The sequence below is a fragment of the Squalius cephalus genome (genome assembly GCF_949319135.1).
Source record: "Squalius cephalus genome assembly, chromosome: 23".
Lineage (NCBI taxonomy): Eukaryota > Metazoa > Chordata > Actinopteri > Cypriniformes > Leuciscidae > Squalius > Squalius cephalus.
Window position 1 is genome coordinate 4,648,586 of NC_137144.1, and position 144,179 is coordinate 4,792,764.

The 144,179-nt window shown below is 41.1% G+C and overlaps 5 protein-coding genes and 2 long non-coding RNA genes across 10 annotated transcripts; 4 read left to right on the forward strand and 3 right to left on the reverse strand.

The window, feature by feature from the left end:
- Positions 1–12,087: 12,087 nt before the first annotated feature.
- On the reverse strand, positions 12,088–17,435 carry LOC307151312 (uncharacterized protein; the record flags this gene model as incomplete). The annotated part of the gene is made up of 5 exons (XM_079859259.1): positions 12,088–12,341; positions 12,994–13,088; positions 13,253–13,314; positions 16,942–17,105; positions 17,429–17,435. The coding sequence occupies 5 exons, from the start codon at positions 17,433–17,435 to the stop codon at positions 12,232–12,234; spliced, it is 438 nt and encodes a 145-aa protein (XP_079715385.1). The 3' UTR covers positions 12,088–12,231.
- A 367-nt stretch (positions 17,436–17,802) lies between these two features.
- Positions 17,803–20,041, reverse strand: LOC307150843. Its single transcript, XR_013819781.1, has 5 exons — positions 19,921–20,041; positions 19,473–19,577; positions 19,203–19,254; positions 18,889–19,062; positions 17,803–17,899 (listed from the first exon to the last, which is right to left on the reverse strand). It is a non-coding gene; the product is annotated as an uncharacterized lncRNA (long non-coding RNA).
- Positions 20,042–23,524: 3,483 nt separating this feature from the next.
- Positions 23,525–26,960, forward strand: LOC307151835 (uncharacterized protein). Its single transcript, XM_079860032.1, has 5 exons — positions 23,525–23,817; positions 23,969–24,292; positions 24,521–24,571; positions 24,664–25,050; positions 25,661–26,960. Exons 1-4 carry the CDS (start codon positions 23,772–23,774, stop codon positions 24,750–24,752), a joined length of 510 nt encoding a protein of 169 aa, XP_079716158.1. The 5' UTR covers positions 23,525–23,771; the 3' UTR covers positions 24,753–25,050; positions 25,661–26,960.
- A 2,390-nt stretch (positions 26,961–29,350) lies between these two features.
- Positions 29,351–31,656, forward strand: LOC307151857. Its single transcript, XR_013819936.1, has 4 exons — positions 29,351–29,500; positions 29,765–29,918; positions 30,127–30,280; positions 30,390–31,656. It is a non-coding gene; the product is annotated as an uncharacterized lncRNA (long non-coding RNA).
- An 11,479-nt stretch (positions 31,657–43,135) lies between these two features.
- On the forward strand, positions 43,136–95,422 carry tdrd12 (tudor domain containing 12). The gene is made up of 36 exons (XM_079859260.1): positions 43,136–43,216; positions 45,201–45,247; positions 46,092–46,256; positions 47,194–47,330; positions 48,405–48,524; positions 48,604–48,659; positions 49,487–49,572; positions 49,652–49,892; positions 50,355–50,432; positions 50,720–50,820; positions 50,959–51,044; positions 52,410–52,449; positions 52,557–52,624; positions 52,797–52,877; positions 53,004–53,064; positions 53,152–53,259; positions 53,813–53,998; positions 55,483–55,636; positions 55,727–55,854; positions 58,876–59,067; positions 59,164–59,292; positions 60,001–60,118; positions 64,026–64,165; positions 66,037–66,254; positions 66,359–66,440; positions 68,112–68,293; positions 69,231–69,438; positions 70,327–70,419; positions 72,059–72,234; positions 74,864–74,995; positions 75,882–75,931; positions 76,010–76,103; positions 76,225–76,338; positions 76,474–76,627; positions 76,717–76,777; positions 95,193–95,422. Exons 2-36 carry the CDS (start codon positions 45,224–45,226, stop codon positions 95,264–95,266), a joined length of 4,137 nt encoding a protein of 1,378 aa, XP_079715386.1. The 5' UTR covers positions 43,136–43,216; positions 45,201–45,223; the 3' UTR covers positions 95,267–95,422.
- Positions 95,423–101,668: 6,246 nt separating this feature from the next.
- On the forward strand, positions 101,669–120,084 carry afg3l1 (AFG3-like AAA ATPase 1). The gene is made up of 17 exons (XM_079859837.1): positions 101,669–101,739; positions 101,864–102,182; positions 102,920–103,010; positions 103,084–103,172; positions 107,161–107,310; positions 107,965–108,039; positions 108,133–108,257; positions 110,664–110,934; positions 111,554–111,691; positions 112,451–112,604; positions 112,711–112,818; positions 115,618–115,743; positions 115,961–116,071; positions 116,910–117,025; positions 117,107–117,307; positions 118,293–118,487; positions 118,791–120,084. Exons 2-17 carry the CDS (start codon positions 102,069–102,071, stop codon positions 119,013–119,015), a joined length of 2,289 nt encoding a protein of 762 aa, XP_079715963.1. The 5' UTR covers positions 101,669–101,739; positions 101,864–102,068; the 3' UTR covers positions 119,016–120,084.
- An 856-nt stretch (positions 120,085–120,940) lies between these two features.
- On the reverse strand, positions 120,941–134,314 carry dbndd1 (dysbindin domain containing 1). Of its 4 annotated transcripts, none has more exons than XM_079859844.1 (5): positions 134,210–134,314; positions 131,652–131,801; positions 127,818–127,964; positions 126,647–126,784; positions 120,941–122,489 (listed from the first exon to the last, which is right to left on the reverse strand). In XM_079859844.1, the coding sequence occupies exons 2-5, from the start codon at positions 131,680–131,682 to the stop codon at positions 122,317–122,319; spliced, it is 489 nt and encodes a 162-aa protein (XP_079715970.1). In that variant the 5' UTR covers positions 131,683–131,801; positions 134,210–134,314; the 3' UTR covers positions 120,941–122,316. The 4 variants fall into 4 exon arrangements, with proteins under 4 accessions (XP_079715970.1, XP_079715969.1, XP_079715968.1 ...); XM_079859843.1 differs by having other exon boundaries at positions 120,941–122,501; XM_079859842.1 differs by lacking the exon at positions 134,210–134,314 and having other exon boundaries at positions 131,652–131,867.
- Positions 134,315–144,179: the final 9,865 nt, after the last annotated feature.

Consider the following 144,179-nt stretch of genomic DNA (forward strand, 5'->3'; position numbering starts at 1 on the left):
AGAAAGGCACCAGGCCCAGATGGGTATCCAATTGAGTTTTATAAGGCTTTTGCCTCTAAGTTGATACCTTTACTGTGCCTCGTCTATAATGAATCACTCAAACAAGAGAAGCTGCCTACATCTATGACCCAAGCCACAATATCTGTGCTTCCCAAAAAGGACAAAGACCCCACTAAATGCGAGTCTTATCGCCCGATCAGCCATGTGATTATAAAATACTTACAAAGATTCTCTCCTTAAGATTGGAATCTATAGTACTAAAAATTGTGCATCCTGACCAGACAGGCTTTGTAAAGGGCAGGCAGTATTTTCATAATTTACGTCGCCTCTTTAACATAATATATTCTAAACATTCGATTCACTCGCCAGAAATAGTGATCTCAGACGCGCATAAAGCTTTCGATCGAATTGAGTATGGACACCTTTTCAAAACTCTGAGCAAATTCGGCTTTGGTCCAGTCTTTGTTTCTTGGATTCAGATGTTGTATGCAGCACCCCAAGCTAGAGTGAGGACTAATAACTTTAATTCGCAATATTTCACTGTTCAGAGAGGGACACGACAGGGTTGTCCGCTGTCCCCTCTTCTCTTTGATCTGGTCATTGAGCCACTTGCCGCGGCATTGCGATGTAATAACAACATACGGGGTATCACGAGGGGCGGCCTGGTTCATAAAGTGTCATTGTATGCCGATGATTTGCTGATGTTTATATCAGATCCGGAGACTTCAATCCCAGAATGCCTAGACACCATTTCTCAATTTGGTAAATCCTCTGGGTACAAGATTAACCTCACCAAAAGTGTTTTGTTCCCAATTAATGTTTTGGCTCGGAAACGATCCTTCGACTCATACCCATTCAGGACTACAAAGGGCCTCATGACATACCTGGGAGTAAGTGTCACAAGTAGATATAAGGACCTATTCCAAAATAACTTCAAATCAGCCTTAGGACAGATCAAGGAGAACCTTAATCGTTGGTCTACTCTGCCCCTGTCCCTGGCTGGACGCATTAATTCAATAAAGATGGTAACGCTACCTAAAATCTTGTACTTATTACAAACAGTCCCAGGGCCCTATCTTGCACCCAGCGCAATTGACTTTGTACACCGACGCATGTATCATTCCTATTTTGCACCCGCGCACAGCGCGTTTTTCCCTCCACAGAAGCACGTCGCTAAACTAGGGAATGAACTTGCGCTCCCTGGGCGGTTCAGCGCAAAAAAGGAGGCGTGTTCAGGCGCAAACGTTCCTTCATGCTATTTTGCAGGTTTAGAAAACAGTTGCGCCACTAACCAGGAAAAAATAGTTTAAAGTCAGTGGCGCGTTGCGCATGTTATTCATATGCTATTTTAAGGGCGCATGCTTGGCCATAATCAATGTAGTGTGTGCACAACGCGCATACATACACATGAGATTCTCTCATCTACACAGAAGCAGCCGTTTTCATTTTTGCAAATCATACATTATTACGATAGATAGATAGATAGATAGATAGATAGATAGATAGATAGATAGATAGATAGATAGACAATTTATTATAAAAGCATACATCTAGCTTACACATTTACCCAAATTATCAAACGCCTTTTTAACCTAAGTTAATTTGGGTGGGTTTCTCCATCCCCAACGTCCCTGACGAGAGCGTTGCTCTCCTCGGCTGAGAACCGCTCCTCGCGTGCTCCTGGCAAATCCGCCGTTATAATAGGAATCCGCTTTAGAACAAGCGCGCCTGCTCTTAAAGGGAATGTGAGATGACGCTCTGATTGGTTTATTTCACGTTACGCCCAAACCACACCTATGAATAATGAAGCTACTTCAGACCAACCCATTTTAGATTTGCGCCTGGCGCAAGAGTAATTTATCCCGCTGGGAAAATAGCAACAGCGACAAGACCCGCCCACAAAGTTACTTGCGCTTTGACACTTGCGTTTCAGATTGTTAAAATAGGGCCCCCAATCTTCATACCCAAATCATTCTTTAAGGCGCTTGACAGGCACATCAGTATTTATATGGAACAAAACTATACCTCGCGTACGGAAAACAGTTCTCGAGAGACGTAAGGTACTAGCTCTACCAAATTTTTTATACTATTATTGGGCTGCGAACATTTACAAATTAGTAATATGGTATGGAGCTTCTATTGGTGGGAGTAGTCTGAGTTGGTGTCTAATGGAACAACATTCATGCTCGTCCATCTCTTTGGCCTCAATGCAGTGTGCTCCACTGCCAGTGGCACATACGGACAATCCTATTGTAAGAGGCAGCTTACGCATATGGACCCAATTTCGGAAACATTTTGATCACATACAAGCTTTGGTGTCTATGCCTCTGTCCTCAAACTTTCTTTTTAAGCCATCGCTTATAGATGCAGCCTTTCTCACCTGGGCTAGAAAAGGCATAAACAGTGTGGGAGATCTTTTTGTAGATGGCACATTTGTTTCTTTTGACTATTTGGTAAATGAATTAAGTTTACCAAAAACACATTTTTTTAGGTATCTTCAGGTCCGTGATTTTGTCCGTTCCCAGTTTCGTTCATTCCCCTTAAAACCAAATATCGGCCCTCTTGATCATTGTCTTGACGGTCAGGCCCCATCTCTCGGGTGGGGTCTCCCAGCTGTATACTGCTATTAAGGCCATGAAATGCCCATCTCTTCTGTCTCTTAAGGTACAGTGGGAGGAGGATCTAAACACAGAATTGACGGATGAAATTTGGCAAAGAGCTATACATAAAATATACACATCGTCTATCTGTGTTAGGCACAGGTTGATACAATTCAAAGTATTTAATCGCCTGCACCTCTCTAGGACCAAATTGGCCAAAATATATCCTAATGTGGATCCCAACTGTACGCGCTGTCACCAAGCCCCTGCCTCTCTGGCTCACATGTTCTGGTCATGCCCAAGCATAGGCACATTCTGGTCTAAGATATTTAATACATTCACCTACATTTGTAAAAAGAATATTGATCCAGATCCTATAATTGCAATATTTGGGGTGGTACACAGTAAAGTTGGGGTATCAAGAGGCCAATCTCTTAAATCTTCCTCACCCCCAAAACACTCACGTTGGGTGTGCGAAACTATGTCCTTCCTCCAGCTTGAAAAGTTAAGAACTACAGTCCAAAACTCAGCAGAAAGGTTTCAGAATGTATGGCAACCTTTCTTGGATTATTATGAAAATGCATTTGATGTTAATTCTTCAGATTAAAAAATTTATGTTCTCATCTCCCCTTTTCCCTTTTTTGTGTTCTGTGTGCATTCTCAGTATTTGTGCGAACCTTGATGCCAATCTGCGACGAAAGGGGATATGTGAGATAATGTATACAAAGTATGAGGTTTGTGGATGGGGATGCCTTGTATGACATAAGAGAATGTATGTTGGTTTGTGTACATTTAAAACAATAAAAACACTTTGAAAAAAACATAAAAATAGGCGCATATATATATATATATATATATATATATATATATATATATATATATATATATATATATATATATATATGCAAAACACAATTCATACAACTGTGCACCAAAACCTGCAAATGTTTAAAATTTACGAGTTTATCCTTGAATGTGAATGTGCAAATTGTCATTTGCATGTGAATCGCCTTGGATTTGTGTGCAGGTACGCCCTCACGTGATGATGATTGGTCGATTGATAAGCTTAAATCTGATTATCTAAAGAGAAGGCCTACAACTGATCCGTGTACAAGGAGAGGCCTACAACTGATCCGTGTACAAGGAGAGGCCTACAACTGATCCGTGTACAAGGGGAGGGCTGCCAGGAAAGTCAAACACACACACACACACAAATCCAAGGCGATTCACAAGCAAATGACGATTTGCACATTCACATTCAACTCATAAATTTTAAACATTAGAAAGTTTTTGTGCACACTATATCTACGAATTGTGTTTTGCATTATGTGAAATGTACTTATAAATATATTTTATTTTACACATGTGAATTGCTCTTTGTGAATATATATATATATATAATATTAATAACAATTCATTATATAATTTTTTTTTTTTTTTTTTTTTTTTTTTTACGCACATGAATTGTTTTTTGGTGCACGTGAATTTGGTTTCATGCATGTGAAATTGGCATCATGTTTTTTGCTTGAATTCTTAATGAAACTGATCTGGCTCACTGATACAACAGTTTGAGTCCAGAATTGGTACAATCAGTTTTCGAATCACAAGTACACTGAACCGAGAACAGTTTCTTTCGGACACTTTCGACAAACTGAGAACCAATGAGCTGGGAATAGTGTGTGTATTTTTTCAGGGGGATGAAATGCATGTTTCTTAAGTGTTTAGAAACACCAGAAAGCGCAACAAAATAAAACATATTGGAAATATGTTTAGGACTTAATTACTGTCTTATTCTTTTAAAGATTGGAAACACAATGGTTTGTAAAACTGTCAAACTAAACATTTATTTGTTTTGTTAATATTGCATGTATTGTTTCGTCTTAGTTCCCTTTCGAGAGCGGTAACTCTACATTGCGTAGCAACGCTTCGGGAACTCCTCCCTTCTCCACTTTTGTTGAAATCTTATGGGCTAACGCCAGCTTGGAACAGCTGGCCAATTATCGCAAAGTATGCAAATACTGACAGGCTCACGGGTATAGTATAAATGCACGGACATGACAATTGCGTCAGAATCTCTTTCTTCACGCTGCCATCGTGGAAGCTGCACCAGGAGGACTAGTGATCTTTTTCTCTAAGCATCCGATGTCTCGCCAAATTTGTGCAGGCCCCATCGACCCGCCCAACGGACATGAGTTCTGCGTCGCCTGCCTGGGCCTCGCCCACACACCGAGGCGGCCTTCACGGACTCCACGTGCACCCACTGAGTCGAGCTGCCGGTGCGCGCCCTAAGAAACAGGAGGAATATGGTTTGTGCTATAATGGGGAGCCCGTCTGGAGGCGCCGTCATCCATTGTCATCGCGCTTACCTGTCCTCTTCGCGGACGCAAGCTTCCCCTTCCCAAGCTTCCCCTTCCCCTTCGCGAGCTGTATCCCTTCACAAAAAGAGCTTTTTCCTCCTTTTACACCCAACACTGTGCCCATAACTATAATGGCCTCTCGAAGGCGCGAGAGTGCCAATATTACCCCGCCACGAGCTGTTTCCCTGCCAGTGCTTCTAGCCTCGCTAGGACGGGGGTACATTCAAAACAAGTTGCCAATGGCAAAGGTGGCTATAGAACTAACGAGACCACTGTGTCATTTCCTAGACGCGTGGAGGGCTATTCCGGGCGTTTCACCCAAGGGGTTAATCTTTCAGCCAAAATTGAAGCTTTCCAGGGCGCCGCCATTGATTAGCAGACCATCAGCTGCTGTTACCAATCCATTGACTCCCATTCATTTTGGCGTCATTTTGACAGCGAATAACTTTACATATGAGGCGTTTAAAGACTCCATTTGTCCATTATTGTCCATTATACGAAAATGTATAAAAGGCTTCATTACCTTGTATCTTACATTATGGCCCCGTAGAAGAAGTTTTTGTAAAAATAGGCTAACGATTGCATCATAACCACGCGACTCTCTGTCACACAGTAGAGAAATTACCGTATTGACAGGAGGAGAAGCTCGCGGGCAATCGGGGGGGATGTGGAGGCAAAATGACAAAATTATTAATCAGAATACTTAGCAGAAGTTGCTCCTGCTCCTAGCTCATGGACACCTCCTACTCACGCTCTCCGTCTCTGCAAGTTTCGGAAGGGAATGATTGAGATTTCTCTTGGCACAGCTACTAGAAGACAGACGGGTTGCTCACGTCACATCTACGTCGTCAAGCTCAGTTTGAGTCTGTGCAGTCGCTCAGCCATCAGGAAGAGAGTGCTTCTAATTGACTTCACTTTTCTCCGTTGAATCCAATGGGGTCGCTGTGTCTATTTCTTTTACTGTCTATGGTTTCACCATGGCTACTGGGAATTCTCAATATTCAACACGGATATTCTCTTCAGTTCAGTTCAGACGCAGACCACCCCACATCAATGGCTGATTCTACAGCCGCTACTTTGTAGTGCCAAAGAAGGATGGAGGACTCTGGACCTGAGACCCATCAACCGAGCATGAGTGCATTCAGGATGACAACACTGAAGCAGATCATGTTTAATCAAGAGCGTGTTTATCCCGAGTCAGATTATAACATATATGGGCGTGTGTTTCGACTCGGTGGCGATGCGAGCCCATTTCTCTCAAGAGCACATAGAGACTTTCATCGACTCTGTGCCGTTTCAGACCGGTAGATCTGTTTCACTGAGGGAATTTCAGAGGCTTTCTGGGGCTGATTTGGCTGAAAACTCGAGTCCCGCCAAGGGCATGGTTTTCAGGTCACACGCGCATTTCGGTCACTCACAGTTGCGTCAGCGCTCTGAGACCGTGGAACAGCCCGGACATGTTCAGCCCAGGAGTACCTTTAGGAATAGTGACGCAACGCAACACGGCCTCGACGGATGCGTCAACCTCAGGCTGGGGAGCAGTGTGCTTGGGCGTGCCTGCCTCGGGTCTGTGGTCGGAGTCACAGAGAGAGTGGCACATAAACCGTTTGGAATTAAAGGCAGTGTCCTTAGCCCTGGAAGCTTTTCGGTTGAGGTTGAACATCAGCCATTTTGCAAACAGACAACCGCCTAGCACTTGCCCCGCCCACAAGAAGCGGATTTCACCTCAGACGTGCGTCAATTTAGCTTCAAACTTTTGCTTTTTACACGCGTCAATTTCTCTGGAAATTTCTCAAGCTCTGGACGCGTGTTCAAGCGTCCAACTAGACGCGGAATTTGACGTGCTATTTGCGTTTGGTGTGAACGCACAGTTACAGTCTTAAAGTTTCCCTGTAGTCAATAATTGTATCCCTTAAAACTCACCTTTGATCACCAAAATTACATATTTAAATTTTTTTTCCTTGAAAGAAAATTCTTCATGTCTTAAAATATCTTGAATGTAACTCGACACCCTTGCCTTATTTATTATACGCGGTTCTATGAATATGTAAATGAGCCCCGCCTCCACTCACTCACTCAGCTCAGAGATCCACTTGTTGACGATCACACGTTGATCTGATTGGTTACAAGGTTGTTTGTGACGTCAGAAACACCAGCGATTTCAAAGCGTGTTTTTGAGACTGTCTTTGGTTCACTGCAGTTTTAAGGAGGAAATACTTGATGTCGATTTATGAATTTACACATGGTTTGTCTTAAAGCATATAAAAACACCACATAGACATATAAACAACATTAAAAGCTCGATTTTCACCACAGGGGGACTTTAATGAAGGAGTCATCAATGATTCATTCAAAAGATTTGTTACAAATTTCCACCCACCCCCCTAAATATTTGCGATTAACTCCATAATATGTACACTAATTGGTGATCGCCTCAGTCCCCTTTAAAACTCATATGAAACTAGCGACAGGCTTCGGCTCATCCCCATATTTTAGTCTGCATTATTCAGATTTTCCATGTTATCTCCATGAATGGAAATGAGAAATGTAGATTTTCTTTAAAGTTAATTTTACTGCACAAATGTAGAGTTAAAAAAAAATAGTGTTTAACATTACATTACATTACATTAGTGTTTTTTTTTTAAACAAATATATTACCCATATATATTCTTAATGAATATTAGCTAGTTATTTAAACTGATTAGAAAAACAATATATTAAATTATATATATTTTTTAAATCACACCCTCGTTGGGGGCTGAGCATCCCTAATATCGAAATCCAAGAATCACCCCAGCTCTGGTAAAGTACTACAGATACTTGAAAATGCACTTAAATACAGTACAAATGATTTGTTACTGTCCACCACTGTGCCAGGGTAATATAATGCAACAGTCGGTCATTCATTCATTCTTTTTTATTGAAAATATATAAACTTTGCTCCACCTTTGCTGTCTGTCACAAGACTTCAAAAATAATATTTTGGACCTGAACTTTTTTCAATGCTAAGATTAAAGGAATACTTCACTTAAAAATGAAAATTTTGTCATCATTACCCTCAAGTTGTTTCAAACTTGTATGAATTTCTTTCTTCTGATGAACACAAAAGAAGATATTGTGAAGAATGTCGGCAAACAGACAGTTGAAAAAAAAAAATACTATGGAAGTAAATGGGGTCCATCTGTTTGGTTACCGACATTCTTCAAGAAATCATTTAACTATTACTATTCTAGCACTTCCTATTCTAACCCTAACCCTAACCCTTCCCAGTTGAAATATTCACTGCTTGAATATGCACATGTTAAAATGCACACTAAAAATGAAGCACTGAAAATATATTATTTTATTCCATTGGTGCAGTTCAGCATGTGTTAAAATACTTGCATAAATAAGCGTATAAAACATTAGGGTTACGTCCAAAAGCGGACTGGTTTCCTCACGGCCCTGTAAGCCAATGCTAGATGCTAATTTCTTGCTAGAAGTAAGTCTCCATTCACTGTAATTGCATGGAAAAGGATGGCTTTTACATATCCAGAATAATGACTGACAATAATTTATTTCTGGGTGAACTGTTCCTTTAAATCAATGTTTTCAGTAGTGCTGTTGAAGATCTGATGTACTAACAGAGTGAAAGAGAAGGACGTTTCAACTAATACCTCAACTGCTATGTTTTCATGTCACATATGTCAAACTGCAAATGCCACAATAATTTTTCCTGGAATTTATAAGATTAATGGGCACACAAAAACATTGTGACTTTAAAACTGCATGATGCTCTGCATCTAGAATACAGTTTTAGCCTCAATGCACCATTGTGTCTGTAGAGTATTTGATTCTTTGTTAATTTTACTATTATACTGTGGATGCAACTGTGGAGTTTCATAATGTAATTGATATACAGCAAAATATAGTCGCCTCTATAAGCAAATTCTGCATGATGCTTGCCAAATACGTATGATGATGATTATGTCATAAGATAAGACCTGCACAAAACATGCATTTAAGTACAGTACATAATTAAAAAAGAAAGCCCAAAAGCATGTAAAACTCTGAGATAACTGCTCCAGTATGAGCCCTATCAGAAAGTGTTTGATGTTAAACACACACTGCCTCCGGCTAACAGCGGCTTTGCTGATTTCTCGGGCTGATCGTGCATGTAAGAGGATTTAGTCTTTTTCTTGTCTTAAATTAAGGCATTTCATTAATTAATGAAAATGTCACAAGAATTCTCAGGGGTACAATGAAATGTTTTGAAATTTTAATCATCATCATCTTGAAGATCAAGTGTATTCCCAGATAGCAGACCGATGTCGATTCAACGTTGATTTTTAGTTGTAAAGGTTAGTATCAGTCGTCGATCAAATTTCAACGTTGAATCAACGTTCACTATTTGGTCGGTATATCAGAACGTTATTACGTTGAAAATAAAACATCGATTCAACGTTGAAATGCGGTTGATTCGTCAACATATACTGCCCCGACGCATTTGGTCGAAATCATAACGTACTTGGTGAGTTATCGATCAACTGAATAAAGAGATCATGTTTTGAAAGAATGTAACCGTGTTACCAGTGTGATCATTTTAGTTTGTGTACTAAGAGATTTAATGTAGGCTATACCAAAACGAATAATAAAAAAATAAATAACCTGTAATTATGTAAACATACTGCTCTCGCTGATATTCGTGTTTGTGTGAGTCACATCTGCAATATGCTGGCAATATGAATGATATCCAGGATCTTTTAAAGTCAATCAGTAATATGTCACTTTACTGTGGCGCAAATGCAAAAAGGGTAGCCTACAACGTCTTCTTCATTAAAGGAGAAGAAGAAATGTAGGAGAAATTAAATTTATTTTGAAATGAGAATATTATGCTATTGAGTTAATTTTGAGTTTCCAGGATTTTTCTAGGATATAGCCTTAGAAAAGAAAAGTCAGAAAAGAGAAAAATGTTAAATTTGCAGTTTCTCCCTCAGCATATAGCACAGGGTTCACCAATCTCGGTCCTGGAGGGCCGCTGTCCTGCAGAGTTTAGCTCCAACCCCAATTAAACACACCTGAACCAGCTAATCAAGGTCTCACTAGGCATAGAAACTTTCAAACAGGTGTGTTGGAGCTGGCTGGAGCTAAACTCTGCAGGACAGCGGCCCTCCAGGACCGAGATTGGTGAACCCTGATATAGCATCTATTAAACCCCATTGTAGCAGTAAAGCTTTTCTTTTTTCTGACACTTGCATATTCCATATCAACAGTGGAAAATCTTTAGTCAGAGGAAACTCTAAACAATACATTTAGGCCTACTTAGTTTACATAGTGTCCATCTCTTCTACATTAAATTAGCTGAGTTAACATAATTAGTTAATGAAATTAAGATGTTAAACATAGTTCTATATACCATTGCTTGTTCCACCACACAAACAGGACTGATTTTAAGGTTGACAATCCATTAGACCCTTCCGGAACCCAGAAACATGGACCCCCAGTGTTTTTTTTTTTTTTTACCTCATCTCAGTAATTCATCTTATGAAATAAATGTGATCTGTTGTCAAGGTTTAAGTCTGCTGTATGCAGAATGATCAAACAGGAAAACAATTTTCTGTTATGAAATTTATTTCTTTTGTGTCTCTGTGTGTGCACAGTAGCCTACTATAACTTTAAATTCTGCGATTTCTGAGAGCAGTAGGCAAGGAATCTCAAGTGACAGCTTTCATTTTTTTTGGGGGGTTTCTGAGTTGGTTGTTTAGGCCTACATCACCAAATCTAACTTTATCTTACCTGAATCACTGTCTTGTTTGCTAAAACATAGCACCTTTTTTCTAAACATGTCAGCAACGTTCCCAGAACTGGTTATTTTTGATTAACTGAGTTGCAGGAATTCAGCATAAGGGATATGTAAACGAGTTGAGATTAATAAATTGATAAAGCATGCAAACCGTTCGTCACAGCAGCCGAAAACAAGCCAAATTTGAGGTGCACAAACTTTCTACAGGCCTCCAGAGAAATCAAGTGTTTGCACAATTTAAAGATTTAAATTGTGTTAAAAATATTTACCCAAACTGATCAGTTAGTTTCACAAGCCAGAGAAAAAATTACGCCAGCATTATCAGGCAGCAGAGGGCACAATGTTGTTAGTGTTTAGTTGTAAGAATTTTCCGGGAAGGCCCCAAAAACTGCATTCAGGTCTTGATTCTTGAAGCAAATTACTAGACAACTGACAAATTGAATCCAGTTAGATTAGGCAATAGCGTTGGAAACACTTACAAGCACATTATCAATACCACCTGACGATGATTTACTATCCACATGTGCAGAATCATGTTGTGATTAGTCAGTATTTAACCACTGATACTTTACAATTCACTTTTCCCCCCATCATCTAATAATTGTAAAATGAGTGGAATTGGTTGCAAGATTGTAGTACCACACATGGTGTCTGAAAGGCAATCTCTTTGAAAGGTCTCTCAAAAGCAAAAGACGAGACATATCCCAGCTGACATTTTAACGTCGAGTCACTGTTGAATCAACGTCAGGTGCCAGTGTTGGATAACCATTGAATTTTGTTTAGATTTTGCAAATCTAATCAACGTTGAAATAGCAACGTCTTTCCAACGTCACGTTTCTCAACATAAGTGAATTCGTCAACATTGAATCAATAGATTTTAGTTTAGATTTTGCAAATCCAATCAACGTTGAAATTTCAACATCACTATAAAGTCTTGCTTTTCAACAGTTTATTTTGTTAAACTGTTTTCACTAAAGTATTGATGTGTTCAACAGTAACAGCAAACACCTTAAAATGGATACATAAACACTAAGTTTGCGGACACAGAGTCAGCTAGGAAGAAGCCAATTGGTCAAAGCAAGACCAGGAGCCGGTTGCATAAACAAAGCCATTATGTTAAGACAGTGTCTTAAGTTCAAATATGACCCAATAGCAGTTAATCAAGGGCAGTCAGTCTTAGTTTTTGCTATCAAATTAGGCTAATCTACATTTTTATGTAAATGATTTAAAAAAGATATGAACAGTCTTAAAGAAAATAAATTGATGTCTAAGTTGTAAGACTGTCTTAGAGCTTTATGCAACCGGCCCAATAAAGATCAATAAAGAAGATCAATAAAGACATTTCACTGACGTAAGAAACATTCTTTATTACACGGCTGCAAGTGTGCCAACATTTCACACAACAATTTTACGTGTCGAACTTTAACCTTTAGAAAAACGGCCCAACCATTGGGCAACATTGAACACGGCTGGTTAAAATCTTCTCTTCTAGTTACTTCTTTCTACCACCTCTCCTATACTCCTCTGGTGCATATTTCAAGAATTTGGCCATGTATTCGTTTACTTTTGTTGTAGTTGTATCAAATGAGCTCAAGACAGTGTCTGATGAGGGGGAAAAAAACAGATCAGTATTAGCAAACGTTAACCTCTTAAAGGGGTGGTTCAGGATTTTTGACATCGGTCCTCATTCACACGTTAGCCTGGGTGTTATTTATCAGTGGAGACAGTTTTCAAAAAATTTCACCCAGTCCTTCCAGTTGCATAGTTCGCTGGTGGTCAACAGTATCCTCTAGCCTGCCATTAAAAACAGTTTTACCCACTCCACAGTACACCAAAATAAAATAAATTATAACGCCAGACTATCGATGTAAATGTCTGTTGAGAGAATAAATAATAACCGTTGATAAATAACACACAGGCTAATTTGTAAATGAGGTCCGATGTCCAAAATTCTGAACCACCCCTTTAAATTAAAATATTTTTCAAATATCAACTTCTGTGGCTTTGCCAATGTTTCAAGTATATAAATTAGTATTTATCAATGTGCAAGGTCATTGATATTCATGTGCTTGGGCGAGCAACAAAAGGCAGTTGGTAGTAACCAGTGCTGCCGGTTAGTCTAGAGCCCAGAATGGAGTATTATATATTAGAGCATGCTCTGTAGAGTCCTCCAACTAAAATGATTATTATTCTGCTTACTATATTCAATTTTTTAAAACATTGTTACAAAACTACTAGGTTAAAGCAAACTCACCACAGATTATCTTGTAGAGACGGGTCTTCATGAAGGCAACCTTCCCACTTTTTCCTCTGAGGCTCATTATGGTCATCATTTTATTTGTCATAGTTCTGCCATGGTAAAACAGATTTATATTAGAATATTATATTGCAATCGAGTTCATTATGAAAATGTAGCAGAGAGCGAGTAAGTGGGTGTGTGGGGGGAGTGCATGACAGTATATGCCAGGGAACATCACTGTAAACTAATGCAAAAAAGGAACAATGTTACTTGCGCAGCCATTGACTTCACATGGTCTGCAGCATCAATGCCTCCAAACCTCTTCAGATGTTTACTCTGAAAAGGAGCAACAAGAAATTAAAAATATAACCAGAAAAGTGGTCAGTAGAGTCCAGACCTCCACAAAGCAGGCACATGATGAGGACGAGGAGTTTGTAGTGGTCACCAAGGTGAACAAGCCAATTGTTAATGAAACTTTGCCAGCACTTTACAAGATTAATTATTTAACCCTTTTGTTGTCTTCGTTTTTTTATGGGCCTTTCACACAGGACGCGGTATGCGCGGCGCTGCGCTATAAAACCCATTCATATCAATGGCTTGCGCCGCGCAAGGATGTTTTGTTGCTGCGTCGATCAAAGCGCAAGCGCAGCGGTGCGCATCATTGGCGTGCTCACGCGCACGCCGCGGTCAAAGTTCAAAATAGTTCAACTTTTGCCGCTGCGCTCTGTGACGATTACCAGCGCGGCCAATAGAAACAGGGGATCCAAACAAGCACGGAAATCAAAATGGATGATCGTCTCATAGACAGACAGATTTACATTAAAAATAGTTGTTTTAACAGTCAGGCAACTTGTAGGTAGGCAATGTGTGTAAACAGGTTTTTAATATGTGTCCCCATATAGGTTTTTAAAACTCCGCCTACGTCATAGCGCAGCGCAAATCGCGTTGTATCTGAAGGGCAACGCTGAACCCAGCGGCAAGCCCCGCGCATACCGCGTCCTGTGTGAAAGGCCCATTAGAGCACTTGTCCTCCAGGGTACATTAGCTACAACTAGCATAACACACACCTCAGAAGTGAATGAAGCCGGAAAAGGCACTTCCTGCTGTAAAGACCCGGATGAAAACATACTGTGCACGCTCTATAGGCCCCATGCTCCTATAAGACGTGCACACCTCTTCGTCTTGTCTGTCTCTGTTGTTGTCTCTGATCAAAAGGTGAAGCTGTACTTATTAGATCAGTTTGAGTGTTTGTCTTGTACCCAATCAGCGAGAGGCATAAGAATATCTCTACAAATCTTTAGCATTGAAATTCAGGGCTTAAAGCAAGAAAAGATTTGAGGTCTGAAAAGTTGTCCAGGAGGAAATGTGCACAATGTATTGAATTAATTTAAAAGTGCTCTTTGCCTGAAATCAGGAATGGTGCCTGAGAACTTTAAGCCCTGTACATTCGCCCCATGCACATTAGAGTTGTGAAACCATGTGTCACTAGCCTGATACGCAGACCCCAATAGAGTTCCGAAGTTATGACGTCACTTTTGTAGGCCAAAACGCGGAAGTGAGTTAGCATTTTAGCACTTCCGGTTCCCTCGCCCTAAAAGTCTATGGGTTTTTTGAATGGGTTTTTGCTAAATCGCCTGAAATAAGGTCTGTGGTTAAAGCCTCTTAATATTTTCACGTTTTGATCTATGACATAAAACACACCAGTTATAACCTGCTTGGCATTTGGTAAAGAAAATGTTAACAAAATGAGTATATATGGTTTATTTAGGGAACATATATGGTTTAATTCTAATATATTATAATAAGCATTTAGTAGTAGTAGTAGTATAGCTTTATTGGTCACTAGTCACAGGTACCAGCGAAATTCCGCCATCAACCTGTCCATACAAACATACATACAATATGACAAGGGGGTAGACAGAACAGGAAGACAGAGCATTGAGGAAAAAAATACAGCATAACATGAGGAGAGGTGAGGAGAAAAAAAGGCAACCCCCAGACTATGCTCCTGTAAGGAGTACAGTTTGGGAACAGTAAAAAAACCTCAGCAACATTAGCACATAATCAGTACACAACATGAACACACAAGACTTGCAACAGGGGAGGGGAGTGGGGGGTGGAGGTAACCCAGCACAGGCAAGCAGCCATCCGGTCCTGCAGCCATTCTCGGCGCTGGTCAGACCCGCCTGTCAGACTGGGGGTACAAAGCGTCGAAGGCGAGGGATGGGGGGTGGGGCGGGTGATTGCATATCTGTATATATGTAAGAGTTTGTGTATGTGTAGGCCTCGAGAGTCGCTACGCCTGACATCCTAATCTAGGTGCCTCAGTCCGCAGGATGTCATAGCGATACACAGCAGTTGCCATGGAGTCAACCTTGATCAGGTCCCAGACAGAGTCGACAGTCAGCAGGTGTCTGTGGGGAGTGGGGTAAGGAACGCAAGAGCGTCTCACAGCAGTGCTCTACTGGAGGAGTTGTTGTTGCAGCAGCAGCCAAGGCCAAGGCCACTGCTGGTAGAGGGGGGCCGAAAGCAGATAAGATAGGGATTGTTTGGTCTTGGAACGAGTAGCCGCATTCCAATTTACACGGCTATACTGGTCCATTTGGGTCTCCACGATCCATTTGCCTTTGCAAAGCTGTAAGCTTCTCCAAGATGTTATCAATATTTTGGTTCATAGTCACCAAAGTCACAGTCTGAGTGCTGACAGCTCTGCCCACTGCTTCAATCATGACGGGCAGCCTTGTGGGGTTTTGGACAGCTGTCACCGTCTTCTTAATTCCTCGATAAACCAGGGCAATGCCTAATCCAAACAGCAGAAAACCTGTTATCATGGTTCCGAATAGGTAGATATCTTCAATGTCCTCCACGGAAAGAGCCGCCAGACACACGACCCGCCACCTCTCCCACGCGTCCATCGTGTAGCCAGCTGCGAACGTCCCGGCAGGGCAGTCAGGTTCCCCCGAACCCAAGCTTCTCGTCGAGAAGATGGTGTCAATTGCGTTGAGAGACCAGTTGATCAAATCCATAATTCCTTAGTTTGGAGAGCAGTGCGGAGAGAGTCTCTCAAAGTACAAGAAAGTAGACTAGACAAGACGAGAGGAGCAAAGCAGGGGAGATAAGGGAGAGGAGGGTAAGAAAATGCGACCGCCTTCGTTGAGAGCCAAAGAGAGAATTTAGCATTTGTTGATGCTATTGGACAATTCTCTTTAATTTCAACATATATAATACAACTATTATATTAAATTATATTATGTTATATTATATTATGTTATATTATATTTATTATAATACAACTATTATATTAAATTATATTATGCCTATTATATTAAATGTTTGGAATTTAACTGTGTTATGCTTGTTCAGAGATTATTTGTATAGTTATCTTAAATACATAGAACATTTATAACTCCTCTATCTCTCCCTAGTTTTACTTACCGAGACTCGATAAACCTTGTCCCTCATGCTGGCCCGTACAATACCGGCAAGTAAACCAGCATCTAAGCTGCACTGTTCTACATGTCCAGATTTATAGTGGTTCTCTCCTCGATCTATGGTTTTTCTAGCGTCTAAGAAAAAGGACATAAGATTGGAAAATGATACGGCCATAGCTAATGTTAGTGCTTCTGAGATGGTAAAAGCGCGTTTTTTTTTCTGGCGAATTAGCAAATGGTATGCAAACATACAATCAAACATAATACAGTGCAAGATAACCTTTAAAGTTTATTTTGGGGCACAATGATCAGGCATAATAATCTTAATCACAAAGAAAATAATATTAAGGTTTATATAAACTAACAAAATAACAAACGATTTTTAATCCAAAAAAAGATCTCAGAGAGGCACGCATAAACAAAAATAGTTTCTAACATTTTTGGAAAAAACGATAGGGCAATATTTCTCATGAAAAAGTGGATAAGTGTTCATACACAGCGCAGATCATGAGCGAAAATAAAGAAAACTTACCAGTTCTGCTCCCTCATTCTTGTCCTCCAGGTGATTCTCTAAAGCTTCGAGCTCTTCTTCAGTGTTTGCCGGCTTCACTTCATAACTTGTTCCAGCAGATGAGGTGGCAACGTGAATTGTATCCTTGATTTTGACAAGGAGCTGAAGAACTCTCTTCTGGAATTCTAGCCAAAAAAGAAGCGACCAATTATTATTTTTATGGACAGACACTCTTGGCCAGGGCTGAATGATCTGGTTTAAAAATAAAATAAAGAAGGGAAATTGCTACAGCAGGTATTACAAATGAAGTATAATTCTAAGTAGTGGGAATGATCAAGAGTTTTGCTGATATTTCTTCAATTTGCCTTGAGGACAGCCTACACCCTCTCGGTCCCTGTTTTAGAAAGTTCAGCAATCGTCTGACAACCCCTAGGGCAGACAACATGCATATTGTCCAGCACAAACGTTTGTATGCACTGCAAGCCTGCAGCGATCAAGGGTGAACAACCAGTCATCTTCTGTTCTTGCATCAATCTTCTCCTGTGACTGGTAGTTGAATACAACCCTGTTATGTAACACCAAGAGCAGCTCATCAACCAATGTGCGTGTTGCCTTATTTTTTACAGCCCATTTTGCCATATCACTTCTTAGATCACTTGATTCCTCCTCGGACAAAGTTCCAATTTCTGAATCACTTTCACCATCACTGTCTGAACATATAAAAACTAAATATTTTTAAGCCTAAATGTTTTATAAATAAAATCATTAAAAATTGAAAATAAGTCATAAACATTCAATCAAATGAGGTAGGCTGTGCTCATTTTTTTTAAATATTATCTTCCACATCAACCTGTATTTACATTTTACAAAAATGTAAATGATTTTAGTTTTAAGGGTAACAGTTACTTTCCGATTCAAATAGATGGTTGGGTTAGGTATGGGGACAACTCACCGTTGAAGGACGTGTTCTTCCAAATCTCTGGAAAAGAGAAGGAAGAAGAATGAAATCTCAACCTTATTTTAAAAGTTTGTGGATGGAAAGTGTGTCAATGTACCACCATGGCCTAATGGTTAGAGAGTCAGACTTGTAACCCGAATTAATAGCCAGGGCCCATCCGTAGTTGTTGAAACATGGGTTTCCTGTTTTCAAACATTACAGGGTGTGCGCGCATACCAGAGGCAGAAAGCCAGATTGGTGAGCTACTGCAACAAACTTAAGTATTGAAGCTTTCCTTATTGTTTGTATATAACTGCTGACTCAATAAAACGTGATTTTAGTCGGATCTCATTGTCTGTCTTTAATTTTGCAGTGTTACTGTGATGTGTGAATTAATACTGTACTGTAAATCAAAGATTTGATCATGGATTATGTGGGAAGCCTTAGTAGGCTACCTCCAACTGTGCTGATTATTCATTCGGTTCACATCACGTCACTGTAGCTTTGCGCCGCCATCACGGTCTCAGTAATGCCTGCAATATGTTGTGCAGTTGGCTGCAACAACAGCTGAAAGAGGAACCCTGAACTGGTATTTTATTCTATACCAAAAGAAAAGGATAGAAGAGAGAATCATTTATTTAAAAGACTTGAAGTCTCATGTTGGTTTGTGGTTAATTATATTTCCATTATACTCTCAGTGCCCAACATTATACAGACAGATTTCGACAGATAATGTTTTTTCTTCATTTTATTTGTTGGATCTGTTTAAATGGTAAAGCACTTTATCATGGAAAGTTAGTAAGATTTGGAGTTGTTTTGAATATAACTGTCTGTCTGTCTGTTAGTTAATACTTACCTAAATCTAATAAATATTTTTCTGAAGTTCATAAAGATATTGTCTTCGTCACATGCACTTTAGATGTTATTTTGTGTGAGTAACGTTAGCTCTGCAGACACATAATCTCAGCCTTGAAATGCATATTAAAGGACTAGTTCTTCCAAAAATGATAATTCTGCCGTCATTTACTCACCTTCATGTGCAAATCCATAAGTTTACTTTCCGTGGAAGACAAAGGGACTTTTTTGAATATATAGCGTAATGGAGACTCTTCTTGTCGATGTAATGATGGTCCCGCTCTCTTTTCAGGGAGAAGTAGTTCTCACTCAGCTCTCTATATTGTCTTTCGAGTCAGGGGAAAGCTCATCTAAAGGAGAGAGAGAGAGAGAGAGAGACAGACACACACACACACACACACGCACACTTTACTAAGGAAAGGCAAACACATTGTGTAACAAACTAACAGTGTCAGTTTATGAATTCATCAAAATTAGGAGTTTGGCAAACCTGCAGCTGATTCCAGATCAGGCATGACACTAGGTCTCTCATCGGGAGCTACCTACAACAAACAGCAGAGGAAGGCATATCAACATTAAAATATCAGCAAACTAGAAGCATAAACAATCTAGGCTGCTTTCGAGAGAAAACAACATATACAGGCAGGACACAGAAACTGGCAGAAAAAAAAAACTGTCAAACAAATGAGGTCAAAATATTTATGGTAAAAAATAATGGTAATGGTAAAATAATAACAACAACAACAAAAAACATACAGACCTTGACACCTTTCTAGCACTGTCTCTGGTGATGCTGATATGAGGGAAAATGGAGGTGTGCACAAGTGTGCTTGATGTCCTTGCATGTTTCTGTTCATTCTAAAACCTGTAGAAATTTCCCGCACATATTGTTAATGTATAAATAAATAAAAGTATCCTTAAAAAAAAAAAAAATGCAGGATTCCTGTAGGTTATTTTTCTAAGGAAAACAGTTTAATTCACACCTAATTAACATATATGGATGCATCTTGTACTTCTCTTACATGTTTGATTTACTTTCAATTCTTAAGATAGATTTCAAAACTGCATTTTCAAAATTATAAAGCTCCTTTAACAAAACAAATGTGCAAACGCGTTAGTCAGCTCTGGGGAAAACGCTCACAATCCCACAAATTATCATACTATGATAAAAGCATACATTTCCACATATTATTCCATATACTACTTACCTCTCTCAACCATTTGTACATCAAAACAGAATGCTGCCAGCCACCATAAAGGATGCCACGCGTTGATAGTAAACTCGTGTCTGTGACTCGCATGGTTCTTCGCTTGTATGCATGCTTATTGGTAACTCGCATATGATCGCCACCTATGGGTTGTTGAATATGTATTATGTTATGTATGTTTCCCTTCCAGGTAACCCAACACTGACTGCACAACCGATTCATTTTAATTGTTAATTAATTTTGTAAATCTAGCTTAGTTAACATATTTATATTCTAAAGTTTATATATAATTATATTTATTAAATTATTGTGGTATATCACTTTCTTGACAAGGTAACGCCAGGTATCATTATAAAAATGTACATTAAAAAAAAAATTAAAAAAATAATATACATTTGTGAGCGTGCCAAGCCCGCGAAACCTGGCAGCGGGCATATATAAGAAGGGGTTGTGACCACCGCGCGCAGAACCCGGTTTTCATTCCAAGTGGACATCCATATTCAACTACATTTCTGAGGTAAAGTACTTTTTACTTAACCGATGTAGGTAAATTACTTTTAAAACATACAAACCCCATACAAAGGTAAATGACACTTAAAACTTTGAAGAAAGTAAATAATAAAATCTAATTATAGCACATAGGCTACTGTAGGCCCCTACTCAGGGTATACAGATAAGTAAGTAAGATAAATAACGGCCGCTTTCACCTAATAAACATTTTTAATTGTCACAAAATGTATTAACTGTGTTTTCCAGTAAATGTACCACTACTTTTCACATAAACAATGGTTTTCCGGTTGTTTTCCCGTCCGCTATAAATGCCGTTACGTCTGTGACGTCATTTGGGATAGAGAAAATCCGCTCATATTGAAATTTACTTTTTTGAGTTTTTTTTTTTTTTTGTCTGTGATGTTATCGTTACTGTAAAATAAATCAATTATACAATTATTAATAATACTATCTTTACGTTGTATGGAAAGCGCGTTATTGTGGCTTGGCTGCGAGCGCTGGTGGTGTACGCGCAGCGCTCACGCGCTTGCAGCCAAGCCTATGAGAGCGAGAGACGTGCATGGCTTATAAAGATGAGGTCAGATTTGCCATCCGTCTGTCTGTCATATTATTAATACCACTACATCTAATAATATTTATAAATATAAACATTGTTAAATAAATATTGTTTTATTAATAACAATAATTATTATTGTATTTTATTAATAATACATTAATAATAATATTTTATTTAAATTATTATTGTCACCGTGTTAATAATATTATTATTTTCTTTTTTTCAGTATATATTGCAGTCTGATTATTGTAAGTGATAAATCTAGCAGTCATCCAGATTAGTCAAAAATCATTGCATTAATTCGTACAGATATCTCTCTCTCATATTCAGACATGTTTCTTCTTTCTCTTCCCTTTCCTTGTGTCAACAGCAGCTACAACACCCCCAAAGGCTCTTTTAAGAGCCCTAGCACACAGCGACTTTGTATTTTGTAAGTATGTTTTGAATGCCTACCAGATATTTAAGTTATAAGTCAGATACTGGCCTGACTCATATAGATTTCATGATTCAATTTGATTCACAAGCTCATGCAGTTTCTGATCTCTTTTTCGATTCATGATACAAATGCATTCACCTAAACCAACCCAATGATTATCTTTTTTTATTTATTAGATTTTACATCGTTCCTCCTGCCCTCCTCCATTATCATACATCAGAGTCACCAGTAATGCCTTTACAAATTAAACGGATATCTTAGAAAACAATCTACTGTAGCATTATTTCCGATTTAAAATGTTCACAATGATCATTAATGAATAAACAATCCATGTCAATTCATACAGTATGCAGTGTCTGACTACTAATGTTTTTGTTTTTTTAAACTTTGTTTATGTGTCATCAGCAGCACCCCAACTCTCAACTACTGTCAACCCAACGACTCTTTTGGCATCTTTGGCTTTTTTTCTTGTGAGTATATTTTTTGACTGAGTATCAGATACTTTTAGTATTTGTATTTAGTTCAAACAGATACATCATGCAGCAATAATAATTTGTCTTAAGGATTTAAATAACTTGTTTTTTATAATTATAGTATATTATTATATTATACAATTTTATATACATATTCATTTTTTTTATTCAAAAATTAATTAATTTAATTAATTAGCAATAAATCATATTGATGTTTATTTGATTTTATTTACTGATTTTTAAACAAATATTTGCAATAGGCTTGCCACGATATAATACCGGTTATGAGGAACAAAATCGACAGAGATGGGAGCAAGTAACGCATGTTAAAGTCAAAACAAAAGTCCTTACTATCAAGTCTCAAGTCCCAGTGTACAAAAAATGCAGTTCCTGCTAAGGATCAAGTCAAGTCACAGTACCAATAAGTTTGCGGGCACTTCCGAGCTTATGTTTGTTTATATTATTTAATGTGCTTATTTTGCTTGCAATTTTGCAAATGAAAGGTTTGTTGTATTCTTCATACAGCACTAAATAAGTGTCTTTATACAATTAAAATAATGTATATTGTGGGAAATACACTTGTCCCTTCATTTTATGTCTAAACGTCTGGAAACTTGACCTATGTCTTCAATATTGGGATATAAAAATGTTACATATTTAATTATAATCGTCACACAACTTTATCCGTAAACATGTTTTATTAAACTGTATTGTCAGTACCCTACATTAAAAATTAATTCAGGCTTTTGTTTGTCATTAAAAATAATGGAGACCGATTAAAAAAAAGTTTTACAAGTGATTTCTTATACTTTTGCTCCATCTAATGGACAAAATGAGTACTATAGACTTAATACGGCTAATAGTTTGTAATTATAATTATTATAATATTGCTGTTAGCCCAAACAGAACAAAACAAGTTGAGATAAATAAAGATATTAAATATAAAAATTTAATAAAAAATGATTGGCAGCATTTTTAATCTAATCTTTTGGATATATATCAGGTACAGTACATGCGTGTTTTTTCTCTAAAAAAAAGACAAACAAAGGAAAAAGGTTTGACATTAATTGCACTGAACTACACAATATTAACAATTATTTTTATCTATCTCTTATTTTTGTTTTTCAGGAGCATTTTCCAAAATCATCATTTTTATCAAACAATAACAATATACCTGTACATATAAATCTTTATATAACCAAATACATAATATATAATACTGACAATAACACACACATACCACAATGTCTTACTGGACTAAAAGGAGAAAGACTATGGCCAGTGTACAAGAGATAGAAAGAGATATTTTAGATGAATACAAAACACAAACTGAAAACACTGAGGAATCTGTTCATGGTCACAAATGTCAAGACTCTGAAAGTATAGATCTCACATCTTCTTGTAATATAGTTTCCTCTCTTTTGTCCCCACATGAGAACTCATGTGATCTGGAAAAAAACACAGATGCTGATTTCTTCTGTGATTCTGACAATCTCTCTGATCCTGGTAGTATCCAATCAAATGAATCTGATAGCACTGGATGCTGGTCAGGGGCTGTAGCCGACACTGGATGCTGGTCAGGGGCTGGAGCCCCTGTAAAAAACTCACAGTAAATGATGAGCAGCTCAGCATAGTCTATATATTGGGCCAGAGAAAACTGTATTCTTTTCTCAGGCATCCTTGAACGAACGGTTAATTTAACCCGTTTCGAAGTGTCCTTAACAGCAACATCATTGAAATCCACTAATTGAGAAAGTTCACAAAAGTCCGCCTTTATTGATTATCAAACATGACTGAATGAATTCAAAGCACACAATTGTATTACGCAAAACCCTGCTGTTAATTTAACTTGATCATAATTATTTCAGAAAGTCACATGATCTTTGAGACCAGTCCAGCTGTCTCAAGCCTCTATTCACTAGGTATGTGTTGCAATGTTATTCTTTAAAAAAAATGTTTTGCCTCTTTTACATTGTATCACAGCTGTTATAATTGCACTTCCAGATCCACAAATCCTGTAATATCCTTTTAGAAATTTATTTAGTCTATAAATAAACTGCACATTTTTCTCAGAAAATCCACACAGGGTACACCAGGGCGGACACCAGGGATCACACCAAAACACGAACACCGAAGCACACCTGGACACACACTACGGCGGACACCAGGGATCACACCAAAACACACACAACGTAGGACTCCTGGGGACACACTACGACAGACACCAGGGATCACACCAAAACACGAACAACGGAGGACACCTGGGCACACACTACGACGGACACCAGGGATCACACCAAAACACGAACAACGGAGGACACCTGGGCACACACTACGGCGGACACCAAGACGCAAACCACGGAGCACACCGGGGCACACTGACTGAACTGGTCAATGGTAATGATCAAAGCTATTTTTTCTATTTTGAAAACAGTTATTTGAAACTTTTTATTAGACCATTAAGTTTCCTAGGGGGGAGATTTATGTTGATTTTATGTTCTTTCTTAATTTTGGAAGACATTATTCTTTTAGGTGGGACTTACAGGCTAAATGTAGGCTACTTATTCACTATAAATGTTGACATCCATCCTAACTTTTCCTGCAATGTCACTTTTTTTTTTAAAGAGAGATACATGAACCACAACTCCAGTCCGACTGTCTCAGACATCTTTTCAGGTGATTCTTCAAACTGCTAACCTCTTTAAGACTAATTGTTTTACAGGTGAGTTTTAAGTGTATGAAAAAAACTGTTGTGTTGTTTTCTTCAGAAAATCCAAGTAGAGCACAACAAACACAGAATGAACATACCAACGGTAATAAATCAAAAACAAAAATTCCATTCCAATTTAAACAGTAAACCTGTTCTGCTGATGGTGATTATTAATGAACTAGTAGAGTTTCTCTCTCTTAATACAAATAAAGTATTAATATATTTATTTACTTTATTTGTAGAGTTGTCTCCTTTCAAGAGGAATGTGTTAAAAGCTCTCCTGGAAATTAAGGCAGAGCTGAAAGAGCAGAGGGCAATGATCCAAAAATTACAGGGAGTCCCTCTACCTCAACCAGAAATAGGATGCAGCTTAGGTTTACCTTTACAGTCTCTAGAAGATTTTGATGCTTTGGAGAGGTTGGACGAGACAGAAAAAAACAGATTGGTAAATCTTGTAATGCAATTACACTTAACCTACGCTGTTTGGGAAATATGGAATTTGATTTAATATCCAGGTCTTGATAAGTATGGAAAAAAGAAAACAAAGATTATTGTTTCCAGACGATTGCCCATATTCAGTTTTCATTAAAACAGAAACCATTAGAGATGACTGTACTATACCAAACATAATGCTGAAAATAATGCTGTAGAAACATTTACACTGATATGGTTACTGTAGACTTTGTCAGTTTGAACGAGTCAGGCCATTCTCTGTTGATCTCTCACCTATAGAACTTCACTGGATGTTTTAATTTTTTGGCACCAATCTGAGTAAATGCTAGAGACACTTGTCTGTAAAAATCCCAGGAAATCCACAGAAATAGAAATACTCAAACTAGCATTTGACACCGGAAGCAATCATTTATGTTTGCAAAAAAACAAAACACACACACACAAACACACACACGCACGCACGCACACACGCACACACACACACACACACAAACACAGTCTAGAGTCTGTGGATGGAAATACTTTGATGAGAGATTCACAGAGAATGGCAAAAAAAATTGGGAAATGGGAATTAATGTGAACACTGATCTCTTTTTTATTAGTTTTTCCAGCTGTCACTTCTGGGTGGTCATAAACTGGAAGACACAGTAAGGAAAATGTTGAGCCACATTTTGACAAACAATCTGGCTTCATCATTTAACTGGGCAGGACGTGGACAAAAGAGGAGCTTCGAGACCTCAAATCTCTCGAAGATAATGTTCCGTAAGTAATAGACTAACTACTAAAAGAGCTTTTCACACTATCTTTGTTTAACAGTTTTGCCAAATCATTTAGGAAACTCCCCTGCAGTCAATAATTGTATCTCTTAAAACTCATCTTTGATCACCAAAAAGAAAAGGCAAAAGTCAAAGCCCTATGCTGCAATGCGAGTTTAATTTTGTTCCATAATGTTTCAGGTGCATTGAGAAGTACAGCACAAGGTAAAGAGGCTTCCAAGGCAGACTTTTCTGAGGCAGTCAAAAAATGGTTGCGTTACGCTCCAGACAGAGATGGTGGCAGTGGCAGAAGATCATCTGTTATTTAATTGTTAATTTTTTTGTGTCAATCTAAATTAATTACAGTTATTATTATATAGTATATAGTATTGTTATATAGTTTAGGTAATAATTTGTGTATCTAATATCTGTAATTACGGTGACGCATTGCTGCCACTTACATAATATTATTTTTTCCCCTCAATTATGTCGTAATAACGAGATCTTATGTCGTTTTAACGACATCTTTTCTCGTAATAACGAGATCTTATGTCGTTAAAACGACATCTTTTTCTCGTAATAACGAGATGTTATGTCATTAAAACGACATCTTTTTCTCGTAATAACGAGATGTTATGTCGTTAAAACGACATCTTTTTCTCGTAATAACGAGATGTTATGTCGTTAAAACGACATCTTTTTTTGCCCTTTTTTTGCCCTTATAAGGACATGTGTAGTCATGTACAAAATATGCATTTATCCACATAAAATTGATCACACGTTCAAAAAGCTTAAGCAAATAGTAGCAGCCCCCAATCATGCAAAATTAATCAATAAGGCCCTTTTTTGAAAATATATTTTAAATAGGCCTATAAGTTTTTTTATATATATATTATATAAGATTTATTTTTGTTAATAGGCTATATCTTCATTCATTACCTAGAGATATAATTAACCAAAAAGTAGTCAAAACACATCTAACAGAAAATTTTACAACATTGTGTTCTTATTTTGTTTAATTAACGAAATGTCAATCTTCGTCTTTATAACAGAAGATACAATACAATACAAAAATCTTCTAGATACAGCCTACAATCTTCACATGTATAATGGATTGTCACCTTAAACAGTCCTTTGTGTGGTGGAATAAGCAATGATATATATAAATATATGGTTAGTATCTTAATTTAAATTTAAATTTTATTTTATTTTATTAGTTTATTAATTATGCTAACTCAACTAATTAAATGTGAAGAGCTGGATACTAGTTACTAATGAAATAATGTCAGATATTAAATGTAGGCTATTGATTAGAGTTGCCATAGACTAAAGGATTTTTCTAGACTAGTAGTCATTCATTTAAGCAATTAGAACTAATCGCACGTTTATATTCAATGCTGGGTGCATGTACGCTATAGCCTATATTCCGCGCTCAAGCGCATGCATAAAACTTGCCGCAAAGCGCCGGCAAAAGTATGCTAATGATATGATAAATGTATCTGAAAAAAAAATAACGAAGCATTTTAATTGTTTATTAATGAACTATTATTTTCTAAATCAGTGTAGGCTGCCTGCATACGTATCTCCATACATCTCCGCTGTAATGTATGAGCCTTTCATACGGACAGGATTACATAATCAGATGGTAGTCTATAGCCTACCGTATATGCTTTCGATTGGATTTTTTTTCGTTGGTGGACATTTTTTTGTATAAACTTTATAGTTATATTTCTCATGTTTGTGACTGTGAGGCTTGTCTATACACTGTTTTCCAGTTCATTTTTGAGGCGCGCTCCAATTCACAGAGATCATGAAAGCGTGCCCTGTTCGTTTTATTTTATTTTACAAAAGCACACCGTTTTCTTGTTGTTGTGAGTTTACCCAAATAAAAGTAGTTGCGACTTATGTATTATTATTTTCTGTATGACCAGAAATGGAGTATTTTAAGTTGTTTCCACTGTTGATGGGAAAATGCGAGTGATGCCACCGGCGCCTCCATCCATGTCATATTGCGCGCTCCACACTCCGCACAAACACTTGGATATGCGCTTCATAACAGCAAACATTTATCTAGGTTAACGTTAGAGCGAGCGGCCATGCCAGACGGATAATCCTCTTCATGTTTAACTAATCAAATTCTGTTGCATTTTATTGCGCCAGTTTGAAAAGGGCGGCTGAAACACTTAGCCTATACAGATAAATGCCCAACGCTGGTGTTTTTCTTTAAACAAATTCGTTTAGGCTTTAAAATAAATATTGTTTATGGGCTAATTAATGCCACAATAATTTGTTTATTTTATTGGCTACTTGTATTTTTCATTTTTGTTTTGCATTGAATACCATTGAATATTTGCATTGAATGCATTGAATATTTGCTGTGCACCGCAATGCCATCCTCCCATAGAAAGACACGTTAAGAGCCACCTATTTTCTTTATAATAAAGGGTTTCTGTGGAAGGACAACATATTCTTTATTACTGAAGCTTTTTCTTTATTATAAGGGTGTATTATTCCATTAAAAAAGTACTGTTTATAAGGTGACAATCCGTTATACATCTTGAAGATTTTTGTATTGTATTGTAGGCTATCTTCTGTTATAAAGACGAAGATTGACATTTCGTTAATTAAACAAAATAAGAACACAATGTTGTAAAAAATAAACAACTTAGGCTATGTTCTGTTAGATGTGTTTTGACTACTTTTTGTTTAATTATATCTCTATGTAATGAAGATGAAGATATAGCCTATTAACAAAAATAAATCTTATTAGGCCTATATAATATATCATATTAAAAAAAACATATAAAATATAAAAAAGCCTATATAAAATATATTTTCAAAAAAGGGCCTCATTGATTAATTTCATGATTGGGGGCTGCTACTATTTGCTTAAGCTTTTTGAACGTGTGATAAAGGCGCGATAGGCTGTCAATTTTATGTGGATAAAGGCATATTTTGTACATGACTACACATGTCCTTATAAGGGCAAAAAAGATGTCGTTTTAACGACATAACATCTCGTTATTACGAGAAAAATATGTCGTTTTAACGACATAAGATCTCGTTATTACGAGAAAAAGATGTCGTTTTAACGACATAAGATCTCGTTATTACGAGAAAAGATGTCGTTTTAACGACATAAGATCTCGTTATTACGAGAAAAAGATGTCGTTTTAACGACATAAGATCTCGTTATTACGACATAATTGGGGGAAAAAAATAATATGTATGTGGCAGCAATGCGTCACCGTATGTAATAACTAATCTGTATAGGCCAACATGTTTCTCAATTGTTAAAATACTGATAAATTGTGTATACTTTGAGTTGTTAAATTAATTATAAGTATATTATATGTTTATTGAAATTATATTAAAAATATTATATGTAATATTACAGTATAACACTCTTGGCTTTTTACTGAAATATTTAAGGTTTAAACATTTTTAAATTACCCCAGGCTGTTTCAGTGAGAAAAGTTCTATAGGGTAAATAATCAACTAAATGAGGTAGGCTACAAATATAATGTTACATTGCTTGTAGTTATAATTGTTTGAACTATTATGCTAACAGATATTGTGGTCAACAATATATTTTATTTATTCATTTTATTTCTCTAGGTCTATTTTTAGGTATTTGCCAGCAATGAGACTGACACCATACAGCAGAGTTATTCGTTCCACTTAAAGGTATTTATGCATGCATGTATATCTATACTTGTTTACTTATTAATGCTAAATGGTTCAGGGGCTCAACAACTTTAGGCATGCAAGTTTTTTTTAAACAAAAATCTCATTTTAACCCACTACCTATTATACATGCATAGCAGCAAATATAAATAACGACAAAAGCAATAGCCTACTTTGTGTGAAAAAACAACAACTTTTCAACCATTGTGGTTTACCTGACCGTTTTTTCTTTGTGAGGAAAAACTGTGTCTTTGTACTTTGCAGGATTTATAGGTTGATTATATCTCAAAAGCTCATCACTCACTTGACCAGTGGATTTGGATTTCAGCCGTGCAGGTCGTAGGAATAGACGAGATGGTGGAAGACAACTGAGAGTTCGTAGGAAGCGTCATAGGAAGCATAGGAACTCGAACTTGAGGTAGGCTATTCTAGACAAAACATACACATTTTTTTTAAACAAAAATCTCATTTTAACCCACTACATATTATACATGCATAGCAGCAAATATAAATAACGACAAAAGCAATAGCCTACTTTGTGTGAAAAAACAACAACTTTTCAACCGTTGTGGTTTACCTGACCGTTTTTTCTTTGTGAGGAAAAACTGTGTCTTTGTACTTTGCAGGATTTATAGGTTGATTATATCTCGAAAGCTCATCACTCACTTGACCAGTGGATTTGGATTTCAGCCGTGCAGGTCGTAGGAATAGACGAGATGGTGGAAGACAACTGAGAGTTCGTAGGAAGCGTCATAGGAAGCATAGGAACTCGAACTTGAGGTAGGCTATTCTAGACAAAACATACACGCTGATTGGTCGTTCTTAAATGAGCGCGGGCTGAATGAACCAATGACGCTTATCTATTTTTATTTTATTTGATATTCTCCAGCTGAATGCAGATCTCCAGATGCTGACCTGGAACTACAGATGTAGCCTACTACTGTACACCACACCAACCTCTCTGCTTTTGCAGATGGCTTATTACTATCATGTTAAGGTATTATAATAGCAAAACTGAGCACCTGTGACAGTTTTTTTTTTTTTTTTTTTTTTGGAATTGCAAACTTTTTTCTCTTTTTGTCTCCAACAACACAAGTTACACCTTTTTGGACAAATTTTGCATATATAGATTGCTTGGAATACAAACAATATTGCATGTCCGATTGAAATGCGAAAAGATTTAGCAAGTGTGAACTGCAAAAAAAACAAAAACAAAAATACATTAAATACGAATTTTACAAATCCGTTTGTGGTTCCTACTCGAATCGCATTTCTCAAAATCTTCTGAGTCTGACTGCTCTGGCCTTAGCTCTCTACGTGCAAGATTACGGAAATCCCAAAAATGCACTTAACATTAACGCGCGAGAACACTACGTGCTACTTAAGAGTCGCTGTCCATTTGCGAAGTCCTGAAAATGATATAATCGTATCCGTGAACGTTTAACCTAATAATCGTCATCAGATGTGTATTAGCAATCAAGACAAGTGTATATAAAGCACTACATGATTTACTATTACTCCAGAGCACTCGTAGATCTACGATGATTTACGATGATTTTGCGAAACAGACATATTAGTAATATATTAAAGGATTAGTTCAGTTTCAAATAAAAAATTCCTGACAATTTACTCACCCCCATGTCATCCAAGATGTCCATGTCTTTCTTTCAAGGTTTTTGAGGAAAACATTACAGGATTTCTCACCATATAATGGAGCAAATGTTATACCACGTACTGGACATTGAAGTACGCCACCCACGTACTAAGTATTTATTCACGTGAAATTTCTCGGTACTAACAACACATATGAGATCATTAAACGACAAATTAAACCCAATGTACTAATCGATTGCTGTACACGGTATTTAATTATTATTTGTTATTTAACACATATATCTACAAACTCCACTGTCAACGGTTTTGCTATAATAATACATCATAGGCTATAATACTGTATGTAATTATAAATGTCAAGGACATTTTGTACATTGAATTGCATTTGGTTGAGGCTTAGAAAGAATGCCTGAATGTGGAATGTCTGTGTATTTTGAGTGTAAATGCTTTTTTCTATATTACTCTTAGGGTTTGTATACAGAAGATTTAAAAATGTATTTGTAAATGTATATTTTGTATAAATAATAAAGCAATGTTAACTGAATGTGACGTGTGTTTAATAAATGATTACCTATACAGACTAATTTATCAAATAAGTGATAGATTTTTAAAACAAGTAGAAAATGTGTTTATAATAACGCAATTTACACAATTGAAATCAACATCCTTTTAACGTTAGGAAAGCAAACCAATTAGATCGATTTTATGTTGATTCTATAACGTAATTTCAACAACTTGAAATCAACATCGTTTCAACGTTAGGAAAGCAAACCAATTGCGTTGATTTTCCGTTAGTTTTGAATGGCGTGTCTGACGTTGATTCAACGTTAATTCGATGAGCAAAGTGATGCCGGATCAACGTCGGAGATCAACGTTGTTTCGATGTCACGAGAAACGTCGTTTCCACGTTGATTCAATGTCAGTTTGCTATCTGGGTTGTTTGTTCACCACCTGACATTTTGAGAGAATAGTTCACCCAGAAGTCAAGCCCTTCTTTATATGGAGCACAAAAAAGCTGCTTACAATTTATTTATTTTTTTTAATAAAAATTAAAGCATTTGACTAGAGAGCATTTGATATATGGCCAAAGAAGATGTCATCAACTCAGGTCTGTTTTCCTGATATAAAGATTGTATTTTAAATCCATATATCTGCTAAAAGTTTTTTTTTTCTTCAGGAGTAACTTACACTAGCATTAGATTAGCTTCACAGCTAGGACTAAAATCCACAATAAAAGCCACTGGATGTTTAATATACAAACAGATCTATATTTTGTAAACTGGCCACGAACGTCAATCACAAGCACATACTCATTTTAATATACTGGGCAAAGCACTTTTACATATTTATTTTATTTAAACACAAATCTAGTTAAAGCTAAACTGCCAAATAAAGAAGATATATATGATGTATATTCGCTGCACGTGATACTGTGCTCGGCTGATTGATGGCGTCACTGATTGCGCGTGACCGCGTCAACGGCGCGAACACTTCTCAACAGGCAGACACGAGGTAAGACTGAGTCGCTCTCCTGCTTTATGCATAAAAGGGCATTTGGTTTACACCACACCACAGTTATTAACACGATATTTCACGCATTTAACCTACTTTCAGCCATACAGACAACTGTATAACGTTACGTGTCGTTATAAAGCCTGTCGCAATCTAACAACTAACGTTACTAGTTTACGCGAGAACTGTCCGTGGCCGAATAAGTTAATGTTACATCTGATGTCAGAGGCAATAACATGCTTGAACAGTTATTTTATGATTGTATGTAGCTTCAGATTTACTGCGCCCGTGCTGTTGTAATCAGTGTGGACCTTCTGCAGTTTTAGATTAAAAAACTGTATTAATTATTATAACTGTTACAGCAGTTCTGCGATTGGCCGAACCACACTTTCACTGAGTTTTTCTGCGGCTTAAATCGTGAAGGTTACTTCGCCCAAAAATGAGATTTCTGTCATTAATTACTCACCCTTCATGTCGATCCAAACCTCAAATCTTCGGAACACAAATTAAGATATTTTTCGATGAAATCCGAGAGCTTTCTGACCCTCCATAGACTGCAACGTCATTACTACTTTTGAGGCCCAGAAAAGTAGCAAAGCCATCGTTAAAATAGTCCACGTGACTCCAGTCGTTCAACTTGAATGTTATGAAGCGACACGAATACTTTTTGTGCCCTAAAAATACTCGACTTTATTCAACAATTTACATGTTAGTCTATGGTCACGTGATCACCACTACGCATGCGTGATGCTGAGCAGGATCAGCCAATAATGAGCCTTGTGCTGACTTAGGGCGTTCTCACATATAAATTGTATTGTCCGAAACAGGGACAATGTTGCATTTTCTTCTTGGTTCTGTTCGCTTTCTCAAGGCAACCTTTTAAAGCAAACCAAAATGCGTTCACGTGCGAGTACAGCTGTCCTCTTATTGGTCAGCATTTCCTCTGCATCATCCATCAAGATGATTGACAAGAAGAGGTGCTCAGCTGTGATGTCTAATGTACAGATCAGACACTGCTGCTGTTTATATAGCACATTTCCCATTATGAATTAAAATATCATGTGGTTCGTTGGTCTGTTGGGTCGGATTGCTCTCACACCTCAAGCGAAACAGAGTTTGTTTGCAGTCGGGCCGAGACCATCTCGTTCAGGCGATCTCGGGTCGGTTGTTTTGGTGCGGATCCGAGATCGATTGCCATGTTCACATAAGCTTAAACGAACCGAACCAAGGGAGAAAACGCACGGAAACAAATGCTTCTTAACATTAAGGTTGAAACACTGGAGTCACATGGACTATTTTAACACTGTCTTTACTACCTTTCTGGGCCTTGAAAGTGGTAATCCAGGGGTTTTCCTGGGTCAGAACTGGTCTTCGGTGGAGCTGACAGACACTCATTTCTTGCCCTCCTTTAAAAAAAACCTGTGATTTTACATTTATATTTATGCATTTGGCAAACGCTTTCATCTAAAGCAACTTACATTGCATTTTAAGGTTTTTTTTTTTTTTCACATTCTTATCAGTTCTTGCTTTCCCTGCGAGTCGAGCCCACATGACCTTGGCCAGCGCCAGCGCTCCACTGCTACAGGAAAGCTGCATATTTACCACTGGATTTCATAGCTTTTTAAGATCAAATCCTTCTTTGTTAGAACTGATAATTATTTTGGTATATAATCATATAAATATCAAAAAGTAGAATAAAAAAGTAGCATTAAAAAGTTTATTTGAATTAAAAGTAAAATTTTCTACCATTATACAATTGAAAACAATTAGCATCAACTTGCTTTGAACTTTTATTTTCTGGTTTCACCTCAATCCAGTCTAAACTAAATTATTTTTTGGTAATTATCTACACATTGTCATATAAATAAAACTGAAAATACTGTAGTTTATTAAGGTTAAATCTTGCTAACCACTCTTACAAAAAAATGGGGTAAGCAAGCACACTTACTTTCTCATTTTAAGAGGTGTTCTCAGTAAATGATTTGTTTGTAACACTTGACGATGTGGTTTGATTTGATAACATTATTTAATGTATTAGGCTAACCAACATGAACTAACCATGAGCAATATTTTTTTTGACTGTATATATTTGTCAGCTGAATGTGTGGAACGCTTTTCAGAGAAGATAAGGCAAAGTTAAAACTGTCAATTGGGAGAGAGAGCAAAACCGCGCTTAGTTTGAAGATGGTGAGAGTACGCGTGACCGGGGCTCTCTCAATTTCAATTTCAATTTCAATTTTCAATTCAAATGAGCTTTATTAGCATGACTGTGTAACACAATGTTGCCAAAGCATCAACATATTATATATAAATAATAAAACAAACAAACAAAACATATATGTATAGATCATGTCATATAGTAAATATAAATAAATAGATAAATAAACACAATTTATCCTAATAAATGAATAAATACAGTGGGTCTCTCTAGAGAATTAGCTGACTCTGGCGTTGTGAATAGCTAACACATATTTAGCCGCTAGTGCAGCTGTACTATCATCTTCTCCCAGTAAGAAGAACATTTTCTCAGCGTCACTCAGTTCAGAGAATGATGGAATCAAGATTTCAAATCTGGGCAGAAAGGTTTCTCTTATACTGGAGTATCTGGAGCAGAAGAGCAGAAAGTGTTCCTCATCCTCGATGTGCTGTAGATCACAGTGTCTACAGATCCTCTGCTCTCTCTCTGTCCATGTTAGTCTACGTCTTCCTCTCTCTATCTCTAGATCATGGTCACTTAATCTGTATTTGGAGAGGATTTGTCTTTCTTTAAAATGTTTAATAAATAGATAACTGGCCAATTTAGTGGTTCTATTGAGGGTCGAGTAACATTGGAGTTTATTCTGGAGGGCAAAATGTGCTTTTAGTGCTTCATCATAGGTGTCTTTTAGATGTTTGTGGATTTGGTTAATGATAGGTTTGGGGTTGATGGGGAGTATAGTCTGATGGACGAGTTGGAGAGCGAGTGTGTTCAGAGGATGAGGTTCTGCTGAGCTTTCATTGGCGAGGAGGGCTTTATATTGCACTGACTCTGGGTCAGACTGATGGAGGTGATGCCAGAACTGAACACATCTCTTCTGGATCTCGATGTTCAGTGGGTACAGGCCCAGCTCAGCCCTGCAGGCGGCAGTGGACGTGTTTCTGTGAACCCCGAGAATATTTTTGCCAATTTCCAATTGTAATTTTTCTACTGATGTTTTATCCCAATTTTTACAATTTAGTACTGGTCCCCAAATTTCACATCCATATAAAATTATTGGTTTTATTATTGAATTATATAATTTTATCCAGGTTTTAATGGGTCATTTTAAGTGTCCACATCGTGACTTTATAGCATAGAAAGCCCTCCGAGCCTTTTCACCGAGTGTTTTCACAGCCAGACCGAAGCGTCCCGAAGCGCTGATGTCGATGCCCAGATAGCTGTAGCTAGAGCTGTGCTGCAGAACATGGCCTTTATACATACATACATACATACACACACACACACACACACACACACACACACACACACACACACACACACACACACACACACACAGATAGCTGTAGCTAGAGCTGTGCTGCAGGACATGGCCTTTATACAGGAACTGGTGTTTGTGTCCCTGAGATCGGGCTTTCTTCTGGAACACCATGACTCTGGTTTTGTCCAGATTGACTGTCAGGGCCCAGTCGTGACAGTATTGTTCCAGCAGGGCCAGGCTCTGCTGAAGGCCCTCAGGTGTGCGGGACAGCAGGACCAGGTCGTCCGCGTACAGCAGACATCTGACCTCTGACCCCTGTAGAGTGAGGCCGGGCGCAGTAGAGCTCTCCAGCGCTGATGCCAGATCATTGATGTAGATGTTGAATAGAGTTGGGCTCAGACTGCAGTAGGGCTGAACGATATTGACAAAATTTCATATCTCGATTTTCATGCCAGATATCTCGATATCGATACAATACGATATGACTACGTAAGTACTAAAAAAACAATACATTTAGAGTTTGTAAAATACACACTGATGTCTATGGAAGAGGTAATAATAATCCTTTCCATTATAATTCGACACGTTTTATTCATATCAGATACACATTGTGTAAGTAACTTCAATGTTTACTCTATTCCCCAGTTCACCAGCCACTTACTTTTCAGTATTTCGGGAGAAGTGGATGAATTCACGTGTTGTAAACATAGAGGTTGTAAATCCAACAGATCCGATTCTCTGAACTGCGTCTGCGGCACAAACTAACACGGCAGCGCCCATCGCGCATACAGCTCAACTAACGCGATCGTTATAAAGGTGTTTAAACAACAATATACTTCCACTTGCATATATTTGACAATCGGAATATCAGATATTTCATGCCATTGCTAACACATTTGTGAATATTCTGAATAAAAAAGGAAAAATGACATAAAAGCAGATCATCATTCATTCAGCGCTGTTGCTGCTGCGGTGTGTCACGTGACAAGCAATGACGCGTCACCATGGAAACGCCGCCCCCCCTCTCACAATATAGTTCCCACGTCCCTGGTAGTGTGCGCGCGCTGACTTTAGCGGTGCATTCAAGGGCACTCGTAAAACTGATGTTTGTTGTGACTGCCAGAGTTGTATGCAGGGCGAGCGCGGAGAGGGGAAATATATATCGTCTATATCGTTGCTTTTTTCGATATTAATATTTTGAAAGTTCATATCTCGATATAGATACGATAACGATATATCGTTCAGCCCTAGACTGCAGCCCTGCCTCACTCCACGGCCCTGCTGGAAGAACGCGGTTCTGTGGTTACCGATCTTCACCGCACTTTTGCTGTTGGTGTACAGAGATTTTATAATGTCAAATGTTTTTCCGCCGATGCCAATTTTTAGGATTTTGTACAATAGACCATCATGCCAAATTGAGTCGAATGCTTTTTTAAAGTCTACAAAACATGCGAATATTTTCCTTTGTTTGTCGTTGATGTTCTTGTTGACTAGAGTGTGGAGGGAATAGATGTGGTCGGATGTGCGGTGTTTTGGTAAAAAGCCAATCTGAGCTTTATTTAAGATGTTGTGTGCTGAGATGAGTGAGACGATGCGTGTGTTGATGATACTGCAGAACAGTTTTCCCAACACACTGCCCACACTTATCCCGCGGTAGTTACTGGGGTCGAGTCGATCACCGCTCTTAAATATGGGGGTGATGAGTCCCTCAGACCAGATCTCAGGGAAGTGTCCAGACCAGAACACCAGATTAAATAATTTGGCTATTGCTTGAATCATGCTGGGACTGCTGAGTTTAAGCATTTCGTTATTAATGTGATCTTGTCCACATGCTTTCTTTAATTTAAGATTTTTAATATGTTCTAATATTTCAGATATTGTTATTGATTTATCTAATGGATTTTGATAATTCTTAATAGTTTTTTCCATGTCTTCTAAAGTTTTCTTTATTTTACTCTGAGGCTGGTTGAGGTCGGCCGGCTCAATTTTTTGATACAGATTTTCGAAGTAAGATTTCCAGATTGTGCCATTCTGGAGTGATATCTCTAATTTGGGTTTTTCGAGTTTTTTATATAAGTTCCAGAAAGTGTTTTGATCTATTGAATCGTCAATTTCTTCAATTTTAATTTGAAAATATTTTTCTCTTTTTTTCCACAGAAGTGTTTTGTACTTTTGCAGACAGTCTGAGTAAGAAAGCCGTAATGTCTGGCTGGACGGATCTTTGTGCTTTTTGTTAGAAAGTCTCCTGAGTTCTTTTCTGAGACCGGCACATTCATCATCAAACCAGACATCCTTTCTCTTTCTCTGTTGACTGGTTCTATGCTTGGTTTGCTGTTTAATATTAGATAGAGTTATCAATGTTATGAATATGTAATTTATGTTTTTTGTTGCTAAATTTATTCCATTAATATCTAAGGTGAAATCAGTGGACATAAAGTCACCTAGCATTTTTAATATAGTAGGGCTGTTCATATTTTCTCTGAATTGTTCTGAGTTGGATTGATTCCACTTGAGTTTCTGTTTCAGAGGAAACAGTTTTTCAGGTTCAGGTGGAGAAGTTTTGGTTATTTGACATGGGGCTTTCAGATAAAGCACAGTTTGGCAGTGATCGGACATCGGGAGCTGAGGTCTGACTGTGAAGGCATTAATAAAGCTTTGATCAATATCTGTTATTGAATAATCAACCACACTGGTTCCTAATCTGGAGCAGTGAGTGAATCTACCTAATGTATCTCCACGAGTTCTGCCGTTAATAATGTATAATCCTAAACCTTTACAGAGTTTCAACATGTGTTTTCCACTATTGTTCACTGAGGTATCATAGCTGTTTCTCGGTGTGATATTCGATGAGGGATGAAACGTGGTGTCATTGGGGATGTGGTCATTATCTACAATATTTACATAATCAATTTCTCGCCCTGTTCTGGCGTTTAAGTCTCCGCAGATGAGGATGTTTCCTCTGGACTGAAAGTGTAAGATGTCAGTCTGTAATGTTGGGAAGCTTTGCTCTTCGTAATAGGGAGAGTCATGAGGTGGAATATAGACTGCACAGAGGTAAAGATTAGACTGATATATGACGGATTTCACTTCAAGCCAAATGGATGATTTTCCAGTTTTAGCAACTTTAATCGAATGTTTTAAATCATCTTTGTGCCATATAAGTATTCCACCTGAGTCTCGCCCACATTTAATTTTAGAATTTTTTGATGAAGGAACCATAATTTCCTTGTATCCTATTGGACAATGTAAGGTCTCATTACTACGACACCACGTCTCATGAAAGATACAGATGTCCATGTCTGTTACACTGCTGAGTAAGTCTTGGTCTGCAGTCTTATTACCAAAAGTAGAAGAGTGCAGACCTTGTATATTCCAACAACTGATTTTAAATGATTTCATGGATAGGTGTGTGTGTGTGTGCTATGCAGGTTATGTCCTCAGTCTGGAGCAGATGACGTTCAGTAGATGTCGTATCTGGTTGAGTTCAGCAGCTGCAGGGTTCTGTGGTTGTTGAGCGGCCTCTGCGTAGCTCTTGTGTAGTGATGGAGGTCCGGCGGTCCGTCTGGGCTCTGCTGGAGGACGAGGGCTTCTTGGTGGCTGAGAGCTTCGCCTGTTATCGGAGTTTCTGCTGTTTCTTGCTGTGTTTCCAAGGGCTGTGCTTTTCAGCACTCTGGCAAAGACTTTCACTCCTTGTTTATTGAGATGTACATGGTCATACATATGATGAGGCTGTATGTCTTTGTGATGGGCGAGATGAACATTAGGGATGAGTGCGCAGCTTCTGGAGAGTTCCACATTATTCCCGTGGATCACGTGGATCGGCACATCGGTGCGTGGCAGCAGTGTGGACAGAGTTACTCTAGCGTCTGGGAAGCGTTGTGTGGCTCTGATCGCCACCTCTCTCATCATCGGAGCCACACGGCCCTTCATGGCCCTTAAATCATTCGTCCCTGTGTGGATTACGATGTGCTTGTAGTTTTCATGTTTACTCTCAGACAGGATCTGAAAAGCACTTCTTGTGTTTGGGCACCAGATTTTCTTGGCTCTCATGTTTGGTAGTAGAAGTCTCTCATTGACATATTTCCCATTAGAGTCAGTCAGGATAAGAGCATGTGTTTCTCCCGGGTCCTGTGCATAGGAGTTGTGGATCTGGGGTGCTGGATCAGTCGAGCAGTGAGGCTCTTCTTCCACTCTCTTCTTCTCTCTCTCTCTCTATCTCGCTCTCGCTCTCTCTCTCTCGCTCTCTCTCGCTCGCCCTCTCCCTCTCTCTTTCTCTCCCTCTCTCTTTCTCTCTCTCGCTCTCTCTCTCGATCTCTCTCTCGCTCGCTCGCGCTCTCTCTCTCGCGCTCTCTCTCTCGCTCTCTCTTTCTCTCGCTCTCTCTCTCTCTCTCTCTCGCTCTCTCTCTCTCTCTCTCTCGCTCTCTCTCTCTCTCTCTCTCTCTCTCTCTCTCTCTCTCTCTCTCTCTCTCTCTCGCTCTCTCTCTCTCTCGCTCGCTCGCGCTCTCTCTCTCTCTCTCGCTCTTTCTCTCTCTCTCTCTCTCTCGCTCTCACTCTCTCTCACTCTCTCTCGCTCTCGCTCTCTCTCTTGCTCTCTCTCGCTCTCTCTCTCTCTCGCTCTCTCTCTCTCTCGCCCTCTCTCTTTCTCTCCCTCTCTCTTTCTCTCCCTCTCTCTTTCTCTCTCTCGCTCTCTCTCTCGCGCTCTCTCTCGCTCTCTCTCTCTCTCTCTCGCTCTTTCTCTCTCTCTCTCTCGCTCTTTCTCTCGCTCTCTCTCTCTCTCGCTCGCGCTCTCTCTCTCGCTCGCGCTCTCTCTATCGCTCTTTCTCTCTCTCTCTCTCTCTCTCTCTCTCTCTCTCTCTCTCTCTCTCTCTCTCTCTCTCTCTCTCTCTCAGGCCCGCAGATGGCACTGGGGACGGGGGGGACATGACCCCCCCAGATTCATAGTGACCCGATCCGTCCCCCGCCCTCACTATCCCAAACGCGACAAAATCGGTAAAACAGGGGATTAATCAGTGTTTTCGCTATACATTATGTGTAGGCTATACACTATACTTAAACGTGTTTTTGCAAAACGGATTTAAATCCTATCTTCAATTCCCGTGCTTGGCGCGCTATAGGCCTATGCATATTTAATGGAGTGCACGTCACCGAAAGTAACCAATATGAGCTGCATTTTATTGATCATCAGCTAAAATTTCTAAATTAAAGACCGCAATAAGAGAGAGCAGTAACAGCCCTGGTAAGATCATTTCGTTTCTTTACTTATAATGATGATGATTGTGTGTTAAGCGTCTGTGACTTACTTTCACTTTGATTTGCGATAGTTTGAACGTTTGCTTGAGTTCAAGCTTCTCGTCTGCGGCGATGCTGTTCCAGTAGCGTCGCCATATTTGGCTATCACATTACATATAGCCTATAACACGCTCTCACACGTTAATTTTTTAGCATTTTTTGGGAGGCGTAAATTTGACATATATGGTTTCAACAACCAGATGCATTTACACTTGTTTGTCCAGTTTCGTCTGGGATGCGTCTCAGACCTCCTCCTGAAGTGGTTTGAGCGCTCGGATTCAAATCTGTCTCGAATGTGTTTCGGAGGGCATTTACACCTGGTCTTTTCACGATCGGATAGCTATCCAATCACAGAAAACGCATGAAGTGGCCAAGTGTAAACAGCCCCTATTTCTAAACTGAGCCGGTGATTTTCTGAACTGAAAAAAATTGACTGTATAAATGTCATATAAAGGCGATGAAGAGACAAAAAAAAATCACCTCGTTTTTTCAAAAACCAAACAATTAGTATTATTATTATTATTTGCACATAGGTTCTTTGCTTTTTTGTTCATAATGATAGACTTTGTATGCTGAGATAAGCAAATGTTTAAAAAAAAACATTCTTTGCTGAAGACATGAAGTTTTGGTGGGTGATTGGCATACTAGTCAAATAACTGTCTGATCATGCATTGCTATAGTGATCAGGCTTTTGTTTACCTTTGGTCATTGTTGTTTATCCATGATTTCAAATAACAATCCCCCAATGGCTTTTTAATGCAAATCATTAGCCCAAATTATGCAAAGTTACTACTTGAGCACTAGTTAAAGCCCAAATTACACAAATAACGAATTGAGTTTAAATCATTTGCTGACTTGGTCCCCCCCAGTTAAAAAATCCTATCTGCGCCCCTGCTCTCTCTCATTAGCATGCGCCCTGTCACAAGCGCAGCTACATCACTCACCGAGCAAATAAAGCCCCGTTCACACTACAAGCGACTTTATCGCTGCATGTCGCCAGTGGCTGGCGATGAGGTCGTTAGTGGGCGTTCTCACTACTGGTTGCCTAGTAATGTTTGTGAGTGACATTCACAGATGTTACTCCGTGTTGTAGACAACAAATCTGTTCTCTTGCCGCTACAAGCTTACATTTTGGAAGGAAAAGTCTAAATATAAATGGAATCAGTACATAAAATGCATAATATTAAAGATGAATGAGAAACAGCGGTGCCCTGTGCTATCGCGGCTATTTAACTGCAGAAAATGGGCAAATACTGGCCTTTCTGAGTTCACGAAACCATTCGGGCTCGGAGTCAGCACGGCGAGTACCACTGTATGTACACAGAGACCTATCATAAATTATTGGACAGTTTCTGACTGCTAAAATAAACTTCTCGTTCATCTTGCCTCGGTCAGACGCTGTACTGAAGAGTGACGGATCACATGTGCTCCACTGACTTCACTCCTATTGGTTGTCGCTCGCGAAAGTCGCTCTTCATTTGCATAAAGTTAAACATTTCTCAACTTTGTCACGTCGCCAGACACGCCCCATCCAGTCGCCAACGGTCGCGACCACACGTGTCGCCGGAAATCGCCCGCTCCCCATTGAAAATGAATGGTATCGTGTCACTTGGTCGCGTGTAGTGTGAACGCAGCTTAAGGCTTTGGCGGGACAAAAACAAATGTCACTGCATGAAAACCCTGTAATTACGTTGCAGTCTATGGAGGGACAGAAAGCTCTCAGATTTAATTAAAAATATCTTAATTTGTGTTCCGAAGATGAACGAAGGTCTTACGGGTTTGGAACGGCCTGAGTGTGCATGAGGCACTGTAGAGAGTCAACTGATAAACCTACTAAAGAGCGGTGAGTGTTTTTCTCTTTGGCTTCTGTTGTTTGAATGACATTAATGACACAGACGGCAGCAGGAAGATTAGGCTGCTGTCACTTTAAGACCGAACGCATAGATCCAACACAGCAGGCCTCCTCAAATCTTGCCCTGGAGGACCAATAGACCTTATTCACAGCAGCGCCATCTTTTATTTCTAACGGGAATGAAAGCGAGGCTTTGAGGGATAGACATGCATCTCTTCAATGACTTAATGTTATTTAATGTGTTTTTGGATTGCTCTGCTGACTAAACACTGCAAAAATATCTTTTCAGAAATTCCAGTAGACAAAAACTCAAGACAACGTGAGCTGTGGAAAATTATAAGTGATCTAAGAGCTTTTTATACAGCGTTTTACAGCAGATGCCATTGGAAACAGGGTAAGTCTATAATCCCTCACAGCCTCACTTCCATCCCTGTCATGGTGCTGCTCTGAATAAGGTCTATGCTAGGTCTATGCTAGTAATAAGGTCTATGGCTGCCCTCGACTAGAGATTTCACTAGTTGACTATTAGTCGTTCATTTAAGTGACACCATAATCTCCAACACCAGAGTCGCGACCAAAGCCGATTCGAAAGGCCGCTGTTCGCCAGCAGCAGCCGCTCTTCTTTGTTTTCAAGTAGCAGGGAATTCACACGAAACCCTCACAACTCTGCCGTCATTGTTAAGCCCGCCCACCGACTCTATACACGATGTGATTGGCCTGACTAGAGTTTGGTTTTTCCAGCTCGAAAGTCAACGGAGAGTTGCTAGACTACCCTGGCTGCAAAATACATTTAGCTGCCGCTAGGGTGCGTCTAGATTTCTAGGCTAACAATAAACGGCTGGTAGGGACTACATGACATTCCTGCCGGGTTAGTGACATCACTTGCTGTGAACGGGCCTTTAACCCGGTGGGTGGTGTAGGGATGGGCATTTTTGGCAATTTCTCATTTTGATCATTGACGGGTCTCAAAAAACAAGTACTCAGGGACTGGGGCGTGTCCCTCATGAAAACGTTACAAAATATTATATGAAAGACTGTTATGAAAATTAATGTTGACAAATAAAAATATGACATGAGTACACCTCTATGAAAACATGAGGGTATGATGAGAAAAAATAACACTGCTAGATTATGATGCATGAAATGCTATGGAAAAAGAAACATCTAAAAGGAATAGCTGAAGAGTAAATGATCTCCAGCAAACTGAAGCCCGTTCTATGAGATTAATAATCAGATATCCTAGATACATAACATAAACGTAACATTACAACTTGCATCTACAGTCAATGGCTTGAATGGATGTGCTCTTCCCTTAACAGCGTTCTGATACACTGGCAACTAAAGCACAGAGAGTTTATACACTGAATGCGTGTTATATTGGCGCTGCACATCTTGCACTCAATTAATTTTTTTTTATATTTCTGTTTTTGAAGTCATAACTAGAAACAACTTTTAAAAAACAGGTTTACTCTTAAAAAATGAAAACAAAATAACACTGCTGCATTATGAATATCATAAATGATTTTGAAAAAAGAAATAGCCCATCTAAAAGGAATATTATTATATTTATTTTTATATTTGTGTTTTCGAAGCCATAACTGGAAAATTAGACTAATTAGGTTTAAAAAATGGCTTTATAAAGGGAAAATTGCACATATTAGGTAAAAATCTATTGAAAGTGAAACATATTGAAAAAATAATAATTTCTGTCACTGCTGTGAACTGACCACCACACAGAGTATGAGGAATATCAACAGCTTTAGGAGTCGGCTGTCCACGACAGTCCTAAACCCGCCAAAGTACCAATAACACACTCAGCAAAATATCATCTAATAATCGTTATCGAGAAAATCCCAGAAAATATCCAGATATAATTTGTCAGTCTTGCACAGCCCTCGCTGTACCTGGATCACACTGATGTCCTGTGGAGGATTCACAATAAACTTTTGTCTTATTCTTTGTCCCTCTTTTGCAGATTTTGCAGTGGAAATCGGAGAAATGTTAGAAATACAGATAATCAAGGTAGAGCTCTACACGACAGCCGGTGTTTCTATCATGCACACATTTACCATCGAGATACTAGTGTAGTTTTGAATTTTTGTATATTTCTATATATTTTTGATTCATTTTAATTTGAGATGGATTTATTTTAGTACATGGTTAAATAAAATAAAAATGAGTTGGACAAGTAGCTGAAATAATATTTTATTTTATTTTTTGTAAAGTTTATTTTTTAATGGGTTTAGTTTTAGTTAATAATAGCCCTGATAGTGACTCTCTTGATGGGGATGTGAAATATGTAGCATTGTTAATTTTTCTAAAAAGGACCTTTGGTGACTCCTTCAAAAACAGTTGACAATAGCTTTATTTCTATTATGTACTTGCACTGTTTTTTTCCGATTAGGTCAAGTTATGTTTTACACAGTTAAAAAAAATAACTAAATTTTAGTTATGAGGACATAACTATATGTGACGAAAGTATTATTGCTTATTTATATTGGCTTATTTATAATAATTTCGTTTTTAGGCACCATGTTTTTTATCACTCTTAATCGGTCTTTATACATAGTCTTTATATTTTTGCAAGGATTGTCCCTTTGCATCACAAAAACATGTTGACCTCGACCCTTTACTCATTAAAGTCATTGCAATAATCAAATGGATTATCTGTAATGGAAACTTTCATGTAATGGAGCTGTGTGTGTGTGTGTGTGTGTGTGTGTGTGTGTGTGTGTGTGTGTGTGTGTGTGTGTGTGTGTGTGTGTGTGTGTGTGTGTGTGTGTGTGTGTGTGTGTGTGTGTGTGTGTGTGTGTGTGTGTGTGTGTGTGTGTGTGTGTGTGTGTGTGTGTGTGTGTGTGTGTCTCAGGTTGAGGACCCAGGATGCCTGTGGGCTCGAGTCCTGAGAGGAGCGGGCGTTCCTCCGGACAGCCCTGAGGAGTACGAGCACCTGAGGGTGAAGATGAACCTCTTCTACCACGAGGTCAACATGGACCTCCAGAAACTGAAGCCTGATGAACTGAAGGAGGGGCTGGTATGTCAGATCAGGAATATGAAGAATAATAGCTTCCTATGAGTCATATTTGGGAGTTTGACTTGTCCTGCGGTGTAACATGCGGCTCTACCAGTCTAAATACTCATTCTTTATTATGGTTTTAGAATGCTAAATATCACACAGAAGAACGTGTGAGAGTTGTAGTGAAAAAACATTAAACAAATCTTCTATTTGAGCTGCTGATTTTCCTCTTAAAAAACAAAAACGTATTACCTACATATGCAAATGTTTTATCAATGTTTTTCTTCTCATTTTCATAATTTAAGCATAAGATTTAAGTTCAGGAGAAACATACAGAAGTCAAGTATGTCTTTTGACTTGTGGTGTCAAAAGTGTTGCTAATTCTTTTATAATTCCTAATGCAAATTTTACTTCATTTTAAGTGAGAGAATACATGAAATATTTGTAAATTTTAATGTTTGTTCTTTAAAAAATTAATTTGTCACACTATTTAAAATGCAGTAGTGAAGAAAAACATGTAAAACCTTTAAGAAAAAAATCATTAAGAAGAGACGTGTTTTGAGAGTGTTTGATGCTTTAGCGTTAAGGTCATTGAGTCCGAAAGGTTTCGCATGTTAAAAAATAAATATGTTGTGTCAATCACGTTTACACGCTGCCTCAGAAACTTTCGTCAGTCATAAAAAGGTTCGGATTGGGTTCGATTTTTTTTTTTTTTTTTTTTTTGGCATTTTCCGCACCCGCATCAAGCCTTTAGAAAGGAGTTTTGACAATTCAGAGCCACCGAATCACGATTATGAAAAAACGCATTCGAAAATCTCGGACTCTGTGTGCAAGGACTTTTACCCTGCGCATGCGATTCTTTATGGCATCATATTACCTTCATAGAGGTCGTATTTATTTTTTAACGTGCGAGAATTTCGGACTCAGCTCTTGTCCCCCCCCCCCTCTGTCTCAGGTGTGTGTGGTGTTCAGTCTGGCTCTGAAGAGCTGGTGTCGTGCCGTGGTCGAGTCCATCATCGAGGGGACGCTGGACTCTCAGGCCTGGTGTTTGTTGGTAGACCATGGAGATCACATCATCGTCAGAGCGGATGAGTATGAAGCCTTTTAAAATGTCTTCAATTGGTTTTATCAAGTGTAAAGGGATAGATTCTTTCAGCATTTACTCGCCCTCATGCCATCAATGTCTTCTGGAGTGAAATGATCGGTGTTTGTCAGAAAAATACTAATATATATTTTACTCTTTAAAGAATAAATCATTGTTTTCGATCTAAAGTCACACGAGCGCCACTCAAACTTTAAAACGCCCTAACGTTTATGTCAAGCTGAACTAGTGTATGTGTCTAGAACAGTTGCCTGGAAGCAATGCTTTATGGTTAAGAGTTTAAAATTAAAATATTGCAGTTTGTTTTTACACACTCCTATCGTTTGGCTTCAGAAAACTTTGATTCGTCCACTGGGGTCGTGTGGATTACCATCGCCATCGCTGCGTTTGGTTTATTATTCATTATTTTCCTAAGAATCTTCGTTTGTGTTTTTCTGAAGAAAGAAAGTGATGTCATGAGGGTGAGTAAATTATGCGAGAATTAACATTTTTGGGTGAACTATCCCTTTAAGCTCATAAATATCTAATGGTATAACAGAAGTCTTAACTATCATTTTAAGAGGTCTTAATTTGGGGACAGAAAAAAATTGCCTAATGTGATTTATATCATTTTAAAAGTCTATGATTTATATGAATGCAAGTGCTGCTGGTTCAAAGTCAAAACACTGGTTTCAGAGCAGTTCAGTCAGCGAATGCCATGCATTTGTGTCAAACGATAGCCGATGAACTACTTTTGATGAATGACAGTGTTTGCCTGATGTTTATATGTAATATGTTGTAAACAGTTATAAGAAAGTAGTGCATATAATTATCTCCTCATCCTTTTGAATGAGCAGCCGGAAAAAGTAAAGCATGGACATTTCAAAATAAAGAGTCCCAGTATGTTTTAGACGTCTTTATAATCAAAAGTATTTTTTTTACACTTTATTTGAACTGTCCTCCTTGCTTCCACTCAGTGTGATGATGTGATGTGTCTCATAACTGTTGGTAAAACACTGTAGAGCTTCACCCAGGACTGGTTTATATCTGCACTGTTGATTTATCCCTGATGATCTTGCTCTCAGTGTGAGAACGCCTCTGGAGAAGTTCCTGCAGCTCCCCTTCAGGGTCCGCCGCTTCAGACTGGCTGGGATTCGCCCCATGACCCTTCAGGTGCCGATCTCTGGAGACCCGGCGGAGCTCGTGTAAGTCCCTCTCTTGAAGAAGTCTCTGAGCTGCTCTCACATGTGTTCTGATGCTCTGTGTTCATCTGTCTGATCTCAGGCCCTCCTCAACGTGGGACAGCTCGGCCACCAAATACCTGCACAATCTATTACAAGGTAAGAGTGTGCTGTGGTTATTCAGCTGTTCCTCTGTTCGCTGTGTGTATAGAGGTCATGCGTGTGATGTCACCGTTGGCCGTGAGTGACTGCGGTCACACACACACTGAGTGGCAGCATTAGTTTTCAGTGTGAATGCTGCGAAAAACACAAAACACATCTAAAATGGGAAAGAGCTTTAGATTGACTGTATAACTAGACTTGAAAGAATATTTTTACAGACTGCCGAAAGCTACAGAGCAGAGAAGCAAATGGATCGATGCGATTCACAGAAACAACTGGATCCAGGCAGAGAAAGCTGGATTTGCAGTCATTTTGTGTCAATATGCTGAATTTAGGGGTAAAATCATTCCATATATATTGTATTGACAACTAAATTAAATATTTACCATCGTACATTCTGCATAATTGGATGTTTTTAAACAAATACTGACAATAAAACTACATAAGTTTTAGGGCTGGACGATATGATGATGTATATAACATTGATGTAAGTGATCACATGGATTTATATAAGTGTTCTCAGGCAAATTTGCGTTATGTATTTCCCGGGCGTGGAAATCAGGCTCATATAAATGTCAGAAACACGATTCCTGCTGCATGTCAATATCCATGATCACTGGATCTGTGGTGAGTTGTAAGGAACACTATATCGAGTCCAACCTTTAGTTTAAACTGATAATGGTTTGTTTTACTGGTGTTTTCTCAGTTTCTCCTGTTAACTCCAGTCACACAGCAGCTCTTCTGCCACTCAGGGTTCTTGCGGGAAACTGACCTCAATGCATTCCCTCTGTTGTGTGGTTTTTAGACGCTCTGTGTGTTTCTAGTGTCGACTCTGGTGGAAGCCGTTCTGTGTGAAACGCATGCCGGCTGCTCTGCCGTTGAACTCTACTTGACTATCAATGATACGAAGGTAAAGTATGTTTATTTATGAGACACACTGAGCAGGATTTCAGACAGCTGCTAAGTGCCAGTCCACTGTCATTGAACAGATCTGTGTGAACCATGAGCTCGTGGCCAAGAAGTTTGCCTGTTTCGTGAGTGAGAAGTCCAGCGTGCCGGACGGGAACCGGAACGGAGATCGAGTTCCTGTCAGCCTGGCGTGGGACATCTACTCCTGTCCTCAGAAGCTCTTAGAGATGAAGGGCTGCTGTCCGGTCAAAGCTTCGCCCGCGCCCGATATCCCCCAGAATCCCCACAGAACCGAGCGGACAGATGAGCCACCACAGACAGGTCAGGTTTCTGAAGAGTCTCTTCCGCTCACCAAAGCTGCATTTATTTGATCAAAAATACAGTAAAAACAGTGAAATATTATCAGACGGTTCTCTATGTGAATATATAATAAAGTGTAATTTATTCCTGTGATCAAAGCTGAATTTTCAGCATCATTACTCCAGTCTTCAGTGTCACATGATCCTTCAGAAATCATTATCATATGATGATTTGATGGACAAGAAACATTTATGATTATTTTCAGTGTTGAAACTGCTTCATATTTTCATATAATTTTTGTTCAGGATCCTTAAATAAAAAGTTAATAAAAAAACAGCATCGATTCGAAATATAAATATTTTGTAACATAAATGTTTTTACTCGATATTGATCAATTTAATGCATCCTTGCTGAATAAAAGTGTGTGATATATATATTTATCCTACGGGGCTGTTGAATGCTTGAATCTGATTGGTTTTTCAGTTATTTCCGAGGTCCTTGCAGACGACAACAGCAAAAGATCCAAAACCCTCAACGACATTAACCAAGAAAATCAATCTAGTAAATATAGTTTTTTTTCTCTATAGTTTTTTTGGCCACAAATTTTCATTTTATTATGTATTTTATTATGGAAAAGCACCTACTCTCTTTCTGCCGCTCAAACACACACTCGCACAGAAACGTGTTGTCAGCGCTGCTCTGACGATCTTATCAGTAAAACAGTTTAACAACTTAAAAGCCTCATGAATTTCTCACTAGCGAGGAAATAACGGCACTGTTAAGCAGATAAACTTACAGTTTCAATAGATTATACGTTTCATATTCATAAATGAATGTTTCTCCTTTAGAAAGCGAGCAGCAGAAACCACAGGTGTCAGAGGAAGAACACACACCTTCTCCGGTTAAACCTCGAGTCCATAGACTGACCCGCAATGCCGGGACCAATACTGTAAGTGTCCCTTTATAACGCTGTGACTAATGCAAGAGAGCGATCGAGCTCGACAGACGGGCACAGGGTTGGGCCTTATAGTGGCTCCAGTGAATGCCTGGATCCCAGTTTAACTGTGACTTCTGTGGTTTGATGCAGATCGGCAGAGGATGGCGGATCAGAGTCGAGGCCACGGACATCATCACAGATGAAACCTGTGCGCAGACCAGCATGAACAAGGCCCAGTAAGACACTCGTCTGAGTCTGGTTCCTCCTTAAGAGCTCATAACTTGTATAATTGAGTTCTGGATTGTATGTTTGAGTTTAGATTGACACCCGACTTGCCTCTAAATAGATCTGATTTTATGAAGGTGATAATACAAAGTAATTTAGGTAACAAGACAACATTGTTACCCAACAATTAGGGGTGCTCTGATTGATCGGCTACCGATCGCTATCGGCCAATAATGGCTTTAGGAAGATTGACCGGCGGTCTCTATAATGGCCGATCTCATGCTGACGACGCATAAAGACTAATACTGATAATGACTATAATAATGCTGAAGGTGAGGGTCTTTATTAATAACTCACACCAAAGTCATTTGAAAACTTTCTGTGAAATGTAATTTCACAAACAATTATGTCACTTGCACAATCAAGGCAGTGTCACATCATCACTAAAGTTTATAATTTGCTTTTCTTTCTAAGTCTTGCTAGTGTTTAAACCTCTCAGCACTCGCGGTCGCACACACATGGCCGCCGCACAAACAGCTCGCCAGCCCAGTACACAATTGCGCTTAAATGGTCAAATACACACAAAGGTATGTACAAAATTACTGTCTTGACTAGAATGCGCGTGTAAACGCAGTCGGTTTTGTCTTAAGTGAATGTAATCGGCTGATATAGTTTAGTAACAGCTCTTAAAGTGACAGCATCAGATAATAATGATTTTTACAAATATTTTTTTGTTTAATTCAAATGAATGACACTCGCTGCTCTTGAATGACTAACTTTTGTAACCTGAATTGTAAGGATTAATCTGTATTTAATTTATTCAGGGAAGACCATCCAGCATTATTTTACATTTGATTCCTTATTAAATTTCTTTAGTATTTCTTACAATACTCAATACTACTGTTAGGCCTAGCTGAAAAAAAAAATGTTTTATTTGTATCTTTATTTTATTTATTTGTGCAACTGCTTGTAAATTGTTTATTTGTTCTTCTTTTATTACTGACCGTTTACTTGTCTTTTGTGAATTCAGCACATAGTTTGAAATCAGGTTTTTTCTGTGTGTACGCTATTGTGCAACAATTGCCCCATTGTAAAAAACAAAAATTCACTGCATGATCAAACATCCAGGTGAGATAATTATATATTTGAAAATTGTGTAAGTCACCATCCCATTTTCAAAAATGAAATTCAGGCCCTGAATAAATGTCTGTAAAATTCTGATTGGAGAATTATCCCTATAAATAATTCTACATGATAAAAAGGCTTCAAATAGACTGGTATCGGTGATCGTATCGGCAGATACTGCTTCTTGTGAATTAGTTTAGTAAATGATAATATAACGTTTAGAAATTTAATAAATTGTTTTTCTTTCACAGGTACATGAAGTTTAAAGTACATTCAAAGCAGATTCCTGAAGTAAGCTCTCAAAATTCTTAAATAAGTTTAGTTGTATCTGCAGAAATGGTTAGTAAACGAGCAGATAAATGAGTGGCTGTAAAATGAAGCACTTTTAATGTTTTCAGTCTGTTGAAGAGAAGCGGCACAGTCCTGATCAGACTGAAGAGAACGGCATCATGGCTCCAGCATCATGGTGAGACCGAACACACTCTTCCCTTCAGGTCGTCACACTGTTTTCAACACGAGCACGTCTGATGCCGTCAAGTGAATCTGAAACCAGCCTGATTATGCAGCGCTTACTTGAGACCAATCAGTCATTCAGTTAGTCAATGTAGTTTTACGTGTGTGTGTGTGTGTCTTCATAGTGCCAGTGGCTCCTCAGAGGAGCAGAAAGTGGCATCTCTCTCACAAGAGCCCAATCTTGATGATCAGCTGGCCGCATCAAGGTAGGCTTTACATTACTGTCCTTACTAAACAAACAAACATGTCAGACATTTTCTCTTAATCTAGTTTATCTGACCTATTTCGTAAAGAAATGTTTCCCCTATTTGTGTGTACCCTATTTTGGACAGACTCATGCAGTTTCTGAACCCTGATCCACTCAATCCAGACCAAGAGTCTCTTGATGCCAAAGTAAGAGCCTCACTGTTAGTTTTCTGTGTTTCCTCATGATGGTGTGTGTTGTGTTGTGTCGTCTACCCTGACTGTGCTGTTTCGCAGGCTGCGCGCTGTGATCCGGGTCACCTGGGGGTTTTAGTGCACTCCGCCCTGCGTGTCGAACCCTGCAGAAACCTGGCTCGCGCTCCCATCAGCGAGCAGTTCAGAAAGGTCAATCAGCAGGCCTTAAAAATGTCATATTGGAATATCCATTGCATTATTTTGCGTTATTTGACACTTTTCTACTGTAAAGTGCTATGGCCATGTGCCCAACTTAATTACCTTTCTTCTGCTTGCTTCTGAGGTATTATTTGTGACTTAACATTTGTGTAAGAGGATATGGGATTATACTTTAATTAGTGCTGGCCAACGATTTATCGCATCCAAAATTAAAGTTTGTTTACATAATATATGTGTGTGTGCTGTGTGTAATTATTTTGTATATATAAATACACAAACATGCATCTATACATTTAAGAATTTATTTTTATGTAAAAATATTTAAACAATATAAATTAGTATAAATGTATATACCTGCAAATATTTCTTAAATATATACATGCATTTGTGTGTGTGTGTGTATATAAAATAATTATACACAGTACACACACATATATTATGTAAACAGAAACTTTTATTTTGGATGTGATTAATCGTTGCCCATCACTAATTTTAATATAAGATGATTTTACCTGTTATTTCTGCTCATGTTTTGATGTTTCAGTTCCTGCTGTGGAGGAAGTATAGTGGGCCGAGTGTAGCGGAGAGCTACTGTTGGCCCGCGGTGGCTCGGGGTTTCGACACGGTGCTGGTGTCGCACAACGGGGACAATCCTCTGTCCTACATTCCTCCTCTGCTGATGCTGTTACAGACGGTCTCTGTCGTCTCCAGTCTCGCTGCTCGCACTGGGGTGAGATTCCTAAACATATCCTAAATGTTTCCAAGAATTTGTAAATTCAGAGAAATTCACAATTTTAAATAGTGTCCATCCCTTGCATGTAAACAGGTGAGCAAATGTACATAAAACAAATCAATGTTATATAGCTCAACATGATGAAATGTTAGAATATGATCAGTATGTTATTCTAATGTTGATCTAGCTCACTGCTAGTCTCATACAGACAAAATAACACAGTCATGTTAAAAACATCAATGTTTTCACCCATCCATAAACATTATTAGATCCATCAGCATGACAGCAAGTTCCATGATTCCGCTTATCACTGCGTCATTAATCTACGCATTTGTTTTTGTAAGAGATTTGCGACCCCTAGCGGCAATTTTTTTTTACATATTGTTGCTTTAAACCATCAAAGTTAAAGGGTTAGTTCACCCAAAAATGAAAATTCTGTCAGTAATTACTCACCCTCATGTTGTTCCAACCCCGTAAGACTTTCATTCATCTTCAGAACACAAATTAAGATATTTTTGATGAAATCTGAGAGCTGTCTCACTTCTCCATAGGCTTCTAAGGGATTGAAACTTGCCGGCCCAGAATAGATAGTAAAAACATCGTTAAAATAGTCAAAGTGACTACAGTGGCGCAACCATGTGTTTATCAAGCGACGAGAATACTTTTTATGCGCAAAAAACAAACAAAACTAACGACTTTATTCCACTATTCATTATCTTCTCCGTGGGCCTGAGTGAGTTCACGTAGTATAACTGCGCAGCGCGTCTATGTAATCGCGTCTATGTCTATGTTTTTGTATGTAATTGTTACCGTTCTGTGCCCATCATCCGTTATCTCCACCACTTAATCAAACCACTCTTCTTTAAAACATGATGATGTGATTTTATTTCACGTCTTTGCGTTCCTAGTTGCCTCTCCTAATGAGTTATTTGGTCCGCAAACGTATTTTTACCGCGACTGATTTGGCTCACTGCCGCTCACACGCGCTCACATCATTCTCTTTCTATGAAACCTGTAAACTGCATTCACCAGTTTTCACTCTATAGCGATACCAACTCTATAGATGTTGACCAGAGCACTGCAATTATTTCTCACCTAAACTATAATCAAATGGATTTCCCCACGCATTTCGCGTCTGTCCTCTGCGCGGCATTTTATTCTTTCTGCGCTGCCGCGGCATCAGAAGTGCATGTCCATAGGAACCAATCACGCGCACGCACAGCTTAGCGGGAACATTGCTTACGGGTTGACTGGTTCCTGTGGTGCAGCTCCATCTCTGGGCTCAGTGATCGCCAGACAGTTTTTTCAAATATGTCCTTGCAGTGGGTTTACGGTATTATCCAAATCCAAAAACCAAATGGCCAAGAACAGAAATGTGATTTTCATTTCAGAGCACACAGTTCTAAACTCTTTTCCTCTAATCCTCTTGTCATGATCTGATCCCAGTTGTGCCGCTACACCTTGTCTGTGTTTGTCTGCAGCCTGTGGCGGTGATTCTGTGTCCGGGCTGGGAGAAAGTTCAGACGGTGCTGGAGCTCCTGGAGGACAGCAGAGCCACTCAAAGTCTCCATCCCACCAGTGTTCTGCTGGGCCTGGACCAGGACGAGCCCAAGAAGTTCAAGATCCAGAGGAACTGTGAGTGTCCGTCTGAAGCACACGAGATGTTGAGTGTGGGGAGTCTGGATCAAAACCCAAAGCTGAGATGTTGTTGCGGTGCCATTACAGGTCAGCTGCTGGTGACGACCCCGTTCTCCATGATGAGACTTCTGGAAGCTCAGTGCTTTCTGTTCCTGAGGCTGTGTCACCTGGTGCTGGACGAGGCCGATGTCCTTTATTCACAAGCTCCTGAGCAGGTGACGCCAAAGAGGAGGAGTGCACAGTTTGTGCCCTTTCAGACCAAATTTATCCCACTTTAAATTAGGGATGAGTCACGATTTTCGAATATTCGATTAGTTGATTTTTTTAATAGAATATCGAATAGGTTGTGCGATTATTCTCTTCCCCATGTTTTCGGTTCTGATGCGGTGGTGACACGTTCATGTAACTAGAGGGTGGCGGTGCCAATGACGCATGTAAAAGCTGTCAAATAAGCTCTCAAACAACAGAAGAAGAACACATTGTCTCACACCAGAGCATGTGAGCGGAGTGGTGATATTTCCTCCAGAGTGGAGAGCGCATTTCTGAAGATTACGCTCCGCTCGCTCAGTCCACTCAGCGACCTTTGTGACGTGCTGGTTCGAAAATGTGGGAAATAAGTAGGGCTGCCCGTGCACGACTTAAGTTTTTTTCTAGTCAACTTGTAGTTGAGACATTAATCTAATATTTATGGGAGAGAATACTAAACCATAATGAGTGTCAAGTGTCTCGTCTAACTGTGCGCTTTCCCACACTTGAAGACAGGTTGTCACTATTTGAAGATGTAAACTGGATTCCACTCAATGATTAGGCCTTATTATTTCCATCCATTTATTTATTGTAGCATTAAGCTATGTAGGTGAAAAACCTTTAAAGAAATAAACATACATACCGTGTAAATCACCAGCAAACCAATTAAAATGCATAAATTGGCAGGTTTAACATGACTTAAGTTTAACTTTGGCACAAAACTACATCAAATACATCAGTACCTTAAGTTAATGAACCATTTAAAACATGAATATTTCACCAAGCCTAAAATATATTGCACATAGGTCTGAGTTGGTAAATGTTACACAGGCAGTTAAAGCTGGTTGGTATTACACAGCCCAATAACAAATAGTAACAAAATAGACATATTTTAACACACTACACAAATAAACACCTTGTGAATTGAAGATACGCTACTCAAACCAATGGCGCGATTTACAGAGTGTCATTGAATGCTACATTCACACTCTGGTAGCAGTAACTAGCAAGCATGACAAAGTACAGCGTTTCTTAACCCACAGAGCTTCAGAGATTACCGGCTGTCACTTCAGAGTTCTTTGGTGATTACCCGATCATGCACAGTGATTAAAACAGACATCAAGCTCTAATACTCGAACCGCATAATATTTCTTTGAGCCAGCACTGCTGTCTGCCGTAGTGTCAGCTCCCGGTGCGCACAAACAATAGCAACGGTGCGTTGCCTTATCTGACCTTAACAATGAGCGTTTTCGTAATATATTGCCTATTCCGCATCTCGTGATTATCTCATGATTATGCATGAGACATTTCAATGGTTTATTAATAAACTAGTGTTTTCTGTGTCAGTGTCGGCTGCAAAGATAAAGTTGACGATGCTGACACGCCAGTGAAAACTGGTGAATGCACACTTCATATGAATTACCCTAATAAGCAGAGAGTAGCCCATTTCTTTTAGTTTTGAATTGTTTTGTTTTAAGATTAGACATTTCAAGCTTTCTATTGATATATTTCTCATGTTTGTGAGGCGAGTAGCTTATATTCATTTATGAGACGAGCTCCGGTTCACACGCCAGCGCCTCCATGTCCTGATTATATTGTTTGCTATATTTGCTTCATATTTATTAAATCCAGGCAATTGATTGATGAAACATTAATTAAAATTAAGATACAATTTATACAAAACGAAATTCACTTTAAAGAAAGGCTTTCTACAAAACAAAACTTAATGAAGTGGTCAAAATCATGTCTGACCCACTCCATATGTTTCCCGATATATTGGGCATCTTATGATCCTATCTTGCTCATCTCATGCGGTTCCCTTTTCATATAATCAACAGATTAAATAAAAAAATAACATTATAAATCTGAAACGTATATATTTAAGTTCAAGTTATATTTAAGCGTCACACCGCTTCGCTCACATGCACTGGTGTGTAGCCTATACATGCGTGTGTATGTATCTAATAAAACCCAGCAATCTTCGAATATTATTTTTGCTTGAAATGGCCATCCCTACTTTAAATTGGGCATCTTGAACAACTATGTATATGTGACTATGTATGCGTGTTGAAACTGGCGGTTATGTTAAGGGGTGGAACATTTCCCAAACACACTCGAAGCGCTCGACTAATCACAACACACTGCTCCATCGGAGCACAGTGTACTTTACAGAAGGAGAGGCTTCATAGAGACAGCAACTAAACAGAGTGTTACTGACAGACTGGGAAGAGAGGAGCTGCAATAATTGCCAATTTCCACTGATGGGCCAAAACCGGGCGCGCTAGTGCGTGCCAGGGCCAGTCGCGTTTCCACTGTCACTTCAGGGGCTTGATCGGGCTCTTCTGTTTTTTTTTTGTTTTGTTTTTTCCTGCCGAATACCTTGGTCTAAGGCGAGCCAGCTCGTGCTTGAGGAGTGGTTACGAACAGAGGAGGAGTTTACGTTCGCACAGCGCAGATTCTGGGACTGAACACGGCAATGTTACTAGGTCCCCAACCCGGCATCGATGCCGGCATCAATCCCGGGTCGTTTTTGCGTTCACACAGAAGGCGTTCTGGCAATTTCCCAGGATCATCGCGCTGTGTGAAAGGGGCTAAAAAGATTTTATCATTTTATCATTGATTTCTTGGCGTTACACTACCAGTGATTTAATTTGTTGGTGAAATGATGTGACGTTGTTCCAGAGAGGCGTGTTACGGGTGTGTTTTAGTGAAGCGCTGTAGAGCTTCTGGCCTGACGGTGGAAATGCAGCAAGTTTTGGGCTCGGTGCTCCAGGTCCGAGGCTATTAGCCCCGCCCGCCCGTTTAAAGCCCAGATCACACTGGCCCGGCAGTGGAAACAAGGCTAATGGAGAATATGGGAAAAATAATCAACTTTCAAGCAGGAAAACCTCTTCTTGTAGAGCCCAAAAACAACATCAAGACTTTGTGAAAGGGTCCTCTCTTATATAAAAAGGGACCCTCAGATTTGTTTTGAACGTGTCTCTGTGTAGATGTCGGTGATCCTGAAGCACTTCCAGAAGGTGGTGTCCGGAGAGGAGCGGTCCTCGTGTCCCAGGCAGATCATCGCGGTGGGCGGCCGCTGGAGCGACGGGATCCAGGCTCTGGTGCGAGAACACATGATCTACCCCTCCGTCATCATCACAGTGATGGAGGAGGCCGCGCTGTACGGCAGGGTTCATCAGGTCAGTCCTCGAGCGCTGTTGTTTCTGTCCTGTCCTCTCGAGTGCTGATGTTTCTGTCCTGTCCTCTAAGCTCTGACTTGTGTGTCTGTGTCTCAGAGGGTTCAGCTGTGTCTGGACTGCGACAAGATCTCCGTTCTGCTTGGATCTCTGGACTTCCACCCGCCTAAACCCCAGAAAACTCTCATCATTACCAACTCGGCCGAGGAGACAGAGCATGTGTATAAGGTAGAGGATTACACCAATCACAGTGAAGGATGAGTAACAATCCACCAATCAGATTTCTGATATCACAAACATTTTGCTTTCATCCTCAACATTGCAGAAGGATTTCATGAGCGTATGTCCATGTTTCAGGGTTCGTACAAGGTGCTTGATTGAAGTACTTGAATTTGACTTTTTTAAATTTAACTCCTGGAAAACCCTTGAAAACAGCCATTTTTAAGAATAGGTACTTGAAAAGTGCTTGACTTATTTAAATACAATATGAAATTAAATTTTTTGGGTAAAACACAAATACAATCTTTTCACATAAAAATTAACACTGCAGCCCGTCTGATAACCCCCCCATTAGACCCTTTTTTCGATAAGTACGCCAACATTATAATATAACATATTATTTATTGAACAATAATAGCCATTATAAACTTTGTATTTAATATATATATTCTATCTATACTTCTATCTGTAATTTGAGTTAAAAAAAAATCATTAAATCTTAAATTACTAAAGATATTATTTGCTACATGCAATCTCTGATAGTAGTCCTTGAAAACCAAACAAAGTAGTGCTTGAAAAGTCCTTAAGTCCTGGTATTTGTTTTTACAGTATCTGTACGGACCCTGTTTGCGTGTTGTCATTATGGCAATGTATTGAACCACTAATGTAATGCTGATTGGCTCCTGCATCTGATGGGTTTTACCATCTGTCGTTCAGGCTGTGGTCAACACTGCCGTATTCACACTGAAAGCTCATGAAGATGTGACGGACCAGTTTGACTTCGTCATTGATCAGTGGAGGAAAGACATCGGCCATGGAACGCAGGTCATTCTGGGTAAGTGCTTGCTATTTGACATTTCAGCTTTTAAACTAAATGCCTCAAGATGTTTTTCCTTCAGATCCAGGACTTTTCTCTGTGTGTTTTTCCAGCTACAGAGCAGACATTCTCTGTTATTTTTAAGCTATTGCTGCTGTTTGATGCTGCCTATTGTTGTTTGTTTTAAGTGTTTTTTGTTTAGTTCTTTAACTGAGATGAATTTAATAAACATAATTTCGTTGTACTATATGTATAATGACAAAGGTCAAGTTAAGTTCTTACATTCTGTTGTAGTGGTCGACCGATATATCGCCGAGGCCGATATATCGGCCGATATTTTGAATTTTTTAGATATCGGCATCGGCCGATAAATCTTTCCGTTTGGCCGATATATTTCAAAACAGTTTGTGACTGCATTAGCGCTTTTTTCCACTGACGCGAACAGAGAGCGTGAATGAACTGAATACAATCGCTCTGCTCCGCCCAGCACCGTAAAACAAGCCACTCAGAAGTGAAGCAGACATCTGACAGACACAGTAAATGACCATTCGCATTCGCTTTCTAACCTGACGCTACATTGTGTTACACACAAAAACACTCCGGCGTGCAGCAGAGTCTATTCAAACAGTACCGTGATATGTCAGATCCGCAACCCAGCGGTAGCTCCAGTGGGGGTCAGAGATGTGATATAAACGAATTCAAACAAAACGGAAAACATTTTACCTCACAAACAAACAAAAATCCTGTGACTGGCTGTTCCTCAGATACGCGCGTTGTTCTCAGGTTACATTTAAACTAGACGCTGTTTTCCAACGGACTCGCGTGCACGGAAAATCTGGGTCGCGTCACTCGCGTGCATTACAGATCAGTTGGTCGCGTGAGGTGGATGAGAGGAGGACACTATACAATAATATTACGTTTAAAAATAAATCCTTGAAAATGTTATGCACTACAGTATCTACTGTATTTATTTATCCATGATTGGAGTAATATCGTGTGTAGTATACATTTTCATATGTTCATGTATGTCATGCAAATACATGTGACGGCTTGCAACGTTTTAAAGAAACAAACAAGCAAAACTAACACATAAATCATTATTATTTAAATATACTTGAAGTAAAACAACCTGTTTAAAGTAAATAGTGTAAATAAACTATGTGAGATTTATATTTAACTATGTATTGTACATAAAATGTATGTAATTTCACATACTATTTTGTCATTAATTTATGAATATTGTTTCGATTGGTTCATTAATGATAAATGTTATTTGTAACCTGCAGTAAGCAGCAGTAATTATTTATGTGACTGAAAAAATGACTGTAAATATTAAAGCAGACAAGTAGCTGCACTAAAACTTTATTTATTGAAGTGTTACCTTACCTTTTTGTTTACATTTTAATTTCTTAGTAAATATTTTTTATTGCTAAAAGAATTTTGCATAAATAGTATGTACAATAAATGTTCATTTAGTTTCACCAATATTCTTTATGTCTCTCATTTACTGTATTCACATGTATTGTATCGGCCTCATATCGGCCAGATTGCTTTCTCAATATCGGCATCGGCATCGGCCATTAAAAATCCCATATCGGTCGACCACTATTCTGTTGGATAGCCAAGAAGGTCTTCTTTATGTAAATGAAACGTTCCTTCTAACCTCTGACATCCTTTACCTGCTATTAGTCAATAATTAGTCTTACCATAAATTGTTTGGTAAACTTAAGCCATGAATCTCATAGAAAAAAAAGACTAAAATAATTAAATTATTTAATAAAAAAAAAAAGCAAGTATCATTTAAACTATGATTATAAACATTTATCATAACTCGGGTTATAATGTACGTACTTCAGCACCGGACATTATGTGTGGAGATATTGAAGTTGATTATTACAGTTAATTAGTTAATTGCACAAAAACCTCCATGCAGCATTCTGGATAGGTTCATTCAACTTTAGTTAAAGTGTAAGTTGCAGGTTAACCACCACAGCCAATTAATGTGTAAATTAAAGTGCTCTATATGTATATATATTTAATTATTTCTGTCTTAAAATGCGTTAAAATAACATTTATTGGGGTTTCTTCAAAGGTAGCATGTTTTTTCAGTAACTGGTGATGACATCATAAGAGGAACTCGCAACCCATACTCTGCTAGATTCCTACTGTATTATGGCTATTTGGAGAACGACTGAGGATGTGGGAAACCATCAAATTCTTTATGGACCACAGCCCTACAATTTTTAACTGGTCAGGCGTAAGAGAGGGGACACATGGCACTCAAAGAGTTATTAATGCTTGGTGTGAGGAGAATGAGTGGAGGGTTGGCCAGGTGTCCTGGTGAGTAACGTTAGCTACGTTAGAGCTAGTCAAGCCTGGTGCAAACTTAACCCGGATAATATAAGGGAACAAGCAAGTCTTTTCAAAATATTGCCGTCATGTAGAATAGCAAGGAGGGACAACGACTGAACTGAATACATTATTTACTTACAGTAAGTCAGTCCAAATCAGAGCTGTAACGTTAGAGATGCACACACTGCACAGGCATCAATCGCTAGTCTCATCGACGCCTCAAACGTCATGTAATACCCTTCCTCAATCCACGCGTTATCAATTTCTCACGATTTAATTAGCGATGTTTATTGTCAGAAAAGAAAAAGAGAGATCGATGTCCCCATCACTGTGTTTGTGTGGGCTATCAGCAGTGGAGAGTGTGTGCTGCCGTGAGGTGAACGCGTTTTGGAGTTTAGTGGAACAGCTCGACCTGCGACCGGCTGATCTGACGTGCCTGAACCCGTTTGTTTTGCGAATAGCTTATTCTCATTTCAGGCAGGATCACGGTCCCCTTGAAGTCAGCACACACGAGTATGTTTACAATTGAGTTATTTTATCCATAATTTTTTTTATCAAATAAAACATACAACCAACTTTTCTGCAGTTATGTAAGCATCTATAGCTGCTAGTGTACGGTAACTCTACTAGTGAGTTCCTCTTATGACGTCACGCCCCATCTAGTGGAAGGGAGCGGGAGCGGTTAAAACCACTGTTTAAAGTGCCAACTTTTCATATTATATCAGCATTTTGGTATAAAAAACAATGGTGGGCGGTTCTTATCTTTATGTTTAATAAACACATTGCATTATCTTCGTGAAAAATTTAACCTGCAACTTACACTTTAACTTTGTTTTTCATTGACTGCATTATTGTTATGAGGAGGAGGCTGTGATGTCAGATTAGCAATGCAAGAACTGATTTGTTTTTCGTGTGAATTTGTGTGTGTTAAAGGCACAATGTGTAATTTTTCGCCACTAGAGGTCGCATTTTCAAAACAAAGATGAATTTGGCTATCATATTTATTTAGCGGAATCATAGGAGTTGATGTCTTCACCTCTACAGCCAGTTGAGAATACGAAAGGACTCGGGCAGAAATCATATTCATGGATGACCGGTAATGTATTAGAGATTAATTAACGTTACGAAAGCCGTTGGAGCGGATCGAGGCCGCTGGAGCGATTGCTAATGAAATTTTATTATGTCTAATAAAACATATAGCACGAAAACACGGAAATCGAGGGTAACGCCGGTATGATGTCATTGATAGGTGGTGCTCGGACACAGTCCGTGTTTGGTTAAAACTGCTTATTTCTCTGGATTTAAACATCCTTAGAAACATCTGGGATAATGTAAGTATACAAATCAACCGAATATATAACCTTGTTCTAGTGGTTTTTGAATATTTGAATCCAAAAATCTTACATATTGTGCCTTTAATAGCATTATATAAGTCGTTCAGTTTCAGATGATAAAAAAAAAAAACAGTAGGTCGTTACCAAAACCTGCCTGCAATGTTCTGGGAAGGTTAGTGGACATATATTAGGGAACATTCAGTGTTTTGCTTCTTGTCTGACTCTCATTGCTCCTCCAGTGACCACCAACGACTGCCTCAAGGCTCTTGGTATCCGGGACGCCACATGCGTGGTCCATTACGGGTTCCCCAGCTCCCCCAAGCTGTTCGGCCGACGCCTCTTCTGCATGTCGGAGAACTTCAGAAGCCTTCCAGACACGGTGATTTGCTTTATGCTCATCCCTGTAGTTGAGTGTGATGGGGATGTAGTGCTGGGCGGTATGACCTAAAATTTATACCACAGTTTTTATCAAAAATATTACTGTCGTAACCCCTGTTCTCTGAAACATCGAGTGGAGAGATCCACCTATGGGAAGGGCATCCACCTGCACCAAGTATACACATACATACCCAGGCAGGAATATAAATGTATGCTTGGTGACAGGAATGCCCCCTGTTCTTTAACTCCAATATGAACTGGAAAGAAAAAGGAGGGTAACAGGGAAGGGCTAAGAAGACCCCACCCCCAAAACAGAATATGTTACCGAAGTTCTGGTGACGTCCAGCCGGTAGTAACGCACAAACGTATGGGGAGAAGCCCAACTGGCAGCGGAGCAGATGTCCTGCAGTGACACTCCCCTAAACAAAGCCCAAGAAGCCGCTAAGCCTCTCGTGGAATGAGCTCTGATGTCCCCTGGGGGATGCACTCCCTTTGATTCACATGCCAAAGCAATAGCATCCACAAGCCAATATGAGAGGCGTTGCTTAGATATGGGACTCCCTCTGTGAGGGGGAGTCTATGAAATAAAGAGCTAGTCGCTCTTCCGGAAAGCACTAGTCCTGGCCATATATGTCTATAAGGCACGGACAGGACACAGAGCATTCAGCCTCTGATCCTCTGTGGAGGAAAAAGGTGGAGGGTGAAAAGCGGACAGCTCTAACACGATGTGAACACAGGGAAGCATTTGTGCATAAAAGCCGGATTAGGCTTTAGGCAAACCTTATCTCCACTAAGAGAGAATTTAGTGCACAAAGAATGAACCGAGAGTGCATGAAGCTCACTGACACGTTTAGCTGATGCCAAGAGCAACGCCGTCTTGAATGACAGCAGCTTTAGGGAAATACTCCCCAGAGGCTCAAAAGGATATTGAGACAGAGCCTCCAGCACCCTGGAGAGGTCCCACTCAGGAACAGTGCTCCTGATATCTGGCAAGGAGCGACGGGCACCCTTCATAAATCTGTGGATTAAAGGATGCGGCCCGACCGTTGAGCCCTCAAAGCCCACATGACAAGCAGAAATCGCCGCCAGGTAGACCTTGATTGTGGAAAATGACCTGCCTTTATCCATAAGGTCTTGAAGGAAACACAAAGAATCAGGAACTGAGCACTGATATGATGTGAGACAGCGCCCATCACACCACCCTTCAAACACATGCCACTTACAGCCATATAAGGACTGTGTAGAAACGGCCCTGGCATTCTTTATAGAAGCGACCACACACGGGGAAAGCCCTAGTGAGCTTAGGTTTGTCCTCTCACGGGCGCACGACAGGAAAACCCGTCTGCTCCACACCAAAAGCTTGTGAGCTAGAGCATGAAGAGCGACGGGCGCACGCCGCCCTATATTGTCGCAGCGCACGAGCACATGATGTCCCTGCAGGCGAGGCAGAAAATAATTCAGAGCTTTCCATATGGTCAAAAGCTAATTTTCAACAACAACGTAGTTTCTGCTACAGACCAATTATGCTTTACCGCACGCCATCTTTCCTTCAACAACAACCGCGCATCATACATCATTACGCCATTTCTCATCACTGCACATGTGGAGTCCGAAATCTCGAAACCGAAATCTCATTCGGATCGAGCTCAATGAGATCGATTTAAGGTGTTTACATGAAGGGTTTTCAGTCCGATTGAGCCGTCAATCTGATAACTAACGGATTATTTGGTTGCATATAAACATAGCCAGTGAAAAGAGACCCTCTTAAACAGTGTCGCGCCGCGTTCATATCATAACAAAAATAAACACCGGTATTTGGTATGAACCAGTATACCGCCCAGCACTACTGTGATGTAACTGGCGTGTGTGCAGGATCACGGGGAGAGCTGGTGTCCGGCGGCTCAGTCTGTGCTGCTGCTGTCGGAGCTGAACGCCCGGCACGTGTGTGGTGTCCTACGGTACCTGAGGAGAGCCGGCGCTCGCCTGCCCCCCGAGCTGCTGCAGTTCGCCCTTGGTGTCCAGCAGGCCAAGGAGGAGCAGAAGACCCAGCGCCCGCTCTGCTGCACGCTCAAGAGCTTCGGCTTCTGCAGGTCTGCCTCACACACCTGCACTGCACAGTCACAGAACTAATGTAACTCAACACACATCACAGGACTGCCTGTCTGACTGGCTAATGTGTTCCTCCTCTTTGCAGAGACAGCACGGTTTGTCCAGATAGACACATGATCAACAAATCCCTGGATCATCCAAAGCACCCGGACTCTGGCACTGTAATGGTCAGTTAAAAGCAGACCATCATAAGAACTGTCTGGTTTCTGATGGAATAGTGGAATTCAGTCATTGAAATGAATTTATTGTTGAATGTGGAATGTCACGTAATTTGTCAAATCAGAAGAACGGCTGTAGAACTCATCACATCCAAACTGCGATATGCGTTTAGTGTCTGATTTATTAAACCACAAAAAAAGCATCCATTACAGTCTGAAACTCAAAGCACTTCATTTCAAACCGGCAAAACAAAAGTTCAGCTTAACTTGAAGAAATTGACAATTATATTACTGTTGTAGAGTAAAGACATAAGTCATAATAATAAATACAATTTATTAAAGTATTCTTTTTAAGGAATATCACACAATCAAGAGATTTTCTTTTTTAATTTATTCAGTTATCTTCTCTTGTACAGCACTAAATGACACAAATAAAGGTAAAGGAAATCAAAAGTAAAAGAATAGAGGTAACACTTTCATTTGTTAGCATTATTTAATGTATTAATTAACATGAACTAACACAACAAAGATGAATAAATACTGTATTGCTCATTTTTAGTTAATAAAAATCCAGTTGTTCATTAATTTTCACAGCGCAATGTTAACTAATAATGTTTAACTTTTTTTATTTACAATTAACATTAACATTTAACACAATTAACATTTACAGCATAAATGCAGTAGAAGTGCAGTTCATTATTAGTTCATGTTTGATAACCAATGAAACCTTATTGTAAAATGACACCAGAATTGCTATATTTTCACTTAATTACATTAAATTGTTTTATTAGGTTTTAAGAATTCATTTGATTACCTCAGGTTTTAAAACATTTTAAATTAAATCGTAAAAAACACATTGAATAGACACACGAAAAGATTGAATTGAATTAAAACCAAATTCAAAACTTTTGAAATAAAGTTTTAGACGTTTAGACTTGATTCAGTTTCATTTTGATAATCAAAATTTAAAAAAGAATTTGGAAAAAAAGAAAACATTTCACAAAAAAGCTTTGCTGTTTGTTTAATAGAACTAGAAGTGATGCTGCGACAGAAATGTATTAATTTATGAGTGTGGGTTTCACCCAGAGGCTATTTTCAGTACAGCGGCTAAACAATATCTTGCAGGAAACCCAATGTTTGTGATATCAACTTAAAATCTGAAACACAGCTTGGTTAGACATGTGGCTTTGATTTTATGCCAATTTTAGAGTCCAAATAGTCAAAATTATCACTGGAACGTTTCACGATCTAAATCTCTGCTTGTCCATGTTTCAGATGGACTGTTATCCTGCTTTGGCTTTGTTTGGAAATATTTCTGTTGGCAGAGCAAAAATAGAGCAGACAAATGGACTAAAATTTTAATATTTCAATTTATTATTACCCTCAAAGTTTGTTACTCTGAGGATCAGCTTGTTTGCATTGAAGTGATGCGGTCCTGATGCATCTTGGGTGTGTTCAAACGTGCCCAATGCCTCAGATCACTGAAAACACACGCTAACATCAGACAGAAGGGCACTCGCATTACAACCTGTGCGTGTCCTCAGTCTCTGTTCTTCTGCATATTTTGAGCTCATCATATATTTTTTAGTAGGAGTAATTACTAATTCTAGACTTTTCTGATCGATTTGAATGTTACACTTTAATTTCTGACAGCAAGCTGTTTCTTCCGAATCTCGAAAGGTTTTGCCACTGCTCATAAAGACAGCGAGCGTGTACTCGGGGCGTATCGTGAGCCAGAGAGAGGACCGTTACGAGGCTCTGGCGGCGGCCATGAGCGCGCACTACGCCGGAGAGAGACGCTGCGCTGTGGAGGTGCTGGAGGGAGAACTGTACGCCGTCCAGGAGGAGAACGCCTTCAGCCGGTGAACACACACCTCGCTCTGATAACATTTACCACATACTTCATCACACACTGACACTAATACTGCAGTTAAACTGAACAAAAGTTACAAAAGATTCTGTTACGAATAAATGCTGCTCTTTTGAACTTTCTAAGAATCCTGAAAAATAAAATGCATCAAGGTTTCCTCAAAAATCCACAACTGTTTTCAACATTGATAATAATCAGAAATGTTTCATTATTGATAATAAACAGAAATGCTGCTGAAACTTCAGATTTGATCACAGGAATAAATCAAAGTTTACAATATATTCACACAGAAAACAACCATTTTAAATTGTAATACTTTTTCACAATATTACTGTTTTTGCTGTATTTTTGATCAGATAAATGCAGCTTTGGTGAGCAGAAGAGACTTTCAAAAACATTGTCTGATCGACCCTCTTAAAATCCCCCTGTAGTTAATAATTACATCCCTTAAAACTCATCTTTTATCATCAAATTGACCAATTTAAATGTTTTTTTCTTGAAAGAAAATTCTTCATGACCTATAATATCTTGAATGTAACTCGACACCCTTGCCTCATTTAGTATACGCGGTTCTATGAATATGCAAATGAGCCCCGCCTCCACTCACTCACTCAGCTCAGAGATCCACTGGTTGACGATCACACGTTGATCTGATTGGTTACAAGGTAGTTTGTGACGTCAGAAACACCAGCGATTTCAAAGTGTGTTTTTGAGACTGTCTTTGGTTCACTGCAGTTTTAAGGAGGAAATACTCAGCAATGGTGTCGACTTATGAATTTACACATGCTTTGTCTTAAAAAATATAAAAAACACCACATAAACAACATTAAAAAGTTGATTTTCAACACAGGGGGACTTTTCAGTGTATGTAAATTATTACATGACGGATGTTTATGTGAACTGATTGTTTGACTCTACACCGGTCTCAGTGTGCGTGTGATGGAGGTGCCGGATAAAGGAGAGCAGTTGTTCAGCAGCGTCACGGCCTGCTTCATCGACGAGGGCCGCACACAGGAAGTGAAGTCACACCAGCTGCTCCAGCTTCCTGCTCAGTTCCAGGAGCTGCCGGGCCAGGCTGTGGAGATCGTCCTGTGCCGAGCGCAGCCCGTCGACGGCGAGGTGGACTGGAACCCCAAGGTCTCAACAGCACAAACACTCAATCTCTTCACAGTAGTGCTGGGCGGTTTATCGGTTCATACCGAATACCGGTGTTTATTTTTGTGATGATATGAATTTTTAATATACCGTCATTTCTTTCACATCTACTGCAGTCAGATTCACCCGTGTTCACTCTGAAGGAATCACTCACATTTTCTGTGCACTTGTAATGACACATCAAGGATGTTAAGAGGCTAAAAGCAGGTTTAAAACTTGCCCCATTGAAGTCAACAGGGTGCAAATTTTAAAAAGAGGATAACACGGTGTAGGCAACACCGATTTTTGTCGTTGTTCTCTGTACTGACAGCACTCCAAATTTACAAAAAAATGAGCTCAATGTTAAAATTGACCGGAGTTTTCCTTTAAACGACGTTGGGAACGCGGCGCGACACTGTTTGAGAGGGTCTTTTCACTGCTGCGCTGGTGATGCACAGATGTGTATCTTTGAAGGGAACTGATGGTCTTTAGAAAAGTTTCAATGTTATTTTCATTTAATCATTCTTTATCTCTCCTGATAAAGCAGCGTTTATGAGCTGCATGTCTTTTAAACAGCATCATTTTGTAAACAGCCTTACAAACCTGTATTAATACTAGTGGAATTTTTCTTCAATATTCCCTCATGACAGTAAAATATGGCATTCTGAGTCAATCTACTGCAGTATTTCCTCTCTCAATCAGTAGAAAAGGTGGTTAACACCCAGTCATGCTTGAAAACAAAAAAATACTGTCATATACCGTGAAACTGGTATAATTTTGAAAAATACCGTGATATAAATAGGTCATACCGCCCAGCTCTACTTCAGCACATGCACATGTTCAGTGTGAACAGATCAGTGTGTGTGTGTGTGTGTGTGTGTGTGTGTTCAGGTGACCAGAGCCGTGAGCCTGAAGATCAGAGGGAAGCTTCATCAGGCCAGGGTCGTGATGAGCGTGGGGAACACCGTCTGGGTCGATCCGATGGTAGGTGTTCGTCATGTTTGCTGGTCCGGTCTGAAGTGTGTTCTAGCCAAAATAATATGGACGTAGCGTGTGTTACGTCTCCCGTAGTGTTTCTGAAGAGCGTTTTGAAGCCCAAAGTGGTCGTCACCATCATTAGCTGAGGCAGGGCTCCAAAAAAAAGGGTCAAAGGGACGGGTCGCGGGAATGGGGGTGTTTCATTAATAATATTATTATTAGTGTTTTTGTTGTTGTTATTAATCAATACCAAATACAAAGTATTTATTCTATTTATGCATGTGTGTGTGTGAGAGAAAGAGAGAGAGAGAGAGAGATTATGACTAGTGTGGTTTATTGTAAGTGTTTGTTGCCTTTTTAGACTTGTTGCCTTCGACCTGCACTGTCTCCTCCTCTAATGGGCCTACCCTTTTCGTCACCTTCTCTGGGCCAGCATCTTCTATCTTGGCCTTTTTAGGGGGCTTTCCTCTCAGGGCGACTGAGAGGATGCTTAATTGCTTTTTACCTGACATCTTTGAAAGACAGATGCAATGATTAATGCATCCATGGCCAGGATATATTTATAAAATGACAAGATTTTAAAAGTGACCTATAACATTTACTATGCAATACACTTTAATTTATTTAGTGCTAATACAATTATTAAGTCTATTTGGAGAGAGAGATGTTTATAATGCCATCGTGTGATAACGAAAATATGACTAGGCCTAGACCACTTGTTCTGAGCAGGTGTTAACAGGCTGTAAAACTGTAGGCTAAGTTACAGACACTCATGAAAAACTGATGCTAATTATCTGGAAAACATTCTCTAACAGCAGTCAAGTTGACACTGTTTGTGTCAAACAAGTTGTGAATTTGTTGTAACGTTAAAACAGGATATTATGACTTACTCTGTGCTCAAAGTGATGGAGACGTTGTGGCAGAATCACTAGAACAATTCCAGGATGTGCTTTTTTTCATTGGTTGTTGCGTTAAATCCTACCCAGATACAATAGTTCTATTTTCTGATTGGCTATTGTGCAGCCCCTTTCTTTTTTTGATTGGCTGATATAAGTGGCAGGCTTATAAGTGGCAGCGCTTGATTCCTGCCAGTTCCACAGTGAGAGCGGCGCGGGCAGAGAAATTTTGGGCACTGCGGCATATTAAATATATTATAAATAGTTTTTCTGCGTGAGAAATACAATGTGTGGCGGGAATGCGTGACAAAAGGCCGAAATGAGTGACTGTCACGCTCAATGCGTGACACTTGAGAGCCCTGAGCTGAGGTGACGTGACGCTAGCAGACAAACGGCTAGTGACATCAGCGGCAATCCACCTGTCACTCAAGTGGCCACGCCCTTAATTATGCAGAACTTTAAGGCTTAATATAATTTAAACGGATGAGTTGTAAAAAAAAATCACCCCCCTCACAGTCATCATGAAGCGCAACATTAGCTATATAGAACAAAACCACTTTTTGCACCAAACATCTTTTTTTCTGCTGTAAAGTTGGGCATTTTAACATGGGGGTTTATGGGATTGACTGTCTTTTGCAGCCGGTCTCTAGTGGCCAGTCAATGAACTGCAGTTAAGGTCACTTGCGTGTTGGATTGAAGAGAGAGGGGAAGGTTTCCGCTTGGTTCTAGCGCTGGTTCTCTTCACACAGGTGCGCATGACGCGAGTGCCGGGTCTGAAGACCTACATCAACGAGTATAACGTCCACGCTGAGATCCTGGCCTCTGGGTTCGGCGTCAATAACCCTCAGCACCTGGACCTGCTGAAGAGGGTTTTCCAGGGAGAGCAGAACCTCATCACGCTGGATCAGCACCTGACAGATGACAGGTGTGCAGTCTTTCCCTACAGGAAACACACGTATATATTAAACACACATTCAATCCAAGAGAACGGTATTTAAATCCTTTCAGCAGGCTCCTCCCCCTAGTGGCCATCTCATGCTTCACATGTGACAATTTACTGCTGTTTTATCAAATCTTTTTCTAATCTTGACGAAACACACATCATTGGAAAGTTTTGCGCTAGAAGTGATATTACAACAGAAATATGACAGAAGAACGTGTCAAATGGGGGTGTGAGTGTCACACGGTGGCTATTTTGAGTATAGCGCCTAAACAAAATCTCACAGGAAACTCTATTTTTGTGATATTAACTTCAAATCTGGAACACAACTTGATTAGACACGTGGCTTCGATTTTTAATGGCAGTTTTAGAGTACAAATAATTTTATAAAATATTTTGTATGAAATTAGTTCAGAACATTTCTTTATAGTAAACAAACTGTTTTACAGTTAAAATTTTTCAGCAATAATCTGCAGTGTTTTCTTTAAACAGATCCTAACTGTAGGTCTTGTATCCCAAAGCATTCATGAACAACAACTAATAAAGTTCAATCTTGGGTTGAAAAGGGGGGTGGCAGTTAACAGGTTAATTAGTTTTATAGTAAAATGTCAATATGTGTGCTTTAATTTTATTCACTTGCAAGAGTTCTAAAAACAGGTTAACAAACATCTCATTACAAATCTAGTGAAATGCTGTGATCATCACGAAGAAATCCAAGAAATGATGCGTCTGTGAAAGTAAAGCGCTCTGAAATGTGTGTTAAACTGATGACATGTGCAGAGATGACCGATCTGATAATGAGCTGCTCGTGATCACAAGCCTTGCAGCGGTTTCATCAGATGCGTGCCAAAACTCACTCAAATAAATAGTTAAAAATAGTTCCGGTTCATTATGAAACTGCTGGGCCACCAGAGTCGAGGAAAAACACCGGGTTTATCACTGATGTCAAGATATTCAGAAATATAAAAAAATATATTTTAGGTGTAGAAAATCATATTTTTAGGACCATTAAGGCTGCATTTACATTGTGATTGACAGATAAAATAAAGAGCATTAGATCAATTACTACCATTATGTATACATTAACAATGCTCCAAAAATGTGGAATTGTCACCAGATGAAGTAAAAGAGGCTACTAGCATTCATATTCTTAAAAAGCGGGTTAAGACATACATTTTAAAGTTGCTTATCAATATAACAATATGGTGTTGTAATAAAACAAAACTGTGTGCGAGTCAGTTTTATGTTCTATTTTACCTTCTAATTTTTTCTCGTTGTTTTATTTTATTTTATATTGATATTGAGGTCGAACTATATTGCCAATTTACTTTACTTTACACGCTGAACCTTTATAGTTGTTTTAGAACATTTTTATATTTACATTGTGTGATTGTTTTATTTGATTTTATGCTTGTGAAGCACTTTGAGTTGCATTATATGAAAACTGCTATCCAAATAAATAAATAATTATTATTAATATTATTATACTTTTGTTTTCTTATAAACACACACACACTAGGGGTGGAACGGTACATGTATTCGTATTGAACCGAATCGGTACGGGCGTCACGGTTCGTATACTGTTAGATACGCGGGTTCTTTAAGGACACCTAATCTGTAGCCCTGCATTAAGATAGGTTTGTTTATACTTTCGCCTGCCTCAGCAGCGCGAGCCTTCCCAAATGGACGAGGCATTTATACTTCGCGCTCGCCGGTGTTCTTTATTCTTTGAAACGACAGGGTGCGACTCGGTGTAATTGTCCTCTAAACCATCAGGAATCAGCGGTGAGAAGTAAGGTACACTTGGAATGTTTATTTTAGTACAACAACACTTTAGTACACCAAAACCACACTACAAAAGATTTGTGTAAAGCAGTAAACCAGATTATTCCTTGTGACATTAGAAAATAAAAATGGATAGAGAACGTAACCTACAGCTAAATTAACGTTATCTTACATAATTTCTAAACATTTGCATTTAGTTTTGTGAACCTTTTTATAAAACATGGCCATTTATTTTTATTTAAAGGGCTTATGTCTACTATTGTAGGCTCATTTTGTTAATGTAAGCAACTAATTTAGACTCAAGAACTGGGTGCCGGTGCTGTGAGATGTACATGCTCGGCCAGATTCGGCTCGAAGTCGTGCGTCTTCGGACGCGGAGCCGTGCAAAAGCCGCGCACTGCACACCGCCATGCGAAATGTGGCCTTGCGCACCCAATGCGCACGACCGCCCACACTGCATTGAAGACATTTTTGCCGTGCGCACCCTTGCGCTCGTGCGTCCGCACATAAATAAGAGATGCTTTGTTTTCAGTTTTATAGCTGATTGTCTTATTTTGTTTACATCTTACTTTACACACTTCAGAGCAGGCTGTTGCAGCTAGCTCAGGGAAGAGACTGTATGACACTATGTGGTAAAGCCTGAGACATGCACAATAAAAAAAATTGCCTTCTGCATTTTTGTTTTGCTTTCCCCTCCATTGTACCGAACTCGTACCGAACCGTGACGTCTGAACCGAGGAATGAACCGAACCGTGACTTCTGTGTACCGTTCCACCCCTAACACACACACACCTATTGTTGTTATCTGTAATGTGTGTTGTGTTGTCAGGAGTGAGAGCCCTGCGCTGAGCATCTCAGAGGAGCTGATGACCAGCCGGATGAAGGATGTGGTCAGTGCCCATAATGCCCTGCGCTTCATCCACAGCAGCAGCGCAGACCAGGAGCCGGCAGAGGAGACCAGGCTAGTCTCTACATGCACTTCTTTTCAGAGCCTCTTTACTTTATAGAAAACAATTAAAGTCCCCCTGTAGTCAACCATTTTATCCTTTAAAAATATTTTATCCATGCGGTTTGTGCCGTTCACTCTGTCTGAGTCACATGTGAGCAAAAAAGTCTGATTTTAGGCCACTTTTGTCTTGGTTTTAGGGTTTTCACTACATATACCAAAATATAATATCTTCTAATCTCTCCATTTGTGCTGTTTTTTTGCACTTGGTTCATTATTGAAGTGAACTTTTGCTCTGCTGTGTGACACCGGTGCACCAGCTTAAAGGGGTCACGACATGAGAAATCAAATTTGCCTTGATCTTTTGACATAATAGATCTTTGTACCATTAAAACATCCTGCAAGTTTTAGAGCTTAAAATGTCCTCTTCATTAGAAACAAAGCATTTATTTTATCAAGCTCGTTTGGATGTTGTTGGATTTGTGACACAGGTAAATACATCTGCATAAGCCCGCCTCCAGAGCAAGACATCGACCAATAGTTTTCCATCATCACACCATATAAACTGATCATTCCAGACCAGCAAAAAAAAACTTGATTAATGTTGTAAGTGAAACACAAGGAACATATTAATATTTAAAAAATCCACGTCATGTTCTTATTTAAGTATCAAGACGTAGACATGGAGAAACGCCATTTTAGCTAATACCGTGAGTTCAAGACTGATTCACAAGTCTTTTTGATACTGATTCATTAAAAAAAAAGTTATTTGTTTGTATATTAGACTGTACTGGTCTCAGTTTTTTTATTGTTCCAGTATTCTTTTTATTTATTTAACCGGTTATGAATAAGAACTGACTCACATTCTCATTATTATTTTTTTGTTGTTTTTCTGTTGTAGCCCCGATGTGAACGGATTCTCATCTCCAGACCAGACCGGCTGTGAAACAGGCATGTTCATGTTCATTCGGATATAAGCACTAGTCCGTTCACTAGCACTTGTAGTGACACTTGGTTTTGATTATGCAGACAAAGATGAAGCCCTGAGTGTCAACAGATTACAGGCTGCTAATAAACCCCAGATTCTCCATAATCCAGCACTTTTATCATTCCAGCCTCCCAGGTGAGTGTGTGTGTGTGTGTGTGTGTGTGTGAGTGCGAGTGTGTGTGTGTGTGTGTGTGTGAGTGATCGATCAGCCATAGCATCTGATGATTTCTCATGTAACGGCCAACGTTTCCTGCAGTTTCCACCCGCAGATCAAGTGGTTTCAGAGGGGCGAGTTTGTGACCATCTGCGTGAAGCTCATCAATCCAGTGATGCAGAAGTGTGAATTCACCTCTGACACCGTCATCTACAGGTCACATGATCATACTGTCATCTTATGCGTATGGATGCTTGACATGTCACTTTACTGTCCGTAATGAAGCAGCAGAAGCAGTGAACGTGCATTGTATGGTGTTTAATGGGGATCTTTTGATGTATGTGATCTCAGTGGGTACGTGAATGACCGGCATTACCACGCAAAGCTGGAGCTGTCTGGTGACATCATCGCAGAGAGGTGCTCATGGGAAATCAGGTGCAATGAGCCTGTGATGAAGCTGATGAAAAAGGAAAAGCAGGACTGGACAACGCTCCTCAAACACAAGGCATGTGTATCCTCTTCAGATGTGGCCAGAGATGCATGAATTATGCTGTATTGTGTAGAATCACACTGATTTCTAATCTTTCTCCACAGAGTGCCTTCGTCAGCTATGAGTTTGACCACATCGATGAGGCTCATGCTTCTCCAGTGAACGGTGAGGAATAAATATGTGTCAATCTCATAAGCTCATACTTTCAGGAGTATTAACCCTCTGGGGTCTGAGGGGTTTTCTGGCCCTGGAGGTGTTCTGACATGCTCTGACATTTGTGCTTATTTCTGTTACTTGTGGCATTGTCATGGCTAAAGTCTTGATTACACTGTATTCAGCACAAACTCTGCATGTATGTAAAAGTTTGTAGTTTTGAGATAATGACATTTATGCGTGGTTTGTGAAAATACAAAAAAAAAATGTCACTGAAATAAGGCCATGAAACCCATACTGATTATTTCTTCACAAGACTTTTGAAAATTGTATCACATAGCCTAGAATATTTGCTCCAAAACTATGTGAAAATCACCCTGACAGCTCATTCAGATAAGACAATACAGTGAGGAAAATAATATCAATGAAGCATATCAAGGTTCTGGCGTGGCCTAGCCAGTCTCCAGACCTAAACCCAATAGAGAATCTTTGGAGGGAGCTCAAACTCCGTGTTTCTCAGCGACAGCCCAGAAACCTGACTGATCTAGAGAAGATCTGTGTGGAGGAGTGGGCCAAAATCCCTCCTGCAGTGTGTGCAAACCTGGTGAAAAACTACAGGAAACGTTTGACCTCTGTAATTTCCAACAAAGGCTACTGTACCAAATATTAACATTGATTTTCTCAGGTGTTCAAATACTTACAGTGAGGAAAATAAGTATTTGAACACCCTGCTATTTTGCAAGTTCTCCCACTTGGAAATCATGGAGGGGTCTGAAATTGTCATCGTAGGTGCATGTCCACTGTGAGAGACATAATCTAAAAAAAAAATCCAGAAATCACAATATATGATTTTTGAACTATTTATTTGTATGATACAGCTGCAAATAAGTATTTGAACACCTATTTGAGTATTTGACCCTCAAAGACCTGTTAGTCTGCCTTTAAAATGTCCACCTCCACTCCATTTATTATCCTAAATTAGATGCACCTGTTTGAGGTTGTTAGCTGCATAAAGACACCTGTCCACCCCATACAATCAGTAAGAATCCAACTACTAACATGGCCAAGACCAAAGAGCTGTCCAAAGACACTAGAGACAAAATTGTACACCTCCACAAGGCTGGAAAGGGCTACGGGGAAATTGCCTAGCAGCTTGGTGAAAAAAGGTCCACTGTTGGAGCAATCATTAGAAAATGGAAGAAGCTAAACATGACTGTCAATCTCCCTCGGACTGGGGCTCCATGCAAGATCTTACCTCGTGGAGTCTCAATGATCCTAAGAAAGGTGAGAAATCAGCCCAGAACTACACGGGAGGAGCTGGTCAATGACCTGAAAAGAGCTGGGACCACCGTTTCCAAGGTTACTGTTGGTAATACACTAAGACGTCATGGTTTGAAATCATGCATGGCACAGAAGGTTCCCCTGCTTAAACCAGCACATGTCAAGGCCCGTCTTAAGTTTGCCAATGACCATTTGGATGATCCAGAGGAGTCATGGGAGAAAGTCATGTGGTCAGATGAGACCAAAAACTTTTTGGTCATAATTCCACTTAACGTGTTTGGAGGAAGAAGAATGATGAGTACCATCCCAAGAACACCATCCCTACTGTGAAGCATGGGGGTGGTAGCATCATGCTTTGGGGGTGTTTTTCTGCACATGGGACAGGGCGACTGCACTGTATTAAGGAGAGGATGACCGGGGCCATGTATTGCGAGATTTTGGGGAACAACCTCCTTCCCTCAGTTAGAGCATTGAAGATGGGTCGAGGCTGGGTCTTCCAACATGACAATGACCCGAAGCACACAGCCAGGATAACCAAGGAGTGGCTCTGTAAGAAGCATATCAAGGTTCTGGCGTGGCCTAGCCAGTCTCCAGACCTAAACCCAATAGAGAATCTTTGGAGGGAGCTCAAACTCCGTGTTTCTCAGCGACAGCCCAGACACCTGACTGATCTAGAGAAGATCTGTGTGGAGGAGTGGGCCAAAATCCCTCCTGCAGTGTGTGAAAACCTGGTGAAAAACTACAGGAAACGTTTGACCTCTGTAATTGCAAACAAAGGCTACTGTACCAAATATTAACATTGATTTTTTCAGGTGTTCAAATACTTATTTGCAGCTGTATCATACAAATAAATAGTAAAAAAATCATACATTGTGATTTTCTGGATTTTTTTTTTTTTTTAGATTATGTCTCTCACAGTGGACATGCACCTACGATGACAATTTCAGACCCCTCCATGATTTCTAAGTGGGAGAACTTGCAAAATAGCAGGGTGTTCAAATACTTATTTTCCTCACTGTATATTGATTTAAAATTTGTAAGACTTGTTTGTGTGAGAAAGCTTTATGCGGGAGGCGTGATCACACCATTAATATGTAAGCTTTTCACACCTGAGAAAGACAAAGACCCTCCCCTAACGGCCCTATTAGGAGCTATCAGGCCATGTCATTCTGAGCAACCTTGCACAATACTGTAAATGAGGAGATTTAAAAAAGAATGGCTTTTAGATTGTTTGGATTTATTTACAACACAACATAATCTAAAGATACACAACAAATGACAAAAAAGCACATTATTAAAAACAATGATGCAAAGAAAGAGACCTTTGTGCCATTCCTAAAAACATTGTACATACCTTTCATTTCCAAGGTGTTTGATTTTCACTTTACCATGTTCATGTTGTACAGAGACTCATGTGAATGTTGAAGTCAGCAGGACTCAGTTGGCATCTGGGCCCTGAAAAAAAAAAAAAAAGTGAACATACTGGTATAAAAAGAAACTATAGGCCACGATTTTGGGAATACATTTTAGATTTTTCTGGTTAAAATTGCTTTTTAAAATTCACAGAATACACACACATACACACACAAATGTTTCCAACAATATATAATATAATGAACACCAGGTTTGTTGTGCCTTGTAGGCATAGGCTACGCGCAGTGCTGCATAAAATAATAATAACAATAACCTATAGCAGCCTATAAATCTTCCAACAACTACGCTAGAGAAAAATATATTGATTATCATGTTACTTCAAATGTTTCCATTCGTTATGATGAAATGAGATAATAGTAAACACATAAAGCCTACTGTTTGGTGCGTTTTGCTTTTCAAACGCGATCGCGCTCCAAAATATACATTCAAACTCACAGCATGCTCCAGAATATGAAACATTATGGTTACCATATTATACATATCTATGTTTGAGCAGATATCCACAAACACAATATTTAACAGTACACGTGTCTAAATTTTATAATATTCACCATATATCTAGCAACAGTTCAACTGCAATGTGAAGTTTATGCAACAATAACAAACTAATATGTAAGAATTTCTTACCTTACATCTTTCTTGTCTTCAAATCGCGTTCTTCTTCTTCTGAGGTAAATCCAATGTAAGCTCACGGCGCAGCTTTCAAACTCGACGAAAAGCAGAGAATTGTGAAGTGTTTTGGTGTTTTGTTTTTGAGGTAACGAGCACGATCGCGTTTCATGTGGAGATTTGCATGTGAATCTCTTTTGCGCGAGTGGGCGTGGTCAAATTAAAAATAATGAGCAAGCGTTTGAGATACTGGACATCTTGTTGGTTTTATACAAATTACTTAAACAGAGAATATTTGTTTTCAGTTTGAATCCGATCATTTTAAAGTACACACTTAAATGTTTATAAAGGTATATGGCTCATAAATGTGTGACAAGTATTCGCTGAGTTTGGTTTCAGTTTATAGACGTGCTCAAGAAAAAAAAGTTCACCGCGACGGAGAGGCAGAACGCACACCCTGTTTATTTTCTTTATTTTACAAAAGCACAATGTTTTGATTTGATTGTAAGTGGACACATACAAAAGTAGAAATATCACAGATTCTTTTTTTATATTTCTTTTTTCTGTATGACCATAAATGGAGTAATTTAAGTTTATTGTGCTACAATGTGAAGAAAATGGTTTGCCGACCCCAGAGTATTAAGAGTGTATCAAATATAAACATGATAAAATGACACACTTATTTCCCTGCTCTGTGTTAGTATCTTTCTCATTCATTTCCTATGTTTTTTTTTTTGGTTGGTTCAGATAAGAAAAAGTCTCCAAGTTTTAAACAACTCAGATTGAGAAAAGCATTAAAATAAAAGAAGTCACAAATGACCAAAGAGCAAAGGAATACATTTCATCTTTATCGTCCCTATCCTGTCAGGCCTGTTTGACGTGCTTTCCTCTAGTGGTCAATGGATATATTGCCAAGGTTTACTTTTTACTAGGTTTTGTTAAATGGTCCTGTAAAAACATTCACACTTGTGCTCCTCACAGTCAAAAATAAGTGCATTGGGAAACAAATTTAGTCTAATCTAGTGGAAACTTTTGGTACTGCAGCAATAATCTGCCAAGTGTCGTCTTTGAAAAGAGATCAAACTTAAGTCTGTGCTCTAAAGCATTCAAGATTTACGACAGTTTAAGTTGGAAATGAACATTAAGTTGGACATTTTCTATGCTCAAAAAGTGAAATGAATAATAAATATAGCGTAAATATAATTTTGTATAAAAAAATCCCCTAAAATTGACAAAAAATAGCATGGTGTTACAGTGAGTGTGACGAGTGTTTGTGGTCCCTCAGTGTTTCAGTGAGTGTGACGGGTGTTTGTGGTCCTCAGTGTTTCAGTGTGTGTGACGGGTGTTTGTGTTCCCTCAGTGTTTCAGTGAGTGTGACGAGTGTTTGTGTTCCCTCAGTGTTACAGTGAGTGTGACGAGTGTTTGTGGTCCTCAGTGTTTCAGTGAGTGTGACGAGTGTTTGTGTTCCCTCAGTGTTTCAGTGAGTGTGACGGGTGTTTGTGGTCCCTCAGTGTTTCAGTGAGTGTGACGAGTGTTTGTGGTCCTCAGTGTTTCAGTGAGTGTGACGGGTGTTTGTGGTCCTCAGTGTTTCAGTGAGTGTGACGGGTGTTTGTGGTCCCTCAGTGTTTCAGTGAGTGTGACGAGTGTTTGTGGTCCTCAGTGTTTCAGTGAGTGTGACGGGTGTTTGTGGTCCCTCAGTGTTTCAGTGAGTGTGACGAGTGTTTGTGGTCCTCAGTGTTTCAGTGAGTGTGACGGGTGTTTGTGGTCCTCAGTGTTTCAGTGAGTGTGACGGGTGTTTGTGTTCCCTCAGTGTTTCAGTGAGTGTGACGGGTGTTTGTGTTCCCTCAGTGTTTCAGTGTGTGTGACGGGTGTTTGTGGTCCCTCAGTGTTTCGGTGAGTGTGACGGGTGTTTGTGTTCCCTCAGTGTTTCAGTGAGTGTGACGGGTGTTTGTGGTCCCTCAGTGTTTCAGTGAGTGTGACGGGTGTTTGTGTTCCCTCAGTGTTTCAGTGAGTGTGACGGGTGTTTGTGTTCCCTCAGTGTTTCAGTGAGTGTGACGGGTGTTTGTGGTCCTCAGTGTTTCAATGTGTGTGACGGGTGTTTGTGGTCCCTCAGTGTTTCAGTGTGTGTGACGGGTGTTTGTGGTCCCTCAGTGTTTCAGTGAGTGTGACGGGTGTTTGTGTTCCCTCAGTGTTTCAGTGAGTGTGACGAGTGTTTGTGTTCCCTCAGTGTTTCAGTGAGTGTGACGGGTGTTTGTGGTCCCTCAGTGTTTCAGTGAGTGTGACGGGTGTTTGTGGTCCTCAGTGTTTCAGTGAGTGTGACGGGTGTTTGTGGTCCCTCAGTGTTTCAGTGAGTGTGACGGGTGTTTGTGTTCCCTCAGTGTTTCAGTGTGTGTGACGGGTGTTTGTGGTCCCTCAGTGTTTCAGTGAGTGTGACGGGTGTTTGTGTTCCCTCAGTGTTTCAGTGAGTGTGACGGGTGTTTGTGGTCCCTCAGTGTTTCAGTGAGTGTGACGGGTGTTTGTGGTCCTCAGTGTTTCAGTGAGTGTGACGGGTGTTTGTGGTCCCTCAGTGTTTCAGTGAGTGTGACGGGTGTTTGTGTTCCCTCAGTGTTTCAGTGAGTGTGACGGGTGTTTGTGTTCCCTCAGTGTTTCAGTGAGTGTGACGAGTGTTTGTGTTCCCTCAGTGTTTCAGTGAGTGTGACGGGTGTTTGTGGTCCCTCAGTGTTTCAGTGAGTGTGACGAGTGTTTGTGTTCCCTCAGTGTTACAGTGAGTGTGACGGGTGTTTGTGTTCCCTCAGTGTTACAGTGAGTGTGACGGGTGTTTGTGTTCCCTCAGTGTTACAGTGAGTGTGACGGGTGTTTGTGGTCCCTCAGTGTTTCAGTGAGTGTGACGGGTGTTTGTGTTCCCTCAGTGTTACAGTGAGTGTGACGGGTGTTTGTGGTCCCTCAGTGTTTCAGTGAGTGTGACGGGTGTTTGTGTTCCCTCAGTGTTACAGTGAGTGTGACGGGTGTTTGTGGTCCCTCAGTGTTTCAGTGAGTGTGACGGGTGTTTGTGTTCCCTCAGTGTTTCAGTGAGTGTGACGGGTGTTTGTGGTCCCTCAGTGTTTCAGTGAGTGTGACGGGTGTTTGTGGTCCTCAGTGTTTCAGTGAGTGTGACGGGTGTTTGTGGTCCCTCAGTGTTTCAGTGAGTGTGACGGGTGTTTGTGTTCCCTCAGTGTTTCAGTGAGTGTGACGGGTGTTTGTGTTCCCTCAGTGTTTCGGTGAGTGTGACGGGTGTTTGTGGTCCCTCAGTGTTTCAGTGAGTGTGACGGGTGTTTGTGTTCCCTCAGTGTTTCAGTGAGTGTGACGGGTGTTTGTGGTCCCTCAGTGTTTCAGTGAGTGTGACGGGTGTTTGTGTTCCCTCAGTGTTTCGGTGAGTGTGACGGGTGTTTGTGGTCCTCAGTGTTTCGGTGAGTGTGACGGGTGTTTGTGTTCCCTCAGTGTTTCGGTGAGTGTGACGGGTGTTTGTGTTCCCTCAGTGTTTCGGTGAGTGTGACGGGTGTTTGTGGTCCCTCAGTGTTTCGGTGAGTGTGACGGGTGTTTGTGGTCCTCAGTGTTTCGGTGAGTGTGACGGGTGTTTGTGTTCCCTCAGTGTTTCGGTGAGTGTGACGGGTGTTTGTGGTCCTCAGTGTTTCAGTGAGTGTGACGGGTGTTTGTGGTCCCTCAGTGTTTCAGTGAGTGTGACGGGTGTTTGTGGTCCCTCAGTGTTTCAGTGAGTGTGACGGGTGTTTGTGTTCCCTCAGTGTTTCAATGTGTGTGACGGGTGTTTGTGGTCCCTCAGTGTTTCAGTGAGTGTGACGGGTGTTTGTGGTCCTCAGTGTTTCGGTGAGTGTGACGGGTGTTTGTGGTCCTCAGTGTTTCGGTGAGTGTGACGGGTGTTTGTGGTCCCTCAGTGTTTCAATGTGTGTGACGGGTGTTTGTGGTCCCTCAGTGTTTCAGTGAGTGTGACGGGTGTTTGTGGTCCTCAGTGTTTCAGTGAGTGTGACGGGTGTTTGTGGTCCTCAGTGTTTCGGTGAGTGTGACGGGTGTTTGTGGTCCTCAGTGTTTCGGTGAGTGTGACGGGTGTTTGTGGTCCCTCAGTGTTTCAATGTGTGTGACGGGTGTTTGTGGTCCCTCAGTGTTTCAGTGAGTGTGACGGGTGTTTGTGGTCCTCAGTGTTTCGGTGAGTGTGACGGGTGTTTGTGTTCCCTCAGTGTTTCAGTGAGTGTGACGGGTGTTTGTGTTCCCTCAGTGTTTCAATGTGTGTGACGGGTGTTTGTGTTCCCTCAGTGTTTCAGTGAGTGTGACGGGTGTTTGTGGTCCTCAGTGTTTCGGTGAGTGTGACGGGTGTTTGTGTTCCCTCAGTGTTTCAGTGAGTGTGACGGGTGTTTGTGGTCCCTCAGTGTTTCAGTGAGTGTGACGGGTGTTTGTGGTCCCTCAGTGTTTCAGTGAGTGTGACGGGTGTTTGTGGTCCTCAGTGTTTCGGTGAGTGTGACGGGTGTTTGTGGTCCTCAGTGTTTCGGTGAGTGTGACGGGTGTTTGTGGTCCTCAGTGTTTCGGTGAGTGTGACGGGTATTTGTGGTCCCTCAGTGTTTCAGTGAGTGTGACGGGTGTTTGTGGTCCTCAGTGTTTCGGTGAGTGTGACGGGTGTTTGTGTTCCCTCAGTGTTTCAGTGAGTGTGACGGGTGTTTGTGGTCCCTCAGTGTTTCGGTGAGTGTGACGGGTGTTTGTGGTCCTCAGTGTTTCGGTGAGTGTGACGGGTGTTTGTGGTCCCTCAGTGTTTCAATGTGTGTGACGGGTGTTTGTGGTCCTCAGTGTTTCGGTGAGTGTGACGGGTGTTTGTGGTCCTCAGTGTTTCAGTGAGTGTGACGAGTGTTTGTGGTCCTCAGTGTTTCGGTGAGTGTGACGGGTGTTTGTGTTCCCTCAGTGTTTCAGTGAGTGTGACGGGTGTTTGTGGTCCTCAGTGTTTCGGTGAGTGTGACGGGTGTTTGTGGTCCTCAGTGTTTCAGTGAGTGTGACGAGTGTTTGTGGTCCTCAGTGTTTCGGTGAGTGTGACGGGTGTTTGTGTTCCCTCAGTGTTTCAATGTGTGTGACGGGTGTTTGTGGTCCCTCAGTGTTTCAATGTGTGTGACGGGTGTTTGTGGTCCCTCAGTGTTTCAATGTGTGTGACGGGTGTTTGTGGTCCCTCAGTGTTTCAATGTGTGTGACGGGTGTTTGTGGTCCCTCAGTGTTTCAGTGAGTGTGACGGGTGTTTGTGTTCCCTCAGTGTTTCAGTGAGTGTGACGGGTGTTTGTGGTCCTCAGTGTTTCGGTGAGTGTGACGGGTGTTTGTGGTCCTCAGTGTTTCAGTGAGTGTGACGAGTGTTTGTGGTCCTCAGTGTTTCGGTGAGTGTGACGGGTGTTTGTGTTCCCTCAGTGTTTCAGTGAGTGTGACGGGTGTTTGTGGTCCTCAGTGTTTCGGTGAGTGTGACGGGTGTTTGTGGTCCTCAGTGTTTCGGTGAGTGTGACGGGTGTTTGTGGTCCTCAGTGTTTCGGTGAGTGACGGGTGTTTGTGTTCCCTCAGTGTTTCAGTGAGTGTGACGGGTGTTTGTGGTCCTCAGTGTTTCGGTGAGTGTGACGGGTGTTTGTGGTCCCTCAGTGTTTCAATGTGTGTGACGGGTGTTTGTGGTCCCTCAGTGTTTCAGTGAGTGTGACGGGTGTTTGTGGTCCCTCAGTGTTTCAATGTGTGTGACGGGTGTTTGTGGTCCCTCAGTGTTTCAGTGAGTGTGACGGGTGTTTGTGGTCCTCAGTGTTTCGGTGAGTGTGACGGGTGTTTGTGGTCCCTCAGTGTTTCAATGTGTGTGACGGGTGTTTGTGGTCCCTCAGTGTTTCAATGTGTGTGACGGGTGTTTGTGGTCCCTCAGTGTTTCAGTGAGTGTGACGGGTGTTTGTGGTCCTCAGTGTTTCGGTGAGTGTGACGGGTGTTTGTGGTCCTCAGTGTTTCGGTGAGTGTGACGGGTGTTTGTGGTCCCTCAGTGTTTCAATGTGTGTGACGGGTGTTTGTGGTCCCTCAGTGTTTCAGTGAGTGTGACGGGTGTTTGTGGTCCTCAGTGTTTCAGTGAGTGTGACGGGTGTTTGTGTTCCCTCAGTGTTTCAATGTGTGTGACGGGTGTTTGTGGTCCCTCAGTGTTTCAGTGAGTGTGACGGGTGTTTGTGGTCCTCAGTGTTTCGGTGAGTGTGACGGGTGTTTGTGGTCCCTCAGTGTTTCAATGTGTGTGACGGGTGTTTGTGGTCCCTCAGTGTTTCAATGTGTGTGACGGGTGTTTGTGGTCCCTCAGTGTTTCAGTGAGTGTGACGGGTGTTTGTGGTCCTCAGTGTTTCGGTGAGTGTGACGGGTGTTTGTGGTCCTCAGTGTTTCGGTGAGTGTGACGGGTGTTTGTGGTCCCTCAGTGTTTCAATGTGTGTGACGGGTGTTTGTGGTCCCTCAGTGTTTCAGTGAGTGTGACGGGTGTTTGTGGTCCTCAGTGTTTCAGTGAGTGTGACGGGTGTTTGTGTTCCCTCAGTGTTTCAGTGAGTGTGACGGGTGTTTGTGGTCCTCAGTGTTTCAGTGAGTGTGACGGGTGTTTGTGGTCCCTCAGTGTTTCAGTGAGTGTGACGAGTGTTTGTGTTCCCTCAGTGTTTCAGTGAGTGTGACGGGTGTTTGTGGTCCTCAGTGTTTCAGTGAGTGTGACGGGTGTTTGTGGTCCCTCAGTGTTTCAGTGAGTGTGACGGGTGTTTGTGTTCCCTCAGTGTTTCAGTGAGTGTGACGGGTGTTTGTGTTCCCTCAGTGTTACAGTGAGTGTGACGGGTGTTTGTGTTCCCTCAGTGTTTCAGTGAGTGTGACGGGTGTTTGTGGTCCTCAGTGTTTCAGTGAGTGTGACGGGTGTTTGTGGTCCTCAGTGTTTCAGTGAGTGTGACGGGTGTTTGTGTTCCCTCATTGTTTCAGTGAGTGTGACGAGTGTTTGTGTTCCCTCAGTGTTTCAGTGAGTGTGACGGGTGTTTGTGTTCCCTCAGTGTTTCGGTGAGTGTGACGGGTGTTTGTGTTCCCTCAGTGTTTCGGTGAGTGTGACGGGTGTTTGTGGTCCCTCAGTGTTTCGGTGAGTGTGACGGGTGTTTGTGTTCCCTCAGTGTTTCAGTGAGTGTGACGGGTGTTTGTGGTCCCTCAGTGTTTCAGTGAGTGTGACGGGTGTTTGTGTTCCCTCAGTGTTTCGGTGAGTGTGACGGGTGTTTGTGGTCCTCAGTGTTTCGGTGAGTGTGACGGGTGTTTGTGTTCCCTCAGTGTTTCGGTGAGTGTGACGGGTGTTTGTGTTCCCTCAGTGTTTCGGTGAGTGTGACGGGTGTTTGTGGTCCCTCAGTGTTTCGGTGAGTGTGACGGGTGTTTGTGGTCCTCAGTGTTTCGGTGAGTGTGACGGGTGTTTGTGTTCCCTCAGTGTTTCGGTGAGTGTGACGGGTGTTTGTGGTCCTCAGTGTTTCAGTGAGTGTGACGGGTGTTTGTGGTCCCTCAGTGTTTCAGTGAGTGTGACGGGTGTTTGTGGTCCCTCAGTGTTTCAGTGAGTGTGACGGGTGTTTGTGTTCCCTCAGTGTTTCAATGTGTGTGACGGGTGTTTGTGGTCCCTCAGTGTTTCAGTGAGTGTGACGGGTGTTTGTGGTCCTCAGTGTTTCGGTGAGTGTGACGGGTGTTTGTGGTCCTCAGTGTTTCGGTGAGTGTGACGGGTGTTTGTGGTCCCTCAGTGTTTCAATGTGTGTGACGGGTGTTTGTGGTCCCTCAGTGTTTCAGTGAGTGTGACGGGTGTTTGTGGTCCTCAGTGTTTCAGTGAGTGTGACGGGTGTTTGTGGTCCTCAGTGTTTCGGTGAGTGTGACGGGTGTTTGTGGTCCTCAGTGTTTCGGTGAGTGTGACGGGTGTTTGTGGTCCCTCAGTGTTTCAATGTGTGTGACGGGTGTTTGTGGTCCCTCAGTGTTTCAGTGAGTGTGACGGGTGTTTGTGGTCCTCAGTGTTTCGGTGAGTGTGACGGGTGTTTGTGTTCCCTCAGTGTTTCAGTGAGTGTGACGGGTGTTTGTGTTCCCTCAGTGTTTCAATGTGTGTGACGGGTGTTTGTGTTCCCTCAGTGTTTCAGTGAGTGTGACGGGTGTTTGTGGTCCTCAGTGTTTCGGTGAGTGTGACGGGTGTTTGTGTTCCCTCAGTGTTTCAGTGAGTGTGACGGGTGTTTGTGGTCCCTCAGTGTTTCAGTGAGTGTGACGGGTGTTTGTGGTCCCTCAGTGTTTCAGTGAGTGTGACGGGTGTTTGTGGTCCTCAGTGTTTCGGTGAGTGTGACGGGTGTTTGTGGTCCTCAGTGTTTCGGTGAGTGTGACGGGTGTTTGTGGTCCTCAGTGTTTCGGTGAGTGTGACGGGTGTTTGTGGTCCCTCAGTGTTTCAGTGAGTGTGACGGGTGTTTGTGGTCCTCAGTGTTTCGGTGAGTGTGACGGGTGTTTGTGTTCCCTCAGTGTTTCAGTGAGTGTGACGGGTGTTTGTGGTCCCTCAGTGTTTCGGTGAGTGTGACGGGTGTTTGTGGTCCTCAGTGTTTCGGTGAGTGTGACGGGTGTTTGTGGTCCCTCAGTGTTTCAATGTGTGTGACGGATGTTTGTGGTCCTCAGTGTTTCGGTGAGTGTGACGGGTGTTTGTGGTCCTCAGTGTTTCAGTGAGTGTGACGAGTGTTTGTGGTCCTCAGTGTTTCGGTGAGTGTGACGGGTGTTTGTGGTCCCTCAGTGTTTCAGTGAGTGTGACGGGTGTTTGTGGTCCTCAGTGTTTCGGTGAGTGTGACGGGTGTTTGTGTTCCCTCAGTGTTTCAATGTGTGTGACGGGTGTTTGTGTTCCCTCAGTGTTTCAGTGAGTGTGACGGGTGTTTGTGGTCCTCAGTGTTTCGGTGAGTGTGACGGGTGTTTGTGTTCCCTCAGTGTTTCAGTGAGTGTGACGGGTGTTTGTGGTCCCTCAGTGTTTCAGTGAGTGTGACGGGTGTTTGTGGTCCCTCAGTGTTTCAGTGAGTGTGACGGGTGTTTGTGGTCCTCAGTGTTTCGGTGAGTGTGACGGGTGTTTGTGGTCCTCAGTGTTTCGGTGAGTGTGACGGGTGTTTGTGGTCCTCAGTGTTTCGGTGAGTGTGACGGGTGTTTGTGGTCCCTCAGTGTTTCAGTGAGTGTGACGGGTGTTTGTGGTCCTCAGTGTTTCGGTGAGTGTGACGGGTGTTTGTGTTCCCTCAGTGTTTCAGTGAGTGTGACGGGTGTTTGTGGTCCCTCAGTGTTTCGGTGAGTGTGACGGGTGTTTGTGGTCCCTCAGTGTTTCAGTGAGTGTGACGGGTGTTTGTGGTCCTCAGTGTTTCGGTGAGTGTGACGGGTGTTTGTGGTCCTCAGTGTTTCGGTGAGTGTGACGGGTGTTTGTGGTCCCTCAGTGTTTCAATGTGTGTGACGGGTGTTTGTGGTCCCTCAGTGTTTCAGTGAGTGTGACGGGTGTTTGTGGTCCTCAGTGTTTCAGTGAGTGTGACGAGTGTTTGTGGTCCTCAGTGTTTCGGTGAGTGTGACGGGTGTTTGTGGTCCCTCAGTGTTTCAGTGAGTGTGACGAGTGTTTGTGGTCCTCAGTGTTTCAGTGAGTGTGACGGGTGTTTGTGGTCCCTCAGTGTTTCAGTGAGTGTGACGAGTGTTTGTGGTCCTCAGTGTTTCAGTGAGTGTGACGGGTGTTTGTGGTCCTCAGTGTTTCAGTGAGTGTGACGAGTGTTTGTGTTCCCTCAGTGTTTCAGTGAGTGTGACGGGTGTTTGTGGTCCTCAGTGTTTCGGTGAGTGTGACGGGTGTTTGTGGTCCCTCAGTGTTTCGGTGAGTGTGACGAGTGTTTGTGGTCCTCAGTGTTTCAGTGAGTGTGACGGGTGTTTGTGGTCCTCAGTGTTTCAGTGAGTGTGACGGGTGTTTGTGGTCCTCAGTGTTTCGGTGAGTGTGACGGGTGTTTGTGGTCCCTCAGTGTTTCAGTGAGTGTGACGGGTGTTTGTGTTCCCTCAGTGTTTCAGTGAGTGTGACGGGTGTTTGTGGTCCCTCAGTGTTTCAATGTGTGTGACGGGTGTTTGTGGTCCCTCAGTGTTTCAGTGAGTGTGACGGGTGTTTGTGGTCCCTCAGTGTTTCAGTGAGTGTGACGGGTGTTTGTGGTCCTCAGTGTTTCAGTGAGTGTGACGGGTGTTTGTGGTCCTCAGTGTTTCAGTGAGTGTGACGGGTGTTTGTGGTCCTCAGTGTTTCGGTGAGTGTGACGGGTGTTTGTGGTCCTCAGTGTTTCAGTGAGTGTGACGAGTGTTTGTGGTCCTCAGTGTTTCAGTGAGTGTGACGAGTGTTTGTGGTCCTCAGTGTTACAGTGAGTGTGACGAGTGTTTGTGGTCCTCAGTGTTACAGTGAGTGTGACGGGTGTTTGTGTTCCCTCAGTGTTTCAGTGAGTGTGACGGGTGTTTGTGGTCCCTCAGTGTTTCAGTGAGTGTGACGGGTGTTTGTGTTCCCTCAGTGTTTCAGTGAGTGTGACGGGTGTTTGTGTTCCCTCAGTGTTTCAGTGAGTGTGACGGGTGTTTGTGGTCCCTCAGTGTTTCAGTGAGTGTGACGAGTGTTTGTGGTCCTCAGTGTTTCAGTGAGTGTGACGAGTGTTTGTGGTCCTCAGTGTTTCAGTGAGTGTGACGGGTGTTTGTGGTCCTCAGTGTTTCAGTGAGTGTGACGGGTGTTTGTGGTCCTCAGTGTTTCAGTGAGTGTGACGGGTGTTTGTGGTCCTCAGTGTTTCGGTGAGTGTGACGGGTGTTTGTGGTCCCTCAGTGTTTCAGTGAGTGTGACGAGTGTTTGTGGTCCTCAGTGTTTCGGTGAGTGTGACGGGTGTTTGTGTTCCCTCAGTGTTTCAGTGAGTGTGACGGGTGTTTGTGGTCCTCAGTGTTTCGGTGAGTGTGACGGGTGTTTGTGGTCCCTCAGTGTTTCAGTGAGTGTGACGAGTGTTTGTGGTCCTCAGTGTTTCAGTGAGTGTGACGGGTGTTTGTGTTCCCTCAGTGTTACAGTGAGTGTGACGGGTGTTTGTGTTCCCTCAGTGTTTCGGTGAGTGTGACGGGTGTTTGTGGTCCTCAGTGTTTCAGTGAGTGTGACGGGTGTTTGTGGTCCTCAGTGTTTCAGTGAGTGTGACGGGTGTTTGTGGTCCTCAGTGTTTCAGTGAGTGTGACGGGTGTTTGTGGTCCTCAGTGTTTCGGTGAGTGTGACGGGTGTTTGTGGTCCCTCAGTGTTTCAGTGAGTGTGACGAGTGTTTGTGGTCCTCAGTGTTTCAGTGAGTGTGACGGGTGTTTGTGGTCCTCAGTGTTTCAGTGAGTGTGACGGGTGTTTGTGGTCCTCAGTGTTTCAGTGAGTGTGACGGGTGTTTGTGTTCCCTCAGTGTTTCAGTGAGTGTGACGGGTGTTTGTGTTCCCTCAGTGTTTCAGTGAGTGTGACGGGTGTTTGTGTTCCCTCAGTGTTTCGGTGAGTGTGACGGGTGTTTGTGGTCCTCAGTGTTTCAGTGAGTGTGACGAGTGTTTGTGGTCCCTCAGTGTTTCAGTGAGTGTGACGGGTGTTTGTGGTCCTCAGTGTTTCAGTGAGTGTGACGAGTGTTTGTGGTCCTCAGTGTTTCGGTGAGTGTGACGGGTGTTTGTGGTCCCTCAGTGTTTCAGTGAGTGTGACGAGTGTTTGTGGTCCTCAGTGTTTCAGTGAGTGTGACGGGTGTTTGTGGTCCTCAGTGTTTCAGTGAGTGTGACGGGTGTTTGTGGTCCTCAGTGTTTCAGTGAGTGTGACGGGTGTTTGTGTTCCCTCAGTGTTTCAGTGAGTGTGACGGGTGTTTGTGTTCCCTCAGTGTTTCAGTGAGTGTGACGGGTGTTTGTGTTCCCTCAGTGTTTCAGTGAGTGTGACGGGTGTTTGTGTTCCCTCAGTGTTTCGGTGAGTGTGACGGGTGTTTGTGGTCCTCAGTGTTTCAGTGAGTGTGACGGGTGTTTGTGGTCCTCAGTGTTTCAGTGAGTGTGACGGGTGTTTGTGTTCCCTCAGTGTTTCGGTGAGTGTGACGGGTGTTTGTGGTCCTCAGTGTTTCAGTGAGTGTGACGGGTGTTTGTGTTCCCTCAGTGTTTCAGTGAGTGTGACGGGTGTTTGTGTTCCCTCAGTGTTTCGGTGAGTGTGACGGGTGTTTGTGGTCCTCAGTGTTTCAGTGAGTGTGACGGGTGTTTGTGTTCCCTCAGTGTTTCAGTGAGTGTGACGGGTGTTTGTGTTCCCTCAGTGTTTCGGTGAGTGTGACGGGTGTTTGTGGTCCTCAGTGTTTCAGTGAGTGTGACGGGTGTTTGTGGTCCTCAGTGTTACAGTGAGTGTGACGGGTGTTTGTGGTCCCTCAGTGTTTCAGTGAGTGTGACGGGTGTTTGTGTTCCCTCAGTGTTTCGGTGAGTGTGACGGGTGTTTGTGGTCCTCAGTGTTTCAGTGAGTGTGACGGGTGTTTGTGGTCCTCAGTGTTTCAGTGAGTGTGACGGGTGTTTGTGGTCCTCAGTGTTTCAGTGAGTGTGACGGGTGTTTGTGTTCCCTCAGTGTTTCAGTGAGTGTGACGGGTGTTTGTGGTCCTCAGTGTTTCAGTGAGTGTGACGGGTGTTTGTGTTCCCTCAGTGTTTCGGTGAGTGTGACGGGTGTTTGTGGTCCTCAGTGTTTCAGTGAGTGTGACGAGTGTTTGTGGTCCTCAGTGTTTCAGTGAGTGTGACGAGTGTTTGTGGTCCTCAGTGTTTCAGTGAGTGTGACGGGTGTTTGTGGTCCTCAGTGTTTCAGTGAGTGTGACGGGTGTTTGTGGTCCTCAGTGTTTCAGTGAGTGTGACGGGTGTTTGTGGTCCTCAGTGTTTCAGTGAGTGTGACGGGTGTTTGTGTTCCCTCAGTGTTTCAGTGAGTGTGACGGGTGTTTGTGGTCCCTCAGTGTTTCAGTGAGTGTGACGGGTGTTTGTGTTCCCTCAGTGTTTCAGTGAGTGTGACGGGTGTTTGTGGTCCCTCAGTGTTTCAGTGAGTGTGACGGGTGTTTGTGTTCCCTCAGTGTTTCAGTGAGTGTGACGGGTGTTTGTGGTCCTCAGTGTTTCAGTGAGTGTGACGGGTGTTTGTGTTCCCTCAGTGTTTCGGTGAGTGTGACGGGTGTTTGTGGTCCTCAGTGTTTCGGTGAGTGTGACGAGTGTTTGTGGTCCTCAGTGTTTCAGTGAGTGTGACGAGTGTTTGTGTTCCCTCAGTGTTTCAGTGAGTGTGACGGGTGTTTGTGGTCCTCAGTGTTTCAGTGAGTGTGACGAGTGTTTGTGGTCCTCAGTGTTTCAGTGAGTGTGACGAGTGTTTGTGGTCCTCAGTGTTACAGTGAGTGTGACGGGTGTTTGTGTTCCCTCAGTGTTTCAGTGAGTGTGACGGGTGTTTGTGGTCCCTCAGTGTTTCAGTGAGTGTGACGGGTGTTTGTGGTCCCTCAGTGTTTCGGTGAGTGTGACGGGTGTTTGTGGTCCTCAGTGTTTCAGTGAGTGTGACGGGTGTTTGTGTTCCCTCAGTGTTTCGGTGAGTGTGACGAGTGTTTGTGGTCCCTCAGTGTTTCGGTGAGTGTGACGGGTGTTTGTGGTCCCTCAGTGTTTCGGTGAGTGTGACGGGTGTTTGTGGTCCCTCAGTGTTTCAGTGAGTGTGACGAGTGTTTGTGGTCCTCAGTGTTTCAGTGAGTGTGACGAGTGTTTGTGTTCCCTCAGTGTTTCAGTGAGTGTGACGGGTGTTTGTGGTCCTCAGTGTTTCAGTGAGTGTGACGAGTGTTTGTGTTCCCTCAGTGTTTCAGTGAGTGTGACGGGTGTTTGTGGTCCCTCAGTGTTTCAGTGAGTGTGACGGGTGTTTGTGTTCCCTCAGTGTTTCAGTGAGTGTGACGGGTGTTTGTGGTCCCTCAGTGTTTCAGTGAGTGTGACGGGTGTTTGTGGTCCTCAGTGTTTCAGTGAGTGTGACGGGTGTTTGTGGTCCTCAGTGTTTCAGTGAGTGTGACGAGTGTTTGTGGTCCCTCAGTGTTTCAGTGAGTGTGACGAGTGTTTGTGTTCCTCAGTGTTACAGTGAGTGTGACGGGTGTTTGTGGTCCTCAGTGTTTCAGTGAGTGTGACGGGTGTTTGTGGTCCTCAGTGTTTCAGTGAGTGTGACGGGTGTTTGTGGTCCTCAGTGTTTCAGTGAGTGTGACGAGTGTTTGTGTTCCTCAGTGTTACAGTGAGTGTGACGGGTGTTTGTGGTCCTCAGTGTTTCAGTGAGTGTGACGGGTGTTTGTGTTCCTCAGTGTTACAGTGAGTGTGACGAGTGTTTGTGGTCCTCAGTGTTTCAGTGAGTGTGACGGGTGTTTGTGTTCCTCAGTGTTACAGTGAGTGTGACGGGTGTTTGTGGTCCTCAGTGTTTCAGTGAGTGTGACGGGTGTTTGTGTTCCTCAGTGTTACAGTGAGTGTGACGAGTGTTTGTGGTCCTCAGTGTTTCAGTGAGTGTGACGGGTGTTTGTGGTCCCTCAGTGTTTCAGTGAGTGTGACGGGTGTTTGTGTTCCTCAGTGTTACAGTGAGTGTGACGAGTGTTTGTGGTCCTCAGTGTTACAGTGAGTGTGACGGGTGTTTGTGGTCCTCAGTGTTTCAGTGAGTGTGACGGGTGTTTGTGTTCCTCAGTGTTACAGTGAGTGTGACGGGTGTTTGTGTTCCTCAGTGTTTCAGTGAGTGTGACGGGTGTTTGTGGTCCCTCAGTGTTTCAGTGAGTGTGACGGGTGTTTGTGGTCCCTCAGTGTTTCAGTGAGTGTGACGGGTGTTTGTGGTCCTCAGTGTTTCAGTGAGTGTGACGAGTGTTTGTGGTCCCTCAGTGTTTCAGTGAGTGTGACGGGTGTTTGTGGTCCTCAGTGTTTCAGTGAGTGTGACGGGTGTTTGTGGTCCTCAGTGTTTCAGTGAGTGTGACGGGTGTTTGTGGTCCTCAGTGTTTCGGTGAGTGTGACGGGTGTTTGTGGTCCCTCAGTGTTTCAGTGAGTGTGACGGGTGTTTGTGGTCCTCAGTGTTTCGGTGAGTGTGACGGGTGTTTGTGGTCCTCAGGGCACTGGTTCCAGGCTGAGTTGGGAGAGGACGGCTGTTTCGTGAGCTCCGAGAGCTGCAGCGACAGCGACTGACACATTAACTGAGGACATCGGCCTCCACATCAGTTTCACAGCCTATAGGACAATAATAATGCTTACAACTTTATTTTAAGATGACATAATTACATTGTTCTTACTCAGATATGTAGGCTACTGAGTAATATTAACTAACTACATGTACTTACTATAGAGTTAGAGTTTGATTTAGGGTTAATTATTAATTATGCATAATTTACTGTTTACTATAGTAATTACATGTAGTAACGTAACTACATCACCTTAAAATAAAGTTTTACCTTAATAATAATAATAATAATAATAATAATGTTTGTTTTCTTTTTAGCATTTGTGTTGAGGTATCTTTTAAACTGCTTCTTTGAGTTACACTAGTTTTGTTAACAGTATAAATGTCCACTTGAGCGTTGACCTTGTTGTGAATCGCTGCTTTGCTTGCAGTGCTTATAATGTGAAGTGTTTTTGTTTGTGTTCTTTTATATGAATATTTAAGTTTGTTGTATGTTTCATTAATTACTACACATTGTCTAATAACATGCAATTTCACATGTTCTTTGAGAAGCAATAAAGTGACACCAAGCATACGATTTCTTTCATGGTTTGTGAACTTAGTCACAATGACACGGATGTACACCACAACACAAAAGAAAATATCTCTGGCTACTTCCGAGTGAAACTGTTTATCAAAAAAAAAAAAGAAAGTTGAGCGGGGCTTGGTTCTATCAGTCGTTTTTTGTTGGATGGAGGCTTGCAGTCGATCATAATAAAGGGGCGGGGTTTAAGTGGATTAAATGATTGGAGAAGTGCTGTATACGTCACCAGATTGAGTCGAAATTCTGATATAGAAATTGAGGCGAGTAAAATACAAATAAAAATGCACGGATAAATCGTTTACAGTAAGATACATAACGTGCTTAAAAAATAAAAAGGGTCAATTAACTGTCACACTTAAGCCCTATTCAGATGATAATTGTTTCTCATGTGGACGTCTGAAAAAATGAATTTGCATGGCACCTCAGTGATAAAACTCATTCGGATGGCGATTTATTGGCGGAGGAGCAAGTTTTGTAATCTCATGAACGCGCTGCTCACGTGGTCCGTTGCAGAATTTGCTGTAAATAAAATGTCATATGCTTGGAATAATACGAATAAATGTCTATTTAATTTAATAATAGGAAAATAATGTTCTATTTATTTAATTCTCATTAAAAAAAATATTAAAATTAGGGCTGTCAAACGATTAATCGCATCCAAAATAAAAGTTTGTTTTTACATAATATATGTGTGTATGGTGTATAATTATTTTCTATTTATAAATACACACACATGCATGTATATATTTAAGAAATATTTGCATGTATATACTGTGTATATACACTGCTCAAAAAAATTAAAGGAACACTTTGAAAACACATCAGATCTCAATGGGGAAAAATATCATGCTGGTTATCTATACTAATATGGACTGGGTAATGTGTTATGAACGAAAGGATGCCACATCGTTTGATGGAAATGAAAATGATCAACCTATAGAGGATTGAATTCAAAGACACCCCGGAAATCTAAGTGAAAAAATGATGTAGCAGGCTTGTCAATTTTGCTGAAATTTCATTGCAGCAACTCAAAATGGTACTCAGTAGTTTGTATGGCCCCCACGTGCTTGTATGCATGCCTGACAACGTCGGGGCATGCTCCTAAAGAGACGACGGATGGTGTCCTGGGGTATTTCCTCCCAGATCTGGACCAGCGCATCACTGAGTTCCTGGACAGTCTGAGGTGCAACCAGGTGATGTCAGATGGACCGAAACACAATGTCCCAGAGGTGTTCTATTGGATGTAGGTCAGGTGAGCGTGGTGGCCCTTCAATGGTAACATTCCTTCATCCTCCAGGAACTGCCTGCATGCTCTCGCCACATGAGGCCGGGCATTGTTGTGCACCAGGAGGAACCCAGGACCCACTGCACCAGCATAGGGTCTGACAATGGATCCAAGGATTTCATCCCGATACCTAATGGCAGTCAGGGTGCCATTGTCTAGCCTGCAGAGGTCTGTGCGTCCCTCCATGGATATGCCTCCCCAGACCATCACTGACCCACCACCAAACCGGTCATGCTGAACGATGTTACAGGCAGCATAACATTCTCCACGGCTTCTCCAGACCCTTTCCTGTCTGTCACGTGCTCAGGGTGAACCTGCTCTCATTTGTGAAAACCACAGGGCACCAGTGGCGGACCTGCCAATTCTGGTGTTCAATGGGAAATGCCAATCGAGCTCCCTGGTGCTGGGCAGTGAGCACAGGGCCCACTAGAGGACGTCGGGCCCTCAGGCCACCCTCATGAAGTCTGTTTCTGATTGTTTGGTCTGAGACATTCACACCAGTGGCCTGCTGGAGGTCATTTTGTAGGGCTCTGGCAGTGCTCATCATGTTCCTCCTCGCACAAAGGAGCAGATACCGGTCCTGCTGATGGGTTAAGGACCTTCTACGGCCCTGTCCAGCTCTCCTAGAGTAGCTGTCTGTCTTCCTGGAATCTCCTCCATGCTCTTGAGACTGTGCTGGGAGACACAGCAAACCTTCCGGCAATGGCACGTATTGATGAGCCATCCTGAAGGAGCTGGACTGCCTGCGCAACCTCTGTAGGGTCCAGGTATCGCCTCATGCTACCAGTAGTGACACTGACCCTAGCCAAATGCAAAACTGGTGAAAAACAGTCCGAAAAGATGAGTAGGGAAAAAATGTCAGTGGCCTCCACCTGTAAAACCATTCCTGTTTTGGGGGTTGTCTCACTGTTGCCCATCTAGTGCACCTGCTGTTAATGTCATTAACACTAAAGCAGCTGAAACTGATTACCAACCCCCTCTGTTACTTAACTGACCAGATCAATATCCCAGGAGTTTAACTGACTTGATGCTATCCTCTGATTAAAAAGTGTTCCCTTTATTTTTTTGAGCAGTGTATATTTATATCATATATAATTTATATTATATATATAAGTATTTTATATATAAATAACAAATTTTTCTTAAATATATGTGCATGTGTATTTATATATAGAAAATAATTATACTCCATACACAAACTTTTATTTTGGATGCGATTAATCGTTTGACAGCCCTAATTAAAATACCTTACGACCCCATGAGAAACAATTACCGTGTGAATAGGGCTATAGAGGTCCTACAGTGACAGCTGTTCAAAAAGCATTTTCTTGCATGTGCATGGGTTTTGATGGCGTAGTTGCACATCAACCTCTACAGTGAACCCTGGTGCATCATCCTTTACATTTGTATGTAGAGTGTTTTTTTTTTTTTTTACTCCAAACCAAGATGGCCGATGGCCGGTCAGAAATGCCGAGTTGCTCCGGAATATCCATCTATTCCTTCTATCCTAGGAGACTCTTGCAGGTAAAAATAAAATAAAAAATGTTGTAGCATCAAGCGATATCCAATGAGTCATATCACAGTTACATTTTCCAAGTATTGATTTTAGATTGGGAGAAAAATCTGATAAATCATCTGTCCATTAAACTTGACATCATACATCACTAGCTATATTTCAGCTACAGTTCATACTATTACTGTGACTTGTTTTTACTTCATCTGTAGTAACTTTTGTTTTGTCTGAAATGTATTTGTTGTTAGAATGTATTTTGCATTAACATCAAAAAAGTAATCTGATTATGTGATTACATAATGTATGTTACTTGTAATGCGTTACTTTGCTCGTAACATCAAAAACTAATCTTAAGTACGAAATGCACGCTACTAGTAATGCATTATGTAATCAGATTACTTTTTGATGTAACGAGTATTGCATGTTACTTGTAATGCATTACTCGTTACATTAAAAAGGAATCTGATAACGCAATACAAGTAACATACATACCGTAATCACATTACTTTTTGTTCTAGCCAGTAAAATAATGCATTGCAAGTAACATACGGTATGTAAACCGATTACTTTTTGACGTAACGATTAAAGTAATGCCTTACAAGTAATTTACATTTCATAATTACGTAATCATTGTAATGCATTACTCATTACATCAGAAAGTAATCTGATTACATACTGAACATTACTTGTTACATCAAAAAGTAATCTGATTATGTTATGTGTGTTACTTGTAATGCGTTACCCCCAACCCTGCTCATTTATGATGAGATTGAAAACACCTGGGCCCGTATCCCTAAAGATTCTGAGAATCCTCTCAGAGAGCTCCTAACTTAACCTAAAAATTCCTTGCCAGGAGTTTTAGCTTAGAAGTGATTCCAGAACATTTTCAGTGAACTCTGAGCAAGGAATGGATGAAAAATCCTATCTTAGTGAGGAGGTGTGGTTGACCCCGTTGCTAGGTATGAGTCATCATTTCAAAAGCCGTGATTGGTTGATCCTACAAGTTTGATGAAAATTAACTTTTGGTGATAATGAGCAAAGGATGTACCCTCAAATCAATAAACATAATTATACACTCTAATCTTATGCAGACTGTAATTGTAAATAATATTTCACATTCTAGAAAATATCTGGAAAATGAATAGTAAGCTGTAGGGGTTATAGCCTAACATTAGAATCTAAAATATGTGAAAACTTAAGCTCATTACACCCTGTTCAAATCATGATTCGTGTCTTATTTGCTCATATTAATATCCTAGCTGGCATATTTTGTACTTTCACTCCCATATGGACCCCATTGAAAACAAGATGGCCTATCTCAAGGGGCTGTCCTTAATGAAGTAGAAATTGCAACGTTACAACTCAGTGTGGTCTTAACGAGGGTAACACGGCTCAGCTTTTATCAATGTCTGTGATTGCTGGCTGGTCTATTTATGAAGGCTTGTTAACAAATATCCTACAAACACAGAAAATGGAGAAAAAAAGGAATGTCATCCAGTGTTTGCAGGACATCTCTCCTGCCTCCTCTGTTGGCCATTTTGTGCAGCTGCTTAGGGGAACTCCTAAGCCACTAAAAGTCCTCTTCCCTGCTCTTAGCAGATCTCGCCTTAGGAGCCCTTTTAAGCGCTAGGAATCTTGAGGAATAGCTTTTATATTAACTGGGATTTTCGTGTCACTTTTAGGGGAAATTCTAAGAAAACGTCATGACTCTGAGAATTTTCTTAGAATTTGGCCGCTAGGAGCCACTTTTTGCACAAAAATTCTTTAGGGATACGGGCCCTGATCACTAGGTTTTCTCAGAGAAGAGCGATGGTAGAAACGTGTCCATCTTGAACATAATCAGAATCATCCGTTAATGAGGGTAAATCGCCATACTCCGCTACACTGGAGGGAGCGTCTGAGTTTTTTTGTATATTTTATATTTTCACATGATTTTATATATTTTTATTCATTGGTTTGTTAAATACACGTAATATTGCTTTGTTATTACTCTATTATTTTAATACAGTATCCCTTTACTAAAAACCATTAACACATAGAGTGGACATTTGAAAGTCTCTTTGGAAAATGTGTAAAATAAATAAATAAATAATAATAATAATAATAATAATAAAAATATATATATATATATATACCACACACACATTTCAAATCTTGTTTATCATGCCCAAAGAGCAATAAAAACAATACAAACAGAAACAATGCATTGTGAAATGGTTAATAGTCAAATACTATAGTTGCTAATCTCTTATTTTTAACCTTCATTAAACCTCTTCAAATAACGAACATGCATTATCTTTAATATTCATATTCGTATTGAAAGGAGAACAAACAATCATTACAAATATCAATAAAAAACAAAAAAAAATAACCGAAATATGTAAAAGCAAATGATCAAATAAGCTAAATTAAACATGTCCCTTAAGTAATTTAGACATTTAAAAAAAAAAATTCCTGCTGCTTCAAGGTTATTCCCGGTTATTCCCTTATTCCTGGTTTCATAAGAGGATGCGATTTGGTTTCAAGTTCCTGACTGGGCGTGGCTTAACATGCTGAAGTTGGCTCTGATTGGTCAGTTAGGAAGCATCTCTATTTAACTCTTCACTGTGGAGGGAAAGTGAGGTGCGCGTCTCCCCTCCTCATCTAACAAGCTGTGTAATTATCTTATAAAATATTTCTTATCATTATCGACAGTGTATCTTTTTCAAACAGTTAGTGTCTGTCTTTTTTCTCCTCCACGCAAGCTGTGCTTATCAGCGTAACGTTAGTCGTGGATGAACCAATCACAGTCGTTCATTCTTTTTAAATTTGTTTAGATGTGTTTGGCGAATTTCTAGTAAATTTCAAATTCGTGGAATGAATAATCTTAAACGATCACTCTTCTAAATGTAGGGTCTGCAATAAGACACAATCCTGTGCTGAATTTTGAATGGGAGGTCGCTCTCGCTCTCTCTCTCTCAGCGCCTTCTAGTGGAGGAAGAGAATACTTCCACGTGATTCACATGACCAATCAAATCTTTAGAATCGGTGTCGGGGCGAGGCTTGACGTTATGTACTGCATCGTAAGGACCCCAAGTCGACTTTTACAGCCTGTTTAAGGGTAAATCATTTTTTTCCATGACTACATAATACTTAAAAGAATGATAACATCCCAAACTTATTTAATCAATAAAATGACTTGTTTCTCCCAAAAAGTTTATTTTTATTTGTGTTTTATTGTTAAGTAAGAGATCAGAAAGTTCCTCAGGCGTCGCACAGAGGCGGGCGCTGGGGTCCTGCTGGCGGAGATGTCATTGAGCGCAGGCAGTTACTCAACTCTCTGTGATGGAGAATGAAGCTCGTTTGAGTCTGGAGTGACCGGGGTCTGCGTCGATAGTTACCGGGATCTGAGTCTGGAGTGACCGGGGTCCGTGACCGTGTTCTGGCCCGATGGCAGCGCTGTTCTCCGCGGCGACCGCTGCTTCTGTGCGCTGCGGGATCAGAGCTCTCCTGCGCGGCGTCAACCGTCGAGGAGCCGCGGGACTCACTGGAGCTCAGCCGCCGGTCAGACACACACACACACACACACACACACACACACACACACACACACACACACACACACACGTGTTTGTTTCATCACACTGATGTATCGGATAAAGTGTGTGTGTGATATAATCATCTGCTGTTTGTTTAGTCTTGTTACATTATCTGACCTATACTTGTCTGTGTCTGTAACTAGATATGGAGGATTTGTCATATGTTTGGTCTTAATGATGTAACAAACAACCGTGTCACGTGACATAACTCATAACTCCTAGATGTTTCAGCAATTCTTGACTCATAATCCTGCTCATAATTCCTTGGTTTCTCAGTTTTTATCCCTGAACACACGTGTTTGTTTCATCACACTGGTGTACACTGATCAAGTGTGTGTGTGTGTGTGTTTGTGTGTGTGTGTGTGAGTGAGAGAGATGTGATTGCTGTTTGTTTGGTCTTGTTACATTATCTGACCTATATGTGTGTGTCCGTTTATGTACAGTAGTCAACATTTGAAGTGGATCTGAAAAGTTCATCAATATTGTCCTAAGACAAGAGCGCGTATTGATCAATATTCATGTATAACTTTGGTAAAAGGTTTTGATCCACTTCAAATGTTGACTACTGTAATATTGATGGATATATGGATGATTTGTCATATGTTTGGTCTTTGTTATGATGTAAGAAATAACCGTGTCAAGGTCACATAACTCCTAGATGTGTTTCAGTCATTTATGACCCATAATTCCTTGTTTTGTCAGTGTGTATCGCTGAACCGCCTGAAAGCTGTGGCATCCACAGGGACTCGCTGCCGGTTCCCGATCTCCTCTTACTCCACTGAGGCTCCTAAAGGTAAGACCACCCTAGATGAGTGACAGATGATGTTCACCGGAGTCTTCTTCACTCACAGCCTCTTCATCCTCAGATGGGAAAGCCAGCGGACCGGGAGGAGGAGGAGGAGGAGGAGGAGGGAGGAAAGGCGGGAGGAACGACTGGAAGAGTCGATTACTGCAGGTGAACCCTCACCATAACTCTCATGAGCCTCATATTTTACCCCCCAAACACAAATATATTCAAAATAAAAAGTATGATGCCTATTTTTACATCATTACATTTTTTTTTATGACATTTAAAGGGTTCGTTCACCCAAAAATGAAAATTCTGTCAGTAATTACCAGTGGCGTAACTTTGTTTTAAAAAGTGGGTGGGACGGGTTGCTAACACACGGAATGCTAAATCATAAATCGATGTAGGCCAATGTACAATAACATTACGATGTCCAGCAATCGATTGAAATAGTGCATGGGTTTAATTTGTCATTTAATGAGGTTTGATATATGTTGGTGTGGGTAAATCCGTTATAAAAATGTATATATTTAAATGGTCCAGTGGGAGAACTTTTGCCGAGCGTGTCAGAGGTTCTGGGTTCTAATCCGCACTCGTAGGCTATATAGGTTTTTTTTTTTTTCTCATTAAAACCGATTATGTTTATCAGTGGTTGTATATCAGGCAAGCATACGTTTGTGTGCATTTTGTTTTGTAATTTCACCGTAACGAATAGAGAGTCTCCACAACGGATTGAAGCACGCGTCCGAGTGAAGACTGTGCGCGAGCCACGAGAGAACACCGTATCCGCGCCTGTGTCTGTATCTGTATCTGATCGCAGCGGCAACGAGCACTTTGATCACTTGATTTCAAAAACAACACATTTCAGTGCTAGATCGCCTCCTTCAAACGAACTAAATGAATGCTCTGCTAGTTAACTGGAGATGTTTTATTTATTTGTATTGGTACATTCGTGCCGTGAGATGTTTCAAAAGTGGTGGGGACATGTCCCACCCGTCCCACTCGCAAATTACGCCTATGGTAATTACTAGGGATGGCCCGATACCGATACTGGCATCGGGGATCGGGCCGATACTGTCCTCATATACTCGTACTCGTACTCATAAAAATTCGCCGATACCACGCACCGATACCACGTACATTTTGCGAGCACATCCCTTAAAACAGACATCAGTGGAAAGTTTGTTCAGTCGGATGTCAATGGCAAAGAAAATAAAACGAGGCATGTAGATATACTGACGAGAGAGAGAGAGACTTCTGTTGAATGCTCTTGATTGCTGATTGTTCACTCAGCACAGTTATTTGGATGAAAACTAAATCGTATATGTAAGTAAAGTAAAACATGAACTGTTACCTGATTTAAATATAACGAGTGGTTCCCAACATTATTACAGGACGTGTGCAGGTCAAGAAGTTTCATGAACGCAAACATCCAAACCAGCGTCTCAGCGCGCGAATACTGAATTAAATTGTCTTTCACGTCTTGCGCTTGTACGGACGAATTCACACAAAATTATGTAATAACGCCCGTCTTGGCGAGTATCCTATAGTAAACAAAGTCGGTTATATCTCAAATGAACGTCGCCATGTTCAAATGCGTTCGGTCTTAAAGGGGCAGCAGTCTAATAAACCTGCTGTGTTTTAATGCTAATCACACAAAGGACAAAGAAATACTCACTGCTCTTGACTAAATAGGCTACCCTTTTCAACTTTACAAAAATATCCATCTATATATAATTTATACAGTAATGAATATGCTTTTTTCACATTTGATTACTTTATTCAAATTTCTGTACCTTTTAGATCTACCCGGAAAACTCTAAAAACACTGTTTATTTAATTTGTAGTCTTTCTTTGTTCTATTGTATTTATTTGTCCTTTTTGTAATTCGATTGTTTGTTCTTATTTTGTTACTGACTGTTTACTTGTTTTAAATTCACATTAATTAGGCTGGTAGTTTTTGTTGTAGTATCAAAATTGGATTAAATAATTAGGATCGGTTACGGTATCGGTATCGGCGAGTATCAAAAATGAAAGTATCGGTATCGGACTCGTTCTGCAAAAAGTGGTATCGGGACATCCCTAGTAATTACTCTCCCTCATGTTGTTCCAACCCCGTAAGACCTTCGTTCATCTTCAGAACACAAATTAAGATATTTTTGATTAAATCTGACAGCTGGATCACTTCTCCATAGGCTTCTAAGGGACTGAAACTTGCTGGCCCAGAAAAGTTATTAAAGAGATCGTTAATATAGTCCAAGTGACTCCAGTGGCTCGATCTTAAGTTTATCAAGCGACGAGAATACTTTTTGTGCGCAAAAACAAACAAAAATAACGACTTTATTCCACTTTTCATTTCCTTCTCTCTGGGCCTCGAGTCTTTTCACGTAGTGTTTAAGCGTAGCGCGTCTGTGTTGTGACCAGCAATGCAAGTTTGAGAGGTGGTGTTCCGACACAACTCACGAGAATCACGACTTGCTTTACGGCACGACGTCACATACATCAACAACACATGAAGCCGCCTCTGTGGAAGACACTCGCACGCATTTCAGACGTGAATCACGGCAGAGTCGACGAAGAAGAGGAAGAGAGCGCGGTCGGAGGAGTGCAGAGACGGCTCTGCGTGATGGTGTTTACGACAGTAACGTTAAACACAAGCACTCCACAGTGACTCTAGGGGGCGCTGTCTGAGAAACACAGAAACTGCGTAGTGTGCCTTTAAATAAAGGGCTCATGTTTAGCAGTTTAATATACACATTAGTGGTGTAACGATATTCAAACCGAACCGAAAAACCGCGATACACCACCCACGATACGTATCGCGATACTCTCATGGCGTACCGAGGACGCCCCACCCCCTGCTGCCCCTGCCCAGCACCGCCTCAATGGACCTCATGTCTTATGTGTACACAACGAATACAGCGTTATAGCCTAACCACCATTAACACCCTATAATAGCAAGCTCCGTATTTCTTTCGATAATAATCAAGGTGTAATCTTTCAAATTCTATCTATTTGATCACGAAATTCAAACAATAAATGCCGTTTTGGCGCTCTTTGATGTGGCGTGACAGATCACTGCACTAGCTCCTCATTTAAAGCGGCAGCGCGGAGCGAGAGTAAACGCGATTCTCTTCCTCAGTTACAGAATAAACATGAATGGACACCTGAAGGTATGTTAAAAGATACGGTATACTTACTGAAAGGCATCATAACTTGTGTAATCAATCGATCAGTGTTTCAGCAGCGAAAAGACGCCAATAAAACGTCTTAGTTTGTCACATAGCCTTATATTTACCTCAGGCAAGCCCACAGCTTGTTGGTTCCTAAATGAACTCTTGCACTAAATAAATGCACTATATTAGCCTATATAATATATTTTACTTAACATGTTAATGATTGATATCTTCATTATTTAATGTAGCCATGTTTTAAATATCTGTCATGAAAAAGACAGCAACTGTGTAAATATTTATATTTCAATAACAAATTAGAGTAGAAAACATAAGTTAATGAGAGAACTGCCTTATGTGCAGTTTACATGTTTTCATACAATGTGTTGAGTGTTGATTATTATATCTAAAAATAAATAGTATCTGAAATTAGGCTAAAAGTCTAGGCTTCCGTTGTTAACCTTTAAGATTATAGTAATGTGTTACAAAAAGTTTAATTGTAATTTAATTAATTTAAAGACAAAGACAGAATTTGTTCATTAAACCACTGTAAAAAATAAAGCACCAATTTTAGCTTTCTAAACCCCCCACCCCACTGAACCGAACCGAACCGAACCGAGATGTCAAAACCGTGGGGCGTACCGAACCGTCAGTTTTGTGTATCGTTACACCCCTAATACACATTATACAGAGAAATTATAATTTACATTTAAAAAGTATGTTTGTAATGCCCAAGTGTAAGTTCAAAAATCTGTACATTTTTGTACTGATTTAATTCATACAAGTTAAAAAAAATGTCCAGGTATTTTTTAGGAAATAATTTTTCCCCACATGGAAATCTGAATGACTGTTTTAGCTTTATCTTCCTGAAAGTGAGGGGGAAACGCATACATGCATTTTTAACCTCTTGAAATGGTGTTTGGTGTCTTTATGCAGATGATGGTCATGTGTTTAGAGGAGGTGTGTGTGTGTGTGTGTTTCAGGGAGACGTGCCGTGGGATGATAAGGACTTCCGCTATCTCCTGCTGACGGCGGGTGGAGTCGCGTCGCTCCTGCTGTTCCTCTACCTCAGAGACCCGGGCCGAGAGATCACCTGGAAGGACTTCGTGCATCGCTACCTGGACCGAGGACTGGTGAGAGCGCTGGCAGGAGTGTGTGTGTGTGTGTGTGTGTGTGTGTTTTAGGCCACGTCTACACCACAATGATATGCTTAAAACGTCATTTTTTCCTTTGAGTTTTCCGCGTACAGACGACACCAGTGTCAGACTGACCCCCAGTCACACGGCTCCGTGAAAGCGCCTGGAAGCGCTGTGTTCTGCTGCCAGGCCAGTAGAGGGCGATGACACCCGATAGGCTGAGCTCGTAATACACGAGCATGACGTCATCGTCTTCAGAGATTCATGTTTTTGTTGTTTACACGGAGACCGCCTTCAAATACTTGCACTTTGAAGTTTGCGTCTTCAGGCACACATAACACTGCTGTCGTGTAAGTGAACGGCCAAAACACATCAAAAGTTTAACGTTTTTAGTTGAAAGCGGGGTCGATAAATCTGATGAACACAGGTCAAAGGTCACACACACCCTGATGAAGGCTTATTGGCCACGACGTGTGGGTGTGCCGTTGCTCGTCACCGCTTTTTAAAATCTAAGGCATGAAAGAATAAAGGCTTTTTGTGTTTTTGTAAAAGCGAATTACTCGAGGATTGTTGGATTGTTATGTCTTGCGTGTGAAAGGTCATCAGGGGTCATCAGGGGTCACCGCTCTGACTCGGCTCTTCTGTGTGCAGGTCGAGCGTCTAGAGGTGGTGAACAAGCAGTTTGTGCGGGTGATCCTGGTCCCCGGGGTCGACGCCTCTGAAGCGGTGAGTTATGATGTTCCCTGTACAGTAGTGTGTGTGTGTGTGTGTGTGTGTGTGTGTGTGTGTGTGTCGCTGATCTGGAGTGTTTATCTGCAGAGCTACGTGTGGTTCAACATCGGCAGCGTGGACACGTTCGAGAGGAACCTGGAAGCTGCGCACTATGAGCTGGGCCTGGAGCCGTCACACAGAGCAGCGGTCGTATACACCTCCGAGAGCGACGGGTCAGTGTGTGTGTGTGTGTGTGTGTGTGTGTGTGTGTGTGTGTGTGTCATATACACCTCCGAGAGCGACGGGTCAGTGTGTGTGTGTGTGTGTGTCATATACACCTCCGAGAGCGACGGGTCAGTGTGTGTGTGTGTGTGTGTGTTTGAGATTATCTGGATTCAAACACTCCCTCGATCTCAGTCCTAAATGACAGTGATTCTGTCTATTAAGTCTTTGAGGCGTCCAGATCTGTGTTCTGATCCAGAGAGAGACATCATCATGACACAGCCTCAGTCTTTTCAACATCACAGGATCTTTCAGGGCTCCAGACTAACTTTATTTATTAGGAGCGCTGAAGCCCCTGACTGAATTTTAGGAGCACAAGCAGAAAATTTAGGGGCACACCTTAAATCACCTTGCAATACAATTATTCATATTTTCCACATAACTGTATTACTGACAAATGCTTTGATAATAAATAGACTTAACGTACAGAAATTACAATGTGCAGTTTTATTTTAAGTTCGCAGGGCTCCAGACTAACATTTGAATTGTATAGATAGTTAACTTTAATTATTATCATTCATAATGTCTTAATATTAATTCAAAAGCAAAATGAGTGACAAAATAGATATTAGGGAGTGAAAATAGCCAATAAGCGTCCTCTATGTTTACAATGGTAATTTAGTCTTTTTTTTTTTGTTGTATTTTTAGTTTTCCTACTTCTTGAAAATTTACTTTTATAAATAGGGACAATATTTAAAGTATGAACAAAAAATGATTTGGCCAACACATTAAAAATAACATTTAAATATGATGATATAGTTTTCAAGAGCTGGAAAAAGATATGTGTAGGCTACTGTTATAACCACAGTTACAGTAAGTGTTACTACATTAAATCCATGGTGAATGTTGCTGATCTGTGGACCTAAAGCCTTTTATAACTTGTTCATGGCACGATGTTTCTCCTGGTTTCCACGTCAGCGCTGTTTGATCTGATATGGTTTATAACAGAGAATTCTGCATCGAATCTGAATGTTTCTCACTGGATCTCGCAGCAATGTTATTAATTCTGTCGTGAACTCAATGGATTTCTTCACTGGATCTCTTGAGGCTGAGATTGTCTCTAACTAGCGTTTCTGCAAACCTCGTGTTCCCCGCAGTTCTGGGGTAGCGACTGCAACATTCGCAGCTCATTAAGTTCGTCTCCACACAGTACCTCAACCAGTTTAATTCTCTCAGCCAGTCTTCCCGAAAATGGTGGGTTCAGGACTTTATCACCTCACAAACCTCTGAATCATCATCCGACTATGTCTGTGACATTGATATTTGTCTCTGTTAGTCTGTTTCCTTCCCACAGACGTTTACGCGCGCTCGATTATCTCTAGGACCCTCCCCCTCCACACATTAGCCAGTTACAGTGGCCATTCCCTATTCTTCTCACACTCGTCATCATTGGCCTGCCACACATTCCAGATTCATTGACGCGCCCCTTCCACGTTTAACGTAAAAAAAATTACTGGTCGCACATGTGCAACTGGATGTAAAATTCAGTCGCACACTCTCAAATTTTGGTCGCAAAATGAGACCATTTGGTCGCAGTCTGGAGCCCTGTCATTATTTCTGTCTTATAATAATTCAGATTACCTCAGAAGTTCTGGGATGAGTGTGTAGTTCAGAGATAAACACTGATGTCTACAGTAGAAATCGAAACAGAGCAACTCACCGTTAGAAAGAAACTTGACGCTTCAGATAAATATTGTATTGATGACATCGTTACACCAGTAGGTGGCGACACGAGACTGTTCAAATAATGTGTTCAACACTGAACGCTGATTCATCCAGTAATGAAACAAGTCAAGACTTTATGAGTGAGTCATTGAATCATTCACTCAACCTGATTTTTTTCCACCGAAATCAAGTTAATTTTTTTAATGGACTGCAGCAATTAACACTTTGTCAGAACCTTTAGTAAATTACGTGTTATTTTGTTTAGTTTTCTGTTCAGAATTGTGTGAGAATCGTGATCTCTATTTTAAACAAAAAATTGTGATTTCTCAATTTTTCCAGAATCGTGCAGCTCTTTTTTTTATTTTATATATATATATATATAAGAAACTGAGACGGACTAAATTTCCTCATGTAATCCCAGACGGACTCGCTGATGATGAGGAGATCAGACCGGCTGTCGTCAGACTCGTTGTGCAAACTAAAATCTCTCTGGATTATTACAACTAATGACAAAAAGAATGTTTGGAAATGTAAACCGATATTTCCTACTGACAAACTACAGCAAAATATGCAAATAACTCGCTTAAAACCATTTATTGGTGTGAAAATACTAACGTGCCTAAGACTTTTCCACATTACTGTGTGTGTGTGTATAGTTATGTTAATGGTAATATGTCTTCCTCTTCCTGCAGGTCTTTCCTGATGAGCTTCATTCCCACGCTGCTGCTGATTGGCTTCCTGCTGTTCACTCTGCGGCGTGGGCCAATGGGAGGAGGGATGGGCGGGGGAAGGGGCGGGCCCTTCAGCATGAGCGAGTCCACCGCCAAGATGATGAAGGACAACATAGACATCCAGTTCAAGGACGTGGCCGGATGTGAAGAGGCCAAGCTGGAGATCATGGAGTTCGTCAACTTCCTGAAGAACCCTCAGCAGTATCAGGACCTGGGGGCCAAGATCCCCAAGGTATCAGCCGCCTCTGGTTATTGATCTCTGATCTCTGATTATTGATCATCATCTGATTATTGATCCTCCTGTGTGATTATTGATCCTCCTGTATGATTATTGATCCTCCTGTGTGATTATTGATCCTCCTGTGTGATTATTGATCCTCTGATTATTGATCCTCCTGTGTGATTATTGATCCTCCTCTGATTATTGATCCTCCTGTCTGATTATTGATCCTCCTGTCTGATTATTGATCCTCCTGTCTGATTATTGATCCTCCTGTCTGATTATTGATCCTCCTGTGTGATTATTGATCCTCCTGTGTGATTATTGATCCTCCTGTGTGATTATTGATTCTCCTGTGTGATTATTGATCCTCCTGTGTGATTATTGATCCTCCTGTGTGATTATTGATCCTCCTGTGTGATTATTGATCCCCCTGTGTGATTATTGATCCTCCTCTGATTATTGATCCTCCTGTGATTATTGATCCTCCTGTGTGTGTGTGATTATTGATCCTCCTGTGTGATTATTGATCCTCCTGTGTGATTATTGATCCTCCTGTGTGATTATTGATCCTCCTGTGTGATTATTGATCCTCCTGTGTGATTATTGATCCTCCTGTGTGTGTGTTCAGGGTGCTGTGCTGTCCGGTCCTCCAGGAACGGGTAAAACGCTGCTGGCTAAAGCTACCGCCGGAGAAGCTAACGTTCCCTTCATTACGGTCAACGGCTCAGAGTTTCTCGAGATGTTCGTCGGCGTCGGTCCAGCCAGAGTAAGTCTGAACTATCGGTTTCAAATAGAGATGCACCGCTGTATCGGCTGATTAAAGCTATTATTTTCACTATCGGCCAACACTCTTTTGAGTTGAATTTAGGGCAAGTTAATGCGACAATAACGCATTAACAGTTAAAAAATAGCGACGTTAATTCGACCCTCTGAATCACCCGTAGTTCAAGCCAGGGTGGACAGTTCTACGGTTTACCCTTCATCAAACATTATTTGTAGTGCCTCTCATCCAATAATCGCACAGAGCTGTTCCTTCTGATAAGAAACAAAGTCTCAGCTTTCTGTAAATTCTGTACATTTATCACGATATTCAAACACTAAATGGTGCTTTGACGCTCTTAACTGTGACGTGACAGATTGCTGTAGCGCCTCAGTTCAAGAGTCTTTTCTTCCACTTTAATACAAATTATATCTAGAAAAACATGCATGAATATCAGAAGGTATGTTGAAAGATACAGTACAACTTATCGAAATCTGTAGTGTAAATCTAATATCTGCAAATAAAGAGCTGTTTAACTTTAACCTCTGATATTATCGAGTACTAAATGAGAGGTTCCCTGTATAGTTTGCAGCATTATTTGGGAGAGATTTAGTTTTTTTCATAAGCACTATCGGTATCGGTATGGGCATCGGCCGATATCATTCTGAATAATCGGCGGAGAAATGTAGTATCGGTGCATCTCTGGTTTCAAATGATTGTGAATCCCAGTGCCGTGAAGTGATTGTAGCGTGTGTTTCTCTGCAGGTCCGAGACATGTTCGTGATGGCGAGGAAGAACGCCCCGTGCATCCTCTTCATCGACGAGATCGACGCGGTGGGGAGGAAGAGGGGCGGAGGAAACTTCGGCGGGCAGAGCGAGCAGGAGAACACACTCAATCAGCTGCTGGTGGAGATGGACGGTGCGCGCCACACACAGCTCATTATTGGATATTATATGTATAAATTCAATTGAGATCTTGACCTGAAAAATGCCAAATCAACAGTGTAACTTGCTTGTTTTTACAGGTTTCAATACAAGTACCAATGTTGTAGTTCTGGCGGGTACGAACAGGCCGGATGTGCTGGACCCTGCACTGATGCGGCCTGGCAGGTTTGACCGACAGATTTACTTGGGTAAGAGCTTTTCCCTTTACATCTCTTCAGTAATATATGAAGTATAATATAAGACTTAGCAGTCGACTGATTTTTTCCTGTTTAACTGTTGTCCTTATGTCGACTGATATATCGTCACGGCGGGTTTCTGTTTAAGTGTTTGAAGTGTTGGGCTTTTATTTTCACAGCACCTGAACTTTTATTTTGACATCGCAGAGGAAAACTGCGTCAGAGCTTCATTATTTGACAGTCTTTGCTTAAAGCCCCACTGAAGTGCCTTGGATCGCGCAGCTTTGTTTGATGCGTTGACGTAATTTCCATTGAAACTGGAAGCTAAGGCGGGACTTATTGAATGGCTCCTCCCCCTTTTCAAATAGCCATTAGCGTTTAGTTTCCCTCACAGACTGAGCCGTACTTGACGGCACCATGGAAGCGAGTCCGAGCGCTGATGATTCGCTGGATTCAATAGCAGAGGTGTGAATAAATTCTAGCCGTTTCATTCTTAACCAACTTACATTTGCCAAATTGGAATAAAACTCGTCTCCAACCCATATTGCTGCGTGGCGTGTCAACGGCCGCTTTGGCCAGGTAGTGTTTATAGCAGAGGGGGCAGAGCTTTATATTCTAGAGAGCATTTGATTGGACAGAAGATGGGATGAGGAGCTTCTGTTATGTCATAAAAATCCGTGATCCATTTTAGAGGAAGTGAGAGAAGTTTTGAATGCTTATTTCTCCTAAATGTGAATTTTGTCATTGTTTTGAACACACCACCTTATTCATAACCTTAAGGCTAACATATTCATACTAAAAGCTAAAAAAACTTACATTTTGATTTCAGGGGACCTTTAACAGTTCTGTCATTAGAGCTGTTAATCAAAGAAAGTAAACAGTAGAATAGAAACAGTAACAGTAGAAACAGTGAATCAAGGTGTTGGATCCTCTGAAATGTGCATTTGGAGCGTGCATAAAAACACATGTACTCTGTCATTGGACTCGCATGAGCAACAGAGTCAAAAATCCTGCATTTCAGACTATATTTAGACATTGTCATGTTCATGTCATATTTACTGTGTGCTTTATTAGTGTTACCTGGACTTTAATGAGAAAATATGATTCCTAGTGTGCACAGACTTATCAGATAATGTTTTTTTTTTACTATCAGTTTCTTTATTTGTAAAAAAAAAAGTTTATAATAGGATTACAGAATCAAGAGTTGCTATTTAATAAATTAAATATTGTCAAATAAATCTAAAATTAATTGCAGCATGTTATTTACTATTTTTTTGTTGTTGTGAAATTCAATCTGAAATCTGCTCTTTAAGCTATTGGCATAAAAAAAAAAAAATTGGTCGACCACCAATAAAGTTCTTGTGCCGTGGGCTTAGAACTAGGGATGCACCGGTATGAAAATTGTCCGATACCGATAATTCTTTATATTTGAAAGCCAATAATCGATATATTGGCCGATAAATCTAAATCCTAATTTTTGAGTGCCTGATTACACAAACAAAAGTTTCAACATTAAAAGCCATGTCCTAAGCACAGTTATAAGATTCTCATTAGAATTTTATATAGCTTATATGACAGACTTGCGCTGCACATGTTGCACTGTATAGTATTTTTCGGTAACACTTTATTTTACGGTGCCCTTGATACAGAGTAATTACTTAATTAGGTACTTAGTAATAGACGTTGTAATAACATGTAGCAAAATGTACTTAACATGTAACTAAGTTATGGAACAGCCTGTACTTACAGATTGTAATTACACACATGTAATAAGCAGCTACTGTTACACATGTGTAACAAGCCGAGTTGGATAAGGTTTATAGATACACATGAAGTACACTTAAGTACATTCTTGATACACTTTATTTTACGTAGCTTATACCTGTGTAATATTATGTAATTACAATGTAATTAGGAAACTACTGCATGCATTTAAGCTGTGAACTAGTGAGTTAAATCAAAGTAAGGCAGAGATGGATAAGGTATGTATACACAAAGTACACTTAAGTACATTCTTGATACACTTTATTTTACGTAGCTTATACCTGTGTAATATTATGTAATTGCAATGTAATTAGGAAGCTAATGCATGTATTTAAGCTATGAACTAGTGGGTTAATTCAGATGGATAACATATGTAGATACACAGGAAGTGCACTTAAGTACAATCTTGATAGACTTTATTTTATGTTACATACAAGTAATGCTACAGAACATACACATTTACCATGTGTAACTGCAGACCTTATAGCCTAACACATTTAAGTACTTGTTGTTACATTGTATTATACTAAGTACTTTCTTACATAATTACATTGTACAAGTCCGTAACACGTATGTAACAGACTCGGCTTGTTACACATGTGTAACAGTAGCTGCCTATTACATGTGCGTAATTACAATCTGTAAGTACAGGCTGTTCCATAACTTAGTTACATGTTAAGTACATTTTGTTACATGTTATTACAAAGTCTATTACTAAGTAATTAAGTAATTACTTTGTATCAAGGCCACCGTAAAATAAAGTGTTACCGTATTTTCCTTTTTATCCATATTTCAAGCAGCTCAAAACCATCATGTTGAACAGTGCGCATCTGAAGTGTCTCAGCTGAAGGAAATAATCCATTATTTATAAGCTTTAATATATCAGACAAATTTTCTTATTGGACCGATAACGATAACATTAAAAATGAACATCGACCGATACCGATATGGTGGCATCCCTACTTAGAACGAATATGTCCGACTGAACATAGAACGATTATGTCCGACTGAAGAGCGTCTAAGGTTTGTGTTCTGTCGATCCTTCAGGACCTCCTGATATTAAGGGTCGGGCATCCATATTCAGAGTTCACCTGCGGCCGCTCAAACTGGACCCCAGTCTGGACCGGGACGCCATCGCGAGGAAGATGGCCGCCGCCACGCCTGGCTTCACCGGTGAGCGAGTGACGACTTGCATGCTAATTTTCCTTTTGAAAAGAGTGAATGTGCAAGACAAAGCAGGAAAATTATATGTTGTATGATAATTACAGATTAGAAATTCATGTTTGGGAGTAGGCTGATGTAGTTGATATGATAATTAAGAAATCATAAATGTTACCATAATATTGCTGTGTTATTGCTATATAAAGACAGAATATTTTCTCTCCTCCAGGTGCTGATATTGCAAATGTCTGTAATGAAGCAGCTCTCATTGCAGCCAGACATCTGAATGAATTCATCGGTGTTAAGCATTTTGAGCAGGCCATTGACAGAGTCATCGGAGGTGAGCTCAGAAATGCAGAATATCTTACAAAGATCCTACTAACACACAGACTGATGCTCGTGATCTACATGTTCAGATCTGTAACCAAGATAACAGCACTGGATGTAACAAAGATCAGGAGTAATTGAGTTTATTGGTGAGGCCTGCCTTGTCTCTCTCTCTGCAGTCGTATAATGTCTCAGAGATATTAGTGACGTCAGCCGTGACCTGTGGTGTACCTCAGGGGTCAGTCCTGGGTCCCATGCGTTTTCTAATCTTCATGCTTCCTTCCTTCAGATAATGTAAAGTAGGATTGTGACCTTACTTGAATAATTCTGTCCTCTTTAGTGGAGCTGAAGCTTTGCGGATATTATTTCTTGAGTTGGCTTATGCATCTTTAAAGTCCCCCTGTGGTGAAAATCAAGCTTTTAATGTAGTTTATATGTCAATGTGGTGTTTTAGGAGTATTTCCTCCTTAAAACTGCAGTGAACCAAAGACAGTCTCAAAAACACGCTTTGAAATCGCTGGTGTTTCTGACGTCACAAACTACCTTGTAACCAATCAGATCAACGTGTGATCGTCAACCAGTGGATCTCTGAGCTGAGTGAGTGCGTGGAGGCGGGGCTCATTTGCATATTCATAGAACTGCGTATACTAAATGAGGCAAGGGTGTCGAGTTACATTCAAGACGTTTTAAGGCATAAAGGAAGGGAAAAAATGCTTAAATATGTCATTTTGGTGATCAAAGTTGAGTTTTAAGGGATAAAATGATTGACTACAGGGGGACTTTAACCATCCTAAGGTTGAAATAAATACAAAAATGTTAGTCATTGATATTTTGTGCTCTCATCTTTTAAGGGCTGGAGAAGAAGACTCAGGTATTACAACCCACTGAGAAAAAGACTGTAGCCTATCATGAAGCAGGACATGCTGTCGTGGGCTGGTTTCTCCAACATGCTGACCCACTGCTCAAGGTCAGGGCCCTAAATGTAGGATTATAGCTTAAATTGAGTCATTCGTCTGTAAATTGTTTTACTGAAATTTACGTGTTCCAGGTTTCCATAATTCCTAGAGGTAAAGGCCTGGGTTATGCACAGTACCTCCCGAAAGAGCAGTATCTATACACCCGGGAGCAGCTCTTCGATAGGATGTGTATGATGCTGGGCGGGCGAGTGGCCGAGCAGGTGTTCTTCGGCAGGATCACGACTGGGGCTCAAGACGACCTTAAGAAGGTCACGCAGTCAGCGTACGCTCAGGTACAGAGATTGTGCTTGCTTTGTGTGTTACGCAATTTGCTATAGCGACATTATGCACTGATTTTTCCAGTATATTTTCCATTTAGCAGAAGCTTTTATCCGAAGCAATGTACAATATAGGAACAGTCCAATTTGAGTAGACCTGAAACTGACATTCAGAATAGTCAATGAATCACTTTAACAATCATTAGATTGTTAGCAGAAAATAATTGTTAATGCAATGATTGAACAACATTGGTGATCGCTCATTAGGGTTGGCTATAGTTTGAATTTTAACGATTTCAATTTCGATTCTGCTTATTGAGTCTGATTCTTATCGATTCCTAATTTCGATTCAAATCAGGTAAAAAAAAAACTTGGATATCATTCACATTTAGTCTTATTGCAAAACATTTCATTGTTGCTGAATATCATGAACAAAAATCAACGGGATAAAGAACACTTACACAAGGAACTTTTGCCTGTGGTTTAAAAATACCATAGTGAAAACAACTAGCCTAACTTATAAATGTCATGCATTATTAAAGACAAGTTAACACTCAGTAATTTAAAAAGAACAAATATAAAAATTAGCAATAGCAACAAATAGATACAGCTGAAAAAGATACGTTTGATATAAACAGTGTTTTAAGATTTTCAGGGAATTCAGGTACAGAAACTGTAGTCAAATATAAAATAACACTGGACTTGATAAATATATATTACAAATATAGTTACAAAAGTTATTCAGTCAAGAACAGCAAGTGAATTTTGTGTTTTGTTTGATTAGTGTTATTATAGAGTGCAGCAGGGGTATTAGGTTACTATCACCTTAAGAGCTGTACAATATACTGTTGCACATGTGCAGCACAGAAAACAGCGTGCGAGTCCTGGTTTAAAGGCATATTAAAATGCACACAAAGGAATCAATAAGAGGAATCGAAATTTTTTATTTAATAACACATTTTTGATTGACACTATCTTTATTTGACAACTTTTCTCATAGATTGTGCAGTTTGGCATGAGTGAGAAAGTGGGGCAGGTGTCATTCGACCTGCCCCGGCAAGGAGAGATGGTTCTGGAGAAGCCCTACAGCGAGGCTACGGCAGAGCTCATTGATGAGGAGGTCAGAAATCTGGTGGACCGGGCCTTTAAGAGAACACTGGAGCTCGTCTCTGAGAAACAAGAGCAGGTGGAGATGGTGAGAACAACTGGCAGCTTGGATTTACAGCTTTAAATGGAGTGAAGCATAACTAGTGGCCATTACAAAAGCTAGTGAGCTGTGGAGTGCCTCAGGGTTCAGTCCTTGGACCCATTATTTTTCTCATCTACTTGCTTTTTCCTTTAAATAATACAGCATAGCTGGATAATCTTCAGCTTTGCTCTACCACAAAGCAGAGATTTCAGTGTCATTTGAATGAAGTTAAGCTTTCAAAGTCACCTGCTCAGTCACATTTTATTGATTGTTTGGTTGATGCAAATATGCATTTGTTTTTGCAAACAGGTTGGAAAGCGTTTGCTGGAAAAAGAAGTTCTAGATAAAGCTGACATGGTGGAGTTGCTGGGACCCAGGCCGTTCGAGGAGAAGTCCACGTATGAGGACTTTGTGGAGGGCACTGGCAGCTTCGAGGAAGATACAAGTCTTCCGATTGGGTTGAAGGACTGGAACCAAGAGAGAGGAGAGATCCAGGAGGAGCCTCCAGCTTCACAGGAAAAACAGGCTGCTTGAAACGAACATACTTTCCACCTGCCTCTGACACTTGCCTTACTGTGGAAACTGTGTGTGAAAGGAGAGTCTTCTGGGCTGAAGAAAAGATTTGTGAATTTTGTTGGTATTTGCATTTCACTTCCCTTGTTGATTGTAAGCAGGGGACGTTTATTGAATTTGAAATGCCTTAATGCAAAGATTATGTCGCCATAAACTTTAACACCGGACACCACAAACTCTTTATGACAGATCTGCAACTCAGAGTCTCATCCGTTTAGTTATTTCTTTTATCCTTTGATTTCTGCCATTATATCATAAACTGACTTCTATCCTTTTAGCTACTCTTCCTCTTAACAGAAGTGGAAGAAACAACTGTATATTTGTACAGTTTTCATTTGTGTGTTCAAGGAAAAAAATGTTTTGAAAAAGAAATTATTTAAATTAAATGAGTCCTTTTCATACAATTTACGTTTTTTTTTTTTTTTCTTTCAACACAGTTTCTTGCACCAAAAACAGACCTTATTTTCCCTCATGACCAATTTCCACCTTTTTTTCTTACCCTTTATTTAGGTCATTTATGCAGCATGTGTTTTGATCCTTGTACACATGTATGAATTCACCACTTCATCAGGGTTATATTTACAGCGTCTAATCTACTGAAAGATCCTATCTTTATATCGGGACTTAAACGTGTTTTGTTATATTGTATTTCTAGGCCTTACGCTGACATCGGCAGAAGTAGGGCAAAGCTAGATGATTTATCACATTCTGTTCATCAGGGACACTCCCGTTTTAGATGGGTGAGATTTAGCCAAGAATCATCCAGAATCGGTGCTATCTATGATGATGTGAGCTGCAAATCTTACTATTATTTGTGGTTGTTAAAGAGAATAAAAGCCCAGTGTAAGTTTGTGGATCTTCTTTATGAAAGGCTTGTGCTCAGGCACCGTTCTTTAGACCGAAGGCTGAATCTCTAAAACTGCAGATCACGTGAAGCTTTCTGAATCCTGCTATCATGTCTGTTCAAGTAAATTGTACCACACTGCCTCTATTTAGAGCTAATTGGCAGGTTGTTGTGTCACAAGACTTGCTTTGTACAGTAATAGATACAGTAAAGTATATCGGGGAAAGAAAGGGAGGAAAAACAGCCTGATCATTGACATTTTTCACATTTATTCCCGTTATATTTTTGCCCTCCTTGAATTGATTGTTAATGATTCTGGTAGTTAATACATTTCTTCTCCGATGTGACCCTGTGTACAGATCATGCTTGACATCATTGAACCCTGTAATAACCCTGGTAACATATACAGTACAGATTTTGTTTGCACAACAAACTTTTATTCTTTAGGATTTGTATTTGAACCGCCCACCCGATAGCTTTCTTCTCTTTAAGGATTATATGTGAATCAGGTATATTTTAAGACACACTTTCTTGTTGTGCACCGGTGATCACACATGATGTCTTTGTTAAATTGTTAATAAATGACATTTAATGACACAGAGCCGTTAAAAAACATATTGCTGAAAGATTATTCACCCTTACGTCCATTCTAATGCAACTTTTGCAATTGCTATACTCAATAAGTTAGGCCAGAAACATAATCTACGCAAGTATGCGAACTGAATTCTTGTGTGGTTCTGTTGTACATAATGTGCGTTCTTGTTACTGTGGCTGTGACAAACCTCAGTACTCAATGGGGAGATGGTTACCTTCACAAAGTTGGTCAAAATTAAAATAACATGTTCAACATTATTCTCCTAAACTGCATCACCATGATTCTCAACCTTTTGGATGAGGTCGTACTTCTGACCTATTCAGCTGGAGTGTACTAATGATCTTGAATTAGGTGTGTTTGTTGGGGAAGAGTTTGGAAATCTGTACTGTGGGTGTGACAGGGTTGGGAAACACTGCCATTTTGTATGCCTCTCTTATCTTGTTATGAGAGAGTTGCATGAGCTGAGGTGCGCTCCAGTTCACCTAAGCCGTGTTCAATGCTCCCTATTGGGCTTAGCGTAAAATACTGGACACTTGGTTTATGCTAAAACCCAACCCAAACCGCCTTGCGGCAATGTTGAGGATGCGACACATAATTGTGCTGCAATATGAACTGCGTTTTGACAAATTTTGAAACCGAATGTTGCATGAATTGAGTTGACGTAGCTCGAAGTGTCTGTGTTCATGTACTTGCGTAGGGCATGTTTTAGGCCTTAAGGTCCTTGCACACGGAGTCTGAAATTTTCGTATTTGTAATCCTAAAAAATCGTCACGCACAGAAACCTTGCACACTGAGTCCGATGCGTATGAATTAATCTGTAGCGGGGGAAAAGAAATCGCAATACAATACAAAATGGAGTCTTCAAGCAGTGAGGATGATTTTGTTGTCCTCTCGCTTCAGAGGGAACAAAGAGGAAATATTGGGTCCATCCAATCCTGAGAGGAAGGAGAGTTCGCTGCGGGATTATCCCGAGCGATTGAAAGTTCACTTCAGGATGTCAGCGGCTCAATTTGATGCTTTGCTAGCGATACTGGAGCCACATATTAAAAACAAGATCACCAATTTCCATCATTGATCCTGAACAGTTCTGAATTTTAGCGTTCGCTTGTACGGTGGCTCTGAATTGTCAAAACACCTCTCAAAATGCTTGCTACGGATCCGAAAAACGCAGAAAATTAAACCCGATCCACATTCTTTTATGACGGACGAAAGTTTCGGAGGCAGTGTGTAAACGTGATTGACACAACATGAGGTCTTATTTTTTTAACGTACGAGAATTTCGGACTCGGTGTGCAATGACCTTTAGGCATGAAATGTTGTATTCACTTTGTTTCTGGGTCTCCCATTTTCATGCAGAATCTCCTCGAAGGACACTTCTGTCCTGAACTTCTCCGTAGGCTCGTCACAGTTGCTGCCTCAACACATTGCTCTGGTCCTTAAACAGTTCCTTGAAGAGTCAAATCACTGTGGAATTCCTCAGTTGCTCCTTGAATTCATGGTGTGGTCCATAATGCTACATCTTGCTTCAAGTTCTCCATATGCAGTAGTCACATGGAGAAGACTGAAAGTGACTAGGTCCCAAAGAGGCGTCCCAAAATCCTGGTCGGATGAAGTCTGTTCCATCTTGAGGAAGAGTCTACACTTATCCCAGCTAATCGGAGCTGTCTTCTCGCCCATAATGGACGAAGGGATTGCATTATCTTTAAGTGGGATCACCATGTCCTTTGATCCCTAAGGTTCCCCGTCTCCTTGTTTGACAAGGAACCTCCCCTCTCCAGACAAGGGCTTAGTTTCCTCCCCAAGCCCCTGTAGCCGGCCCTGGCTCAAGGCTGCTGGGATTGAGAGCGCTCTATCTTCAGCATTGGCTCTGTGTTCTCGGAGTCGCTGTGGTGCTTTCGATCTCTCGGCTGCTGATCCCCTTTTCCCCCGCGGGTCCAGGAGGGCGAGCGGACGTACCCGCTGTGGGGAAATCTTGGTAACGGTGGCTGATGGCGATCTGTGGGGCGAACTTACAAAACCAACCAATGAAAAACAAATCATAGCCAGTAACAACAATAAGGCTATCGTTCTGTTCCAAAACCTAGTGTAATGCCTGCCTAGATGGTATTTTAAGGGACCATATAACATGAAGACTCTTCATGAACAGGTTGGCAGGAAGGTTGAGAACAAGGGTTCATGGAGATCTAACAACCTGCAGAGTTTACTTTCAACCAACACACCTGTCTGTGATTTATCATGTGCTTCTGAAGATCTTAATTAGCTGGTTAAAATGTGTTTAATCAAGGTTGGAGCTGAACTTTGCTGTAAGGTTGATCTCCAGCAACAAGATTGGGAACTTCTGGTTTAGAAGTTGTCTTCTAAGTTGCCTTTTTTTGGCCTAATATTTAAGTACTTTACACAAGAATTTCAATCCACCTCTTGACGTGTTTGTGTGTTTGCACTGATTTGACTTCCATAGGAAAAGCATTAGTACTGGGGTAGCAACCCTGCTTCTGTAGGGCTACCATCCTGCAGAGTTTAATCCCAACCGTGAGCAAACACACCTGAACCAGCTAATCAAGGTGTTCAGGATTTCTACAGGCAGGTGTGTTGAGCAGGGTGGGCTATCCCTGCATTAGTGGGTGGTTTTAGGCACCCTTTCCTGGAAGACCACTGTCCAGTTTCATTCCAACCCCAAATTAAATACCTGAACCAGCTAGTCAAGGTATTGAGGATCACTAGAAACGTCCAAGCAAGTCTGTTCAGGGCAGGTTGGAGCTGAACTTTGCAGGACGTTGACCCTCCAGTAGCAGGATTGAACACGCCTGGTTTTAGGGAAAGGACATACGTAACATTTTCGTTTTAATTTAAAGGGGTGGTTCAGGATTTTGGACATCGGACCTCATTTCCAAGTTAGCCTGGGTGTTATTTATCAGTGGAGACCGTTTTCAACATTTTTCATCCAGTCCTTCCAGTTGCATAGTTCGCCGGTGCTAGGCTAGCGCGATTAAAAACAGTTTTACCCACTACACAGTACACCAAAAGCAAATAAATTATAACGCCAGACTATTGATGTAAATGTCTGTTGAGAGAATAATGTTAGAAATCGAACTACTCTTGCAACTCAGTGATCGCATTAGTTTCTCAGCAGCGGTGGAATTTTACTTTGCTCCGATTTACTAATCGCCGAAAAGTAAACGCAGAACAGAAGCGCACTACAGTCGGGACGTCTAGCTAGCTAGTAGTAACCTTGAACAACGATATTGAAACATTCGATTGTAAACTAAGGAATTTAGAAATTGTAAAAAACAAAAACAAATAGATGGTCACCAAAAAGTTTCCACAAATTTCCATTGAGAGATCCAGAAAGGAACCAACTGTGGCTTCTTGCTGCTGGCTTGGACAACGAGACACCGGCAGAGACTAAAGTTGCGAATTTGTAGTGATCATTTTGCGTGATTGTCATGTGGAACGGCTCTCTCGGTTGCCTAGGTAATCAATATCACTCCGCCGCTGCTGTAGACTGTGCTAATAAATACAGGGAACAAAGTATAACTATTGCAATGCGATGAAAGGGTAGTTTGATTTCTAACATTATTCTCTCAACAGACATTTACATCGATAGTCTGGCGTTATAATTTATTTGCTTTTGGTGTACTGTGGAGTGGGTAAAACTGTTTTAATGGCAGGCTAACAGATCCCGTTGACTCACCCAGGCTAACTTGGAAATGAGATCCAATGTCCAAAATCCTGAACCACCCCTTTAATGAAATGTCTTTGTCTTGTTGTGTACAACTCGAAAGGTTAATGGCATAATTGAAACAGTTTGACCTGTTGACAATGGTGTCAAGAGTAGCGGTGTGAGTGGTCAGTCAGAGAGGTCTTTAAACCAGTACTAATGACGTCCCAGATTGCTGCCTAGAACGCAAAGCAGCTCACTAGGTTTTGGAATAGAGTTCATATGATTCATATCTGTTTTACTTCTCACAGAAAGTGCAGTAACAAATTTGCAGTAACAAAGCAACCATTTTCAATGAGAGCTGGTAATCTGAGGCGACATGAGCGACAGACACTGTTGGTGTTCAGTTAAAGCTCACTTCTGAGTAGAGTGATGCAGGTTTGACGTCAGTTTGTTGGCCAATCGGCAGTTCGCATCACGCTGGCTCCCTCGAGGAAAAGCCAATAGGATATTTCCAAAGGCTTTTGGATTATCTCTAAAAACAAGCTCTGTGATCAACTTAAGTTTATGATACTTGCACGTTTTGTCCATCAAGATAATTATCACAGAAGAACACACCTTTTATGAATTTTGAAGCCTAAATGCAGTCGCCAGAAGTAAAAAGCGAAAGGTAGGCTATAAACGAACTACACCACAGTCCCACGAATTCAACGTCACCATCACTAAGCTCCCAACAACTCTTTCAGTTTTTATCTAAAAACATTTGCACAATTTGCACATTTTCACAATAAAAACAGCACAATTATAAGCATAAGGATGCTGTAAAAGCGGACTGAGTTTTACCTGTTCGGTGTGATGATGTTTAATCTCCTCGACAGACTCTGTAGTCCAACCTCTTTTTTCATAATCACGAGTGGGGCAGTACTGATGTATGTTATGTCATAGAATAAAGCGTGGAAGTGTCTTGAGCTTGTGTTCACCACAGACATTATTTCAGCAATTTAACCAAAAACCCATTGACTTCGGGACGATGGAACTAGAAGTGCTAAAATGCGTTTTGGCCTATGAAGTTATGTCATACCTGCACCAATCTATATAGTTGTAAACAACAGTTAATCCAGAATACCTACTAACAACCAAAAGTAAAAACATTAGATGACCTTTGGTTTATTCGCTGTCATCGTGAGCACCTCTCGGCGTCCATTTTAAGCTCTGCCAAATTGGGCCAAGACAAATGTTATTCACATAACTTGGAGAAAATATAAGGTAATTTAAAGTAATGCTTATATTGCTCAGAGCTGAGGATGCACTGACATTGCCTCATAGTTTAAATATTTAATATGTACACATTTGTGCACTTCAGCTCAGAACTTAATCAAATAATAATGTTCTCAGTGTAGAAATCCATGGAACCGACTGTACAAGTCACCAAGATTTCAACATTCTCTACTCAAAACGTTATCATCTGTTTTCTTTGTCTTGCTACACAGTGAACATTGTGTCGTAAACAATAGTGCTGCCAGAATGAGTCCTAAAACACAGAAACTAGTTAGCATTTTTGCACATCCGGTTCCCTTATCCCAAAGTCAATGGATTTTTGGTTAAATGCCTGAAATAAGGTCTGTGTTTAACACAAGCTCAAGAGGTTTTCAAATGTTGTTCTATGAAATAAAATACACCAGTAAAACCCCACTCTTGAAAATGTCTGTTGTTAACAAGAGGCTGAATGGGACTATTGTTGTGGACATTAAACGCCGTCACACCGAAAAGGCAACACTAGTGTGATTATACTGGCTCTCTGGCAAACTCTTCTAACTTGTAGATTTTAAATAAAGATTGAAATACCAGTCAGAAATGACACATCGTTTAAATAATGGTATAGTTCGTTTATAGTCTAACTTTAGCTTTTTACTTCTGGCCATTGTATTAAGGCTTCAAAAATCATAAACGTTGTGTTTATACTGTATGTGAAGATGATCTTTTATAAGTCCCCCTGTGGTGAAAATCAAGTTTTTAATGTTGTTTATGTGGTGCTTTTAATATGAATAAGTCAATTCATAAGTCGACACCATTGCTGAGTATTTTCTGAACCAAAGACAGTCTCAAAAACACGCTTTGAAATCGCTGGTGTTTCTGACGTCACAAACTACCTTGTAACCAATCAGATCAATGTGTGATCGTGAGTGAGTGAGAGAGTGAGTGGAGGCGGGGCTCATTTGCATATTCATATAACTGTGCATACTAAATGAGGCAAGGGTGTCGAGTTACATTCAAGATATTTTAAGGCATGACAGAGGATAAAACATTTAAATATGTCATTTAGGAGATCGGTCCTTGGCCAATGAAAGCTGCGATGGCTGATCGAGACTTGTGTGATGCGAACCTCCGGGTTTTGTCATCCCTGCATCACTCTATTTATCTTCTGAGGACTGGAATGATTTCGCTAAATAACTTCAAATCTGATATGGTAAATAAAGATCAGTGAGTTGACTCACTGGCAGGGGAGTCAGTGTGGTTCTCCTCGTCCGAGTCGGCGAACACCTCCCCGAGCTCCTGGTCAGACATGTCTGTGAGCTCCGTCAGGTCCAGGAGGTCAAAGTGCACCTCCAGAGACGACACACTGCTGAGAGGCTCTGAGATCGGGCACAAGACATCGACACTGAGGCCAGACCGCTGGTTCAGAGCAATCACACTGTATCGTTCTTCGCTCAGACGTGTGCACTACTGGATAGAGCTGCACGATTAATCGTTAAAAGATTGTGATCTCGATTCAAACACTCACGCAATCTCATTACTAAATGACTGTGATTCGGCTCTGTCTATTAAACCTTTGATAAAATCACACTAGAACATTCAGATCGGTGTTCTGATCCAGAGAGAGCCGTTGTCCTGAATAGATATGAAACAGCTTCACAAACTGTCTACAGTTTCACAGGATCATTATTTCTGTCTTACAATAATTCAAATTATCACAGAAGAACTGGGAGAAAAGTTTATAGTTCAGATTTAAACACTGATGTCTACAGTAGTGAGCAAAACAGAGCAAATCTCCTTTAGAAAATAACTTGACGCTTCAACGGTTAAATCATTACATCGTTACACCAGTAGGTGGAGACAAGTACTGTTAAAACATCTTTTTTTTGTCATTGAATCATTGAATCATTCATTCAAGAGATTCGTTCAAAAACGCTGATTCATTCAGTAATGAAACACGTGAAGTATTTATGAGTGAGTCATTGAATCATTCATGATTTTGAAAATAATTCAGATTAATTAAACATTTTAAACAGACTGCAGCAATTAACATTTTGTGCGAACCTCTAGTAAATTAGGTTATTTTGTTTAGTTGTTTGTATAGAATCGTGGAGGATTGAATCTCTGTTTGAAACAACAAACAAAAAAGATTGTGATTCTTCATTTTTCCAGAATCGTGCAGCTCTATTATTGGGTGAATGTAAATGTGTCTGGCTTATATTTCTCCCCCAAATCAAAATAAAATAAATTACTTTGAGACAATTTTTAAACCATTTATTAATCTAGGTCAATGTTAAGGTCTATTGTAGTGAAAATGCTGTGACATAGAAAACAATCTTAATGGTCTTAATCCTAATTCTTTCGATTAGGGGTAGAATATGACCCAGACGTGTCCTCGACAGGTTCACTCACGTCGTTTCTCTGTGATCAGCACCTGGCTGCCATGATGGGACGGGGTGCCAACATGCTCTCCTGAGGCATTGTGGGATGCCTCGCTGGTGAGACTGGCAGAGCTGGAGGACTTCAGAAGCTTCTGGAACTCTCGGTCTCTAAGTGGCTCTACAAGAAATCATAGAACATAGATTATACAACGGTTACCACACAATACAAATTAAAGCCAAATAATATGTATCAATGCAACTTTCATGAAGTAAAATCATTAAAAGCCTTCCTTCCGCTGGAAAAAATAGTCCCTAACCATGAACAGCAACAAAAGTTACATTATTTCACCATTAGATGGCGACAAAGATGAGTGAGTCAGTCAGTAGAGAAGACTTTTATTTTGAAAGGATTGAAAATTGTGATCACGGAGAAGCAAAACACGACTGACAAATGACTAGTGGGCATTCAAACAGATTTTTTTATTACGAATATAGGACTGACCTGGAGGAAAATGCTATGTCTCCTGTAAATGCAGGTAAACTCACTTACTCGATCTCTTTATACTCTACTCAATAGACCTTCTGTAGCCCCGCCCCTTTTCAGCGCTGCGCTCGTTGTCTTTTGTCTTCGGGTTTGTATTTCCACAGCGATCTTATCTTACGTGTTTATGAATGACCTGCCAGTTTTAAAATCTTTCAGGTCTACTGACATATGTTAAGACATCTGCTTTAAACATTACAACGCACGTGATAACTTTTGTTAACTCTACAATAAGTAAATCCACTTCACAAGCTAATTAGTTTCGACAGCAATGCCATAGAAATATCAGAGAATGTCTAATAAGGGGAGAACTTCCATTCTCAGTAAACTTCCGGCTTCTGAACTGGTTGCAGTTCCACTCTGGCTCCACATGAGGGCGCTCACAGGACGAGTGCAGAATGAATGGAGGTCTATGGCGCTATACCCCTCTAAATCCACTTTTCTCAGGATATAATTTTTTGTCTAGTAATTTGAATGTTGTATTCGAAAGGAGATGCAAAGAAATTACACATTGATGGGTGTTAGATTTTTTATAGTCACTTATTTGCTTTAAAAAGTCTTTTAAAATGTCAATGACGTCATACACATCATACGACCAGAGATACTGCTTTACGGCAATCCTTCAGTCACTTTGGTGCTTTCGCGCTCTGCACTCTTTTCTCTCGAGGCATCGACAACACAGCTGACACAGGGCTAGAAGAGTTTCTGTTTGTTTCTGGTCCCGCTTCGGATGCCACGATGCCATCAAGCGGTATCTCTGGTCGTAATCAGTCCTTCACTGACCAATCAGCGTTCATTAGCAGAATGCTAGCGTGTTATGGGCAACAACAACTCAACCTATAAGAAATCAAAAGGACATAAGTACTCGTTCATTCAACTTTCGACCTATAACCCGTGTTGAACTTGCAAAACCTACAATCAAATCTGAGATTTCTCAACGGCAATCGGGTGAAAGAGACACATTTAGCCGTCTCGCTCCATAGACTCCCATTCAGTCTGCACTCATGGGCGATCGCCCCCAGTAGAGCTCTGGTGGAACTACAACCACAATTCGGTACAATAGGACTTAATAGGGAGTGGCCAGGCTCTCCGTAGACGGGCTCTGGAAATATACAGAGTGACCTCAAAACCGGAAGTTTAAAGACAATATTCTAAAGATGCTGCGTGCTTGATTCTCTGGCACATAACGTCTATAAGCTTCAATGAATAATATCAATGAGAATACATGTTTGCGTTGCTAAGAGTGGTTGCTAGGGGTGTTGTGTAGTGATATATAGAACCGTTGTTTTATCGGGAATAAAACACAGCTATTGACCAATCAGAATCAGGGACTGGAACAAACCGCTTTATAATATACGGTAATTTATAATGTGTATTTTTTGCCCATTGCACAATATTAGTGTGTTCTGGGTGGTAACCAGGTCGTTGCGATGCAGTTGCAAGGGGTTCTGGGTACTCGTAAGCACATAAGTTGCCGGAGCATTGCTATGCGGTCGCTAGGGTGTTCCTCATGTCCCGTTCTCTAATGGGGTTTGCCAGCGGTTGCCAAAGCAGTGAAACAGAAGATGCTTGTGTTTCACTGACTGTTTGAAGAGCTTCCAACCATCTATTGATTTCTGGCGGCAGCAGTCAAAGCAGACAAGCATTTTAGACGGTTGAAGGCAGTTCAATTACACACATGGGACACGAAAACAAGTGGACGACTGGATCTATCTCTGTTTTTTTGGAACACAAACATTATACGCTAAATTTTTTTTTTGCTCTTAATACCATTTAATAAAAAAAAAAATATATATATATATAGAACTCACCCTAAAACTGACTATATCTCAATACATTATTATGCTTTTTCTGAACTGCGTGAAACGAGTCGTCAGTAATTCCCGTCTCACTTCCTGCTGAACTGCGTAGGTTTATTACTAATTTACATAATGTCACTCTATGGTCTTGATTGGCGGAACAGCGTCTCTTAGCTCCGCCCTCAAACACTGGAGTGTATCTGAGACTGGAAGAGTTTGGTTCGTGTTGTTCATGTGGAGAAGACGCTTTTTCTGCTGACAAAGCTAATCCACTTTGATGAGACTGATACGGTAAAACCCACGCCATTGTTACTGTTCGTATTACAAATTCAGATGTGATAATGAGCGTTTAGTTTCTGACCAATCAGAGCAGAGCAGTCTCTTAGAAAGGCGGGGTTTAGAGAGACGAACCGTTTAAGACACTGAGAAAAGAGCTGATTCTGCCATGTATAGTGTTTTTGGACCTTGGATGCATGTAAACCTATTGTTGGAGTCTCCAAAACATAATTAGGAACCTTTAATACGGCATATGAGGGTAATTAAGATAAACAGAAATACAAAGCATGTGTTCTTGTATTCCGCCTGTGGCATTGTGTGTGGTTTTGCGAGGCTCTTTTCCTGTAGTAGCAGCCGGGGCTGAGCTGACCGTGGACTCGCAGAACACCAGGGCAAAACCGGAAACTACATCAAGACATTTACATACAGGTCAGAATGCATGACTGATTGTGTTAGTTATTTCACATTATATTAATGTGAAAAAAAAATATTATAATAATCACACTACATTAACATTAAATTGACAGGCCTTGACTTTGTGAGAAGACGTGAGCAGAAAAAGATTACATCCAACCATATTTAACAGATTCATCAAATTCTCTGTGCATAAACTTTTTTTTATCAGACCCATAACATCCCACATGTGAAGAATCTATAATGTGATGGTATAGGGAGTTTTCCAGCTGCGCCTGTTCTCCGCAGTCTGCGGGTCATCCCTCCCTCACACACCTCTCATTAGCCCACACACACACACAGATCCCGCTGGCTGCTTCTCCTTCTGTGCGTGCCAGTCATGCAAATATTGGTGCAGGGATTGCTATACATTGGTTAATTCCAAAAGGCTCTCCATCTAAACCATACACACCGAAATGAGCTATATTTTTAACATCACCCAGTGGTACCCAAGTCCCATTGTCTCAAAGTAGCCGCTGCAAAGATGCAACTCAATGTCAAATTCTCAAAAAAAATGTGCATCCAAAAATCCCTCTCGCTCATGACCTTTCACGTTTACTCGCATTTGAGCAATAGTAATCGTATTGCTATAATTCATAAGCCTCCACCCTACATGCATCCAAGTTGCTGTGCCTTTTCCCATGTGCATGAATGCCAAGCACTACCGGCTTCTCTGACTGCCTGCTTTGTCTGAGCGCTGGAGAATAAAGGACATGGTGGCGGCTCGTACAGCGGGCTATTGAATGCAATGGGTGTGTGTGTGTTTAAATGCGTCTGAAGAAATGTTTGCTCTTACCTGCAGCACTAGAGTCTGCCTGAGCCTCCATTAAGTCTATTGTAGCAGCCGGTGCAATGCTGTTTGGCGTCGCAGCCAGGATTAGAGGGAGCGCCTCCTGTCTCGTGCACACTCTCGCTCTCTCTCTCTCTCTCTCTCTTTTCCCCACCCCTACATGCACAGTCACACATTCACTCCTATTGTCACTGCAGCGCGCACAACACTGACACATGAAGAGTCCCGCTGGAGAAACGCAGTCAGCCACTACACAACTGCATGACACACCAAAACGGGGAAGAGAGCGAGGGAAGGGTGCGCCCATAGACAATAAAAGGGGTTTACATACACTCCAAAAAAAAAATGCTAGGTTGTTTTAACCCAATTTTGGGTTAATTGGCCATTGGTTACATTTTTTTTATTAAATTTTTAACCCAATGTTTGAGTTTGTCCATATTTGACCCAAAATTGGGTTAAAACAACCCAGCATTTTTTAAAAGTGTAGAGAGGCAGAGGTGTACTGATCCAGAACAGGCTTGGAAATAAGATGAAGTGAGGAAAAAAAGAGGAATGTCTGAGTTTAGATTATAATTTGTTTTTGTTCATTCAATATATATATATATATATATTTTTTTTTTTTTTTTTTTTTTTGCATTGAAAGATTTTATGCATTGAACAGCCATTGGCTAATAGTTGTAGTAGTTGAAGACCAGAAAAATTGGCTGAGTACAGATGCTTAGTCCCATTAAAGTTGGTCCCACACATACCATACCATACATGGACCCATTAAAGTTCAGTCGGGTAGTAACAACTCCAGTACTCAAGGGGGCAATAAAGTTACTTTCAAATGTCTGTGCCGTAATTCAGGAAGCTAGCGCTATAAACATGGACTTTCTTTTGACGCTTTCCACTTAGTGATTCAAGAAACTAAGCTTTTCCAAGCTTTGAATCAATCGAACCAATTTCTTCGCAAAATGATTCACTGTTTCAAAGCGCTCGAATATCGTGTCAGTGCGGCGAAAAATCAGCCCAAACATGCAAAAAACACTTTTTTTTACATACTAATTGCTAGGGATGCACCGATATGAAAATTTTGGCTGATACCGATAACGGATAATTCTTTATATTTGAAAGTCGATAACCGATATATATTGGCCGATAAATCTGAATCCAAATATTTTTGTAATTTTTGAGAGCCTGATTACAAAAACAAAGGTTTCACCATTAAAAGCCATCTCCCAAACATACAATTATAATGTTCTTGTTATATTTTTTATGTAGCCTATATGACAGCACATAACTGTATTTTCCTTTTTTGAAGTGATTCCAATCATATTTCAAGCAATTCAAACCCATCTTGTTGAACAGTGCGCATCTGAAGCGTGTCGGCTGAAGGAAATAATCCATTATTTATCGGCTTTAATATATTGGCCAAATTTTCTTATCGGACCGATAACATTAAAAATGAACATATATCGTGCATCCCTAATTGAAAACGTTTTATTGAAGGTGTCAATCATTGCCCCCTAGTGGTGAACTATTGAAATTTCGACTGAAAATCATGTGACCTTGGCAGTTTGATACGTGCTCTGAATCACTGGTTCGAAACAGATTATTTGCAAAGGTTTAAAAAATGTTGGTCTCCACGCAGACAGTGTGCTCAGACATTGAGATGCATAACCCTTTTAATTCAGCTCAAAATATCTTACATTGGGTGTCGTTGCCGACCTCTTGTGGAGAAAATAATAATATAATATGATATCGCCTGGAAAGACTTCCCCTCGAATGGTCACGGTAGTTGGCCTAAAAGAGAAAACTGACCATTAAAGATGGTTTACGCCAACAATCGCCCCCTTGTGGCAATGCTGAAAATGCAACATGAGCTTGTGCTCTGACACATTTCAGAATGGGACAATGCAAAAACTAACGTAGCTATACACGTTATCATACATGTAACGGAACAGCTGCGGTGATGAAATGCTGGCTGTATGTATACTGGCCTAATCCTCCGGTCAGAGAAGACGCAGCAACTTCTTTCATTTAGATGAATTTATTGGTATTTTACAACTCTACAGGGCACTGTAATATGTGTATGTGTGGTTTGTGATGCCTGCAGAAAATAACAACAGTAAAATAATATTAATACTAATTAAAGTTCAGTGGCATCAATGGTAATAATGATAAAATAACATGAATTACAACAGATATGAACAGTGTGTAATACTGCAAATCGCCACTAGGGGTCAGTGTAGGATCATTAAACAACACCACAGCTTCGCGCCACGGGTAGGTCACGTGACCAAGCTAAACTGAAAAAAACCCTGTCAACTACCGATCTGTAATTTGACACATTAACGTCAAAATAATAACGACCTCAATAAACAAAGCTACACAGCTAAATAAACAGTAGAATAAGGAAATAAAATGTGAGGTAATTAACTACATGTCGGGCCGTCTGTTTCACGGGGCTCAGCAACACATGCTAAATAGGAAGTTAACAAATAAACATATTACCCCGGTAATATTAATAGATCGCGCCACATTCCAATATATAAACAACATCTACTCATCATGTAACTTACATCATCACCGACGCACACTGTTGTACAAAGTAATAATGAAGACCACGGACTGTCGGTGGAAGGCCAACTATTGACTACACAGGAAAATTTCCCCGAACACACTGCGCATGCGCAAACAGTCCCTCAGACTCTGTATGAAGCAGCTTGCTGTGACGTGACCTCCTCACAGCAGGGAATTCACAACAGCCGCCCCCACATTCATGTATGAATGTGTAGAAGAAGTACAAGTCCCTGCTGTTGTTAAAGGTCCCTGTTGCACACGTGGTCCTCTGGCATTTTGGGGAGAGGTACTAACTTGGTAACCGGACGAGTGTAAACTGCCCCCTTGATTTTGACATCCGCTGAACGAACTGTCCCATCTCCACTGGGATAAAGTTTAATGACCTTTCCTATGGGCCAAAGTGCCCTAGGAAGCTGGGAATCTACTACCATAACCACTTGGTCTGCAGTGAGGGCAACAGTAGGGGTCCTCCACTTATGGCGGCGCTGAAGGTCAGGAAGGTACTGGTGGGTGAATTGGCTCCAGAACCGGTCTGCCAGGATTTGGCTATGTCTCCAACGGCGGTGGCCTAGAAGATCACTGGAACCATATGCAGCCTGTGGAAGCGATGCGTCGTGCCGCCCCATCAGCAGCAAGTTAGGCGTTATAGGATCGGGGTCAGCCAGGTCGGAAGAGGAGTATCCCAAAGGCTTTGAATTAAGTATGCCCTCTACTTCCACGAGGACAGTCGCCAACACCTCCTCTGATACGACTTGATCCCGCAACACAACTTGGAGGGAAGCTTTCACTGACCTTACTTCCCTCTCCCACGCGCCACCGAAATGGGGTGAAAGAGGAGGATTGAATTTGAATGTTATGCTTTGGTCGGCCAACTGTTGCTTCAATGTGGGATCGAGATCTTCCAGTGATTCTTTGAGCTCTCTGTCTCCCCCCCGGAAGTTGGTACCTCGGTCACATAAGATCTCGTATGGCTTGCCTCGTCTTGAGATGAATCGGCGCAAGGCCAGTAAGAACGAGTCTGTGTCCATGTGTGGCAACAGATCCAGGTGGACACATCTTGAAGTAAGACATTTAAATATAATGCCCCACCGTTTCTCGTGCCTTCTTCCGATTTTCACTGTATAAGGCCCAAAACAGTCGACTCCGGTGGACCAGAACGGGGGTTTGTTGATCCGGAGCCGCGCAGCAGGCAGATCGGCCATCATTGGTGTTACTGGGTTGCTCCGCCACAAACAGCATTCTGCACAGTGTTTCTGGTGTTTCTTAATTACCTGTCGACCACGTAAGATCCAGTAATTTCTCCGGATCTCAGCAAAAGTTCTCTCAGTACCAGCGTGGTGCAGACGGTTGTCGTAATCCTTTACCAACAGCTGTGTGATCGGATGCTCAGGGCTGATGACTACAGGGTGAAGACTGCCTTCAATCAGATTCTCTGCTTTGCGTAGTCGACCACCAACCCGAATGAGGCCTAATGCTTGGTCGTATTCAGGGCTTAGAGCACTTAAACGGCTGCCTGAATGGACTGGTTTGCCCTGTTTAAGTGCCTTTAATTCTTCCGGGAAACTATCGGATTGTATCCTTCTTAGCAGAGTAGTCTCCATCTCAATACGGTCGACGGCAGACATAGCTGGAGCAGCCGCCCCATGAAGGAACTGATATGTAGCCTGCAGTAGTTCAGTCCATGTATCATATTTAGCAGGATCGGGCTCATCACTGCTGATAGTCGACATGTGGCCACAGAAGGTTTGAGCTCTCAACTCATCTGGTTCCTCTATGTGCACTGAGGGGTTCACTGGCCAGTGATCTGAGGACTGATACAAGAATGAAGGCCCCTGACTCCAACAGTTTGGCTGGGACAATTCAAGGAGAGTCTTCCCGCGAGTGATATCATCAGCGGGGTTCAAGTCCGTGTTAATGTATCTCCATGACCCGGGCTTGGTAAGATCAAGTATCTCAGTAACTCTTGTACCAACGAATACTTTGTACTGGTTGGACTCTGACTGTATCCAGCTCAGTACGGTTGTTGAATCTGACCACAGCACTACGGATTGGATGGACAAAGTCAGTTCGGTCTGGAGCACTTTGGCCAGCTGGGCTCCAATGAGTGCAGCACATAATTCCAGTCGCGGCATCGTCTGTTGTCGTTTGGGTGCAACCCGCGACCTGGCCATAATGAATGACACAGTGATGCGTTCCTCTGGATCCTCCACTCGCAGGTAGGCGACTGATCCGTACGCCTTCTCCGAGGCATCACAAAAAATGTGAATCTGCCTCACTGATGAATCATTGTCAGCAGCTTCTGGAACATAACAACGGGGAAGAACTATGCTCTGCAATTGAGAGAGCTCACCTTCCCAGGCCTGCCACACTGGAAGTAACTCATCTGCAATAGGCTCGTCCCACTGTCTTTCTGTAGCCCACAAAGCCTGAACCAGGACTTTAGCACGGGTAGTGAAGGGGATTATGTATCCGAGCGGGTCGTATTGTGAGGCAAGTACCCTATATACATTTCTCATGGTGGGCTGTTTAGGCGTCACAGGCTGACATTTATAACCCAGTGTGTCTGTCATGCAATGCCAAACCAGGCCGAGAGTGGACTCCCTCGGGTCATCTCCTTCAGCGGTTAGCCAAAGCTCAGATGTTGTTGATCGTGCCTCAGTTGGGAGGTGAGAGATTACCTCTGTCCTGTTGGATGCCCACTGCCTTATTTCAAATCCACCCTTCGCTAGGAGGGCTCTCAAGCGGTCGAGAAGATCCTTTGCCTGCTGTGGCGTGCGGAGCGATTTCAGGCAGTTATCCACATAGAACGAGGTAATTACCGTCTCCAGCAGGTCTTCGTTGCCGCTCTGGTGATCACGAACGTGACGCTGCACAGCGTATATGGCGCAGCACGGACTGCAAACCGTGCCAAATGGCAGGACACGCCACTCATAGATATCAGGTGACCTGTCTCTCTCCATGTCGCGCCAGAGGAAGCGGAGGAGTGGGCAGTCCTCAGGAAGGAGTCTGATCTGATGGAACATTGCCCGTATGTCTCCGCTGATAGCGACGGCATGTTCTCGAAACCTGAGCAGAACTCCTAATAGTGACGGTCCAAGGGAAGGCCCTGGTAGCAGGTCATCATTCAGAGCACTCTCCTGGTAGCGAAAGGAGCAGTTAAATACCACCCTTGCCTTTCCGTTATGATGTACTAAGTGGTGTGGAATGTACCAGGATTCGGCAGAGCGACTGGCCTCCTCACTGGTGATCCGCTCAGCATATCCCGCCTCCACTAGCTTGTGTATTTCCTGGTTGTAAACTTTAGCAAACTCAGGATTGGTAGATAGACGGCGTTCTGTAGAGCGAAGGAGGGGCATCACAGCAACAGGTGATGCGCAGGGCAGAGCTACTTTCCTCTTCCGAAGGAGGGGCGTTGCGTATCTTAAGACACCATCCACTATTACAGTGGTGCTCTTCTCATCAAGCATGGTGAGAGCTGCCTGGTCTTGCTTGGATCGCGTCACCTCCCTCTCGCTTTTATATGGCAAAATGTCAAGCTGCCACAAGCGTTGAACATCTTTGTGTAGGTTGGAGCAAGGTGTGTCAACTGACAGGTGAAGGAAGGAACTCTCACCGGGTGGATGTTGAAGAAAGTTAGTGGGTCCTTGCACTGCCCAGCCGAGTCGGGTGCAGACTGCTACTGGTGCTCCTATCGGTCCTGCACGTACTGAGTGGATCGGAGTTATTAAATGAGGATGGTCAGATCCAATCAGTAGCATTGGCTGCACCTTAGTGAATGTGTGTAGGGGGACTCCTTTCAGGTGGTTGTATTTCCTTGCTAATTTGTCACCTGGACATGACTGCTCAGCCAGCTGGAGTTCGGTTGCAGTGAAAGCTTGATTGATGGAGTGATAAGTACGTGGTTTTGTGTCAGCGGACACCTCAAATGACACTGCCATTCCCTGGAGCTGCAATACATCCTGTCTGATGGTCTTCAATTTGAGTGACTCCACTTCCCCGCTCAACCCAAGGTGTTTGACCGCAGCAGCCAGAATCACAGTGCGCTCAGAGCCGTCATCCAACACTGCATGTGTTTTTAGTGTTCTCTTGCCATGACGGAGCAGCACTGGTACCACTTTTAACATGACACGCCCTGAGTGGCTGGCGTGATCCAGATACACTGCATTTGTTGGGGTACTGACAGTGAGGATGTTTAGCTGCGGGTCTTGGGCCACAACTTCATGAAGTATCAGCAGGTGTTGTTTGTTGCACATGGAGCAGAGTTTCTTTAGGGTGCAGCTCTCTGGAGAGTGTCCACGCCCACATCTCCAACATTTTCCTTTGTCCTTTATCCAGGTGGCTTTCTCTTCAGTAGTAATTCTTTCAAACTCTGCACAGCCGTTGAGGTAATGATCCTGGGTGGTCCTACAATATGGACAATAGGGCTTAAAACGCTCCCTCCCTTTGTTTGTGGGCTGATCTTTCTTTGAACCCGACTGGAGGTTGGTCCTTTGTCGCTGTGGAGAGGTCTGCTGATGTCTGACTGTTGTAGAGTCACTGCTGAAGTAAACAGAGGCTGGTTTGACCCACTGTGATTTACTTGCTTTATTCTCTCTCAGTGTGATACGACTGGGGTCAGATGTGTTGGATTCTGCTGCACGTCGAGACACCTGGAGCACCTGAACCTTCATATCCAGCCATTCAGCGAGGTCGGGTAAGGTGTATGTCTGATCGCTCCCACTGCGGATGATGCCTCTTTTAATACAAAATTCGGCAAAGCTATCCCTGTAGTTACCAGGCAACTTACCAAGGAGGGTGTCTACGTGGGAGCCGCACTGCAGTTCAGACTGAGCAGGACCGTCCATGCGACTTAGCATCCCCACCAGAGTGTTTACAGCTGAAGAAAAATCTTCGAAAGCCTTTACGTCGCCAGGTTTCACGGGAGGAGAGCTCAATATGGTCTTTAATTCTCCCTGTACCAACTGTCTTGGCTGCCCATATCGATGCTGCAGAGCGTACATTGCACTGGAGTATGGTGTGGGGTCATGTATGTATCTCTTTGCCATTTGGTAGGCGCTAGGCAGTTTGAGATGATCAAGTAATACTTGGTATTTATAATCTTCAGTCAAATGTCGGTGTGGACCAAGTAAACTATCCAGTCCCCTTTTCAGCATGATGAAATCACTCTCCCTTCCAGAACTGAAGAGAGGCAGTTTGGGCTTTGGAATACCATATGAGGCTGCAATAGCCATTTCTGTCATGGTGAGTGTTGCAGGATTGTTGTAGGGAGAAATGTATCCTGGTGCTGTAGGTGAGGCAGCCCTTTGAGTAAGCTGTGGGTAGTGTGCAGCCGAATGAAGTCCAGACTGGTATAACTGTGATTGAACTTCAGGGAGATATCTGGTCTGTGGAAGTGAATAGGCTGCTCCTAGATCAGTAGGTGGCTGATAAGGAGGGATAGAACGGGATGGTGTTATTATCTCTGGTTGTTTGAGTGAAGCAGGTTGAAATCCAAGCTGTGGTCCAGGTTGAGGAGTGATCTGATGCTGGACATATCGAGGATAAGTCTGCTGTTGTACAGTTGTGAGTAAGGGCTGAGGTACACCTTGAGACTGTGTAGGTGCGTATGTCCGCAGGGCTGCATGCTGGTTTGGCAGATACACTGTCGAGGGTGTCTGTTGAGCTGGTTGGTGCCCTGACTGGACGTGCTGACCTGCATGCTGGACGGGCAGAAAAGGTGAATATGTTCGCTGAGTAAGCGGGGTGTGGTGAGCAGACTGAACTGCAGGCAGTTGTGGAAACTCTGGCACTGGTCCAGTTAGGGTAGCTGAATGGCGAGTAGACTCACTGAGGTCTAGTGGTTGTGCTGCTACCTGGACGGATGGCTGCAGAGATCTGGTAGCCTGAGTTGTTGAGCTGAGTTCTCCCTGCTGTATGGGCTGTGCTGTAAGTGGGTAAGGTTCACTGTTGTCTAAGAGCTGACAATAACCTTCATTAGCTGATTTCCAAATCATCCGATGATCCATGAGGGGTGATACTCTGGGCCATATCTCTTCACTGTGGTGAATATGAGGAAGGCTCGAGCTCCGGAGAGGATATGATAATTTGGATGGATGCTGTTGAGGGTGAACTTTACATTTAACACTGTCCATGGCTGACTGTAGTTGTTTCATCTGCCTAGTTATGTCTTTCATGCGGGCTTCCATCCCTTCCAGCATGAGATCTTCTGACCCAGTGCGCAGAATATGGTCTGGAGGCTCTTCCTCTTGCGCTTCTATCATTTGATGTGTGGCATCACGTCTATGCAAATTGCCAGGGTTATCAATGACAAAGTCGCGAAGGTGCCTGGGGAGTTGGTGAGACCGGCTTGGGCGGGACACAACTGAAGGTTGTTCATCTGTTTGGTTGCTGGAAGTTGCCATGGCGCAGTTATACACACACTCCGGCTCGAAGGACCACTTGTAACGGAACAGCTGCGGTGATGAAATGCTGGCTGTATGTATACTGGCCTAATCCTCCGGTCAGAGAAGACGCAGCAACTTCTTTCATTTAGATGAATTTATTGGTATTTTACAACTCTACAGGGCACTGTAATATGTGTATGTGTGGTTTGTGATGCCTGCAGAAAATAACAACAGTAAAATAATATTAATACTCAAGGGTGTAACTTTGGTTTGAGAAGTGGGGGGGACACAAAACGGGGGAACATTTTTTCTATTTGAATCCCATTTCCTGCATTTACATACATTTAGGGACTATGGTGATATAAAATAATTAATAATAATAATTTTGAAAATAATTAAGTTGATTATAATGATAAATTCTGCCAAAAAGAATAGTAGGCTACTAAACTATGTATAACAAAAAGATGTCTTACTTTTTTATTGTTCAATAGGGGCCGATTGCCAAGACGTGAGAGAATCATTTTATAAAGTCAAAAATGTTCACTATTAATGTTTTGTGTGTAAATAAAATTGAAATAAAGTGAGACTCAATTTCCACTGTAATGTAGAAACAACATAAAGACAGTATATTTTAAATAAATGTTTAATAGCATATTTTTATGAATGAAGGCCTGTATCACTGATTTTAATATAGCTACCGATGTCTCGATGAAAATGATTTTTCCCCCCAAATTTTAAATATTTATTAGGCTTAATTTAAGTGAACTTTAAACAATCCTCACTTAAACCAGAGACAATTTATATAAGAGACATGCCACTTCCTCAATCCTCAATACAACTATATAAGGAAAACCCGTAACGGCAAAGATGGCGGTTGTCCCGCCCCTCCCGCTGGAAAGCCAATCATCTGCTTTTAACAGCCAGCAGCTGACCACTAAGGAGCGAATGTACAGTGACGTAACATAACTGCCATATTCAACCTGTGCTTTCGCGCTGTGGCTGGCGCTGAGCCAAAGACGGACGCGCTCAGCACTTGTCATAGGCTATATCACAACTGTTCAGTGTTTTTAACCACATAATGTTTATTTTAGGTTTCAGACATTTAAATATAATTGTTTAAGTGCTTGGCACAACACCGGCATTCTGGATAGAGACGTAAATGAAGTTGGTGTCGTGAACGTGAACCCTTGCGCATGCGTAGTAAAAGTATAACCTGTGGGGGAAAAGGCGTTTTAAACCTTATTTTGGGGCAAAGTCATCAAACTTTTTCAGCGATTTTTATCATATTTTACTGCTGTTTCTATATATGCAGTTTTTATGTCCCGGTGACCAGTGAAAGTGCAGTTCTGACTCTCTGCCCATTCATTTAGATAGGAGCCTGGTCTTGTTAGTCCGAAATAGCTGCCCGGAGGCGTTGCCAAGATGGCGGCCGAGTGGCACGACTTGCCTAAAAGGACTTTGCTTAAACCCATAATAAATGTCATATTTACCCAGGGCCAGATTAACATTTTCCTGTGCCCTGGGCATCAAGACTCAAGGCCCCCATAGTTAGGGGGGTTCGGGGGCATGCTCCCCCGAGAAAATTTGGATTTCTTTGACCTACATATGTGTAATTTAGGACTTTTGAAGGCCAAAAAATTATAAGAAATAGGCTATTTAAAACCTTGTCATTAGATAATTTGTCAATACCTGCTCTCTCCTCATCTTCATATTTCTTATTCTCTCAGTATTCTTATCCTGGCCTATTTCTTCCCCTCCTAAAGCTGAACTTAGACTGATAGTCTTTTCATTTCCGTCTGTGTCAGTGACGAAAGTAAACATAGGCTCAACTGATATTTATACGTTTTATGAATCATTTTCTTAGTTAATTTACTCAAGGCTACCTGTAGCCTAAGTCAGTATTGCCATTAGGAACCTTCTGCAAGCTTTGGAATTTGAAAACATCTGTTTTTAAATGTTAAAAGTAATTTTAAATAATAGAAATTATAGGCTACGTTTAACGCAGTTGGTGGAATTGGCAGACATTCCCTTAAGCATTGTGTGCTGTGGAAACGCGTCAAAGCATTATCAATTATGCAGCATTAATGCACGAATGATTTTGAATGAATATTTTCATCATGTCGATATACAATGGTCACATAATGTTAAAACTAATCTTGCTATTGATATCTTTGTTAGACTACCGACCCTGTAGAACAAATGTCCTGCTAATATCGAACCCAAAACGAACTTTACCGCGCTCAACCAGCGGGAGTGCATTTCACGAATTACGCCCCTGCGTGAACCCGCGTAGATGCACCTTATTATGCAGTAATTCGATTCTGGCGCGCTGTCTGTGCGTCGTGTGCGTGCGTCAGGAGCGCTCCCTGCTCATTAGAACTTTCATTGAGCTATTTTTAGTGTGGACGCGACGTTCCTGGACGCGGCAGCTCACATCGGCACAGGCTTTCTTTGTCCTGCTCCTCCGTGGCGATGACGGTGTGCGAAAAAAAAAAAAAAAAATTTATCATAACGAATTGGAAAGTGGGGGGGACACAAACGGGATTTTGAAAAGTGGGGGGGACATGTCCCCCCTGTCCCCATAGGAAATTACGCCCGTGTTAATACTAATTAAAGTTCAGTGGCATCAATGGTAATAATGATAAAATAACATGAATTACAACAGATATGAACAGTGTGTAATACTGCAAATCGCCACTAGGGGTCAGTGTAGGATCATTAAACAACACCACAGCTTCGCGCCACGGGTAGGTCACGTGACCAAGCTAAACTGAAAAAAACCCTGTCAACTACCGATCTGTAATTTGACACATTAACGTCAAAATAATAACGACCTCAATAAACAAAGCTACACAGCTAAATAAACAGTAGAATAAGGAAATAAAATGTGAGGTAATTAACTACATGTCGGGCCGTCTGTTTCACGGGGCTCAGCAACACATGCTAAATAGGAAGTTAACAAATAAACATATTACCCCGGTAATATTAATAGATCGCGCCACATTCCAATATATAAACAACATCTACTCATCATGTAACTTACATCATCACCGACGCACACTGTTGTACAAAGTAATAATGAAGACCACGGACTGTCGGTGGAAGGCCAACTATTGACTACACAGGAAAATTTCCCCGAACACACTGCGCATGCGCAAACAGTCCCTCAGACTCTGTATGAAGCAGCTTGCTGTGACGTGACCTCCTCACAGCAGGGAATTCACAACAATACACATACTTGTATTTTACAGGCTTATGTTTCAAAGCTGGATGACTAACTGGTATTAAATGATTGAACACATTCAAACACAAATAAATGGATACATTCTAATGAATGTGAAAGTCAGTGTTGGACTTGCTGTGGCTAAGATATCCGTTTTAAACAGAATTAATGTTAGTTGATTGAGACAGATCTCAGTTTTGGGACATCATGTTACTGTGCTTGTTTTTAAGGAATGCCAAGGCTGATCCTCACAGGTATGTGGTGCCAACTTGGATTAACGTCAGCAGATCCACAGCTGAGCTGATCTTCCATCTGCTGATCCAGAATGGTCATCATGATTCCCTCAAAAAGCACATTGTTGCC

Excerpts from the sequence above, each read along its gene's own strand:
- dbndd1 (XM_079859841.1), bottom strand. The coding sequence starts at position 131,862 with ATGTGTCAGTGTTGTGCGCGCTGCAGTGACAATAGGAGTGAATGTGTG. Across the intron at positions 127,965-131,651 it reads GGCAGACTCTAGTGCTGCAG|AGCCACTTAGAGACCGAGAG; the intron begins GTAAGAGCAAAC and ends GATTTCTTGTAG. Across the intron at positions 126,785-127,817 it reads GCTGATCACAGAGAAACGAC|AGCCTCTCAGCAGTGTGTCG; the intron begins GTGAGTGAACCT and ends GCCCGATCTCAG.
- tdrd12 (XM_079859260.1), top strand. The coding sequence starts at position 45,224 with ATGTTAGAAATACAGATAATCAAG. Across the intron at positions 50,433-50,719 it reads TAACCAAGAAAATCAATCTA|AAAGCGAGCAGCAGAAACCA; the intron begins GTAAATATAGTT and ends TTTCTCCTTTAG. Across the intron at positions 52,450-52,556 it reads ATTCAAAGCAGATTCCTGAA|TCTGTTGAAGAGAAGCGGCA; the intron begins GTAAGCTCTCAA and ends TAATGTTTTCAG.
- LOC307151835 (XM_079860032.1), top strand. The coding sequence starts at position 23,772 with ATGATCTTTGAGACCAGTCCAGCTGTCTCAAGCCTCTATTCACTAG. Across the intron at positions 23,818-23,968 it reads CTCAAGCCTCTATTCACTAG|AAAATCCACACAGGGTACAC; the intron begins GTATGTGTTGCA and ends CATTTTTCTCAG. Across the intron at positions 24,572-24,663 it reads TGTCTCAGACATCTTTTCAG|AAAATCCAAGTAGAGCACAA; the intron begins GTGATTCTTCAA and ends TGTTTTCTTCAG.
- afg3l1 (XM_079859837.1), top strand. The coding sequence starts at position 102,069 with ATGGCAGCGCTGTTCTCCGCGGCGACCGCTGCTTCTGTGCGCTGCGGG. Across the intron at positions 102,183-102,919 it reads TCACTGGAGCTCAGCCGCCG|TGTGTATCGCTGAACCGCCT; the intron begins GTCAGACACACA and ends TTGTTTTGTCAG. Across the intron at positions 112,605-112,710 it reads GCTGCTGGTGGAGATGGACG|GTTTCAATACAAGTACCAAT; the intron begins GTGCGCGCCACA and ends TTGTTTTTACAG.